Here is a 144179-nt window from a genome sequence, read left to right on the forward strand (position 1 = left end):
GGCCTCTTCTCCGACAGGGATCCTGTGCGGCTCCTTGGTTCTCCGAGGAACTCAGGGAGATGAAGCGTCGGAAGAGACACCTAGAGGGCTGTTTGAGATCTTCTCGTTCTGAATCTGACCAAACACAGTTAAGAACCTACATTAGGTCTTATCTTGTGGTGATGGAAGCAGCGAAACGTGATTATTTTGCCACTCTCATTGCGTCTGCAGAAAACCGCCCAGCGGCCTTGTTTAGAGTGACCCGCTCTCTTCTTAATCAGGGAGCGAGGGAGGACCCCTTGCAGGGCAATGCTGAGGATTTTGTGCAATTTCTCCAAGATAAAATCGCTCAGATCCGGTTAGGTCTAGACTCCGACTGGGCAGGACCGAGCGAGGAGACAGGAGCGAGTCTTGAAGGTAATATCTGGGTTGATTTTGACCCTGTGTCCTCTGAGGAAGTGAACAGGATTGTGGGTAGATTGGGAGCTTCCACATGTTTGTTGGACCTGTGTCCCTCCTGGCTCGTTGCGGCAACAAGGGAGGTGACCGGTGACTGGATCCAGGCCATTGTCAATGCTTCTTTGAGGGATGGGGTCTTCCCGACCATCCTTAAGGAGGATGGTTCGACCACTCCTCAATGGATCCGGCCATTTTGAACAACTTTAGTCCTCTATAGCGAAGGTTGTTGAGTCTGGTCGCTCACCAACTTCCACAATTCCTGGAGGAAACGGACTATCTAGACTTGTACCAATCGGGCTTCAGGCGCGGACACAGCACGGAAACGGCATTGGTCACCCTAGTGAATGATCTCTGGTGGGCCAGAGATAGAGGCCACTCCTCTATCCTGGTCCTACTTGACCTCTCAGCGGCTTTTGATACCATCGACCATGGTATCCTATTGCGATGGCTCAGGGGGTTGGGGGTTGGGGGCACTGTGCTACAGTGGTTCTCCTACCTTTTGGGTCGTACACAATTTGTTTGGGCAGGGGGACAGAGATCCTCCCCAAGGCCCCTCACTTGTGGGGTACCTCAGGGATCGATTCTCTCCCCCCTGCTCTTCAACATCTATATGAAGCCACTGGGAGAGATCATTCGTGGTTTCGGGGTGAGGTATCAGCAATATGCTGATGATACCCAGTTGTATATCTCCACCCCTGACCAACCTAGGGATGCTCTTTCCGTGATGTTGAAGTGCCTGGAGGCGGTACAGGTCTGGATGGGTAGGAACAGGCTCAGACTCAACCCCTCCAAGACGGAGTGGCTGTGGATGCCGGCATCCTCTGATCTAGTGGCCCCATCACTTGTGATGGGAGGGGAGTTGCTTACTCCCTCAGAAAGGGTTCGCAATCTTGGCGTCCTCCTGGATTCTCGGCTGTCGCTAGCTGACCATCTGATGGCCGTGATCCTTAAGCCATATTATGGCTGCCGCTTGATGATAAAGTTCCAATCTGGGAGTCCGGATCCTCCCTTATTTCTACTATCATGTAAGAGTTTAAGTTTTATTCAGGCTTTCTTCCCTCACCAAATTAATTTTAAAATTGTTTTATTTAGTTCTACAAAATATTCTTTTGCCCCCATCTTTCTCAATAAGCACCAAATATCTGCTGGGGGTAGGGAGTGAAGCTCTGAGTTTCTGTCCTTAGAAATGTTTCTCCTTTAGATAAAATATAATATTCTGCCTTTTTAATATTTCCTAAAATGTGAGTGCTTTCTATACCTGGGAGTAGAAAAGTGGTATTTTGAAAACAACTTGATAAAAAATAAAATAAAAATAAAATAAAATAAAAACTGTTAGAAGAAATATCCTTCTGGGTTCAGCTCCAAGTGGGGAAAAAGACACTGGAAACATGGAGACTGCTTGGAAAGATGGTTTAATGGTGGACAGGATCACATGGTTTGAGTTCCTGAACAGAAAAGGGCAGAGATGCTGGGAGTCCCTGGGTGTTCTATTCGTAGCCGGAGTGGAGTCGTAGCCGTGAGGATTCAACACTGGGGTTTATGCCCTCTCTGGCTTTGAACTTCCTGGGGCCCTGAAAGAGTATCCTGATTGGTTGTCAGACTCCCAGGGGGTGGGGGTTTTAGCTAGCCTTGCTGGCTGATGCAATCTTCCCAGGTGCCATGTGGTGAGTTTCTGTTGCTAGATGGGTCCTATTGTGTTGCAGATGATGGTCCATTGACAAAGATGGGAGGGAATTGAGTTTCTGCCTCTGGCCCATTGGGGGTGGGGTGGGGGGGAGGGGGGAGAGTGGCAGGAAGGTGGGAGCTGCTTCGTCTTTAAAACGTGTTGCTCCATTTCTCATCCAGGGAAATATATTCTGCCTTTTTAATATTTCCTAAAATATTTCATTTTTCTAGGAGAGGGATGAGTGCTAACTTCCTACAAAATAAAATAAAAAATGGTGCAATAAAAATAGCTTTTATAGTTATCTATATAGTACAAATTGTACAGTTTGAATTATCAATCAACTATTTACAAGGTGTAAGAAAGTTAGCACCCACCCATCTCCTAGAAGAATGAAATATTCTAGGAAATATTATAACGACAGAATATTATATTTTCCTGGATGAGAAAAGGAGAAAGGTGTTTCGTGCTTCATTCTCTTTTTCTCTATGGTAAAGAGCATGATGAGGGCATCGGGAAGCCACTGAACTTCAGATTCACTGCTGTGCATGCGCACTTGACGCTTACTTCCTGTCAAGCCCCATAACTTCGTGCCGCTTTTGAGAGAGAAGGGCGGAAATAAGCCCAATAAAGAAGATAATGAACTGCCAACGACCGGCATCCGCTTACCTGCCTGCAGCTATTGCAGCGCTGAGCCTGAGCCTGAGCCTGCCTTGCTCGCACGTTTCTCCAGAGACTTTCCGGCAAGCCAAGTTCGATCAACCTCAGGTGGTGAGTAGGGGAAAGGGGAAGCGATTCTCTATACGCTCCTGGCCGCTCTCATCCTAACTGGGTGGCAAGTTCAGGCACTGAGCACGAATTTCTGTTTACCGGCACTGTTTGTGCGAGACATACTAGGCAGTTTAAAAAACGAGACTAGACCTCAAACAGTGTAGGACAAAATGTCTCAGCCGCGTATACTTTTAAAATGTGTAGGGCTGGGGAATTCTGGGAGTTGTTGCAACCCAAACATCTTTAAGCGGTTAAGCCGTCGTAGGGTAACTGCTGCCTTTGACTAGTAGCCCTCCCGCCGAATGGAGGCGGGATTGGGCGGATAGACTAGGAAAAGCGTCTGGTTGGCCCAATGTAGCTTTTCAGCAGAAAATGACAAGCGATGGTGTTTTTCTCTGAAGAGGGCTTTCTTCCTTTCAGGGAATATATCCTAGGAAACAGTCTCACTTATTTCTTCTGAGCTTCCGACTGCACAGAGCTGATTTTACGTGTTCAACAGAGATAGTATAACCATGCTTATTGAGAGGCTCGAGTTTTTAAAACTCCAATGTACTAATTTATTTTGTCAGCTGCTGCTAATGTTTTTAAGAGAAATTTGGTAACGCATAGGTGAATAGAGTGCACCATGTAAGAAGAGAAAACAATAAAACATGTAAAATCGTGGTAAAATACAAAAAACATTCCATCTATAAACAGCTGATGAAGTTTAAAAATTATATTCACTTGTGAATATACCCCAAAATGCATGTGTCGCGCTAATATATAGATACTAGATGCACATTTGTTGATACATTGAAATATGAAAATTATATCTCTGAATTAATTCAGTTTCAATATTCTCCAAAATCATCATTACTTGCTTTGAACATTCTGCACTTGAAATATGCTTATTCTGTTTATTATTTAATTGGATAATCTGCACTTTCAATGGCAATCAGTTGGGGAGCCATAAAAGGTACCTAACTCTTAAATACCATTTTAAGAAAAAAACCAATATCTGATGGTACTTTATGAATCAAACAATTTATTACTGTTTATGTTTTGACCCTTACAATTGAATTAGAATCTAGAAAAGCTGCTTGCTTGCTTGCTTGCTTGCATGGATGGATGGATATGAATACAGATAAGCTTGCATGCTTGCTATTATTTATTTTATAAGTAACTCAAGGTGGAAAAGATACCCAATATTCCTTCCTCCTATTTTGCTTTGTGTGTGAGAGAATGTACTTTTGCTTATATTGCTTAGATTCATTTTTTTACCACCACAACAGTGGGAACAAGTTTCATCTAAGGTATAAACCAAGGGACTGTGAGTTCTACTCCTACCTTAGGTATGAAAGCTGCTGGGTGACTTTGGGCGAATCATTTGCCCAGCCCAACTCACCTTACAGTGTCTTTTTGAAGAGAATAGGTGGAATAAGGAGTCTTAATAATTTTGAATTATTTATAAAAAATAATAAAGGATATAAATACATAACACCTCAGGATAAAAAAATTTGGGAAAGAAATACATATGAAAAGTTAACAACAAATGGATTTTTGAGAGTCAATTTGGTGTAATGATTAAGACATTAAGCTAGAAACTCAGAGACTGTTTCAGTTCTTCCTTGGTACAAAGCCAATTGAGTAACTTTAAACCTTAGGAAGGAGCAAAGGCATATCACTTCTGAAAAAGTTTGCCAAGAAAAATTGCAGGACTTGTCCAGTCAGTCTGACTTAGTCTCTGAAAATTGGATGTGATTGAACAGAAGGAGGGGAAAGGGGTGGGGTTTAGGAAATTATGGGCATAGATCCAAATAGATATTTCAGATATTTAGATATTTCAGAAAAAATAGATTTGAAAATGGAAAAGAATTACTGCACTCAAACTAACTTGTATTATATCTCATCTGCTCTCAGGTGACAGATTTGGCACTGCTATTAATTGATGGGCGTGTCATTCCACTAGTCCTTTATTTTTATGGCTGTAATTTGTCACTTTAAGAAAGGGTATCTTCTTTCCCCATAAGTTCATGTCAAGCTCAACTTCTAGTAATTGCATAGATATACCATGTACTTTTCTTGATGTATCAATTGGATGTGATTTGCCATTGAGTTTTTCTGAATTTTTTCAACCTTCCAATCTACCTTGCAGCTTTGATACTCCCTGATGAAGTCCCATTCAAGTACTAGCCAAACCAGACCTACTTGGTTTTCTGAGTCTAGTCATAAATTTGTTATTATTGGAGGTTTAAAAAGGATTTATTTTAAAGAAAAACCATCTAGAATTTGTATATTTGATAAGGGGATAGAATGGGATAAAGGTTGGGGGATTCAAGCAAAGTCATATAAAGTACAGCAAATGTCTTCAGTGTTCTCTATTTTAAACAGAGTTTAATATTCTGGAAGCTACTATATCATCTCCTGAATCATATCCATGGTGGAGGACAGCTAAAGTCTGCTGATACAGGTAGCAAATTACTGTGAATGTGGGAACATGTTCAGTTTTTGAGGGTGGGAGAGAATGAAAATAACAAAACTATTTTCTTTGTTTATGAAATTTATTGACAGCCTCAGTCTAAAAGATGGCATGAAATATAAAATGATAAAAGCTTGGGCAGTTAAAACAATTTGAATAAAAACAGTAAAAGTATACATTAAGAAGCCTTTGAAAATCTTTGCTTGGCATTGAAATTATGGTGCTGTCAGATGATCCTCTCTGAATGTTGAAGGAATGGCACGTGTCACTTGCTTTAACACAAATTCCAATTAGGTGATTATTGATAATATTTGATGATGCAGCAAGCTTTGCAAGATAAATGTTTCTTTGCTGCTCTCATTGCTGAAAAGTAGCAATGTGTTTTGATGTGGGTTCAATCATCCTCATAGTAAGCCTTACTGTCACGTGTGCTTCCTTCAAACTCCATTGTTTATGGAGAAAGGTACTTTTACTAGAAAATTATTATTATTATTTATTGAATTTGTATACCGCCCTACTCCCGAAGGACTCAGGGTAGTGGACAGCCAAATAAAATACATATAATACAAATGTTAAAAAACCATTAAAATACAATTAAATAATTGGCCCGGAAAGCGAAATTTAAAACACCCCAAATTCATAAGACAAATTTAAAATTTAAAAAATTTTAAAAAACAGTTTAAAAGAGAGGTTAGGCCAGGCCGGCCTACTGGAAAAGAAATGTTTTGATGGCACGGCGGAAAACGCGCAGGTCTGGGATCCTCCGTATCTCCGGGGGGAGCTCGTTCCAGATGGCGGGTGCCCCCACAGAGAAGGCTCTCCCCCTGGGGGTCACCAGTCGACACTGTTTGGCCGACGGCACCCTGAAGAGCCCCTCTCTATGGGAGCATACTGGTCGGTGAGAGGCTACTGGTGGCAGAAAGTGGTCTTGTAGATACCCCGTCCTAAGCCATGGAGCACTCTAAAGATGGTCACCAAAACTTTGAAGCGCACCCGGAAGACCACCGGGAGCCAGTGCAGCTCGCGCAGGAGGGGGGTCACATGGGAGTGCCCCATCGCTCCCATAACCACCCGCGCGGCCGCATTCTGGACCAGCTGGAGCCTCCGGGTGCTCCTCAAGGGGAGCCCCATGTAGACAGCATTGCAGTAGTCCAGGCGGGAAGTGACGAGGGCATGAGTGACCGTATTTAATGAGTCCCGATCCAGAAAGGGACGCAACTGGCGAATCAGGCGAACCTGATAAAACGCCCTCCTGGCCACAGCCGTCAAGTGCTCTTCTAAAGACAGCTGTGAGTCCAGGAGGACGCCCAGATTGCGAGCCCTCTCCGTGGGGGCCAACGACTCGCCCCCAATAGTCAGTGATGGCACCAACTGACTATATCGGGATGTCGGAAACCACAGCCACTCGGTCTTGGATGGGTTGAGCCTGAGTCTGTTCCTCCCCATCCAGATCCGTACAGCCTCCAGGCACCGGGACATCACTTCAAGGGCATCATTGGGGTGGTCCGGGGTGGAGATGTACAGCTGGGTGTCATCAGCGTACTGGTGGTACTTCACCCCGAAACCACAGATGATCTCACCTAGCGGCTTCACATAAATGTTGAACAGAAGGGGCGAGAGGACTGACCCTTGTGGCACCCCACATACAAGGGGCCTCGGGGTCGACCTCTGCCCCCCTGCCAACACTGACTGCGACCGGTCGGAGAGGAAGCAGGAGAACCACCGCAACACGGTGCCTCCCACCCCTAACTCTTCCAGCCGGTGCAGCATGATACCATGGTCGATGGTATCAAAAGCCGCTGAGAGGTCTAATAGGACTAGGACAGAGGAGCAACCCCTGTCCCGAGCCCTCCAGAGATCATCAACCAATGCGACCAATGCCGTTTCTGTGCTGTACCCAGGCCTGAAGCCTGACTGGAACGGATCCAGATAAGCCGATTCATCCAGGTACTGGGGGAGCTGTCGTGCTACCACACTCTCAACAACCTTCGCAACAAAGCGAAGGTTGGAGACTGGACGGTAATTAGCCAATACTGCTGGGTCCAGGGAAGGCTTCTTGAGGAGAGGTCTCACCACCGCCTCTTTCAAGGCGGCGGGGAAGACACCGTCACTCAGAGAAGCATTTATAATCCCCTGGAGCCAGCCTCGCGTCACCTCCTGAGAGGCCAGCACCAACCAGGAGGGGCATGGGTCCAATAAACATGTGGCCGCGCTCACTCTACTCAGTATTCTGTCCATGTCTTCGGGAGTCACAGAATCAAACTGTTCCTCAGGCGGCCGGCTGTGAGTCCCTCCTTGTGAAGTGGGGTCATGGGGTTCAGATGGGCTTGCTGATCACGTACCTGGCTCCCTGCCACGTGGCAGCAACCCTGCCCAAACTCCTCGACATTATCGCCGCGGTGGTGGTTGATACCCCCAGACTTTTATTTATTTATTTATTTATTTATTAAATTTCTATACCGCCCTGCTCCAAATAGGACTCAGGGCGGTGCACAGCCAAAGTAAAAACAGAGCATACAAAATTTAAAAAACAGTATTAAAATAATTAAATATTTTGGCCGTAAATTAAAACAACCCAATTTAAAATCAATTTAAAATTTAGCTCAAGCCAGCCCAGCTAGTTGAAATAAATAGGTTTTCAGGGCCCGACGAAAAATCCGGAGGTCTGTTATTGTACGTAACTCTGGGGGAAGGTTGTTCCAGAGGGTGGGCGCCGTCACAGAGAAGGCTCTCCCCCTGGGGGTCGCCAGCCGACATTGTCTGGCGGACGGCACCCTGAGGAGGCCCACTCTGTGCGAGCGTACTGGCCGGTGGGAGGCTATTGGTGGCAGAAGGCGGTCTCGTAAGTACCCCGGCCCTAAGCCATGGAGCGCTTTAAAGGTGGTCACTAACACCTTGAAGCGCACCTGGAAGACCACCGGGAGCCAGTGCAGCTCGCGCAGGAGAGGTGTCACATGGGAGCGCCTCGTCCCCCCCATAATCCCCCGCGCGGCCGTGTTCTGGACCAGCTGGAGCCTCCGGGAGCCCCATGTAGAGAGCGTTGCAGTAGTCCAGGCGGGAAGTGACTAGTGCCTGAGTGACTGTGCGTAGAGAGTCCCGATCTAGAAAGGGGCGCAACTGGCGTATCAGGCGAACCTGATAAAAAGCCCCCTGGCCACGGCCGTCAAATGATCTTCTAAAGACAGCCGTGCATCCAGGAGGACGCCCAAGTTGCGAGCCCTCTCTGTGGGGGCGAGTGATTCGCCCCCAATAGCCAGCGATGGCGTCAGCTGACTATATCGGGACGCTGGAAGCCACAGCCACTCGGTCTTGGAGGGGTTGAGGCGGAGCCTGTTCCTCCCCATCCAGGCCCACACGGCCTCCAGGCACTGGGACATCACTTCAAGGGGTGGTCTGGGGTGGAGATGTACAGCTGGGTGTCATCAGCGTACTGATGGTACTCCACCCCGAAGCCACGGATGATCTCACCCAGCGGCTTTACATAAATGTTGAATAGAAGGGGCAAGAGGACCGACCCTTGTGGCACCCCACAAGCAAGGTGCCTCGGGGTCGACCGCTGCCCCCCCGTCAACACAGATTGCGACCGGTCAGAGAGGTAGGAGGAGAACCACCGCAGAACGGTGCCCCCCACCCCCAATCCCGCCAACCGGTGCAACATGATACCATGGTCGATGGTATCAAAAGCCGCTGAGAGGTCTAACAGGACCAGGATAGAGGAGCAACCCCTATCCTGAGCCCTCCAGAGATCATCCACCCGCCGGACTGGAGCGGGTCTAGATAGACAGCTTCATCCAGGTACCGGGGAAGCTGTTGCGCCACCAACTCTCAACAACCTTCGCAACGAAGCGAAGGTTGGAGACTGGATGATAGTTAGCCAAAACAGCCGGATCCAGAGAGGGCTTCTTGAGGAGGGGCCTCACAACCGCTTCTTTCAAAGCGGCCGGCAGGACCCCCTCACTCAAAGAAGCGTTAACAATCTTCTGGAGCCAGCCTCGTGTCACCTCCCGGGAAGCCAATACCAACCAGGAGGGACACGGGTCCAATAAACATGTGGTCGCGTTCAGCCGTCCCAGGACCCTGTCCATGTCCTCGGGAGCCACAGGATCGAACTCCCCCCAGATAACACTCTCAAGACCTGCCTCAGTCATCCCGTCCGGACATACCCAGTCAGAGGCCAGCCCTTCCCGAATCTGAGCGATTTTGTCATACAGATACTGCACAAAGTCCTCAGCTCGACCCTGCAAGGGATCATCCCGCGCTTCCAGATGGAGGAGGGAGCGGGTCACCCTAAACAGACCACAGACTTATGGTCATGGGGGATTTCAACCTGCCATCTGTGGGTGAGACGTCAGAGGTGGCTTGGGAGTTCATGGCTTCCATGACAGCTATGGACCTGACCCAGTTAATTCATGGCCCTACCCACACAGGGGGAAACACGCTGGACCTGATTTTTGTCTCTGGACAGTGGTTGAGTGATCTTGAGATAGGGGATATAGTCACCGAGCCCTTGTCATGGTCGGATCACTCTCTCCTTCGCCTTGACCGGAGCCGGTAAGATGGTTCCGCCCCAGGCGCCTGATGGAACCTGATAGATTCCAGATGGAGCTTGGGCCATTTCCTGAGGCTCTGGCACATGCCTCGACTAGGTTCACTGAGGAGCTGAGGGAGATGAAGCGCCGGAAAAGATGCCTAGAGAGTAGTTGGAGGGCCAGTCTTTCTGAATCCGACCAGACACTGGTAAGATCTCATATTAAGAATATTAATATTAAGAATTACCTAGTGGCAGTAAAAGCAGCAAAATGTACATATTTTGCTGATCTTACTGCATCATCAGATAATCGCCCGGCCACTCTGTTTAGGGTGACCCGCTCCCTGCTCCACCAGGAAGCGCGGGAGGACCCCTTGGAGGGTAGAGCCGAGGATTTTGTTCAATATCTGTATGACAAAATCACTCAGATTCGGGAAGATCTGGACTCCGACTGGGTAGTTCCAGGGGGGTTGACTTGAGGCAGGTCTTGAGAATGTTATCTGGGATGAGTTTGATACTGTGACCCCTGGCGACGTGGACAGGATTCTGGGTGGACTGAACGCGACTACATGTTTATTGGACCCGTGCCCCTCCTGGTTAGTGCTGGCTTCCCGGGAGGTGACGCGAGGCTGGCTCCAGGGGATTATAAATGCTTCGTTGGGTGAGGGTGACTGATGACACCCAGCTGTACATCTCCACCCCGGACCACCCCAACGATGCCCTTGAAGTGATGTCCCGGTGTCTGGAGGCCATGCGGATCTGGATGGGGAGGAACAGGCTCAGGCTCAACCCATCCAAGATCAAGTGGCTGTGGTTTCCAACGTCCCGATATAGTCAGTTGACGCCATCGCTGACCATTAGGGGCGAATCGCTAGCCCCCACGGAGAGGGCTCGCAACTTGGGTGTCCTCCTGAATTCACGGCTGTCTTTAGAAGAGCACTTGACAGCCATGACCGGGAGGATTTTTCATCAGGTTCGCCTGATTCGCCAGTTGCGTCCCTTTCTGGATCAGGACTCCCTACACACAGTCACTCATGCCCTCGTCACTTCCCGCCTGGACTACTGCAACGCTCTACATGGGGCTCCCGTGTGACACCTCTCCTGCGCGAGCTGCACTGGCTCCCGGTGGACTTCCGGGTGCGCTTCAAGGTTTTGGTTACCACCTTTAGAGCGCTCCATGGCTTAGGACCTGGTTATTTACAGGACCGCCTAGTACCACAAGCAGCCTCCCCCAGGCCGCTACGCTCTCATAGAGAGGGGCTCCTCCGGGTGCCGTCAGCCAAACAATGTCAACTGGCTGCTCCCAGGGGGAGGGCCTTCTCTGTGGGGGCACCCACTATCTGGAACGAGCTCCCCCCAGATATACGGAGGATCCCGGTTCTACGCACTTTCCTCCATGCTCTTTTTTTTTTTTAATTTGATTTATATGCCGCCCTTCTCCGAAGACTCAGGGCGGCTTACAATGTGCTCAGCAATAGCCTTCATCCTTTTGTATATTTATACAAAGTCAGCTTATTGCCCCCACAAACTGGGTCCTCATTTCACCTACCTTAGAAAGGATGGAAGGCTGAGTCAACCTTGAGCCTTGGCGAGATTCGAACCCTGCAGTAATTGCAGGCAGCTGGTCTTAATAACCAGCTTAATAACAGGGTGCCTTAAACCCCTGTACTACCAAGGCTCTTAAGATTCTCCTATTCCAGCAAGCCGGCCTGGCCTAATTTTCTCCCGTGTTTTAAATTTTTTTAAATCGAAATTTTAATCTGTTTTAAATTATTGGGTTTTTTAATTGTCTCGGGCTAAATTATTTAATCTGGTTTTAATGATGTCTTTTAACTTTTATCTATGTATTTTATTTTGTGCCTGTTCACCGCCCTGAGTCCTTCGAGAGTAGGGCGGTATATAACTCTAATAAAACAAACAAACAAAACAAACAAAACAAACTCTTCCCAGATAATATTCTCAAGACCTGCCTCCTCCCCTGTGGGTTCTCCCCCAAACCCACACAACCCACCCCAGTCCCAGAGCCTTTTAAAATCCTATCTAAAAACTTCCCAAAAAAACCCACAACCCCCTCTTCGCACCATGCCACCTCTCGGGATTCCAAAATCCGTCATCAAGGTAGGCCCTCGATAGTGAGGAGGGCCAAACCTGCAAGAGGGGGGAGTCTCGCAGCGTAAGAAGGTCAGCAGCCGTAAACATCACAAAAAACAGAGGTGGAAAGTAAACTGGTCAGGGCTTCACCAGATAGTCCAATAGTACTGGGTCAAGAGTAGATTTTCGTACCAGGAGCTGGGCTTCACTGCCCTCTCACGGCAATGGGAGTGGCCAGTGTCATCCCACCGCATTCGGAGGATAATTATCCCAGTCACCCTCTCACAGTGACCGGGCCAGATGACACCGACAATAAAGTCAGAATAGTCCATCCTTTCGTTGGGTGGATGACAACAGCCCTCTCAGCACCTGCATACCATTTCACCCAGTTCTCTTCCAGTTAGGGGTTGAATAAAAAGGCTAGCAGTTCGTAAAGATGTTAATAGCGATGGTAATAGTCCCACGGGCACAAGCTCTTCCTTGAGGCGAGAGTAGGAATAACGAAACAGCAAAACCCAATTCAAGGGTGGATGGCCATCAAAGACCACCAAAGGCCACCTTGTGAAGTGAACGCAACCAAAGGAAAGCAGAATCTAAGGCAACAAGCGCAAAAATTGCATATAGAAAGCATCCCCTCCCATTGTCCACCATAAATCATCCAATCCAAAGGTTCTTCCTTTCCACATTTGAAGCACGTGAAGGGCTTCGATTTGGGTTTGAATTCCGCTCTCCCCGTGCCCGTCTTTGGCGCTCCTTTGTGGTAGAAGGAGGATGATGGGTCCCCTGCATGGCCCCCTTGGAGTCGGCTTCGGGCCAGCTCGATCTCCACATCCTCAGCTACTACGTGCCAACTCTGCAAGTCTTCGGGAACCCCCCGTGCTCTACAGTCTTTGTATATGTCTTCGTTTAGTCCGTCCTTGAAACTCTCCAGTAGGGCCGCTTCTGATCACCCTGTCATGTAGGGTGCCAGTTTGCGAAATTCTTGGGTGTATTCTGCCACCGATCTCTGGCCCTGCTGGATACCCTTCATCCTGAGTCTCGCTTTCCGCTCAGCTAGATGGTCTTCAAACCGCCTCCTAAGAGCCCCCATGAACAGGTTGTAATTCCTCAGCAAGGGGGAATTATTATTGTGGAGGACCACCATCCATTCAGCTGCTACTCCCTCTAAGACATTCGTGACGCATCTCACTCGTGCCGCATCTGATAAGTAGTCCTCCCCCAGTCCTGCATGTGGTTCCACATTTGGGTCAAGAAAAGCCCCAAGGTCTTCGGATTCCCATCATATTTTCCGGTTGGGGGGGGATTTTTGGTTTTTTGCGTCTGCGGGGTGGGGCTTGCAAGGCTGGGGATCCTTGGGCTGCTGCATACCTCGCTTGAGCTCCAGAAGCCTGAGATGTTCCTTCCCCAGCTTCCTCTTCCTCTCCCCCACAGGCTGTCTCTTCTGGATCCAGCCTGGGGTAGTCTCCTCCCTTCCCCACAGGGAATACATAAGACTCACGGCTTTTCCGGCTTTCCTCGGCATCGCAGAGGAGTTGCATCGCTTGAGCAATCATGAGGCTCTCCCTTTGCTCTTGCAGCCACACTGCCTCTCCCTTACGGGGTCTGGAGCTGGTTACTCCTTGTGGGGTCCTCCCCAGGTCCGGCAACCTTCCTACTCCCCTCGACCATCTAGCTTCCTCTGGCTCCTCTCTCAGCCGAATTTTTTCCATCCATTCCGCAGCTTCCTTCTCCGCTTGAAGTGAAGTCATCGTAGAGCCAGAAGCTCCCATCTGGTCTCCTTCACTCTCTTGATCTGACATATTTTGGGTTCAGCCCCCTCGGTGTTTATCTGGGATGGCTGGAGAATAGATTCTGCTTAATGTCAGGTGTGCTTCCTTCAAAGTCCAGGAAAGAATGACCCAAACTCCATTGTTTATAGAGAAAGGTACTTTTACTAGAAAATGAAGTGAACACAACCAAAGGAAAGGAGAATCTAAGGCAACAAGCACGAAAATTGCATATAGAAAGCTTCCCCTCCCACTGTCCACCATAAATCATCCAATCCAAAGGTCTCTCAGGGGTCAGGTGGAAGCACACATCTGGCAGCGTCATCAATCAGGAATGACAGCAGCTTCAAAGATAGAGTCCGGTGGCTTAAGTATCGCTTTCGATTCCTCCAGATTCCTCCAGCACGCTTCCCCCCCACCATGCTACCTAGCTCTTCCCCCTCCCATTACTATGGCAGCCAAAGCAGTAAAGGCAGAGGCTGACACTTACACCTAGTAATTCGTACAAGTACTCCATCTGTTATCCAACCTGCTTCAAAAAATCAGATTTTCTAAAACTTCCACAGCATTGGAGAAGGTACTTGGGTGCAACCATATTGATAGCCCTGTTTGCTTGACTTTGATCAGAATAATCAATCCAGCCTCTAGGAATAGTTTTTTTACTCACTGCTGGGGAGCACTAGTGCTTTGAGAAATGTTTCACCAAGGAATAAAATGATTGTTTCAATTGCCCCACCATTATACTACTCTTTCACACTCAGAGGTAAGACCTTACTAATAGTATATCCTACTCTGATGCCAGGCAAACATGCATTGAGAACTGAATGACTGCAACTCTATGAAATTCAGATTGGATTGTTTCAGGCAGCTTTCTCATGAAGTCTCACAAAGCATCTGATAATTGTTTTATTACATATTCATACTGTCAGAGTATTAAATTACTGTGTTTATAGTTTTATTAGCTCATGTACTGTACATTACTTTGATTCTAGACAGTGTTGCTGTAGTTTTTACATAGTGAATTCTACATAACATATTGATGTAAATGCATTTATTTGTTTATGGATGCCTTCAAGTCAGTTTAACTTATGGCAACTGCCTGGATAAGTCCATGCAGGTTTTTTGGCAATGTTTTCAGAAACAGCCTTTTTAGGAGTAAGTGAAAGTGATTAGCTCAAGATCACCCAAATGACTTTAGCATCTAAGACAGGACAAAACCTGAAATAGATAATTTCTTTCTTTCTTTGTTCGAGAAAAGTGTAAAGCTGTTCAGGCAAAAAGCCCTGCTGGCAATCTGTTATAGATTAGTTGTATGCTACTATCTCATTCCAGGAATGATGCTGTCCAAATTACAAGGCATATGTGATACTTTCTAGTCTTATCTCAAGAAATAATAATTACTGTAAAATTTATGATAGCAGCCTTTAAGTATCTGAAAGGATTTCGTATAGAAGAATGGGCTATAGTTATAAAAAGGCTCCAGTTAAATGTAGAAGAAGAATCAACAGTAACCATTATAATTTGACAAGTGAATGAATTACTCAAAAAGGCAGTGAGGTTCTCTTCACTAGAGATGTTTGAACAGAATTTGGACAGTCATTTTATATAAATACTTTAATATTTATTTTGCACAGAGCAAGATATTGGACTCAATGGTTTCTTCTTATAATTTTACAAAGTCTTTGTTTAATAATTCAGTGAACTCAGGGATAATGGGAGATCACTTTCTTTTCATTTTAAGAACGAAATTATTATTGGGGGAGTGGAGATGGTACTGAGAGACTAGTCCATAATTGTTGCTAACCTTGAACATCAATTTTTTTAAAAAAGGAAACTGTGAACATGTCCTCCCAGTTTACTGTGGTATAAATTAACTCCTGAAGTGATAGGATTTTATCCCCTTGCCTTCCAAATTTTGATTCTACTTACTTTAGCACACTCTGGTGAATTTGTGGTTACTTGAATGGTAATAAATAATCAAGATTTACCTTATCTCCTCTTTAGGCACCCAAGTCAGATTTGTCAAATATGCAGCCTTGAGCTATGGATATAGAAGACCAAAATTTTATCAGCTTCCTGCTGATGGTTCAGAAGCAAGCAGAGAATTGCTATTGGCACTCTCTTGGTTCCTTTGCAGAATAGCTCTAATGGAAAAGTTATTGATACTAAATAGATTTAAACTTTGGGATGAAGCAAAAGTATGCATGGTGAGTTCAAGGGGCTCAAGAATAATGTTCATTAGCAGCTAAATAATGAGATAGAGAATGGGTCAGATGATTTTTTTTGTTGAGATTGGCAATACAGGCAGGTTATTTTTAATGTATTCCAACCAGATGTACATGTTCCCAGCATACTTTGTGGAAATTGTTTTAAGAGACAAATGGCTTGAATGCATATCATTTTACCTAGATCTAAAGTAGAAAAGTTGTTCCAGGCAAATTAGAAATTACGCTAATTTAAAATATTTAGCTTCCTTACTGAAAGACATCTGAACTGCAGACATCCCCTTTTTTGGGCCTTTCAGTTCTCAAAGTCTGTTGTTGACCATCTCTAGGTAAAAATAGTCCAGACACTGTGAGGATATATTGTAGAATTGTAGAAATTTTTTTTGCTTGTTTTGTTATTTTTCTTAAACTTTGATGAAATATAGCATTATTTGTAGGAATGCATTGTTATATAATCTTGATTTCAGCAAATCATTTAACAAAGTATATCATGACATTCTGATTAACAGTTAATTAAATATTAATTTTCTACCCAATTGTCTTGACTTAATTGACATGCCATCCACGTTTAACATGTTTCAAAAATTGTACTCAAAAGAGTGGTAATCAGTATCATATGAGGGTGGGAGGCACTGAGTGGATTGTTACAAGATATGATTTTTGCTCTCTATAAAGATTATTTTATTACAAACTTTAAAGAAAATTTTTATGAATTTGCAGAAAATTTAAAGTTGGGTGGCTAACTCTACAAGGCAGAAATGAAATTCAAACAAATTTAGATACTGTAGAGAAATTTGCTGAAAATAGCAGAATGAAATTTAGTGTGGACAAATACAATTGTTATATAGGAAAGAAAAAATAAACCCACTTATATAAAATGGGGAATATGTGATTTGGTAACAATACTATGGATATATATATATGTTTTCTGAGGTTTTCGCGGGTGTTTGTATGTGGGTCTTTGGTTATTCGGGTTTTCTCCCGCGTAAAGTTGGAGGTGTCTTCTAGGTGTCCTAGAAGCACGAAGCCGAGAACACCAGCCTGAAGATGACGAATGAGACTTCGTCGAAACGTTGCCAAGACACCTCCAACTTTACGTGGGAGAAAACCCGAATAACCAAAGACCCACATATATATATATATATCAGTGGTATCAAACTGATGGCCTGCTGGCTGGATGCATTACACGCAGGCCACACCCACCGCAGCTCCGCGAAGGAAAAAACGTGATAAATCACGTGAGGGCAACGTGACACCAAGAGTTTGACACCAGTGATATATAGGAATAATAATTGACTGCAAACTGAGTATAAATTCACAGTATAATCATGGCAGCAAAAATGAATGGTTGTATCTCCATTAAGACAGGAGTTTGCCTGTTTTATCAGGATTGATTGATTTTTCTACTTTCAACATTACCTTTTTGCCTTCCTGCTTCCCCAGGAAAAACGGGTATTCCTTATTTTCAAAATAATTGCAATCAGTGAATCTATAATTGTTTTCAGTAGCCAAAACATACTTTAATTAAGTAATAGAATTATGCATATCTATACTATATTTAATAAAATAATGAAGTGATTTTTTACTTAAAGAATTTCAAAATTTCCCTCATTCCTCTCCCTCTCCCTCCCCCGAAAAGGAGCATTAAATGTGGTGATACCAAATACATTAACTATTCATCTATTTCTGCATAATTAAAGCACTGCTTTTTATTTTTTGAGCTGGCTAAGCAATAAAGCTTTATCTTGGTATTTAACAGCTATGAAATATACATAAAATATTGAGTGAGACCAAAAACAGACACCTTTGTAGCATAGGACTACTGAGTTTTAATTTCAAAATCTGGACTTTTGAGTTGAGATATAGTAGCATATCTACTATGATTTGATATCCAGGATTAATGGCCACGTACAGATAATTACTTATAAACCTATTACTAATTTATCCATGCAAACTTAATATTTGTCCTGATTTCTAGTAAGACTAATATAGAAATTATAATATAATATAATATAATATAATATAATATAATATAATATAATATAATATAATATAATATAATATAATATAATATAATATATAGATTTATGTATGAGTTCACAGCTTCTGTGCTAGCTTCTTATACATTCATATACATTCATGTATCAAGCATCACACCTCTATATCAACACAAACATTCCATGTATATAGCATATATGGAATAAATTTATAAAATAAATGAAAAGGTATCCAATGCGCCATCTTAATCCTTCTCTTACTCCTGCTAATATGAAACATTTGCCAACCTTTTTGTTTATTCTCAGGTATGGTTTAGATTTATTGTGCACTGCTGTTACTGCATTCAGCAACTAATTTTGGACTCTACTCCAAACATTTTACAGTTCAAGACTGTTCACTTTAACATACTTTATTTGAATCAAAATGTATACCATAAACTTACTTTCTCACAGTCATGCATTTTTTACAGATCTCTTTAAGCAAAAATCTGGTCTGCATAGTGCCTACATAAGCCAACCTAATCCTAAAGCTGCCAGGCATAAAGCCTAGAAGGAGAGAAGACCAATTTCCTCTTTCCATAATGAATTACAAGATTTTTTTCCTCCACCATACAATATTTGGTTCTGTTCAATGTTCAGAGACTTAACCTGATGGATACAGTCCCAAATCACTTTACATAATTTCTTTCCAATATTTCACTGCATTGGATAGAATAAAAAGTGCTGTTGATAAAGGGATGGTGATCAAAGTGGCACATTTTCAAAGACTAGAATATTTGAATATGTCAGGAGCAGATAAGCTTGGTGTCCTTCAGCCATTTTAGATAATGAATCTCAGTGTTTAGGCTCCCAGTTACATTCCCTATATCAATCTTTTTTTGCATGTATCTTTCATGAAATATTCAGGAAATTTAGATAGTCTGATAAAGTCAATTGTTTTTCACTTCTGGGGAGCTTCATTTATTTTAACATACTTGCTATTTCTTGAATTTGACATCTTGAATATATATATATTTGGAGAATCTTTGATGCCTTTTTATGAAAATATCTGTATGTTGGTGCTTGAATGTGATAACACAGCAGAAAAGGGAAAATGTCTGTTTATGAGAACTTCCTTTCAAGTTATGATATAGAGATAGAATACAATCTAGAAAGAGAATAATAAAAAGAGAGCTCTACATATATTACTATTCCTAGAGGAATATATTTCATCAGACTCTTGATTAATGAGAAATTACTCTATCAATAGCATCTTTAGAAATTCTGCTAAAATTTCTAGGCAACAACGAATACTAAACATCTATAGAAATACTCTAAGCTCACGTAATAAACCTTGGATATTGTGAAAAACTGAGTTGGTACAGAGCAAAAACCATTTTCAGAGATTTTGTTATTGTTTTCCTTCTTAGTGCAATCCTCTTCTAAAATGTCTGCAAGATGGGAAAAGCCTTGTTTCAAAACCTCACATTAAAGGCCAAAAAGATGTCCAATACCTTCAGTGGTTGAATGGCCGCCTGAAACTCCAATGGCGGAGTTACCACTCTGACCAGGAAGAGCAATGCAAGTTACTGCATAAGGTAAGTAGAACTTGGGTTGCAATACTTTATATTTTGTGGCATTATCCTTCTCTGGTCTTGAGTCTATAAGTTTCAGAAAAAGTTTTAAAACAAAATAGGGTTTAAGAGTGTGTCTTTATCTATTCTTTTTTTTTTTTTGCCAACATTTGTAGCAAGAAGAATGGATATATTTACTTTACATGGTGGTGATATTTTTTTATTTACTATTTTCCAAAGTTATTAGATACTAAAACTGAATGGAAAGTTCAGATGCCTGAAACCACTGTAGATTCATATTCAGTTTATTCTGATATAACAGTTAATCGTGCTTTGACATTATGAGTCCTGAAGAGCTTCCAGCTTGGATATTACCTCCCACTCATGCCATAGTTCCAGGTTTTAGTTCATAGTTTAGCCATTGAGCTGAACTGGGAGTTAGTTTGCAGCCAAGCCATAATTGAAATTTAGACTTCTGCTGCAAGAGGCCATAGTAGGCTTATTTATAGATCTTCAAGGTAATACAAATTATATATGTTAAGGATCAGTAGAGCTCCAAATTAATGTTTCACAATTGATTTTCAGTGAGAGGTACAAAATGGAGCAAAATGGTGGACAAAATGTCTATTAGTATCACTTCGCCTTCTGAGACAGAAAATTGTTATTAGTGTAAGCAATTAAACCTTCCACGCAAAGATACATGGACAAAACATGGAACGCAACTGTTTGATTTGTGTGGTAAACTTTTCCCCACTGATAATCTTACTGCTTTTTTTTACTTAAAATTAGAATGCATTGTTTTTGAATTTTTATCTACAGGCAGCATGATATCTGTCTGGCCTACTGAAGTATGCTAGTTTTATTTCATGTACTGTAGCTCTATGAAACCCTAATCCTAACCACCGATAGACAAGAACCATTTTACTGCCTGCTGTCCTGGTTTTGAGCCACCTGGTTTTGAGCCAACTTCCTTCCAACTTCTCCACTGATTTTTTTTTTTTTTTTTTAAATTTGATTTATATGCCGCCCTTCTCCGGAGACTCAGGGCGGCTTACAATGTGCTCAGCAATAGCCTTCATCCTTTTGTATATTTATACAAAGTCAGCTTATTGCCCCCACAAACTGGGTCCTCAATTTACCCACCTTAGAAAGGATGGAAGGCTGAGTCAACCTTGATTTGGTGGTGGGAAGCATGCAGGAGGTTGTCTCGCCTAATAGCCTTGAGATTTGGTTTCTTTATAAAGATTTTCAAGCAAATATGAAATGGATAAAATGGTTTCATACGACCATGTGGTTTGCTTAATGATTGCATTGAATTACTTAACAATCATCATAAAAACACATAAAATCTAGTCCAGTCGTGTGATGCCATGACTCATGACCGAAATTCCAGTTCCAATTGTGGTGGTTAATTCGAGGACTACCTGTAATCTAATACCTAAAGATACACATTTAAGTGTATTGCCTTTACAATAGACAATACATTTACATGTGTAGTTTTAGATATATCTCATATCCTGCCTCTAACCATATGTTTCTCTACCAGGTCCATTCCTACACAATAGGTTCTCATACTGACCCTGTTATTGGCCATTTCTCAGTCATAGAAGTTGATGTTGGAAGACAAGCAGAAAGATATAAGCAGGTAATACTCTTTCTATAGCATGATGGTATGTTAATAATTCAGAGAAACCTGCTTTCTGCAGAATTTTCTTTTTTTTTTTTTATTGCAAAAGTTTTACAATTACATTTTCACCCGTTTCCCCCCCCCTCAGCCCACCCCAAACTTCCCAACCTCCCTAGCCCTCCCTAACCCTCCCCTCCCCCCGGACTTCCACACAATATACTCATATCAGGTAAAAAAAAACCTTAATATAAAACTTATATAAAACTTGAACCCCTCCCTTCCCCTCATAATTTTTTTCATCTTCATTACATTGAAATATTTCTATCTTAAAATATCATTTTCAAATAAAAGCTATTTGATACTTCCTAGTTTGATATTTGTTCTGAACATAATCTATCCACTTTTTCCATTCCCATTCATAAGTCTCTTGTGAACAGTCTTTTAAAAATGCTGAAATCTTCGCCATCTCTGCAAAACTGGCCATCTTCAGAATCCATTCCTCGATCGTGGGCAAAACTTCATTCTTCCAATATTTACCTATCAATAATCTCGCAGCTGTTATCATGTACAATATCAATTGTTTCACCTGAAGTAAAACCCTTAACTATACCCAATAAAAACAATTGTGGAGAAAATTGAATTTTTTTCTTCAAAACATTCTGCATGACCCACCAAATTTTTATCCAAAAAGCCTTAACTTTCCTACAAGTCCACCAAACATGATAATATGTAGCATCTAAACAATCACATCTCCAACATTTTGGCTGAACATTAGGGTACATACACGACAATTTTTTGGGGTCTAAATGCCATCTATAAAACATTTTATAAAAATTTTCCCTCAAATTTTGCGACTGTGTGAATTTAACATTCTGAACCCAAATTTTTTCCCATGTTTCCAACATCACTGGTTCCTCAAAGTTTTGTGCCCACTTAATCATACAATCTTTAACCAATTCAGTTTCTGAATCCCTTTCTAAAAAAACATTATAAAGCCTTTTAATATGCATTGGACCTTTCTCTTTTATGTGTCTAACCAATTCTTCCTCATGCAACATAATACCAATTTTTTGGTCCTCTTTCCATCTCAATTGTAATTGATTATATTGTAACCAAGTTAAGTTAATCCCTTCATCCAACAGTGTCTGTAATGTCTTCAACTGCCATCTGCCCGCATCTGTAAAAAGAACCTCTTTGTATAAAAACCCCCCGAGTGACATTATATTTGTATTCCACATAATATGACCAAGATCCAACCATAGCAGTATTTTATAATCCCATTTGAATCGGTGCTTCTTCCAAACTCTCATCAAAGAGCCTCTAAGTATATGGCTTTTAAATACTTTATCCACTTTGTTGTCATAAAATAAGTAAGCATGCCATCCAAATTCAAGATCAAAACTTTCTATATTCAGTATTCCAGTCTTTTTCCTTCCAAACCATCACTTGCTAAAGTCAAAGCTGCTGCTTCATAATATAACTGTAGGTTTGGAAGTTTAAGGCCTCCCCTTTCTGGAACATCTTGCATAATTTTCAATTTCACTCTCGGTTTTTTCTCGTTCCAGACAAACTTATTCACTCCAGTTTGCCAGACTTTCAGTTGTTTATCACTTTTAAGCACCGGAATCATTTGAAACAAAAAAAGAAATCTTGGCAAAATGTTCATCTTAACTGCTGCTATTCTTCCAATAGAGAAAGCTGCAGTTTTTTCCAAGTCTCCATATCTTTCTGCACCTCTCGCCACAACACCTCATAATTATTTTGAAACAGTTTCATATTTGATTCTGCAACCTGAACTCCTAGATATTTTACCTTTGGTACAATCTCAAAACCTGCCCTCCTTTTAAGCTCGTGTTTACGATCTTGTGTCATATTTTTAGCTATCATCTTAGTTTTTCTCTGGTTCAGTCTAAAACCTGAAACTTTACCATAGTCTTGTATAATGTCCTTCATCTGGATTATTGATTCCATTGGCTGTGTTAAGGTAACGACCAGATCATCTGCAAATGCCTTTATTCTGTAATCCTCTTGCCTTATCATTATACCTTTCAGGATATTAGAGTCCCGTATTGTATTTAACAAGACTTCTAGTGTTAGAATAAATAGCAATGGGGATAACGGACATCCCTGTCTTGTTCCTTTTTCAATTTTAAACTCTGTTGTCAAACTTCCATTAATAATAATCTGTGCCTTTTGCTCTTGGTAAATTGCTGAAACCGCCTGTATAAATTGGTCCCCAAAGTCCATCTTTTTTAAAGTCTTTAATAGAAAATTCCAATCCACTCTGTCAAAGGCCTTTTCCGCATCCAAAAAAACCAGCACTGCAGGTATCTGTTTGTTCCTCTCAAGATATTCCAATAAGTCTATTACTTGCCTTACATTATCCTTCATATATCTACTCTCGATAAATCCCGCTTGGTCATCATGAATCACCTTTTGGATTACTGGCATCAGCCTGTTGGCTAGTACTTTTGCATAAATTTTATAATCAGTATTAAGAAGAGATATTGGTCTATAATTCTCCGGTTTTTTAGGACCTGCATGTTCTTTTGGTATCAAAGAAATATAAGCTGTTGTCCATGATGGGGGTATTTTACCCCCTTGTTGAATATTACAAAACAAATCTCTAAGTTGTTCCACCATTTCTGCTTGCAGAGTTTTATAGTACACTGCAGTCAAGCCATCCGTTCCAGGAGCTTTAGCTATTTTTAATTGTTTAATTGCTACCATTATCTCCTCCTCTGTTATAGGATAATTCATTCTTACCTTTTGTTGGTCTGTGATTTTTGTAACTCTTTTATTATCTAAATATTTTTCTATAAGTCCATTCTGCACATCATCTTTAGCATATAGTTTAGTATAATAGTCCACAAAAGCTTCTTTAATTAATTTTTGTTGAAAAATTTCTTTCCCTCCAATATCAATATTATCAATAGTCGTATACTCTGCTTTTTTCTTAATGTGTAAGCCAACCATCTGCCCGGTTTATTGGCATTACAAAATGTATTATGCTTCGCATATTGTAAGTTTGTTGCAACTTGTTCCGCCATAAGCATTTGAAATTGGTCTTTCAGAAGTTTTATAACACCACGTATTCTTTCATCTGTTGGGTTTTTAATAAGTAGCTGTTCTTTGTTCTTTATTTCTACTTCCAATTCAGATCCTTTCTTTTGTCGAATCAGTCTATGTTTAGAGTTCATGTAAATAAGCATATAAGCTTTGCTCGCATCCCACACAATTTCAATTGGGGTACCTTTATTCAAATTTATTTCAAAAAATTCTTTCAAGTGCTTTTTAAGTTCTATTATGTTTTTTTCATATCTGAACAAGTTTTCATTCACTCTCCAAGAGCGTCGCTCAGTCTTACCCATCTCGATTTCTATCCATACTGGGCTATGGTCGGACAAAGTTCTTGGGAAAATCTTTGTTCTTTTTGTCTTGACAAGTAAATCATCTGACAACAAAATAAAGTCAATCCTAGAGAAGGATCTATGTCTGTCAGAAAAAAAAGTATAATCCAATTCTTTTGGATTGTGTATTCTCCAAATATCTTTTAATTCCAGGTCTTCTTTCATATCAAAAAAAGTCTGTGGTAGTCTAATCCTGGATTTCGCCAAACTCTTTTTATCTAGTTTAGAATCGATTACTCCATTCCAGTCTCCCATTATTAAAATAGATCTATAGTCCCATTGCAATATTTTAGTATGTAACATTTTATAAAAATGATCCTGTTGTTGGTTGGGAGCATAAATTCCAATCAAAAGAATTTGGCCATTTACTGTAAGCAATTCGATTGCTATAAACCTACCATCTTCATCTGCTTCTATAATTTTAGCTGTTAGTCTTTTGTTTATATAAATAACCACACCATTCTTTTTTTGCAAAGTTGAAGATATAAAATGTGTTCCTAATTTAGAATTTATCAAGTATTTTTGATCTTGAGTTGTGATATGAGTTTCTTGTAAACAAATTATATCATTATTAAATTGTCTCAAATATGCAAATAACTTCTTCCTTTTCTGTACTGAGTTCAACCCATTCACATTCCAAGATAAACACTTAATCGTCATCTTTATCTTTGTGAAGCAACGAGCAGAATAACCGAATATCTTCCGGAATCTTCGGTCTTGCTCCCCCCATGGCTCCAGTCTCTTGTGTGGTACTCTTAGCTCCCTTTTTATCTTGTCTTTCCTGTTGTTGCTGCTTTTCTTTAAGTTGCCTAGATTTTGCACGAGTTATACGCTGATCCTTAACCTCAACCATCCGAACCGGGTCCAAAATTGGAGAAGATTCCAACAGAGGCTCATCCAAAAAACCTCCTTCAGCACCTGCATTTTCTCTAACTCCACCTGCTTTGACTGTTCTTGCGGTTCTTGTTGAAGTTGCTTCTTATCACTCTCCTTAATTTCCAGGACTGTAGATGTACGTGGAGATGGTGTTCTTTCTTTAAAAATAGTAGTGTAGAAATGCTCCGCCTTCTCCACAGTATTCAAACGATGTCTTTCTCCCTTATATTTCAAGATTATGCCAGTTGGGGCATCCCACCGAAATGGTATCTCTTGTTTTTGCAGTTCTTTTACAAAAAGCCAAAATCTTTTCTGGCTTTCAGCATTTTAGGTGGTAGTTCCTTGTAAACTCCAATTTGTGCACCCCCCACTTGCACAGAAGTAAGAAAGGATTTTTGCAGGATATCATTTCTTATTGCTCTGTCCGTAAAATATATGACCACATCTCTAGGCAATTGTCTTTGTCTGGCCACCCAAGAATTCACTCTGTAAATTTTGTCTATTTTGTAAAAAACCACATCAGGATTAATTTTTAAGATCACTGCCAGAGCATCAGCACAAATCTGTCTCAAATCCTGTCTGTCATCGTCTCTAATTCCTCGAAGCCTTATGGCAAATTCCATTGCCCTGAATTGCATCATAACAATTTCGTTTTCAACTCTCTGCATTTTATCAACATTAGAAATTTTATTGTCTTTCATCTTAACATTGACTTCTGATTTAAATTCTTCCACTTTAGAGTCAACTTTAATAATAAATTCTCCAAGGCCAGACGCCACCTCTGATATTTTTTTAGTAACCTTGCCATAATCCTGTTTCACCATATCTTTGATTTCATTAATTTCCTGCATAATTTCCTGTTGAGATTTTTGAAGTTTATCATCTATTTCCTGTTGGGATTTTTGAAATTTATCATCCAAAGCTTTGGAAATAAATTCTTTTAAATTTTCAATATCAAAATCTTTTTTCTGAGTCTGTATCTGTTGAGCAGAGGGAAGCTGCGTTTCATGTTTATGTGTGGGGGATCCCCCCCCTGCTGCCTTTCCTTCCTGCTTCTTTGAGGCCATCCTGCCACGTAAGCTAGATTTTCTGAAGAAGGAAGTCCCTTTTCCTTTTCCACCTCCACAGAGACTTCTAAAAAAGTCCCCCAGGTTTAATCAAATAGAAACTGGAGTAAAGCAAAGTCAGATTTTTAAGAAAAGAGTTTTTCTTTTCCCCCCTCTTCTCTTATTTCTCTTTATTACAGGCAGAGCAACTTTGTAGCAACTTTATAACTTTGTAACAAAGCAAGATGACTTCACAAATCCACTCTCACTAGCTCGTTAGCTCTAGTGCTGGGCGCCATATTTTTTCAAATCACTTTCACTCGCTCGTATTTTTTCTTGAATTAAAAAGTCAACAAAGCACTAATACTTGCGATTTCCAAGTTTCAGGGTTCAAGTTAATATTTCCGCTGCTTGTTGAGGTTGGTTCCATTCACTTTAAACGTTTGCTGCAGCCGGCTTGTTCTGCTGAAGGCAGAATCGTCCCATGCCGCCCAGAGTCTCAGCAGGTTGGGAGGGAGCCGCGCCTGTTTCCTCCCCAGAAGCAATTCCCTGGGGGCTTACAGGGGCTCAACCTGTACCCTGCTGTCTCTCCTCCTTCAATCCTCAGGATTTCGGAGTTTTTGAGCCGCTTCTCGGTCATGAGGCGGCTCTACAGGCGGCGGGGCTGGCGGGGCTTAAAAAGGCACCGTCGTCGCCGAGGCTAGCAAACTGGAAGACAGAATTTTCAAGCTTCAGCTACATCCTACCCATGTTTTCCTGAACATAAGACCTGGTCTTATAATTTTTTGCCTACAAAAGAGGTTTTAGGGCATATTTTTGAGGATGTCTTATTTTTTTCACATACAGGAGGTGGCGAGCACAGGGGCTGACAGGAGTGGGAGCGCATCTACTGCCGGCCCTGCCCTCTCGGTCTCACTATCTGCTTGCCTGGAGCCACAACAGGCCAAGTTCTCGGCGCGCCCTGGCCTCCGCCTGCCCTGCCTGCTGGCCCTGCTGCTGCTGAGACACTTCTCAGACCAATGGCTGCTGTGCAGTGGCCTGTGCTGCTGCTGGCCTCGCGGGAGCTCTTCGCCCTTCTGGCAGTGCTGGTCTCGGCTGCCCTGCTGTGTTGCTCCTACCTGTGTTGCTGGGTGAGCCGGCACAGATCTACGACCTCCGGAGTGCCCCTCCCACCGCCAGTGGAAACGCACCACCAGTGCTGCCTCGCTACTGCCTTGAGGCTGCTGAGCATCAGCCTGCACGCTTACTCGTTGCTGCGGGCACTGGCCTATGGCCTGAGCCCGGCACTCTTCGGTCCCTGGCCTTAATGGGCACTGCAGCTCTCATACTAGCTGTGTGAGATGGGCATGGGGCTGCCCCTGGCCTCTTTCGACCTCTACCTCACCTGGGGCTGCTTTGTCGCCAGCTGCTACCATCACCTTGCCTTGCCCCTGGCCTGGCCTGGCCTGCTGCCAAGCCCTAACTGCTACTCAGCAGCCTCCAGTACCTCCTGCTGGAAGTGTCCCACACACTTCACAGGTCTGGCAGTGCGCCCCTCCTCTGCCCTGTGCAGCTTCGGAAAGTGTCTGGCAGGTGGAGGGAGGCACCTCCACTCCCCCGCCACCTGCCTTGCTTCACCTCGTGGCAGAAGGCGAAGCAGCGGCATCAGCCAGATTGCAGAACAGCCGCAGATGAGGTAAAGGCTGAAGGTGGCTAGGGGCAGCCCCACACCTGCCTCACACAGCCAGAACGAGAGCTGCAGCACCCACCAAAGAACGCTGGGCCCATATCCCAGCACTTGCAGCACCAAGTTGACATGCAGGTTGATGCTCAGTAGCCCACAGGTGGTGGGCAAGGCGGTACAGGTGGTGCGGCTTCACCGGAGGCCACTGGTGAAAGGGCCCTGGCAGTCCGGCAGCATGGGGGGGGTCGCTCCAGAGGTCGTAGATCTGGGCCAACTCGCCCCATACCAGGCAGGAACAGCCCAGCAGGGCGGTCAAGAGCAGCACCCCCTTGAGGCCAGAAGCAAGCCGGCATCTTTTGGATGGAAGCAAGCACGTGGCTTCTCCCCCTGCAGGCCCAGGCTGACAGGGAGGTGCTGACTGGCACCCTGGTCACGTGATGTTTCACTTAACAACCACATTGCTTAGTGATGGAAATTCCAATCCCAATCAGGGTCATTAAGTGAGGAGTACCTATATTGCGGTGAATCACAGGTCCTTAGTTCAGATTTACTCTTGTTCCCATACACATTAGATACCCTTAGATGTGCAACTGTTTCCCAGCTTCATCTATGATTTTTATAAAAGATGGATCAGTGACTTTCCCTAAACTTGGTTCCTAGAAGCACTACGAACAATTTATGTAATTCAAACAGAATTCTATATACATGCTAAATGTATTTATTCATTAAATATTATTTTTATTTATTCTAAAAAACCTTTCAAATACCTTGGGATTAGGGTTGGCTGCAGATGTAAAATTCTCATTACTAGGTTTATTTCCCTTAACTGGGATAATCCAGGGTGATGCAGAAATTACATCTTCAGCTAATGGTTGAAAGTTGTCTTCTTTCCTCTTCCTCAACCAGCGATATACAAATAAGTTCAAATGACAGAAACTGCTTTCACCGTTCTGCTAATTGAAATACATATTCTTAAGCAAGGATCTAGGGCATGTCAAGTTTTTCAGCTTTCAATTTCTAAACATTTGGGGTCCTCAGAAGTTGTGACATGCCTTGGGGATTGGAAAGATATTTTGGTTACTTTAATATAATTTAGAAGTGTTTGCTAAATAACCTCTCTTTTAAACTTTTTTAAAATTTGTAAAATTCTTCAATTTTAAATTTGTCTTATGAATTTGAGATGTTTTAAATTTCGTTTTTCGGGCCAATTATTTAATTGCATTTTAATGGTTTTTTAACATTTGTATTATATGTATTTTATTTGGCTGTTCACTGCCCTGAGTCCTTCGGGAGTAGGGCAGTATACAAATTCAATAAATAATAATAATAATAATAATAATTAATAATAATAATAATAATAATAATAATAATAATAATAAATAATAACAACAACAACAACAACAAAACAACAAACAACAACAACTACTACTACTACTACATAAATATCATAACTACATAAATATCATAACATTTTGTTTGTTTCATTTCACAGGTTCAGCTGTCTTTCTCTTTCTGCTAAATGTTATTTTGTCTGAGAGTGTTAATACTGCTGGTCTTATTTCCTGTGAGTGTGATAACTAATCTGTAATGGCTTCTAAAAAAAAAGAACAAGACTGGGAACATTAACTCATATGAGCAACCTAATTGGGACTGGCAAAGACCTGTTTGCTGTCTGAACTCCCAACAGTACAAGACATTCTCAAATATGGTCTACTGTTAAGAGAACAAAGTAGTGATGATGCTAGAAACTACCCAGCAGCCAGTCTTGCAGGAGACATATATCCAAAAGTACTTGAAAAGTGGGAACAAGCGAATAGTTCTTTTGTGATTCCTTTTGTAAATTCATGAGTGACAATCTTGAACAAGATCCAAGAAAGCTGGGATCAAGCCAAAAACATATCTCTTGGTAGAGGAAAGCTAAAGGGCAAAGAGACTTTCACTGTGAAACTTGACAAACTGTTTCACATCCTCAACTACAAGTGTCAAATTGTTCTGTGTGCCGAATTTGGCTGCCCTGCTGGCTGCAAAAAAGAAGCTCACATTAACTATACATGCCCTAATGAGACAAAAATACCATTGAAGGAACTTGCTTTCGTTAAAGATCAGAAAGACGAGATTGGTTCTTTTGGATCGCACCAGATTGGTTTGCCAGATGTCCCAAGGAGAAACGACTTGTCAGCCTCTGCCTTTACTGCTTTGGCTGCCATGGTAACGGGGGGGGGGAGCTAGCATGAAGGAGGGGAAGCGTACTGGAGAGACGTGGAAACGAAAGTGATACTTAAACTACTGGGCTTCAAAACTAAACTTTTGAAGCTTCTATCGGGTCAACGGTCGTGGCATTCCTCATTGATGACACTGCCAGACGTGTGCTCCTACCTGACCTCTGGGAGACCCTTGGATTGGATGATTTACGATGGACAGTGGGAGGGAATGCTTTCTATCTGTAGGTTTCACGCTTTTGCCTTAGATCCTGCTTTTCTTTGGTTGTGATCACTTCATTTTCCAGTAAAAGTACCTGCTTCTATAAATAATGGAGTTTGGGTCATTCTTTCTTGGACTTTGAAGGAAGCATACCTGACATTAAGCAGGATCTCATTTCTCCAGCCATCCCGGATAACTACCGAGGGGGCTGAACCCAAACTATGTAACTTGATCAGAGAGTGATGGAGACCAGATGGGGGCTTCTGGCTCTACGATAACTTCACTTCAAGCAGAAAGGGAAGCTGCGGAGTGAATGGAAAAAATTCGGCTGAGAGAGGAGCCAGAGGAAGCCAGATGGTCAAGGGGAGTAGGAAGGCTGCCGGACCTAGCGAGGACCCCCCAAGGAGTAACCAGTTCCAGACCTCGTAAGGGAGAGGCAGTGTGGCTGCAAGAGCAAAAGGAGAGCCTCATGATTGCTCAGGCTCTGCAACTCCTCCACGATGCTGAAGAAAGCCGGAAAAACCGTGAATCTTATGCATTCTCTGGTGGAAAGGGAGGAGATTACCCCAGAGTGGATCCAGAAGAGACTGCTTGTGGGGGAGAGGAAGAGGAAGCTGGGGAAGGAACATCTCAGGCTTCCGGGACCCAAGCGAGGGATGCAGCAGCCCAGGGACCCCCAGCCTTGCAGGCCCCACCCCGGAGATGCAAAAAGCCAAAAATTCCCCCCCTAACAGAAAAGTATGGAGGGAATCCGAAGACCTTGAGGCTTTTCCTGACCCAAGTGTGGAACCACATGCAGGACTGGGGGGAAAACTACCTGTCAGATGCAGCACGAGTGAGATGCGGCATGAATGCCCTAGAGGGAGTGGCACCTGAATGGATGGTGGTCCTCCACAATAACAACTCCCTCTTGCTGAGAAACTACAACCTGTTCATGGGACCTCTTAGGAGGCGGTTTGAAGACCACCTAGCTGAGCGGAAGGTGAGACTCTGAATGAAGGGTATCGAGCAGGGCCGGAGATCGGTGGCAGAATACATCCAAGAGTTCTGCGAGCTGGCACCTTTTATGACAGGGTGGTCCGAAGCGGCCCTACTGGAGAGTTTTAAGGATGGGTTGAATGAAGATGTCTACAAAGACTGTAGAGCACGGGGGGTCCCCGAAGATTTGCAGAGTTGGTACGTAGTAGCTGAGGATGTGGAGATCGATCTGGCCTGAAGCCGACTCCGAGGGGGCCGTACAGGGGACCCGTCATCCTCCTAATACCGCAAAGGAGCGCCCAAGATGGCCGGGGGGAGAGCAAAATTCAAACCCAAGTCAAAGCCTTTCATGTGCTTCAAGTGTGGCAAGGAAGGTCATTGGGCTGCTGAGTGGTTCTCCAAGCCAGTGCCAAAATCTACTGGTTCAGGGCCAAAGAAGGCTGACAAAGCACCTGCAAAACCCCGCGAAACCGCCCTGAAAGGGGAAGTTGTTGAGTTCGCTCCCTGAAACCAGGGTGAGGTGGGAACTCCGACCACTGCGGACGACAGCGAGACGGACTCTGACTCCGACTCCCATGATCTGGTGAGTCACACTGAGGGCACCATGCTCGTTCCCGTAGAAATAAGGGTACCGTCCACAGGGGCACATGCGCAGATGCTAGCCCTATTAGACTCTGGGTGCACCAGGTGCATAATCAGCCTGAAAGGGGTGGAAAAAATGGGCCTCAGACTAAAAACGTTAAGAAGGCCCATTGCGTTCTGTCCCCTGGACGGATCAATAGCAGGAGGGGGCCCAGCCAGTTTTGTGACTGAAACCCATTGAAATGCAATTGGGGGATCACGTAGAGACTCTCAGTTTTATTGTGGCCCCTGGCATGGAACGACCCCTCATACTTGGACTGCCCTGGCTCCGTAGATGGAACCCGCGTGTTAACTGGAAAACCGGGGGTTTGCGCATCCGCACCAGAAACCCGAGACTAGAAAGGGAAGAACCCCCCTTTAAGGACGGAGTAGAACACGAAGGGGCGGAGGTGGCAATAGGTCATATTGAAGGGGAGGAGAAGATTCCAAAGGAGTATTGGGATCTCCGAGAAGTTTTTAGTGAAGGCTTCGGATGTGCTGCCCCCCCACAGAGCTACGGACTGTACCATTGAAATACTCCCTGGGGTAAAGCTCCCTAAGCCAAAGATCTACCCTATGACCCCTCGAGAACTGGGGGAGTTATGAGAGTTCATTGACAAAAACCTAGAACGGAGTTTTATCCAACCAGCCAGACCAAGGGTGGCGGTGCCGGTACTGTTCCGGGAAAAGAAAGATGGCTCCTTTCGTCTGGTAGTTGATTATAGGAACCTGAATGCCATTTGCGTGGAAAATGTCTACCCCCTGCCACTCATGAAGGACATGCTAGCCCACCTAGGAATGGGGAAGATTTTTACCAAACTCGACTTACGAGAGGCATACTACAGAGTGCGAATTAAGGAAGGGGATGAATGGAAAACAGCATTTAACTGCCCACTGGGATGTTTCCAGTTTTGAGTGCCCCCTTTTGGATTACAAGGAGCCCCTGCAGTGTTCATGCAATTGATCAACAAAGTACTGCATGAGCACCTGTATAAGGGGGTGTTGGTCTATTTGGATGACATTCTTATCTACTCTGAGAACATGGACGACCATGTGAAATTGGTACGAACTGTCCTGAAAAAACTCAGGGCTGCTGAACTGTATGCCAAGCTCAATCATTGATTTTTATCTACCCTGCCAGGAAGCATCACAGTAAAGTACAATATCTGGTGGCCTGGAAACATTTCCCATTGTCTAAAGCTGAATGGGTGAACGAACGTGATGTCCGAGCACCAAAGAAAGTACAGTTGTTTCACATCAAATATCCTGATAAACCTTAATTGATATGTTGTGCTGTTATCTCCTTTCCCCTTTTCCCTTTTAGGACTAACATCTCTTCTGAAGGGGGGGGGGCGAATGTCAGCCTCTGCCTTTACTGCTTTGGCTGCCATGGTAATGGGGGGGGGAGCTAGCATGAAGGAGGGGAAGCGTGCTGGAGAGACGTGGAAACGAAAGTGTTACTTAAGCTACTGGGCTGCATCTTTGAAGCTTCTATCAGGTCAACGGTCATGGCATTCCTGATTGATGACACTGCCAGACGTGTGCTCCCACCTGACCTCTGGGAGACCCTTGGATTGGATGATTTACGATGGACAGTGGGAGGGAATGCTTTCTATCTGTAGTTTTCGCACTTTTGCCTTAGATCCTGCTTTTCTTTGGTTGCGATCACTTCATTTTCCAGTAAAAGTACCTGCTTCTATAAACAATGGAGTTTGGGTCATTCTTTCTTGGACTTTGAAGGAAGCATACCTGACACGACTAGTCAAAAGGCAAAAGTGGCAAGACGATGAGAGACAGAGGCTCGCTAAAAATAAATATTTCAGACATTTTGATACTGACAAATGAAGTAATTATCACTTATGATGAAAATGAAGGACAGACGATGAAGATGAAGTGGAATGTGATGGAAGTTATGAAGACGCCTTAGACCAAACACACGTATCCTCTACTTCAAAAGAAAAGACAGACTACAATAGATTAGAAATAATAAGTGTCGTTATGCAGACCATAAATTATGTGTTGGTCTACATGTCACCATAGCCACCTTCATTGATGGTTGCTTGATCACCAGAGAAGACAAGAGATTTGTATTTGACCACAATAAAGTCAAGAGAGCCCAGGAAAAAATTATGAAGTCCCTAGATCAAGAATTTGATGAGCTCTGTAAGAAGGGTGAAATAGAATATATGTTCAACGGCTGTAAAGTTATGCTGAAAGCAAAAACAATTCAGACCAGCAAATTCCCCAGTACCATCAAAGAACAACTTTACTCTGTGTGCACTGAGCCGGGTGGAAGATATCTTGATCATTTCACTCTGAGGAAAGGCTCAAAAACAAGGAAACCTGCTCAAGTGATTGCTGATAATCTAGTGTATTTCATAAAAAGGAAAGGCATTGATAAAAGCTTGAAGGCCATTGGAGGAGATTCTACAAATGTTAATACTGGCTGTGAAGGTGGTGCCATGCACTGGGTAGAGGTCAAGCTTGACCGGAAGTTGGTGTGTGCACTCTACACGAATGAGTTACCCCTATGACACTTAATCACAAAATTGGATGGGAAGACTTTGTCTAACAACAAATGGGCAGATAAAATTGGCAATATGCTAGATACTGCAACAGAACTTGACATTGATCCTTCATTCACCAGAGTTTCAATTGGTGAGTCTCTCATTTCACTGAGACACAGTGCTGCAAAGGATCTCTCTACTGATCAAACGTATGGATATAGGATTACACAGGCTTATTGCAGGACAGGAGAACTTCCCACAGATCTGGCTCTTCTGGAAATTGGCCCCATAAGCCATTCATGCTGGTTGACAACTGCAAATAGGCTTTGTTGAATATGGGTTTCAATACATGGCATTAAAGGGAAAATTCTCCAAAACTTAAGAATGATAGTGGAATACATTGTTGGTGTGTACTACCCTTGTTGGTTCAGCATCAAAGTAAACATTCCTGGATTGAAGGCCTGTGACTTGTTCTAGCTGCAGCAAGTCAGACTGCAAAAGAAGGCTGTAGTAGATGCTGTTTGCTAACCATTCAAAGCTCAGCATGGTATGCTTTCAGTGAAATGGTAACCCAGGCACTCTTGTGTTCATATGACATTCAAGAGAGGAAAGCTGGTGTGCAAAAGAACTTTGACTTGAGGGGTACAGACGATGACACACTGGGAGATTTTTCTTTATGTGCAAGAAAAACACTTTTAATCAATGCCAGAGCATCCACTCTGCTGGAGGTGATTGACTGGTCTGAAGGTGTATATGAGCTACCTTTGACATGCAAACTGACTACACTGACAAACCAATGCAAGTACCACAGTGGCCCTGTCATGCCAAATCAATAGAGATGTGTGAAACAGGTCTCAGAGGCAGCAAGCAGAGTATACACATGTGAAACGTGAGGGTTATATCAAAGACCAAGAAGCAAGTTGGTGGCTGATGTCAAAGAAAGAATCAAAACAAGACTTGATGAAACATTTTTGTAACTCAGATAATTGCTTTCTGGTCTTAGTTTATGATTGCCTGGATTGTTTTTTGCTTAGCTTCATGCAGAAAAAAACAAATTTTTGTAGCACAATTTTGAGAAGATAAAGTTAACAGTATTTGTATTACAAGAGACTTTTGTGGGATATATGATCAGATGTGGATTTATTAAGCTAAACATTGTGCAATTGCAAAAATAACAGCAGATTTGAGTTCTTGGTGTAAAAACACATATTTTTAGAACACCTCACTGTTCAAAAAAATCAAAAATTAATTTTCACCCCATTAAATGACACGGCCTAAATTTATTCTAGTAGTCAAGTCTGTAGATGTCTACACCTTCTGGGGTGTGTTATCAGGTTACAAGCCCATCACAACAGAGACCAATTGACACCAGAAATAACAGCTTAAAATTCAGTAACAATATAACATTTGGTAGAGAACTTGGAGGTCCTCTGCCCAAGCAGAAGACCGATATCATGCTGGACAAATGGCTGTTCAATCTCTTCTTAAAAACTTCCAATAATGGGAGCATCCACAACTTCTGGAGACAAGCCATTCCATTGATTAATTGTTCTCACTGTCAGGAAATTTCTTCTTAGTTCTAGATTGGCTCTCTCTTTGATAAGTTTCCAATTACAGGTAAACCCTGGGTTACAAGTGTTCCCTTACTGTACATTCAAAGTTACATGATTAGTGCCCCCTAGCGTTTACGAACAAGTCCCAAAATTATTAATATTGCAGCACCACGGCAGTTTGTTTGTTTATTTATTTATTTATTAAATTTATATGCTGCCCCTCTCCGGAGACTCAGGGCGGAGTTGTTCGTCCTTATGAATGACCGCAGAGGCTCTGCAACATTCACCCCACCTATTCCTCCCTCCTCCCAGCCAGGTCTTCACAGGCACTTTGCCTGTGGAGACTCACCTTGTGAAGATCTCTCTGTCGCACTTTCTTTGCCTGCTTCATTACTTCAGGCTTTCAATGTGTTCTCAGAGAACAGAGGCCTAACATACCGCAAGATCAGCGCGAAATCTTGTGCTACTGATCTCGCGTGACATTACTCATTAGACCTCTATTCTCTGTGAATTGATTTTATTTATTTATTTATTTTATTTATTTGATTTGTATACCGCCCTACTCCCGAAGGACTCAGGGCGGTGAACAGCCAACAATAAAATACATAAATACACAAAATTTAAAAACCCGATAAAATCAAATTAAACTTTTTGGCCCAGACAAATTAAAATACCCCAATAATTTAAAAACAGATTAAAATTTACATATTTAAAAAGGGAAGAGATCAGGCCAAGCCCGCTTGATGGAATAAAAAGGTCTTCACAGCACGGCGGAAGGAGCGCAGATCCGGGATCCTCCGTATCTCCGGGGGGAGCTCATTCCAGATGGTAGGTGCCCCCACAGAGAAGGCTCTCCCCCTAGGGGCCGCCAGTCGACACTGTTTGGCTGACGGCACCCGGAGGAGTCCCTCTCTATGAGAGCGTACTGGCCGGTGGGAGGCTATTGGTAGTAGTAGGCGGTCCCGTAAATAACCAGGCCCTAAGCCATGGAGCGCTTTAAAGGTGGTAACCAAAACCTTGAAGCGCACCCGGAAGACCACCGGGAGCCAGTGCAGCTCGCGCAGGAGAGGTGTTACATGGGAGCGCCATGTCGCTCCCATTACCACCCGCGCGGCCGCACTCTGCGCCAGTTGGAGCCTCCGGGTGCTCCTCAAGGGGAGCCCCATGTAGAGAGCATTACAATAGTCCAGGCGGGAGGTGACGAGGGCATGAGTGACCGTGCGTAACGAGTCCCGATCCAGAAAGGGACGCAACTGGCGAATCAGGCGGACCTGATAAAAAATCCTCCCGGTCACGGCCGTCAAGTGCTCTTCTAAAGACAGCCGTGAATCCAGGAGGACGCCCAAGTTGCGAGCCCTCTCCGTGGGGGCCAATGATTCGCCCCCAATAGTCAGTGATGGCGTCAACTGGCTATATCGGGACGTCGGAAACCACAGCCACTCGGTCTTGGATGGGTTGAGCCTGAGCCTGTTCCTCCCCATCCAGATCCGTACAGCCTCCAGGCACCGGGACATCACTTCAAGGGCATCGTTGGGGTGATCCGGGGTGGAGATGTACAGCTGGGTGTCATCAGCGTACTGATGGTACTCCACCCCGAAACCACGGATGATCTCGCCCAGCGGCTTCACATAAATGTTGAACAGGAGAGGTGAGAGGACCGACCCTTGCGGCACCCCACATATGAGGGGCCTCGGGGTCGACCTCTGTCCCCCTGTCAACACGGACTGCGACCGGTCAGAGAGAAAGGAGGAGAACCACCGCAACACAGTGCCTCCCACCCCTAACTCTTCCAACCGGTGCAGCATGATACCATGGTTGAGGGTATCAAAAGCCGCTGAGAGATCTAACAGGACCAGGACAGAGGAGCACCCCCTGTCCCGAGCCCTCCAGAGATCATCAACCAACGCGACCAATGCCGTTTCCGTGCTGTACCCGGGCCTGAAGCCCGACTGGAACGGATCCAGATACGTCGTTTCATCCAGGTGCTGGGGAAGCTGTTGCGCAACCACACTCTCAACAACCTTTGCCACAAAACGAAGGTTGGAGACCGGACGATAATTTACCAACATTGCCGGGTCCAGGGAAGGCTTCTTGAGGAGAGGCCTCACCACCGCCTCTTTCAAGGCGGCAGGAAAGACACCCTCACCCAGCGAAGCATTTATAATCCCCTGGAACCAGCCTCGTGTCACCTCCCAAGAAGCCAGCACTAACCAGGAGGGACATGGGTCCAATAAACAAGTGGTCGCGTTCAGTCTACCCAGAATCCTGTCCACGTCCTCAGGGGTCACAGGATCAAACTCATCCCAGATAACATTCTCAAGACCTGCCCCAGTCCCTCCCCCTGAGATTATCCAGTTGGAGTCCAGATCTTCCCGAATCTGAGTGATTTTGTCATACAGATATTGGACAAAATCCTCGGCTCTACCCTCCAAGGGGTCCTCCCGCGCTTCCTGGTGGAGCAGGGAGCGGGTCACCCTAAACAGGGCAGCCGGGCGATTATCTGATGACGCAATAAGAGCAGCAAAATAGCTACATTTCGCTGCTTTTATCGCCACTAGGTAATTCCTAATATGAGCTCTTACCAGTGTCCGGTCAGATTCAGAAAGACTGGCCCTCCAACTACTCTCTAGGCATCTTTTCCGGCGCTTCAACTCCCTCAGCTCCTCAGTGAACCAAGGAACTAAATGAGATCGGCGCCGGGTCAGAGGCCGCAAAGGCACGACCCGATCCAGAGCTCCAGCGGCCGCCCTATCCCAGGCGGCCACTAGGTCTCCAGTCGAGGCGTGTGCCAGAGCCTCAGGGAATGGCTCAAGCTCCATCTGGAACCTATCCGGTTCCATCAGGCGCCTGGGGCGGAACCATCTTACCGGCTCCGCCTCCCTGCGGCGGGGTGTAGCGGTTCGAAGGTCGAGACGAAGGAGAGAGTGATCAGACCATGACAAGGGCTCGGTGACTATCCCCTATCTCGAGATCACTCAACCACTTTCCAGAGACAAAAACCAGATCCAGCGTGTTTCCCCCCGTGTGGGTAGGGCCATGAATTAACTGGGTCAGGTCCATGGCTGTCATGGAAGCCATGAACTCCCGAGCCACCTCAGATGCCTCACCAACGGACGGCAAGTTGAAATCCCCCATGACCATATGCCTAGGGGTCTCAACCGCCACCGTGGCGATGACACTGAGTAGCTCGGGCAGGGCTGCTGCCACATGGCAGGAAGCCAGGTATGTGATCAGCAAACCCATCTGAACCCCGTGGCCCCATTTCACAAGGAGGGATTCACAGCCGGCCGTCTGAGGAACAGTGGCCTCCCTCGGTCTCAGACCTTCGTTAATAATAACCGCTACCCCCCCGCCCCTACCCTGCAACCTCGGCTGATGGAATGCGCGGAAACCTGGTGGGCACATTTCAACAAGAGGGACCCCCCCTCTTGGCCCAACCAGGTTTCCGTAATACCTGTCAGGTCCGCTCCCCCCTCCTGAACAAGATCACAAATGAGGGGGGCTTTATTTACTACAGACCTGGCATTGCATAACATCAGACGGAGGCCAGGGCCCTGAGGATCTGCGCCACCTGGAAAACGAGTGGAGCTTTGGGGGCCGGAGCGCGCCACCGCTCGAAGACAGCGGGCGCGCGCTCCCCTAACATGATATGGCCCCCTGCTCCCGCCATATCTACCCCTCCCACCCACGGTACTGATGGTAAAAACCTTATCTGGATGAACTTTATCCCCCCTCTTGACCCCGGCCCCCCCACCCCCAATGCCGTGCTCCACAGCCTTACCTGGCCCTCCCCTTAGTGGGTTATCCCCCATACCCACGGCCTTACTTCTGATCCAACCCTCCCCCCCCGGAACCCCTTAAGACATTTGCTAAAACTTTATCTAAAAAACCCCTCAACCCCCTCTTCGTGACATGCCACCTCTCTGGGTTCCAAAGCCCTTCATCGAGGTAGGCCTTCGATAACATGGAAGGCCAGGCTTGCGAGAGGGGGGAGTCTCGCAAGGCAAAGAGCTCAGCCGGTGAATACATTCCTGCAAGTTCGCTTGGGGAAATAGAGTCAGGCTAAGGATTCAATGATGGTACATTTAAAAGTCCAGGAGAGACAGTTCACCATTTTGGCGCGGATCAGAACCGGGGCTCCACTGTCCTCTCACGGCAGTGGAGAGGAGTCTCAAGCCGATGCCCTGAAAAGCAATGACCAAGCCACCCTCTCACGGCGGCTGGTATCGACAGGTCTAATTCAGTGGCAATAACAGCAAGGTGACTCCCTCGGTGACCACACCCAGGCTTAAGCCTCTCCTCACAGCAAGGCATTGTAAATGTGACTGGGACTGATGATATAGCCGGAAACCGGGGGTCAATTATAGTCAGGTCAGGTCAGGGGTCCAATAAGTCCAATGCAGTCCAGTGCCGGTGCAGATAAGGTCCAGATCAAATGGCCACGGCCCCGCCCACGCCCATAACTAGGCCACGGCGGGGAGGGGAAAATGGATACAGTCCAGGGGGAGGCAGGCCAGTCGCCCAACTTTGCCAAACCCCCAGTCTCCATAGGGTCTTCTAATCCCCTTTAAGCCCCGGTCTTCAGGGGTCTTCAGAAGTCAGCAACCAGTTGGACTGCATTCTTCCCTTCCTCCCTCCGCAGTAAATAACCGACCCTGGTAAAAAAGTCTAAAGTCGGTCTGAAGTCAATCTGAAAACAGCCAGGATAGCGCCGTTCCACCCAGCACCGCCCCAGCGGCCGTCGTTTCATCCCCAGCTGCCGCAGCCGCCGCTCCAACCGTCGCAGCCGCTGCTGACAGCTGGGAACCATATCGGGGTGCTTTTCTGGGGGGGGGGACGCTCCAACGAGCTGCTGTCTCCCCACACCCCTCCCCGCTCCGGCCAACACTGGGAGGGCGCCGCTGGGGGGGGCGCCGCTGGGGGGGGATGCCAAGGCAACCCGGCGCCGCCCCGACCTTGCTCCAGCCTCCCGTTCACTGCCGCCATAGCCTCGCGGCGTTTTTCGGCTCCAGCCGCCCACGCCGATCATCCAGGGGAGCTCAAAAGCTCGCGACAGGCCGCCCACACATTCCTCTTGCTGGGCGGGGGCCAACAGCTGATATTCGGCCCCCCGAAAGTCCTCAGTAAGCCCTACTTCTACTCCGAGGCATCAGAGCTTCACCAACGAGCCGCCATCTTCGCACATGCTCAGAAGCAATTGAGGCCTGAATGTTTGCAAACGGATGGAAGGCTTTGGTCCTTTAGGCCTTCCCTCCATTTGCCATTTCCTTGCCGAAGCCTGTAGGGAGATTGTGTTCCTGTAGGCTTTGGCAGCTCTTTGGAAAAAGCTTTTGTTGGCACGAGCAGAGCTTGGGAGAAGCGAGTGCGTCCCTCCGAAGCTCTGTTCCTATCGGCAAAGCCTCTTTTATAAAGGGCTGCTGAAGCAATCCTCAAACGCTTTGGTGACAAGAAAGGAGGCCCAGAGGGCTGCGCATGGCCTCTGGGCCTCCTTTCTCTTCGGTGATTTATTTGATGAGGCCTTCAGTGACTAAAAAGGAGACCAGGAAGGCCGCACGCGGCCTTTTGGGCCTCCTTTCTCGCTGGCAATCCGCTTGATAAGGGTCAGTTAATGAAAAAGGAGGCCGGGAAGGCTGTGCACAGTCTTCCGGACCTCATTTCTTGCTGGTGATCTGCTTGTTGCCGTTGGTGACGAAAAAGGAGGCATGGCTTCCTTTCTCACCAGCAATCCACTTGACGAGACCTCCTTCCTGGCCTCCTTTTTTGTCACCAGAGGCCTCGTCAAGCCCTTTGCTGATGAGAAAGAGGAGAGGAGGCAAAGAAACAGGCTGGAGAGGAGACACATCTTCATAAAGTAAGTCACCCTCTTGGCTGAAATGGCAAAATTGACTATTTTGATTAAAGAAAAGAATATAAGTACTTTTGTTTCCATATGGAGACTGCTTCTGAACTTTGTGCTTGAAGTGGAAAAGAATGAAACTTTGATTTTGGGTTTTACTGAGTAGATTGATAGAACTTTATAGAAATGGCTTATTCATATTATGAAAAAACAAAAAGTTGTGATTTAATGCTAATGCCTCATTTTACTGCAACAGAGAGAGTTGGAAGTCAATGCTTCTTTTTTCTTTTTTTTTCTTATCCTTCCTCACTTCTCTCCCCCCCCATCTTCCTCCCCACTGCTTTTCTATTTACTTTTGCATTTTGTATCTTATATTATTTTATAACTCATTAAAAATGTTACTAGAAAAAATTAAGTCACTCGGCGCAGCAGGATGGGGAAACAATTGTGGGGACCCTAGGGGAGGGAGAATGAGATATCTGTGGGTCAGGGGAGGCCTTGAGTGGTCTGAAGCAAGTGGCCTGTTCCATCACTAGTCCTTCCCCACCCTGAGATACCTCAGGTGCACTTAAAAGCCACACATTCAATTATCGAATACGTGGGCAAAAGGAGGGAGTGATCGCATTCCCTCCTTTTGTCGGGAAGGTACGACATTCACTCCCATGAATCCTCAGGTTACGAATGGAATGGGCAGGCTCCATTCCATTTGTAACTCGACTACCTGTATTCTTTCTTGTCCTGCCCTCGGATGCTTTGAAGAACAGATCGACCCTCTCCTCTGTGGCAGCCCCTCAACTATTGGAAGACTGCTATCAAGTCACCTCTATATCCTTCTCTTCATTAGACTAGACATATCCAACTCTTGAAACCATTCATTTTATATTTTATCCTCCAGTCTCCTTAATCGTTTTTGTTGCTCTTTCTTGCACTCTTTCTAGATTCTCAACATCTTTTTTGTATTGTGATGATCAAACCTGGATGCAGTATTCCAAGTGTGGTCTTACCATTGCAATATAAAGCTATATTAACACTTCATGTAATTTTGATACTATCCCACTGTTGATGTAGCCTAGGACTGCACTGGCCTTTTTGGCAGTTGTACCACACTAATGGTTCATATTTAAGTGATTGTCCACTAGGGCTGCTAGATCCCTCTCACAATTACTCTGTTGAACCAGGTACCACCCATACAATTTAGAATATTAAGATACATGAATGGGTTTTGGCTTTAAAAAAAGATGGTGATTAGTTCAAGAAAAAGCTACCTTAAAGTAAATTGGGGTTTGAATATATACTAACTAAAATCAATCTTCAAATATCCTTTGAGTTTGAATGCTCATTGCACTTATAGGTTTGTATGACTTGTATCTCTTTCTGAGTCCTTGAATGTTTAACCTCATATTGTGATATGAGAACAGAGGTAGGGTGAGGGGCTTATTTCTTTTTTGCTTTTACCATAGCCAAGGAAATTCAGAACAAAAGCCTTCTGCAACTCTTCTGTGGCTATTTCACACAGGGATTTGGGAGGCGGGGGAGAATTCTTGCTCAGGGATTATGCTGTATTTTTACTATATATGTAGAATTGTTTTGTCTACAGATCAGTTGGGGGTATGTTAATCATCTAATAGAACTCTCTAAAGCTTGCACTGCTAGACATGCCTATTATCTTACAGAAACCATATTACTTTCTGTTATATTGCAATAATGAAATACACTTTGTTCTTCATTTCTTCAGTTGCTGCATTTTGTGGAATCTGACTGCTCCCGTCTAGAAGCATTTTTGAAGTGGAAGCCTATGGAATCCCTTTATTGGCATTGGATGGTATGGCTCAATAATGTGGTTATAGAAAGTTACATAATTTTAAATTTCCCTTTTAAGCCAAGATTTGTTTATAAAAATTCCCCCTACAAAATTGAACAAAATTATCGGTATAGCTACCAGTTAGGTGTTTGTCAAGTGCTTCTTTAATGCTTGTCAATATACTATATTTGAGTTAGAGCTCTTGTTGAAGTTAAAAGAAATTGGTAATTTGCTATCTATACATAATGTTTTGGGGGGTCATAAATTTGATTGCTAAAATGGAAATTTTCTAGGTAATTAGTATTTGATTTGTGTATAAATGGAAGGACCATAGGAGCTCCAGTTGGAATACGGAACTCAGATTTCTGAGTGTTTGCATGTGCTGTAAGGATAGTGTTGTGGCTCCGTTGCCTGAGCCTGGGCTATCGACAGATGCAGACTCTAAGAGTGAGGGGGAGGAGTTGGCAAGGTCTCCCTCTCCAGGACCCTCCTCTCTGGCAATGCCTCCGGAGGACACCGAAGGCCAAACGATAGGCTCAGAGCCAAGCACGTCCCCGTAGCTACAGGTGGACAGCGACGAGGAAAATAAGTGCTGGCTGGACCCTCGCCAGAGGCGCAGGGAGAAGCGTGCGCAGCAGAGGGGAAGGCGTGCCAGAGATTAACTGAGTCACTGGACCACACCCCACAGGCTATAAAAGGGAGTGTGGTGGCCATTCGGACTCTGTGACGGACAAAGCTAATCTCTGGCGAGGCACTTTGCACCTTCGGACACAACACCTATTTGCTGTGGATTTAATTACAAACTGGACTATTCAAACTGTGTGTATTTTTGTCTGTGTTATCGGAGTAAAAGTTTTGGCAGGCAGCCACGGAGTTGCTGCCAAGTTCCTTATCACTGACGTTGAGTGTTTGAAGAGTTTATTTAACCCTCGGCTGGCTGGTTGGGTGTGTGCGTGGTACGGGGATAGAACAGATAGTTCTTATTTGCCTTGTTCTGATCTGCCTTCCTGTTCTATACTTGGTTGTAATTGGTGAGTCATGGAGACCACAGTAAAATTAATCAAATATTTGATTTAAGTTTTAGAGTAAACTAGTCTGAAGACACTAAGACACAGATGTATGTCAAATACTTCCCATAATAGAGTTAGCATTTATTACATACTTTAGGTTTGATTATAGATAGTCCTTGACTTACGACCACAGCTGAGCCCAACATTTATGTTGTTAAGTGAGACATTTGTTAAGTGAGTTTTGCCCTATTTTACAACTTTTCTTGCCCCAATTGTTAAGTTAATCACTGCAGTTGTTAAATTAGTAGCACAGTTGTTAAGTGAATCTGGTTTCCCTTATTGACTTTGCTTGTCAGAAGATCGTAACATGATCCCAAGACACTACAAAGGTCATAAATAGGAATCAGTTGCCAAGTGTCTTTTTTCAGTGATGTTGTAACTTTGAACAGTCACTAAATGAACTGTTGTAAGTCGAGGACTACCTGTACTTGCTCTTGATATCAATTGTGTGACATATAATTATACTGTTTTAAAAGCCTGAAAATCGTGATTAAACTTTAAGCAAATCATAAATCACGGAATGAAATTCTTAACTACATAAATTCTATCCATATGGGTAAAACTCTGTTCTAATTTTGAAATCCTATAAAACTAAATAAAGACTTTTTGCAGGAAGAAACCCAAATTCTGGATGTGATACACCTCCATGTTTTGAACTATAATCTAATAAAATTAATTTTAATATTACTTGTTTGGGACATCTTTGTTCCAGTAATGTTCATTTTCCAGTATTTTCTAGTTGAATCTGTCTATTTAAGAAATCCATATACTGTAATTTATATATATTTGTCCGGTATATCTTCAGGTAGAACTAGGTGTACTTTACATTTTGTAGAGAAAATGAGGCATTGAATTTCTCTTGCAGATTATAGTTATGAAAAATTAATAAAGCTTTGGAACTTTCCTCCTCTCTCACAGGAGACTGTTTTGGATATGGTAATAGAAGATACCCAGAACCAGACTATGTGTTACAAGGGCTGTCTTTTGCCAGGTTCTGATCTGGAATGCCATGGTGTTGGCAGAATTATGGAAGAACTTGACAAATGTAAAAAAGATCTTCTGAGTCTGTGCCAGGAGTTATGTGAGCATATAACCCTCAGGAAACTGGCTTGTTATGGAAAGGTAAGACCTGTTAGAAATCCAGTTGGGATTAAGACTTCCTCTTTTTCGACTTTTAATGTTAATTTGTTTTCAACCTTTTGGGTATAAGGATATTTTGACAGATCAGAGAGAATTGAAACAAAAACAAGAACTAGGGAGTCAAGGGATTGAGATAGATTGGTATACAAGATTGCAAATACAATCAAGATTTGAAGCAGATCGTAGACAATATGGTTTTAACTTGGGGAAATCAGAACTGGATGAAATACTGACAGGAACAGATTAAAAAATGATTAAGAAATTATATCATTCGTGGTTATGGGGTGAAGTACTATCAATATGCTGATGATACTCAGCTTTATATCTCCACCCCGGACCACCCTGGAGATGCCTTTTCCGTGATCTCCCACTGCTTGGAAGCGGTGCGGGCCTGGATGGGAAGAAACAGACTCAGACTCAAGCCATCCAAGACTGAGTGGCTGTGGATGCCGGCATCTCGTGAGCTAGTGGTCCCGTCACTTGTGATAGGAGGGGAGCTACTCACTCCCTCAGAAAGGGTTCACAATCTGGGTGTCGTCCTGGATTCACGGCTATCTTTAGAAGATCATCTGACGGCTGTGACCAGGGGGGCCTTCGCACAAGTACGCCTGGTGCACCAGTTGCGCCCTTTCCTAGACCGGGATGCCCTCGCCATGGTCACTCACGCCCTTGTTACTTCTCGGTTGGACTACTGTAACACCCTCTACATGGGGCTGCTCTTGGGATGCACCCGGAGGCTACAGCTAGTCCAGAATGCGGACGTGCGGGTTGTTATGGGGGCTTCTCGTTACTCCCGTGTGACACCTCTCCTGCATGAGCTTCACTGACTGCCGGTGGTCCTCCGGGTCCGTTTCAAGGTGCTGGTGCTCACCTATAAAGCCCTACATGGCTTAGGCCCGGGGTACTTGCAGGATCATCTCCTGCCATCCTCCCATCGTCCCGTGTGCTCCCACAGAAGGGGCCTCCTCAGGGTGCCGTCAGCCAGACAATGTCGGCTGGCGGCCCCCAGGGGGAGAGCGTTCTCTGTGGGAGCGCCAACCCTCTGGAATGGTTTGCCCACCGGGCTTAGGACAGCCCCCGACCTCCTCTCCTTCCGCCGCGAACTGAAGACGTGGCTCTTTTATCAAATGGGCTGATCCGTTGGGGGATTTTTACATTGAAATAATTTTAATTGGATTTTAATTTTTATGTAATTTTCAAATTGTTGAATGTTTTCTTTGTATGCCGCCCTGAGTCCTTTGGGAGAAGGGCAGCATATAAATTACATAAATAAATAAATAAATAAAATAAATATAATTATCGTGGGTCAGACTAGAAGATGAAGAAGTAAAAGAAACAATGATAACATGGGCAAAGAATTTTGGATATATTATAGAAATGGAGAAATGGCAACAACTATGGGAAAGAAACTATAAATTAACAATGGCAACAGCTTATAAAGAAAATTTGTATAAGATGTTTTATAGATGGCATATGCCACCAGAAAGATTAGCTAAGATGTCTAAAGATAAATGAGCTAAGTGTTGGAAATGTCACCAATTGCCAGGATCATATTATCACATGTGGTGTTCGTGCAAAGAAGCAAAACATTACTGATTGAAAATACAAACATTGCTAGAGGGAATGTTGCAGCAACATATAGAGTTAAAACCAGAGATATTCTTATTGGGAATTTTACCAGAGAATTATAGTAAAGAAAATACATATATGATTATTCATATAATAACAGCGACTAGAATTGTATTTGCACAAAATTGGAAAGCAGACAAAATCCCATTGGAAGGAGAAATTATAAAGAAAATTCTAGAATGTGCAGAAATGAACAGATTAATATTGAGAATAAAAGATAAAGAGGAGTCGATGTATTTCAGGACATGGGATAAATTTTATGATTGGTTTGAAAGGAAATATGAATAAGGGTATGGAGATAAAATAGATAGAGAAAAGATGGGAGAAAATAATCAGAAGAATAGAAACTCAGATGATACCTAGGTAAAGGGAGAAAGGGATGGAGGGTGGGGGGTAAAAGAGAAAAAGTGGGATTATTATAAAAATGTACACAAATGATGAAATAGATATAATTATTAATTAAATAAGAAATTGAAATGAGAATAGAGATAAATAGAAAATTGGGGCTGCTCAAACACCATTCCAGATTGAACTGAAAAGAGAAACAACAAGAGAGAGGGGAAGGAGTAGAAAGAGAGGAAGGGAGAAGAGAGAGAGAGAAGAAAGGGGAAAGGAGAGGAAGAAAAGGGAGGGGAAAGAGGAATGGGAGAGAAGGTTAGAAGGGGGGAAGAAGGGAGGAGTGGGGGAAGGGACGGGGAAGTAGGAAAGAGAAGGAGAGGAAGAACGAAGAAGGTAGGAAGAGATAGAGGAAGGAAGAGAAGGGGAGGAGAAGAAGAAAAGTTGTGGTAAAATAAAGGGTAAATGGTAAAAGAGCAGCCCCGAACAATTAAAAATTAAAAATGAAAGTTAAAAGATAAGATGAATGGAAAATGGTGGCTAAATGACTGTACATTTAAATATGTTTATGAGAAAAATAAAAAAAAAATGGAAAAAAAAGGAAACTAATCAAAGAGAGAAGCAGCCTGGAATTAAGGAGAAACTTCCTGACAGTGAAGACAATTAACCAGTGGGCCAGCTTTCCTTCAGAAATCGTGGACGTTCCATCACTGGAGGTTTTTAAGAAGAGACTAGACAGTCACTTATCTGAAATAGTATAGGTTCTCCTGCTGGACTAGAAAACCTCCAAGGTCCCTTTCAGCTTCTGTTCTGTTCTGTTCTACTCTAATCCTAATCCTAATCCTAATCTATTCTTCTACTGGAAGACTAGTATCACATCACTCCAATCCTTCTCCTCACTAGTTTAGACATACATAAGTTCTCTTAACCATTCATCATATGGTTTAGCCTCCAGAACTCTTTGTTGCTCTTCCATGCTCTCTTTTTAGGAGCATCATTTTTGTATTGTGGCAACCAAAACCGGATGCAGTAACTTGGAATACTTGGACGTATAGAGGAACACTATACTTTTGATACTATCCTTCTGTTGCTTTTGATGTTAGTCTTCTGTTGATGCATCCTAGGACTGAATTGTTTTGGGGTTGTTGTTGTTGTTTAATATTTTTTTATTTTTAAAACAAAAACATAAAACACATCTTTTCAAAACAAAGCTTTTGCTCCGGTCACATATTAAAGCAAATCATTAACAAATCTTATTTTCCAATTAACACAACTAAATATTTTAAACAAGTATTCCCTCCAATCTATCTATGTAACTATGCCATTATCCCCAAAAACCCGTTACTTAAATCTTAAATCCTAACCAATTATCAATCCATTTTTCTCTTTCATTTGCTTAGATGGACATTTTTTAACCATATAAATCATACAATTATATTAAACATTCCAAAAATATTTAATTTCAACATATCCATTTTATTACTAACTATTAAACTCGAAATTTATACTCTTTATTTCTATTATTAAACCTAACTTATTCATTTTATCTTAACTATCACTCTCAACATACGCCTCCTCAGTTAAATTATCCCACCTCATTTTATATTTTCCTAAAAAAACAAAAACAAAAAAAACCAGCGTTATTGTCTTTATCTTTATTGTTAAACCAATCATTTTTATTTCTTGGCTGTTAAACACAGCATAACCATTTGTTTTGGCTGTTGAACACAGCATATCCTTTTTTATTTTTTGGCTGTTACACAGCATATTCCATTTTTTGGCTGTTAAACACAGCATATTCATTTTTGGTTTTTTGGCCGTTACACGGCATATTCAGTTTTGTTTTGACTGTTACACAGCATAAACATTTTATTTGGCTGTTCAACACAGTATATTATAAGTTTTTGGCTGTTAAACACAGCATATTCATAGTTGGTTTAACTATCAGTCTCTACTTAAACCTTTCTTTGTTGTTTCCATCCATCTATGCATTGCTTTTTCACATAATCTTATTTTTCTATATCCTTTTTCATGACATTCATGACATTTTAACATTGAGACATGATTCTTGCTTAAAACACATCTTAACTGTATTTATAAATTTCTTTTAACATTTTCAATTAATCATATTTATCCTTATTCTTTTCCTTAACATTTTAACATTAAAATATAGTTCTTGCATCAAGCATATCTTTACATGTATTAATTTCTTTTTAACATTCTTAATTTCTATAAAAACCTCCCTTTTATTGTTACAATCCATCTTTATGTTATTTTTAATCACATTATCTTCATTTCCTCGCCTGTAAACATATATTTCCTTCCATTTTCCAAGTTTTTAATTTTGTTCTCCATAAATCATGTTAAGGATATTGTTGTGTTAACCAACCAGCAGAGCGTAGAGCACAGGGAAACGGTGCTGAGAGCGATGAATAAAATACATACAAACTGGTTTATCAAAGTTTTTACTTTGTAGTGAAAAACAATCTCATAGTCTTTAATCAATCCAAGTCTTAGCCAGTCAAATCAGTCCAATGATACAAAAGTTTTCTTACCATACAAAACAGCAGTAGGTAATAAATAGCAGCACATTCACGCTGGTGACAGATCACGATGATAGCAGCTCCACACACGATGGTAGCATATCATCAATATGCTACATTTCAGCTCCCTTCTTAAATACAGTTACAACAGAGCTTATCCAATCAGGATATAATGACTCAGCATTACTATGACTCAGCATTACAATGACTCAGCAGTACTTATTAAAGTCATATAATACATATTCATGTTAAAGTCATAGAACACATATATTGTCCATATATTGCCTGGACAACCTGTTAGGCATACACCATATCCTAACATTCTCCCCTTTGAACAGGCCAACATGTACCAGTTCATATTCTCAAGCCATAGCTTTCGCAACATATTTTATGTTTGATTGCACCCTGCACTTTGGTGAAATTATTGGCAATATTATTTTCCGACATACAGTATTCCAGCTGAACCATATCGCTTTGAATACTCTGACGAACATTTAAATAACAAATATCAGTATACTTAGACCTTGTCTTAACTGCTAAATTTGTCGCCATTTTTATAGCAGCTTGGTTATCTTCGTAAATTATAATTGGATAATCTACCTTCAAGCCGACGTCCATCATTAGTTGTTTATAATAAATCAGATCAGTACACACTAGTGACAAACATGAGAATTCTGCTTACATAGTAATATGTTTTTGTCATATTGATTTCCATACTATTAGACAGTTTCCTAACATTATCGCAATACCTGATGTAGACTTTCTGGTGGTCAAATCAGTAGCGAAACTGGCATCAGCATATGCGCTCAATATTAGATCACGGTTAGGTTCTAAATATAATGCATAATGCATTGTCATCTTTAAATATCTCAATATCCGCTTTGTGGCCTGCTAATGCTGATCTGTTGGCTCTACATTATATCTTGCTAATTGGTTTACGCTATATGAAATATCAGGTCTCGACCAATTGCTAATATATGATAGACGTCCTATTAGGGATTGATAGATCTCCTTACTAAATCCAGGACTTTGGATTTCTCCATGTTGAAAATCCTGTGCCATAGGCGTTTTAGCTGGCTTACATAGCTCCATACTATAGCGTTTCAACATCTGACTTATCTTGCTAGACTGAGACAGTTTATATCCTCTAGCTGTTTGACCAATATCAAGGCCAAATAATGTCTAATATGACCTAAATTCCTGATCTTGAATTTATCTTGCAACTTTCTAATAATCTCCATTGCTTCTTTATCAGTTTTAGTTACTATTGCTATATCATCAGTAAATAATAGCAAAAATGATATTAAACCATCATTCTCTCTTTTAAAGAGACATTTGTCTGTTACACCTTCCTGAAATCCAATATTATTAAGCTCTTTAACTATACACTGGTTCCATTCAAACCCTGATTGTCTTAAACCATAAAGGCTTCTTTTTAATTTCCAACAATCAGTTTGATTATTTGTTTTAACTCCTAACGGTTTTCTCATATAAACAGTATGTCGTAATGGAGCATGCAAGTATGCTGTCTCCACATCTATATGGTTAATTATATACTTATTCTAACACTAGCATTGTTCTTAACGTGCTAGCTCTTAAACTCGGAACAAACACCTCATCAAAATCTTCTTCAGTTTGAGCAAAACCTTGAGCTACAAGATGAGTTTTATGGGTTACAATCCCATCTATACCTTTCTTTAATTTATACATCCATCTACAACCAATCAATTTCTCTCCAGGTGGTATTTTAACATTTTCATAAACTCCTAATTCAGTTAATGAGTTGATTTCTTTACTCATTGCCTCCTTCCATGCATTTTGCTCCTTTTCAGGATACATCTTGATGTCCTCATAATTGGAAGGTTCTATGTTAACCTGACAAACCACGGTTGCTTTATACCTATCAGGTGGATGTCTTTCCCTATTAGATCTCCTAGGCAATACAGGACTCATTGCAGGTATTTTAATCTCCTCCCCTAAACCTACATCCTCTCCTTCATCCTTAATAGAAGATTCTACATTGTGTATATCCTCATCAGGGGTATCATTAAACATTTGATTCTCAATACTAACATTATTGTCATCCTGTCTGTAATCTGCACGCTCAAGTTTCTCCCATCCTTCGTGCTCCAGAAATTTTGCATTTGCACTACAGTAAACACTAGTAGTTCCTGGTGCCCAAAATCTAAAGGACCGATGATTTGAGTCATAGCCAACAAAAAACATTTTTCTGACTCTCTGTTGTTCCTTCCTCCTCACATTAGATGGAATATGTACCCAAGCAGGGGCTCCAAATGTGTGCAAGTAACAAAGGTTTGGTTTCCTCCCATGCCATAATGTAAATGGTATTTCACCCATAGATGAATGTACAACGTTATTTAGTACATGGTTAGCACACATAACAGCCTCACCCCATAAGGTTTCAGGCAAACCAGAATCTGCCAACATTGTTTTAGTCATGGCTTGTAATGTTTGACCCCTTCTTTCAACATAAGCGTTGTGTTGTGGTCTATACGGTGCAGACCGTTTATGCTGTATTCCTGCCTCTTGCAAAAATTTCTCTAACCTTTGGTTAGTGAATTCTGCGCCATTATCAGTTACTAAGCACATTACTTTAAACTTCTGTTTCCTTTCTACAAATCGCAGCCAGTTATTTATATGCTGGAATGTTTCACATTTTGTTTTCATTAGATAACAGAATCCATATCTAGAGTAATGGTCTACTATGCTTAGGATATAGCAGGCTCCTCCTATGCTGGGTTTTTGGGTCCAATCAAATCTACAAACACTACCTCTAATGGCTTTTTGGTTTTGAAACCATTGATACAATTTGCTGGGGTTGCCCTGCTTTTTTGCTGACTACAGGCACTACAATTCAAATACTTACTACATGATTGTAGTTTTATCTCTTCAGATAACTGAACTGTTTTCTTTAACATCCTGAAATTTATATGCCCTAGTCTCCGATGCAACAGATGAATACATTCATCATGTGGTTTATCATTCCTATAAACTGACTTAGAATTAGCCACTAATGCTGGGTTCTCCCGTAAAATGAATAAATCATTTTCTAATATTGCAGTAACAACATTGCCATCTTTCTCAATTAAACACTTATCTTTAAATGTTACTGTAAACCCAACTTGCAATAAAGATTTAACAGATAGCAAATTAAGTTTTAACCCAGGAATGTATAACATTGGCAACGGTTCATTACTAAATGACCAACGTGCAACACCCTCTCCAGCTAACTTAACCTTCCAACCATTGGCTAATTTAACATGTTGGTTACTCTTCTTCAATTCCATAAATTTTTTTCTATTCATAGTAATAGATTGAGAAGCACCACTATCAACCACCCACCAATCCTGGTTAACTTTAGTAGTAGAACTGGATATAGCTAAATTACAACCCTTCTTGGGTCTATTATTGTCCAGTTGGCCAATTTCTTCTCATCATCATCGTCATCAGGATCCTTTGCTGTTACATCCGGTGGATTATTTACTACGTCCCACAGTCCTTCTCTACACAAAAATAGATTACATTTGGTAGACCAGGATACATAGTTTGTTCCATCCAACCGGGTTATCATGGAGATATTCGATACTAGTTCTTGTGCCATCTTCACTTGGATTATATATCACAAACACAGTTTTCTGTATTATTCACATTAACTCTCAGTTCACTATATACTCTGTTTAGCTCTGATCAATCCTAGTTAGTTCTGGTTGGCTCTGGGCCCATAAACAATGTTAAGGATATTGTTGTGTTAGCCAACCAGCAGAGCGTAGAGCACAGGGAAACGGTGCTGAGAGCGATGAATAAAATACATACAAACTGGTTTATCAAAGTTTTTACTTTGTAGTGAAAAACAATCTCATAGTCTTTAATCAATCCAAGTCTTAGCCAGTCAAATCAGTCCAATGATACAAAAGTTTTCTTACCATACAAAACAGCAGTAGGTAATAAATAGCAGCACATTCACGCTGGTGACAGATCACGATGATAGCAGCTCCACACACGATGGTAGCATATCATCAATGACTACATGTTAGTTCCCTTCTTAAATACAGTTACAACAGAGCTTATCCAATCAGCATTACTATGACTCAGCATTACAATGACTCAGCAGTACTTATTAAAGTCATAGAATACATATTCATGTTAAAGTCATAGAACACTTATATTGTCCATATATTGCCTGGACAACCTGTTAGGCATACACCATATCCTAACAAATCAGATTAATTCTCTTTTCTTATTTTTATTCCGGATATGATATATCCAATCTTTTTCTTTTGAGGCTGCGCTTAATCCTTCTTCTATTCCTGCGCCAGCATTTAAATTATTATTGTTTCAACTGTAGGAGCTCCATTGTAGATTTCTTTTCTTTTCACCATAATCAAACCACCTGTATACAGGAAAGAAAAATCCTCCTCCACAGAGTTCAGTAATTTTTATCTATGAAGCTCAAAGTTTCCCATAGCAAAGGGAAGTTACAAAGTTCCCCTTTATGCAGATGGACTTCCCGTTTTTGCATCGCGGCGAGACAGTTGGGGAAATAGCGGGCTCTGATGAGCCCCGCGAAAACCCTGGCTGCTGAACCGCCGCCGATGGGTCTTCGGACCGAACCCGTCTTGCAGGGACGGGGGAAGAAGAGGGGCACCTCGGACGACCGAGAGGAACAGGCAAGTTCCTCAGCGGTCGGAGGCAACCCTCTGTGAGTCGGCAGTGGGGGGCGGCAGCCATGGCAGCTGCCACGAAGCTGGAACAACCAGGCAAGAAAAGTGCTGGAGGAAAGCAGAGAAAAACGGAGCTCTTTGAAGCCAGGTGAGTGACAACAGCCCAGGCTTGTAACAACGTTTGGAGCATTACTAGTAATTAGAAGACCCCTAGCCTAAAACAGTGGCTATGCAACAATGGGGCTTTGGAAAAAAATTTTTAAAAACTACAACTTTAAAGAGACAAAGACCCGAGAAATAACTAATTTTGGAACAGAACTAAGAGAATCAATCTGGAGATATGGTTAAAAGACTAAACACTTTAAAAATTGGAATTGGATTTTAAAAAGAAAAAGAAGATTTGATACTTTTTTAATTAAAAGAAGAAATAAATTGGATGGTTATATAATAATAAATAAAATGGAGACTTGCATGACTAATGGAAAATGTGGATTAAAGAGAGACCATCTGGCATAAAGGCATGTTGTTGTTGTTGTTGCATCTTCAGCACACTGTTTAGCTCATACTTAGATGGTCCATTAGGACACCTAGATCCTTCTCACAGTTACTACTGTTGAGCCAGATACTGCCTGTTCTATACCAGAGCATTTGTTCAGTGGTGCCAAGATCATGTCTGCCAGCTCCTTCAGAACTCTGCGATGCAATCCATCTGGTCCTGGCAATTTGAACTTGTCCAGATTGGATAGGTGTTTTCTTATCATTTTCTTGTCTATTTTGACTTTCATTCCTATTCTATCTTCTACAGTACTGTTGGGCTATTATTTCCTGTGAAATGACAGATGCAAAGAATGAATTAATGAGTTCTACTTTCTCCCTGTTACCTGTTATCTCCTTGCCATCTTCTCCCATTAGTTGACCAATCATTTCCTTGACTTTTTTCTTGTTTCCTACGTGTTAAAAAACATTTTTAAAAATTATTTTTGGAATTTATTACAAATCTTAGTTCATTCTGAGCCTTAGCTTTCCTGACTTCATCCTTGTAGATTTGGGTTATTTATGGTATTCTGTTTTAGTTTATAACTTCTTTTTGGAGGGAAATTTAGTGAGATAGTGATGCATAATCAGTTACAGGGGAGCCTGGAGGAAATGGAGCATCAGGATGTCTTCAATAGGGATTCAAGCCTTATCTGTTTCATTCTATGAAAGAGCAGGACCTTTGCTGGGACCTCAAAGTGTGAGAGAATGCAGGAGGAGGTTTACAGAATATTTTTCCAAGTTGGACTATGTGATAGTAACAATATTTCCTGGATCATGAGGCGGCAGCAACAGCAAATTATACCTGTGTTGTCATGTGATGTAATGCTACTCCGTGGAGTAGAAAATGACCCAGAAAATAAAGCTCATACAGACTGCAATTCCCTGGCATTTTTGGATTTGGCTTAGTCTAGGATGGTCACATTTTCCTCATTGAAACTAGTTAAGTCTGTCTATGTGTTGTGAAATTAAAGAGTTTTCATCATGTCTTCTTACTGCACTGGCAGTTGGTGTTCATGGATGCATTATACCAGTCTTCTGCCAAGTCCAAAAATGCTAGAGAATTTCTAGAAGCCTTGCACTCTGACAAATTGGCCATCAAGAGATACATAGACGTTAACAACAAAATGTCTTAAAAAACAACAATCAACCAGCCAAAAAGGAAATAAAAAGATCCAAGCATCTCTTCACCAGCAATTAGCACCCTGATCAGCATAGATTAATTCCAAGATTAATATCAGACCAACAGTCAAGTAAACAATACCCTAATCAAAAAACTGCCAAGGAAGCCAACAGCAAACAACCCAAGCAAAGAATCTCTAAGACCTCCCCCACCAACATTGACAGGGCAAACAGCTAGAATATGTGTTAGCAATCCGCGGCTCCCAAGCCACATGTGGCTCTTTGACCCCTCTCCTGCGGCTCCCTGCTGACCTGGTTGCGTGACCTGCTCTGCGCCCCAAGACACTGGCCCAACCCAGCCATGGCCAACGCTAACCTCACTAACATGAGGACTGGCAGTGTGGGAATGGGATGCAAGAGGAAGGTATGACAGAAAGGGGGACAGGTCCTCAGAAAGGGGGACAGGTCCTCAGCTGAGGAGCGAGCATGAGCTGTGGCTGCAGCTTCACCAAAGGTGATCCTCCTCCTCATGCAACCCCTGGCCAGCTGTTGTGGAGCTAACAGAGCACGCATGAGCAGGGATACCCTTCTCAAACAAGTGGCCGGGCTGGGCCAAAGCACAGCGAAGGCGCACAGAGAGGGCGGGTTGACTGGCTGATGGGCAAGTGTCTTTGGCGAGGGTGCTCTGGCTTTCTCCAAGCCTGATCCCCGGGGTGGGCATGCGAGGTTCGGTGGAGCCAGCCCCCTTTTCTGGCTGCCTGAGCTGCTTTACTCCTTCAGCAGAGTTTATTGAAAAGTGTCCTCCGGGCGGTGAATGTCCCCAATGCAAGATTTAAAGCCGCCTGGAGGACACTTTTCAATCAGTGCCAGCAGCAGCACCGCTCCGCTTGTTTGAGGAGAGTATCATCGTTCGTACGCACCCTCCCAGCTCTGCAACAGCCGCCCAGAGGGTCCTGTGAGGAGGAGAAGGAGGGTTGTCTTTGGTGAAGTCGCCACTACGGCTCGTGCTCACTCCTCAGCCAGCCCAGATTTCCAAAAAGTTGCCAAAAAGAAAGAAAAGGAGTAGCGAAGAGCCCCAAGGAGAGCGCTTTCCAAGAGAGAGAGAGACAGAGAGAGAGAAAGGGGAGAAAAACAGAGAGAAAGAGAAATAGGAAAATGATGGAGGGAGAGAATGAGAGAGAGGGAAAAGATAGGGAAACAAATGAGAGAGAGATGGGGAGAGAAAGAAAGAGGGAGAGGGAGAGGAAAAAGAAAAACAGAAATGAGAGGGATAGAAAGAGAAATGAGAAAATGATGGAGGGGAGAGAGAGGGAAAAGAAAAATAAGAGAGGAGAGGGAGAGGGAGAGAAATGAGAGAGCTGGAGGGAGAGAATGAGAGAGAGAGGCAAAAGGGAAACATGAGAGAGAAGGGAAAGGAAGGAAGGAGGAAAGAAGAAAGGGAGAGAGAAGAGAAGAAAAAAGAAAAGAGGAGAGAGAGAGGGAAAAGAGAGAAAAACAGAAATTACTCATTTTAAACCTCAAAAAGTAGAAAGCTTATATGAGAGGGGTACTTATCTACATGAACTCTAAACATAGACTGTTCCGACAAAAGAAAAGATCTGAACTGGAAATAGAAATAAAGAATAAAGAACAGTTACTTATTAAAAATCCAACAGATGAAAGAATATGTAGTGCTATAAAACTTTTGAAAGACCAATTTCAAATGCTTATGGCGGAACAAGTTGCAACAAATTTACAATATGCGAAGCATAACACATTTTGTAACGCTAATAAACCGGGCAGATGGCTGGCTTACACATTGAGGAAAAAACAAAGTATACGGACTATTGATAGTATTGATATTGGAGGGAAAGAAATCTTTCAACAAAAATTAATTAAAGAAGCTTTTGTGGACTATTATACTAAATTATATGCCAAAGAGGAGGTGCAGAATGGACTTATAGAAAAATATTTAAACGATAAAAGAGTTACAAAAATTACTGATCAACAAAAGGAAAGAATGAATTATCCTATAACAGAGGAGGAGATAATAGTAGCAATTAAACAGTTAAAAAGAGCCAAAGCTCCTGGCACGGATGGCTTGACTGCAGTGTATTATAAAACTTTGCAAGCTGAAATGGTGGAACAACTTAGAGATTTATTTTGCAACATTCAGCAAGGGGGTAAAATACCCCCATCATGGACAACAGCTTACATATCTTTGATACCAAAAGAACAAATCGGTCCTAAAAAACCAGAGAACTATAGACCAATATCTCTTTTGAATACAGATTATAAAATTTTTGCGAAAGTACTAGCCAACAGGTTGATGCCAGTAATTCAGAAGGTGATTCATGATGATCAAGCGGGATTTATCGAGGGCAGATATATGAAGGACAATGTAAGGCAAGTAATAGATTTATTGGAATATCTTGAGAAGAATAAACAGATCCCTGCAGTGCTGGTCTTCTTGGATGCAGAGAAGGCCTTTGACAGAGTGGATTGGAATTTTCTATTAAAGACTTTGAAAAAGATGGACTTTGGGGATCAATTTATACAGGCGATTTCGGCAATTTATCAAGAGCAAAAGGCACAGATCATTATTAATGGAAGTCTGACAACAGAGTTTAAAATTGAAAAAGGAACAAGACAGGGATGTCCGCTGTCCCCACTTTTATTTATTTTAACACTAGAAGTCTTGCTAAATACAATACGGGACTCTAATATCTTGAGAGGTATAAAGATTAGGCAAGAGGATTACAGAATAAAGGCATTTGCAGATGATCTGGTTGTTACCCTATCACAACCAATGGAATCAATAATCTTGATGAAGGACATTATACAAGACTATGGTAAAGTTTCAGGTTTTAGATTGAATCCAAAAAAGACTAAAATGATAGCTAAAAACATGACACAAGATCGTAAACATGAGCTTGAAAGGAGGGCAGGTTTTGAGACTGTACCTAAGGTAAAATATCTAGGAGTTCAGGTTGCAGAATCAAATATGAAATTGTTTCAAAATAACTATGAGGTGTTGTGGCGAGAGGTGCAGAAAGATATGGAGACTTGGAAAAAACTGCAGCTGTCTCTACTTGGAAGAATAGCAGCAGTTAAGATGAACATTTTGCCAAGATTTCTTTTTTTGTTTCAAATGATTCCGGTGCTTAAAAGTGATAAACAATTGAAAGTTTGGCAATCTGGAGTGAATAAGTTTGTCTGGAACGAGAAGAAGCCGAGAGTGAAATTGAAAATTATGCAAGATGTTCCAGAAAGAGGAGGTCTTAAACTTCCAAACCTACAGCTATATTATGATGCAGCAGCTTTAACTTTAACAAGTGATTGGTTTGGAAGGAAAAAGACTGGAATATTGAATGCAGAAAGTTTTGATCTTGAATTTGGATGGCATGCTTACTTATTTTACGACGACAAAGTAGATAAAGTATTTAAAAGTCATATACTTAGAGATTCTTTGATGAGAGTTTGGAAGAAGCACCGACTCAAATGGGATTATAAAATACCGCTATGGTTGGATCTTGGTCATACTTTGTGGAATACAAATATAATGTCACTCGGGGGGGTTTTATATAAAGAGGTTCTTTTTACAGATGCGAGCAGATGGCAGCTGAAGACATTGCAGACACTGTTGGACGAAGGGATTAATTTAACTTGGCTACAATATAATCAATTACAATTGAGATGGAAAGAGGACCAAAAAACTGGTATTATGTTGCATGAGGAAGAATTGGTTAGACATATAAGAGAGAAAGGTCCAATGCATATCAAAAGGCTTTATAACGTTTTGCTAGAAAGAGATTCAGAAACCGAATTAGTTAAAGACTGTATGATTAAGTGGGCACAGAATTTTGAAGAACCAGTGATGCTGGAAACATGGGAAAAAATTTGGGTTCAGAATGTTAAATTTACACAGTCGCAGAATCTGACGGAAAATTTCTACAAAATGTTTTATAGATGGCATTTAGATCCCAAAAAGTTGTCATGTATGTACCCTAATGTTCAGCCAAAATGTTGGAGATGTGAATGTTTGGATGCTACGTATTATCATGTTTGGTGGACCTGTAGGAAAGTTAAGGCTTTTTGGATAAAAATTTGGTGGGTCATGCAGAATGTTTTGAAGAAAAAAATTCAATTTTCTCCACAACTGTTTTTATTGGGTATAGTTAAGGGTTTTACATTGGGTGAAACAAAATTGATATTGTATATGATAACAGCAGCAAGATTGTTGATAGGTAAATACTGGAAGAATGAAGCTTTGCCCACTATCGAGGAATGGACTTTGAAGATGGCCAGTTTTGCAGAGATGGCGAAGATTTCAGCATATTTAAAAGATTGTTCACAAGAGACTTATGAATGGGAATGGAAAAAGTGGATAGAATATGTTCAGAACAAATATCAAACTAGAAAGTATCAAATAGCTTTTTTTTGAAAATAATGTATTGGAAATTTTTTAATGTAATGAGGTAAAGAGAAAAATTATACAGGGGAGGGAGGGGTTCAAGTTTATATATAAGTGTTATATTAGGGTTCTTTATGAGTATGAGTATATTATAGGGAAGTCTGGGGGGAGGGGAGGGTTAGGGAGGGTTAGGGAGGTTGGGAAGTTTGGGGGGGTGGGGGAGAAAAGGGGTGAAAATGTAATTGTAAAACTTTTGCAATAAAAAAAAGAAAAGAAAAAGAAAAACAGAAATTAGAGGGAGGGATGGAGAAAGAGACACACATTTCCCACAGAAGACACCGGGAGCCACAAAACCTGGGTAGACGTGGTGGGGGAAAGGTTCATATGACTGGGTGGGAGTTGTTAAGGATATTGTTGTGTTAACCAACCAGCAGAGCGTAGAGCACAGGGAAACGGTGCTGAGAGCGATGAATAAAATACATACAAACTGGTTTATCAAAGTTTTTACTTTGTAATGAAAAACAATCTCATAGTCTTTAAACAATCCAAGTCTTTGCCAGTCAAATCAGTCCAGTGATACAAAAGTCTTCTTACCATACAAAACAGCAGTAGATAATAAATAGCAGCACATTCACGCTGTTAACAGATCACAATGGTAGCATATCCACCCATGATGATAGCATATCCACACACTATGGTAGCATATCATCAATGACTACATGTTAGTTCCCTTCTTAAATACAGTTACAACAGAGCTTATCCAATCAGCATTACTATGACTCAGCATTACAATGACTCAGCAGTACTTATTAAAGTCATAGAATACATATTCATGTTAAAGTCATAGAACACATATATTGTCCATATATTGCCTGGACAACCTGTTAGGCTTACACCATATCCTAACAGGAGTGATGTTAAATTGGCCACGCGCACCCAGGTTTTGTGGCTCCTGGTGTTTTCTGTGGAAAACAAGTCCAAATGGCTCTTTGAATGTTTAAGGTTGCAGACCCCTACACTAGAATATAAACTGACAGCAAACCACACTCCTTATTAGCACTGATGATGTTACCCAGTTTGCATAATGAAACATCTGCAAGAAAACAAGCAAGCTCAGAGAATACCAAGGACCATTGTTGTTGTTGTTGTTGTTCATTAAACATGAAACTCAGTCAACTGAACATTCAAAAATGCATCACAAATACCATTGACTGGTGCTAATGGTTGATACGGGTTGCTGCCAGCGTCCTAGGTATCAACCAAGTACCTTCTTAAGATGTACGATGTTCCAAGTAGCGCAGTTTTTTGCATTTCTGTAGGTGTTATTGCAGGAAGCTGCAATTTGTTAATGTATCTTATAAAATTTTTGGACATGGTACCAAGTGCCCCGATGACAAAGGGTATCACCGTTACATGTTTCATCCATAGCCGCGTAGTTTCGATGGCCAGTTCGCGATATTTCATGATTTTTTCCAGTTCTTTTTCTTCGACTCTGGCATCTCCTGGCACCACGATGTCAATACATTGTACGTTTCAGTTTTCGACAACTGTGATATCTGGCATGTTGCATTCCAAGTGACGATCCGTCTGTATTCGAAAGTCCCACAAGATCTTCACCTTCTCATTTTCTATAACTTTTTCCACTTTATGTTCCCATGACTTTTTGGATACAGGTAAGTGGTATTTTTTACATAATGACCAGTGGATTAATTTAGCAACTTGGTCATGTCTACTTTGTAATCAGTTTGTGCAATTTTGCTGCATTCACATATTAAATGTGAAACAGTTTTGACTTCGTTGTTGCAAAGTCGACAGTTTGGGTTGTCAGTGGATTTTTTTTTTTTATTGCAAAAGTTTTACAATTACATTTTCACCCCATTTTTTCCCCCGACCCACCCCAAACTCCCCAACCTAACCCTCCCAAACCCCCCCTAACCCTCCCCCCGACTTCCACAGAATATAATCCCATCAAAATCCCCTTTTTATAAAACCTGAACCCCTCAAACCCCCATATAATTTTCCATCTTCACAAAATTCAAATATTTCTATTTTTATATAATACTTTCAATGAAAAGCTATTTGATACTTCCTAGTTTGATATTTGTTCTGCACATAATCTATCCATTTTTTCCATTCCCATTCATAAGTCTCTTGTGAGCGATCTTTTAGATATGCTGAAATCTTCGCCATCTCTGCAAAGCTGGCCATCTTCAAAGTCCATTCTTCAATAGTGGGCAAAGCTTCATTTTTCCAGTATTTACCTATCAATAATCTCGCTGCTGTTATCATATACAATATCAACTTAGTTTCATCCAATGTAAAACCCTTTACTATACCCAGTAAAAACAATTATGGAGAAAATTGAATTTTTTTCTTCAAAACATTCTGCATAACCCACCATATTTTTATCCAAAAAGCCTTAACTTTCTTACAGGTCCACCAAACATGATAATATGTGGCATCTAAACAATCACATCTCCAACATTTTGGCTGAACATTAGGGTACATACACGACAATTTCTTGGGATCTAAATGCCATCTATAAAACATTTTATAAAAATTTTCCCTCAAATTCTGCGATTGTGTAAATTTAACATTCTGAACCCATATTTTTTCCCATGTTTCCAACATCACTGGTTCTGCAAAATTTTGTGCCCACTTAATCATACAATCTTTAACCAATTCAGTTTCTGAATCCCTTTCTAACAAAACATTGTATAGCCTTTTAATATGCATTGGACCTTTCTCTTTTATATGTCTAACCAATTCTTCCTCATGCAACATAATACCAGTTTTTTGGTCCTCTTTCCATCTCAGTTGAAGTTGATTATACTGTAACCACGTTAGATTAATCCCTTCGTCCAACAGTGTCTCTAGTGTCTTCAGTTGCCATCTGCCCGCATCTGTAAAAAGAACTTCTTTATATAAAAACCCCCCGAGTGACATTATATTTGTATTCCACATAATATGACCAAGATCCAGCCATAACGGTATTTTATAATCCCATTTGAATCGGTGCTTCTTCCAAACTCTCATCAAGGAATCTCTAAGTATATGGGTTTTAAATACTTTATCCACTTTATCTTCATAAAATAAATAAGCATGCCATCCAAATTCAAGGTCAAAACTTTCTATATTCAATATTCCAGTCTTTTTCCTTCCAAACCAATCGCTTGCTTGAGTCAAAGCTGCTGCTTCATAATATAACTGTAGGTTTGGAAGTTTAAGACCTCCTCTTTCTGGAACATCTTGCATAATTTTCAGTTTCACTCTCCGTTTTTTCTCGTTCCAGACAAACTTATTCAGTCCTCTTTGCCATTCTTTCAATTGTTTATCACTTTTAAGCACTGGAATCATTTGAAACAAAAAAAGAAATCTTGGCAAAATGTTCATCTTAACTGCTGCTATTCTTCCAAGTAAAGATAGGTGCAGTTTTTTCCAAGTCTCCATATCTTTCTGAACATCTCGCCACAACACCTCATAATTATTGTGAAACAATTTCATATTCGATTCTGCAACCTGAACTCCTAGATATTTAACCTTTGGTACAATCTCAAAACCTGCCCTCCTTTCAAGTTCGTGTTTTCGATCTTGTGTCATATTTTTAACTATCATCTTAGTTTTTTTCTGATTCAATCTAAATCCTGATACTGTACCATAGTCTTTTATAATGTCCTTCATCTGGATTATTGATTCCATTGGCTGTGTTAGGGTAACAACCAGATCATCTGCAAATGCCCTTATTCTGTAGTCCTCTTGCCTTATCACTATTCCTTTCAAGGTACTCGAATCCCGTATTGCATTCAACAAGACTTCTAATGTTAAAATAAATAACAATGGGGATAATGGACAACCTTGTCTTGTTCCTTTCTCAATATTAAAATCTGTTGTCAAACTTCCATTAACAATAATCTGTGCCTTTTGTTCTTGATAAATTGCTGAAACCGCCTGTATAAATTGATCCCCCAAGTCCATCTTTTTTAAAGTCTTTAATAGAAAATTCCAGTCCACTCTATCAAAGGCCTTCTCCGCATCCAGGAAAACCAGCACTGCAGGGATCTGTTTATACTTCTCAAGATATTCCAATAAATCTATAACTTGCCTTACATTGTCCTTCATATAGCTGCCTTCTATAAATCCCGCTTGATCATCATGAATCACCTCTTGAATTACTGGCATCAACCTGTTGGCTAATACTTTTGCATAAATTTTATAATCATTATTCAGAAGAGATATTGGTCTATAGTTCTCAGGTTTTTTAGGACCTACTTGCTCTTTTGGTATCAAAGAAATATAAGCTGTTTTCCATGATGGGGGTATTTTACCCCCTTGTTGTATATTACAAAACAAGTCTCTAAGTTGTTCCACCATTTCTGCTTGCAAAGTTTTATAATACACTGCAGTCAAGCCATCAGTTCCGGGAGCTTTAGCTGTTTTCAATTGTTTAATTGCTACAATTATCTCCTCAACTGTTATAGGGTGATTCATTCTTTCCTTTTGTTGTTTAGTGATTTTTGTAACTCTTTTATTTTCTAAATATTTTTCTATAAGTCCATTCTGTATGTCATCTTTAGCATATAATTTGGTGTAATAATCTACAAAAGCTTCTTTAATTAATTTTTGTTGAAAAATTTCTTTCCCTCCAATATCAATACTATCAATAGTCCGCATACTCTGCTTCTTCCTTAATGTATAGGCCAACCATCTACCCGGTTTATTGGCATTGCAAAATGTATTATGCTTCGCATATTGTAAATTTGTTGCAGCTTGTTCCGCCATAAACATTTGGAATTGATCTTTCAAAAGTTTTATAGCACCACTTATTCTTTCGTCTGTTGGATTTTTAATAAGTAACTGTTCTTTATTCTTTATTTCTACTTCCAATTCAAATCTTTTCTTTTGTCGATTCAGTCTATGTTTAGAGTTCATATGAATGAGTACCCCTCTCATGTACACTTTACTCGCATCCCACACAATTTCCATTGGGGTACCCTTGTTCAAATTTATTTCAAAAAATTCTTTAATCTGTTTTTTAAGTTCTGTTATGTTTTTTTCATATCTAAACAAATTTTCATTTAATCTCCACGATCTTCTCTGTCTTTCCAGTCTCAATTTCTATCCATACTGGACTATGATCAGATAAAGTTCTTGGAAAAATCTTAGTTCTTTTTGTTTTAACAAGTAAGTCATTTGATAATAAAATAAAATCAATCCTAGAAAAAGATCTATGTCTATCAGAGAAAAAAGTATAGTCCAAGTCTTTTGAGTTATGTATTCTCCATACGTCTTTTAATTCCAAATCTTATTTCATATCAAAAAAGGTTTGTGGTAGTCTGATCCTTGACTTCACCAGACTCTTTTTATCTAATTTGGAATCAATTACTCCATTTCAATCTCCCATAATCAAAATAGATCTGTAATCCCATTGCAGTATTTTGGTATGCAAAGTTTTATAAAAATGATCCTGTTGTTGATTAGGAGCATAAATTCCAATCACAAGAATTTGGCCATATACAGTGTGCAATTCAATTGCTATAAACCTACCACCTTCATCTGCTTCTATAATTTTAGCTGATAGTCTTTTATTTATGTAAATAACCACACACCATTCTTTTTTTCCAAATTTGAAGCTATAAAATGTATTCCTAATTTTGAATTTATCAAATATTTTTGATCTTGTGTTCTGACATGAGTTTCTTGTAAGCAAATTATATCATTATTAAATTGTCTCAAATATGTAAATATCTTCTTCCTTTTCTGTGGTGAGTTCAATCCATTCACATTCCAAGATAAAAACTTAACCGTCATGTATACCTTTTTGAAGCGATGAGCAGAATTGCCGGATATCTTCCGAGACCTTCGGCTTTGCTCCCCCCATGGCTTCACTTTCTTGTGTAGTACTCTTGACTCCTTTTTTGTATTGTTGTGCCTTAGCTCTTTCCTGTAATTGTTTTTCTTTGAGTTGTTTAGAAACTGCTCGAGTTATACGCTGGTCTTTGGCTTCAGCCATACGAGCTAGGTCCAAGGCCACATCTCTTGTAGTCAAAATTGGAGAAGATTCTAACAGGGGCTCCTCCAGAAAACCTCCTGTAGCACCCTGCACTTCCACTAACTCTGATTCAACCTGCTTAGGCTGCTCTTCCAGCTCTTGTTGAGGTTGCTTCTCCTTATCACTCTCCTTTATCTCCAACACAGTAGATGTACGTGGAGATGGTGATCTCTCTTTAAAAACAGTATAATAAAAATGTTCCGCCTTTTCAACAGTATTCAATCGATATCTTTCTCCATTGTACTTCAAAATTATACCAGTTGGAACATCCCACCGAAATGGAATCTGTAATTTTTTTAATTCATTTACTAAAAAACCAAAATCTTTTCTATCTTTCAACATCTTTGGCGGTAGTTCTTTATAAATTCCAATTTGAGTTCCCTCCACTTGCACAGAAGAAAGAAAAGATTTTTGCAAAATATCATTTCCCATTCTTCTATCTGTAAAATATATCACCACATCTCTAGGCAGTTGTCTTTGTCTGGCCACCCACGAGTTCGCTCTGTAAATTTTGTCTATTTTGTAAAAAAATCTCTTCAGGATTAATTTTTAACAACACAGCCAAAGCATCAGCACAAACCTGTCTCAGGTCTTGTCGGTCATTCTCCTTAATACCTCTAATTCTTATAGCGAATTCCATAGACCGGAATTACATCATCGTAATTTCGTTTTCAACTCTCTGCATTTTATTATCCACATCAGAAATTTTGAAATCAGTATCCTTTATTTTAACATTCACTTCTGATTTAAATTCTTCCAATTTAGAGTCCACTTTAATAATAATTTCTGACAAGCCAGACACCACATTTGATAATTTATCAGTCACCTTGCCATAATTCTCTTTCACCAACTTTTTCATTTCAATAATTTCCTGATTGATTTCCTGTTGAGATTTTTGGAATTTATCATCCATTTCCTGTTGAGATTTTTGAAAATTATCATCCAGAGCCTGGGTAATAAATTCTTTTAAACTTTCAAAATCAAAATCTTTTTTCTGACTCTGCTGAGCTGAAGGAAACTGCTGTTCAGACTTGTGTGTGGGAGATCCCCCCGCTGCTGCCTTGCCTTCCTGTTTTTTAGAAGCCATTCTGCCACGTAGATTAGATTTTCTGAAAAAGGAGATCCTTTTTCCTTTTCCAGCACCACAAAGTCCTCTAAAAAAGTCCCCCAGGTTTAGTCAAATTGGAAATAGAATTAAACTGAAGCGAGCTCAGGCTTATTTTTAAAAGGATTTTTTCTCCCTCTTCTCCTGTTTGCTTGTTACAAGCAGCGCAACTTTGTAACTTGTTAGAATAGCTTTACAAGACCACTCTCACTCTCAGCTTGTTAACGCTGGAGCCGGGCGCCATTTTTCAAGCAGCTTTCACTCGCTCTGATTTTTGCTTAGATCGAAAAGTCACAGAAAAAAATAATACTTGCAGTTTCTTGGTTTAAAGGTTCAGGTTGTTTTTTCCGCTGATTAGTGAAGTTAATTTCAATCAATTTGAATGTTTGCTGCAGCCGACTTGCTCTGCAGCAAGCAGAGTCGTCCCACGCCGTCCGGAGTCTCAGCAAGTTGAAAGGGAGCCACGCCTGTTTCCTCCCTAGTAGCAAACTTCTGGGGGCTCACAGGGGCTCAACCTGCGCCTTGCTTACTCTTCTCCTTCAAATCCTTCAGATTCTGGAGTTTTCAAGCCGCTTCTCAAAGTCGAAGCGGCTCTACAGACGGCGGTGCTGACGGTCCTTAGAGAGGGACCGTCTTTCACTGGAGGCAAGCAAACCGGAAGTCCTGTTGTCAGTGGATTTTTGTATCTTTGCTTTCATGGCATTAGTTTGTAGTGCTTGTTCTTGAGCAGCGAGTATTTAACCTTCCGTTTCTTTCTTGATGGTTCCCATCTTAAGCCATGCCCAGGTAAAGTTGTCATCACATTTTCCTTCAATGTTTTTCAAGTACTGTGCATGCAAAGCTTTGGTTTTCCATCTATTTAATCTATCATCCAGCTGTTTTTCCTTATATTCTGCCTTTGTTTCTGTTGTTTTTATAATGTTCCCTGTTTTCACAATCTGCAGCAATTTTTCTGCAGCAATCTGCAGTCTGCAGAAATGTTTTGGTTCACATAATCATTCAAACTTTGTTTTTCTTCTAGAGTTTGATGGATTTGCAATAGTCCTCTTCCCCAGGGGTGAAATCTAAAATTTGTTACTACCGGTTCTGTGGGCGTGGCTTGGTAGGGGGGTAATGTGACTGGGTGGGCGTGGCTTGGTAGGGGGGTAATGTGACTGGGTAGGCGTGGCCAACTTTTTTTTTTAACTTTTAAAAGCATTTTTTCTACAACCTTAAGAGATTGATGGAAAAAATGCTTTTAGAAGCCTCTGGTGATCAGGCAAGTCAGCTGGGATCGCCAGAGGCTTTTAAAGGCATTTTTTCCCCTACAACCTCTTTGGCTGAAGAGGTTGCAGAAAAAAATGCTTTTAGAAGCCTCTGACGATCAGGCAAGTCAGCTGGAATTGCCAGAGGCTTTTAAAGGCATTTTTTTCTCTACAACCTCTTCGGCCGAAGGGGTTGCAGAAAAAAATGCTTTTAAAAGTCTCTGACGATCCCAGCTGAGCTGCGCGATCGTCAGAGGCTTTTTTTTTTAACTTTTAAAAGCATTTTTTTGGCCAAAGAGGTTGTAGAAAAAATGCTTTTAAAAGTAAAAAAAACAACCTCTGATGATCGCGTGGCTCAGCTGGGCAAGGGGGGGGCCCTCAGGGATTTTTGCTTCCGGTTCTCCGAACCACCCACCGCCATTGCTACCGGATTGGGCAATCTGGTCCGAACCGGGAGCATTTCACCCCTGCTGTGTCCCCTATTTTTCTTGGCAGGTACAACCTGTCAATGTCACTTCGTGGGTGTAAAGCATGGTACATATTCAAAAGTTTGCACATTTTCCTGTCCAAGTTTTCCAGTTCAGCCAAAGTCCAGTTGATGATTCCAGCTGAGTAGCATATCATTGGAACTGCCCATGTATTATTGCCTTTAATTATGTTTCCAGCATTCAGCTTTGATTTTAATATTTTGCAGACCCTCCTGATGTATTCCTTTTGCGTTGACTCTTTGACTTTTCCATTCAAGATGTTATCTGCTTCCAATATGCCTAGGTATTTGTAACCATCATCCTTTGCTAATGCTTTCACTATGTTTCCATTTCCCAGTTCTATTCCTTCTATTTTTTTCCATTTTTCCTTGCTGCATGGATAATATAGCACATTTTTCAAGTCCAAAGTTCATTTTCATGTCACTGCTGAACAGTTGAACTGTGTTGAATATTGATTTAAATTCAGTGGGGCTTTTTGCATACATTTTTAAGTCATCCATGTATAGTAGATGGTTTATCTTGCCATGTTGGCTTGAGATTTGGTATCCCAGTTTTGTGTTTCATAGGATTATTGTCAATGGAATTAATGTGATGTTGAACAGTAGTGGTTAAAGTGAGTCCCCCTGGAAGATCCCTTGTCTGATGTTGACTTCACCAATGTTCTCCCCATTTGCTGTTAGAACTGTTTTCCATTTTTGCATATTTGCTTTAAAAAATGTACAAATATTTTTGCTGATTCCAAAGTTTTCCAGACAGGTGTTAATCCAGCTGTGGGGTAATGAGTCAAATATCTTCTTGTAATCAATCCATGCCATATTTAAATTTGTTTTTCTTCATTTTGCATTTTTAGTACCATTTTTTTTTAAATTTGATTTATATGCTGCCCTTCTCCGGAGACTCAGGGCAGCTTACAATGCGCTAAGCAATAGCCTTCATTCTTTTGTATATTTATACAAAGTCAGCTTATTGCCCCCACAAACTGGGTCCTCATTTCACCTACCTTAGAAAGGATGGAAGACTGAGTCAACCTTGAGCCTTGGAGAGATTCGAACCAGCAGAAATATTGATCTAGACACAGATTAGTAACAGCATTGTATAGGGTTGTATGGATGAATTCAGTTGTACATTTGTTTAGGGTCCAATTAATATGAGGTAGGTTGAGGTCACCAAGAAAGATAAAGAGGGTATGGACTCTTACGTTAGTAGTGAAGTTAACTTGTTTGCCTGTGTGATGTCATAATCAGGGGCTCTGTAACATAGTAAGAAGCGAAGTGTGGTATTTAAGGACAGTTCGCAGACTATGGTTTCCAGAAGAGCGAGTTCATGTGTAACTTGAATATTTTTTAGGTTTAGTGACTTTTTATAGAAGATAGCTACTCCACCTCCTTTGCGGGTTTCGCGATCAGACCGGTAAACATGATAGTCTCTTACTGTGATAATGGAGTCAGGGGAGTGCGTTTAGCCATGTTTCGCAGACAAATATAATGTCAAATGTAGCAGTATTTAATAAGAGGAGTTCAGGCATTTTGTTTACAATGTTTCTTGTGTTTATTAGCTTGCATTTAAGGTCAGTAGTGGTTGGTATTGAAGAAGTAAGGGGCGTGCGTACCTAGTTTTGGGTGATGGAGGGTTGGATGTTGGGGGATTGATTGTGGGTCTTACTTTTTATGCAGTCGGCATGGTAGTCAATGTATAAGTCAGAGTCACCTTAGTCTTGGCATCTTTTGAGTTCTGTGTGGAGTTCACGGGAGCGGATTCATTGTAGTAAGGATAGGTCAAGCCATGATCAAAGTTTGTTATGGTTGGGGTTGGATCGCGCAATTGAATTTATAGTATAAATGAACTTGAGTTTGCTGGATTCATTTTTGCAAACGACTCTACAGAATCGTGGGGCCACTGAGCCGTCACTGTTCTTGTACTCTGGGCCATCTCTGGAAATTTTGATGATTTCATCAAAGGAGATGGTTGGTGTATGATGGCTACTGATGATGTTGCGAACCTTTGTGATATCACATTCATTGGTGTCATTTAGTCCAAATAAAATAGCGTTATGATATTTTTGTTCGCGCTCAATGGTATCTTCTATGAGTACGGAGGTGTTGTTTGGTTGGTTGGTGGATATTTGTGGTTGTGGTTGAGGTAATGGTTGTTGAATTGGGATAGGATTTTGATCTGTTGAGTTTTCATTTTTCTGTGCTGTAATTTTTTTTTCAAAAGATGTAAAACGTGATTCTAAACATGCTAGTAAACGTGCTTCTAAACTTCTTTCTATGGAGTCTATGATTGTTTGCTGTGTCTTTATGGTTGTTTCTATGGTATGGACCCTATCAGACATTGCAATTAAGTTATCCAGTTTTGGCAAACAAGATAGACATAGATAGGGAAATGTAGGAGTTGCTTGTAAGAAATTGGCTACCTGTTTGTTTATTCTCAGGCAGGTGTGATGGGCATATTTAGCACATATATGGCATTTCTTGAATTCATCATATTCGTTGATAGATTCATTACATTTATAGCATGTGCTGGAATCGTTTGGGTCATCGTTAATAGTGATATCTTTCGTTTGTGGGTGTTTGGTGGTGGAGTTTTTGGAGTTTTTGCCTGGCATGGTCAATGATCAGTCAATGTTTGACAAAATTAATTAATCAATGTCAATAATAAATGAATGTCTAGCAAATTAATCAATCAATCAAATTAATTATCAATGTCAATAATAAATCAATGTCTAGCAAATTAATTAGTCCATCAACAAATTAATTAATCAGTGTGATTATTATTGCCTGACCAGTCTAATAATTAATTAAATTATTTGATTTTGTTTGAATTTCTAACTAGATTGTTTCCTGGTGAGGTAGATTGCTTCCTGTTGAGGTAGAAGATATTGGTAGAGATTTTGAGTCAATGGAGAACTTTTTGTTCAGGGGCTTAAGGGGTGATATCTCTAATTCAGGGATTCACTGGAGGATGAGGGGCTTCAGCATTTTGTAGTGCTCCGCAGGGCTCCGGGTACACAATGCACTTGCTGGGGACCAGCTCCACGAGGATCAGCTCTGCAAGGCTCCAGGAATCAGCTCCGGGAAAGATGCTCTGGGAAGAACTCACTGGGCACACGCTGGGGATCAGCTCCACAGGACAGTGCTCCACAGGCCTCTGGGGAAGATGCTCTGAGGAAGAACTCATTGGGGCAGCATGCTGGGCTCTGGAGATCAGGCGTTATGCCGGGCTTCGCACTCTGGAGGGCTCCAGGCGCTCTGACAGGCTCCGCCCAGGAATCAGGGAATCATGTGATCTGTCAGGCTTTGCACAGGAAACAGGCTGGGGATCAGGGCCTTTAGCGCTGGGCTCCACATGGGAATCACGCTCCAGGGGAATCTTACTCACTGGAATAGGGCTCTCTACTCACCAGGGAATCAGAGGATCCGGCCTCTGGCGCTTTGAGGATGGCGTCCAAGTAGTCTTCGATTTCCACCAGTTTTCTTCTCTAAGTCCCCCTAATTTCTGCTCTAAATCCCCCTAATCCATTTCATAAACAGTACAAACTGAGGAATGAATTTGTTAAGGAGGTAATCTGCTTTTAGGAGGTGTCTGCTCCTTTTATTTTCCTTCCAGTGTCTCCAAAAATCCAGAAGTAATAGAAATAAAAAGAAGCAACCTCATACTCTGGCTGTCAATGTTATGAAGGCTGCCCTATAAATGACAAAGAAATGTCTGGGTTCTGATTGGTTCTGTGGGATTAGAAGTGTGTGTGTGTTTTATATGAGAAACATATAACATTATATGAGAAACAGTCTGATACTGCAGTCAACAGTCACTCTTGGCCCGCGGACCTGTAGATTGGTGGCTGTTATTAATGCCCCCCAATTGTAGAGTGAGATATTCCAGATTTCAAGCCTTGCATGGAGCCGGACGATGACTGCGGTTTCTGGCCCTTCCCAGCTTTCGTGAGAGGGCAGCTGGTGTCAACACCTGGCCTCGAAGCGGCTTAAGACTCCATCCACTGCTGTGAGAGAGCAGTGGAATTTACTGAATTTATTGACTTGGAATTGATTGAATATCCCTCCCCAGACTTTGGACTATCTTGATTACCCCCAGGCCGTGGACTTCCCCCTGATTAATTAATTAATTGATTGATTAGATGTATTCACCAACAGAACTTCTTATTCTGCGAGACTCCCCCCTCTCGCAGGTGTGGCCCTCCACTTTATCAAGGGCCTACCTTTATGACGGGCTATGGCACCCCGAGAGGATGCCGCAAAAAGGGGATTGAGGGGTTTTTTAGGGAAACTTTTTGATAGATTTTTAAGGGATTTTAAGGGGCGGGAGGGTTGTGTGGGTTTGGGGGTTAACCCACGGGGGGAGGGGTTCGGCCCAGCTGTCAGTGGGGCCATGGAGGGTGCGGATTCCGGGGGTAAGGGGGACATCAGAGTCCATTCTGTCGCGGGCTTCTCTATCAATGTGTTGAGTGGGAGGGGCAGATATGGCGGGAGCAGGGGGCCGCATCATGTGGTGGGGGCGCGCACTCGCTATCTTCGAGCGGTGGCGCGCCCCGGTCCCCATAGCCCTTCTCGCACCCCAGGCTGTTCAGACTCTCAGGGCCTGAGCCTTCAGCTGCTATTGTGCAATGCCAGGTCCGTGGTAAATAAAGCCCCCCTCATTTGCGATCTTATTCAGGAGGGGGGAGCGGACCTGGCAGGTATTACGGAGACCTGGTTGGGCCAGGGGAGGTTCCCCTCGTGAATATGTGCCCACCAGGTTTCCGAGCATTCCATCAGCCGAGAGCTCAGGGCAGGGGCAGGGGGGGGTGGCGGTTATTATAAAGGAAAGTCTTGATCCGAGGGAGACCACTGTTCCACAGATATCCGGATGTGAGTCCCTTTTTGTGAAGTGGGGTCGTGGAGTACAGATGGGCTTGTTGATCACATACCTGGCTCCCTGCCGCGTGGCAACGGCCCTGCTCGAGCTGCTCAATGTCATAGCTGAGGTGGCGGTTGGTACCCCCAGACTTCTAGTCATGGGGGATTTCAACCTGCCATCTGTCGGCGAAACGTCTGAGGTGGCTCGAGAGTTCATGGCTTCCAAGACAGCCATGGACCTTACTCAGTTAATTCATGACCCTACTCACATGGGTGGACACACTCTGGACTTAGTTTTTGTCTCTGGTCAGTGGTCGAGTGGCCTTGATACAGGGGATATAGTCATCGAACCCTTGTCATGGTCTGACCACTCGCTCCTTCGACTGGACTTTCTAACCGCTGCACCCCGCTGCAGGGAGGCGGGACCGACCAGGTGGTTCCGCCCCAGGCGCCCGATGGACCCTGATAGGTTCCAAATGGAGCTTGGGCCATTTCCTGAGACTCTGGCTCATGACTCGGCTGAGGACCTGGTGGCCGCCTGGGATAGTGCGGCTGCCGGGGCCTTGGACCGTGTCGTGCCTTTGTGGCCTCTGACCCGGCACCGAACTCACCAAGCTCCTTGGTTCTCCGAGGAGCTTAGGGAGATGAAGCGCCGGAAAAGACGCCTGGAGAGTAGTTGGAGGACCAGCCGCTCCGAATCCGACCGAACACTGGTGAGGTCTCATATTAAGACCTACCTAGTGGCGATAAAAGCGGCGAAATCTAGCTATTTTGCCGCTCTTATCGCGTCATCAGATAATCGCCCGGCCGCCCTGTTTAGGGTGAGCCGCTCCCTCCTCCACCTGGAAGTGCGGGATGACCCCTTGCAGGGCCGAGCTGAGGACTTTGTACAGTATCTGTATGACAAAATCGCTCAGATTCGGGAAGGGCTGGCCTCTGACTGGGTATGTCCGGACGGGATGACTGAGGCAGGTCTTGAGAGTGTTATCTGGGGGGAGTTTGATTCTGTGGCTCCCGAGGACATGGACAGGGTCCTGGGACGGCTGAACGCGACCACATGTTTATTGGACCCGTGTCCCTCCTGGTTGGTACTGGCTTCCCGGGAGGTGACACGAGGCTGGCTCCAGAAGATTGTTAATGCTTCTTTGAGTGAGGGGGTCCTGCCAGCTGCTTTGAAAGAAGCGGTTGTGAGGCCCCTCCTCAAGAAGCCCTCTCTGGATCCGGCTATTTTGGCTAACTATCGTCCAGTCTCCAACCTTCGCTTCGTTGCGAAGGTTGTTGAGAGTGTGGTAGCGCAATAGCTTCCCCGGTACCTGGATGAAGCTGTCTATCTAGACCCGCTCCAGTCCGGCTTCCGGCCTGGGCACAGCACGGAAACGGCATTGGTCGCGTTAGTGGATGATCTCTGGAGGGCTCGGGATAGGGGTTGCTCCTCTATCCTGGTCCTGTTAGACCTCTCAGCGGCTTTTGATACTATCGACCATAGTATCATGTTGCACCAGTTGGCGGGGTGGGGGGTGGGGGGCACCGTTCTGCAGTGGTTCTCCTCCTACCTCTCTGACCGGTCGCAATCTGTGTTGACAGGGGGGCAGCGGTCGACCCCAAGGCACCTTGCTTGTGGGGTGCCACAAGGGTCGGTCCTCTCGCCCCTTCTGTTCAACATTTATGTAAAGCCGCTGGGTGAGATCATCCATGGCTTCGGGGTGGAGTTCCATCAGTACGCTGATGACACCCAGCTGTACATCTCCACCCCAGGCCACCCCAACAATGCCCTTGAAGTGATGTCCCAGTGCCTGGAGGCCGTGCGGGCCTGGATGGGGAGAAACAGGCTCCGACTCAACCCCTCCAAGACCGAGTGGCTGTGGCTTCCAGCGTCCCGATATAGCCAGCTGACACCATCGCTGGCTATTGGGGGCGAATCACTCGCCCCCACAGAGAGGGCTCGTAACTTGGGCGTCCTCCTGGACGCACGGCTGTCTTTAGAAGATCATTTGACGGCCGTGGCCAGGGGGGCTTTTTATCAGGTTCGCCTGATACGCCAGTTGCGCCCCTTTCTAGATCGGGACTCCCTACGCACAGTCACTCAGGCACTCGTCACTTCCCGCCTGGACTACTGCAACACTCTCTACATGGGGCTCCCCCTGGGGTGCACCCGGAGGCTCCAGCTGGTCCAGAATGCAGCCGCGTGGGGGATTATGGGGGCGACGAGGTGCTCCCATGTGACACTGCTCCTGCGCGAGCTGCACTGGCTCCCGGTGGTCTTCCGGGTGCGCTTCAAGGTGTTGGTGACCACCTTTAAAGCGCTCCATGGCTTAGGGCAGGGGTACTTACGAGACCGCCTTCTGCCACCAATAGCCTCCCACTGGCCAGTACGCTCGCACAGAGTGGGCCTCCTCAGGGTGCCGTCCGCCAGACAATGTCAGCTGGTGACCCCCAGGGGGAGAGCCTTCTCTGTGGCGGCGCCCACCCTCTGGAACAACCTCCCCCCAGAGATACGTACAATAACAGACCTCCGGATTTTTCGTCGAGCTCTGAAAACCTATTTATTTCAACTAGCTGGGCTGGCTTGAGTTAAATTTTAAATTTATTTTAAATTGGTTTGTTTTAATTTACGGCCAAAATATTTAATTATTTTAAACTGTTTTTAAATTTTGTATGTTCTGTTTTTTACTTTGGCTGTTCACCGCCCTGAGTCCTATTTGGAGAAGGGCAGTATAGAAATGGAAACAAATAAATAAATAAAATAAATAAATTGAGTTGACAATAAGTGCACCAGAATTGAAATGTTGGAGTGAGTATGGTATAGTGAGGAAGCAATTATATAGTGTCCAGTTCCATTCCAGTCATATATAGAAAGAGAGAGAGGCTTGGTTACTTTGCATTTACACAAATAAAAAACCTGTAAAGAATAAGGAATTTGTGGTTAAAGATTTTGACTGATTTTGAGAGAAGAAGATATCAACACTGGGTAAAATAGAAACTTTCCAACAACCTACAGATAAATTTTTTTTAATGAATTTAAATTGAATTTTAAAGTATGAATTTAAATTAAAGTTGAATTTATAAGGTTATATGCATTTATCTTTGGAATAATGATAACATCTTGTTCAGAGTTTATAGAATTTGTTTTTTTTCTTTACTACTTTTTGAAGTTATTTATTTGTGTTTTTTTAAATGTATATTGTTGTTTTTTCTTAAATTGAATTCAGATTTTATACAATTTTATAAAAATATATAAATTTTATAAAAATTCTGTTTAAATTGTATTTTAATCTTAATGTCAGATCTGGAAGCCATCTTTTGTATTAGGCCTTCAGACCTGCCACGTTTACTACTGTGGGAAACTGGGAGGGGGGATTGTATGGTGATAAATAGTCATAATAACATTCCTTTCTCAAGAAGTCAAAGACAACTTGTCCTGCACCTGGAAGGGAACTGGGAGGCATCCCCAGTTGGGACAGTGTTTGATTGGACCATGTGATGGACTTGTGGGTGTTGGGTAGGGACTTGAACTTTTCTTTGGGTAGGGAAAACCTGAAAACTTTCAGATTCGGGTTTTCCCAGATGTGCCAATATGACATTTCTAATAAAATGTAGCTTTGAGGAAACTCAAGCCTCAGAGTTTTCTTTCATTGGGGATGTTACTTGGAACCCTGGCATTAATCCGAATCTCCTTTAAACAACATACCAGCTCCCTGGATATCAGAGTGCTGTCTGGCGTCCTGAGCCCCTAACACTGACCCAAAACCAGGCAGCATGAAGACTCAGGGAAGATGGAGGAGGAAAAGAAAGCCACAGAGGGAACTACGGGGACTGGCTCGACGACTCCCATCGAGATCATTTACTACCCATCCCAAGCCATGGTGGAAGCAGCAGAAGCTGCAGAGAGGGAACGGCAGCTGGGTGCCTGGCCCAAAGAGCCAGCGCCTAAGAGAGCTGCACAACCGGATCCAACCCTGTAAGGCGAAGCTGCCAGAGCCATGCCGTCCCAAGAGGCGACCACTGGAGCCACGCTGTTGGAACCACCACTGGTTGGATGCCGGGAGGGACAGATCCCAACCCTTGAATGGAAGATGCAGTGCCGCAAACTGGAGAATGGGGATTCCCGCCACCATCGAGCAGCCAGTCGTTGGCCAGTCTCCCGGAGCGGTTTGACCAACTCAGCATGACCAGTCCTGCCCAAGCTATTGGGGCTGAGCAGCCTAAGTGGACCCTGGCTCAACCTAGGTTCACCTTCCCGAGCCAGGAAGCCGTGGCACCACTGAGTGGGTCATCTGCTTCCTTCTATTCAGTGTCCAGTGGGTTGCTCCACAGTTTCCTGCACTGACCCCGAGCTACTGGAGTGACAGCCTCTGAGGGGATCAGATTGGCACAGCAACAGAATTTTCTGAACCAGCCTGGCATGGTGCTGCAGGGACCACAACTGGGGCTTTTAGGACCAAGTACTCTACCCCAGCAGCTGGCATTCAGACTGCCTTCTGCAGACCAGATTCCTCCCGGATGGGCATTTTACCGCGGTCAGGGGTGGGTGCAATATCAATGGACACCTGCCCCAATGTTTCAACCTGCGGCCATCTACCAGCCAGTGTACTTCCTGCCACCGAGTCTGGGGGCCCCAGCCGGTACCAGTCTAGCCATCTGCGCAGGTCCAACAGCCAGCTGCAGCCCAACAGCAAGTTCCAGCCCAGCAGCCAGTGCCAGCCCAGCAGCCGGTGCCAGCCCAGCAGCCGGTGCAAGCTCAGCAACTAGCTCAGCAGCAATCCCAGCTGGCAGCTATTCCCCACGCTTCAAAGCAACCCTTCACAGAACCCCAGGGAAGCTAGCCTAATTTCTCAATCGAGTCTGGGCCTACATCAATCAATATGGAAACCAATACCTGTCAGATCGGGATCTGATTTCAGCCATAGCAGATTGCATGAATGAGGGGGAGGCTTCAGAGTGGATAGCTGAGCTTCATGATGAAGAAGCCCCCAAGCTGGATGATGCCGATGAGTTCGTCCAACTACTCAGAGGTCGGTTCGAAGATATGGCCCACCGAGTAAAGACTGAATCCCAGATCAAAGCGCTGAAGCAAGCTGACTGAACCCCTAAGGAGCTAATTTGGGAATTTTGGAGGCTGTCTGGGAAGCTGAGAGACTGGCCAGAACGCCTACTGCTCCACCACTTCAAGGAAGCCCTAGACCCAGAACTTCAGAAAGCTTGTGGCATCAGAGGAACACCGGAACACGTACAGGCTTGGTACAACAATATCATAGCCTTAGATGTGGAAATCAACCCTCATAGAAAGCCCACTACAGAGAAGCCGGCAAGAAGGCCTCTGGGTCACTGCATGGCAACAAAGCTGCCAGCAGCAACACCTCCCCCACCGTCCGGCATCATTAAATGCTACCAATGTGGCCGGCATGGTCACTGGGCTTCCGAATGTTTGGCTCCAGTCCTGATCCCGCAAGCAAGGGCTCTAGCCACATCCCGGGTAAGAAAGACCCCACACAAGCCCCCCCAATAAAGGGAAAATTGCCAAATTGTCGAGGTTCCACTCCTTCCCACAGAAGTCAAGGGAACTCCAGCCAAAGAAAACCTACCAACTCTAGCTGAGGGAAGCAGAGGGGATGATGACCCAATGGCAAGTGAAGCCATTCACCCCTTTACTGTCAAAACCCAAATAGTAGTGCCGGAGACAGGGCCCCAAGGGGAAGTAGAAGCCGTCATAGATACTGGCTGCACTAGATGCCTAATCAGCCTCCCCTTAGTTGAGCAGCTAGGCATACGTATGAGGCCCATAGCACAACCTATCCGTTTTGAGCAGGTCGATGGGACACTAATTGGCGTAGCCCATGCCACATTAGTCACAGAACTGGTCAGACTAGAAATGGGTCATCACTGAGAACTCATTTGATTCATCATAGCCCCAAAAATGACTGAGTCAATCATATTGGGGATCGCCTGGCTAGACAAATGGGGACCAACCATCACTTGAGAGGATGGCTATAGAAAGTTAAATATAGGCATCGGACCGCTGCCTCCCATAAAGCCCGACTGAGGCCAAGTCTCTGTAAGCCACGCTAATACTAGCGAGCCGCAGGCCGCAGCCCCTGCAGCTGATGGACCACCTGGCGCAAGTGCCAAGGGAATACCGAGACCTATTGGGCGTCTTTCACAAAGAGAATTGCAACTTCCTCCCCCCCTCACCATCCGACCGATTGTGCAGTCAAATTCGTGCCGGGAGCCAAGCTGCCCAAGCCAAAGATGTACTCCATGACTCCCAAGGAAATGGAAGACCTAAGAAAGTACATCGATGCCAACTGAGCCTGGGGCTTTATCCAACCCGCAAAGTCCAGGATGGCTGCCCCAGTAATGTTTAAAGAAAAAAAAAGATGGGATGAGGCTTTGCATGGATTTTCATGGAATTAATGCCATGTGCGTGGAAAACACCTACCCCCTCCTACTTAGGAAGGACGTGCTAAGCCACTTAGCCAAGGGGAAGGTGTTCACCAAACTGGACTTGAGGGAGGCCTATTACCGTATCAGAATCAAAGAGAGAGATGAATGAAAAAGAGCCTTTAACTGTCCGCTCGGCAGCTTCCAATTCAAAGTCATGCCGTTCGGTCTGCAAGGGGCCCCAGCAGTCTTCATGCAATTAATCAATGAAATGCTGCATGAACACTTATACAAAGGGGTCGTAGTTTACTTAGATGACATTCTCATATATTCAGCGAGACCCTCGAAGAACACATAAAGCTGGTGCGGCAAATGCTGAAAAAAATCCTGGCCACTAAGCTCTACGCAAAGCTGTCAAAATGAGAATTCCACCAAACCTCCCTTGACTACCTAGGCTACCGCATATTCAGCGGAGGGTGGAAATGGACCCAGGAAAAGTAAAAGCGGTGCTAGACTGGCAACCCCCACACACCCGCAAACAGCTGCAAAGCTTCCTGGGATTCGTAAACTTCTACAGACAGTTTATTCCAGCATTCGCAGAAGTCGCATTGCCCCTAACAGAACTGTTAAAAACGGGGCCAACCCCTGCGAAGCCACAACCAAGCCAACCACTTGCTTGGTCAATGGACTGTCAAAAAGCCTTTGAGAAATTTAAAAAGCTCTTCGCCAAAGAACTGATCCTCCAACACCCAGATCCAGAATGGCAATTCATAATCCAAGCAGATGCCAGTGACGTGGCCAGCAGTGCTGCAAAAAGAAGGCTTGCCTAAGATATTTCTTCTTGTGAACTTCTACCTTACTTAAAGGATAGAAGGATAGAAACTTTCTGGGTCCAAAACCCAGAGCCACTCTGTTGTTGACAGAATTAAGCCAGAGCTTGCTTTTCTTCATCTAGGTCAGACATGTGAAACTCAAGGCCTGTGGGTCAGATTCAGCCCAAGATGTTGATTAGATCTGGCTTGCAGGATCGGGGAGCACTGCTCCTCTGCCTCCTCTTGCTCTCCAGAGATCTATCAAGGCAGAAGTTGGACTCGGAGGAAACTGCTTCTTGCAAACTTTCTCCGCCACACTTCCACATGCAGCAGCGTCATTCTCCACCTCCTGCTTTGCTGGGAGAGGGCACCAGACTGGGAAATGCTAACAATGTCTCGGATTGGAAGAAGAACGTCTCCTTTGGCATGCCGTGCACACACACGCACACGCATATGCATATATACACCATTCCAAACTTGGAGATTTTTATTCACATCTGAGCTTGCAAACTGCCAATCATGCCTGGTCTTGGGGAGAAGGCCCTCTCCTTCCTCTGTGGATAAAAGTCCCCAAACTTAGATATGCTTTGTGTTTGTGCATGCACGCATGCGCTTAGCTACCAACAGTTTGGGGAGGCAAGGAGCTTGTGGGGCACCAAATTGTCCTCATGTCGAGTTAACCAGTGCGACTTGTTCCGTCCTAACCCAGCCATCCCAAGTAAGTCGCGCCCAGTGAGCAGCATTGAGCTGTCTACACCTACCAGCCACACCCACCTAGTCGCTGTGAGTCGTCATAGTCTTACAAGCAACTGGCCTTTTGTGGGCAACCATAATGCTGATGTGGCCCTCAAAAAAATTGAGCTTTACACCCCTGATCTAGGTCTTTACAACCTCCAGACATTGGGCCTTTGTCAGGATAATGAGGGGCAGATGTTGTACAATTGAGTATCATCAACCTACTGATGATATTGTACTCTATGCTGGCAGATGGCCTCTCCAATGATTTTATGTATCTGTTAAAGAAGAGTACAGAGAAAGTAGATCTTTAAAGCACCCTGCAACAGGGACTAGACTTATTACCCCAACAAATCAACTGGAGCCCGGCATGGTAAAAAGAGGAGAACCACCACAAAAAGGTCCCTCCACTCCCATCGTTCTAAGCTAGTCGAGAAGAATACCATAGTCAATGAAATCAAAGGCAGTTGAGAGGTCAAAGAAAGCTAGAGTAAATGCATTGCATCCATCCTGAGGCAACCAAAGGTCATCCACCATTGTGATGGGTGCTATGATCCACTTTTAAACCTAAATGAAATGGATTGTAGATCGTATATTTCTTCCAGATTCCCTAATTGTTATCAATTATTGTATTTGGGAGATTGCTTTTTGGAATTCTTCTGTCTACCACCCAGAAATGTATCATTTTGGGTGCAGAAATATCTTTAATAAATAATTTGAATAACTTTTAAATAAAGATTTAAATAAAATTTTAAAATGTTTGTGGGAGGCATCCTTTGCCTCCAAAATAAGAACAGTACACAATATAGCTCAGCATAAATTCTTAACTTTCCTATGGCAATGAATTTTTAAAGCAGTAGTAACTAACCAAACAGAGCAGCAGTTTTTCACCTGTAAGCTTACACATACACACACACACACAACCAGGTTGTTCCCTCTATTGTTCCCACTATCACATCCGCCATCCTATTTAAAGCAATAACCGCAGGGACATCATGGTTAGGCTGGAAAAAAGGAAAAGAACTCAATAGCTGTCCTAATACAATGTTCAAAATAATGTGACTTAAAACTGCCAACTAACAGAAACTATAAATTGACTATGGCTTTGGCATACAAAGAAAACCTCTATAAAATGTTCTACAGGTGGCATTTACCACCTGCAAGACTGGCAAATATGTTCAGTAATCTGTCCGTCAAGTGCTGGAAATGCAATCAGACCCCAGGTATCTACTATCACATGTGGTGGATGTGCAGTAAAGCAAGAAAATATTGGGAGAAAATACATAGCTGGCTGGAAATGATAATTAAACAGAATATTGAGTTGAAACCAGAAACAAGTCTCTTAGGTATAGTATCGGAGGGTTATGATAAAGGGACCATATATTTAGTTTTACATATACTGACAGCAGCAAGGATCATATATACTAAATACTGGAAAAATGTGAACACCCCACCAGAGGAGGTTGTAATTCAAAAATTTTTGGACTGTGCCAAAATGGACAGACTAATTTTAAAAATTAAAGATAAAGAAGATACAGAATATTTTTTAATTTGGAATAAATTTTATGAATGGATAGAGACAAGAGGTAGAAATTAGAGAAATAAGATTATGAATGTTAGTATTGAAAATAGACATGTATATAACTATAATCACAATAATCAACAAAAATGTAAACAATCGAAGAAGAAACAGTTAAAGCTTTTTGGTTATATTATTATTATTGCTAGTATTATTATTATTATTGTTATTAGTTTATGTTAATATTTACTATCACCCTTTCTTTGGTCTTTTTTATTTGTAAAAGGTATACCCTGACAATGCACTATATTCAAAAATGTTTATGAATAAAAGTTTAAAAAACCTGCCAACTAATCAGAACAAAAAAGTAATTTATTTGGGCTTCAAAAACATTCAACTGTGTATATCTTATTTTTTGCTTTAAACCCTGAAGTGGCAAACAGTGCATATTACTAACAAAAATATGTTACCTTTGCTCTAATATGATAATAGGAAATTATTACAACTTCATAATGTATATTTTGTGCATCTTTCTTCTTTTTCTTCTTGTGCCATATCCGTCATCGGACGTTGGCGATCATGTTGGCAATCCTATTTTTGTCAGCCGTATGAAAAAGTGCTGCTGAGTTTTGTCTAAACCAGTCCCTAAGGTTTTAAAGCCATGATGTTCTTCTTCTGCCTGGACCTCATTTGCCTTCAATCTTTCCTTGGAGGATTAAGTGAAGGATGGCGTATTTTTCTGGGTATTGCATCACATGTCCAAAATATTCTAACTTTTGCTTTTTAATGGCTTTGATTATTTCCCTTTGCTTTCTCAGGTGGCTTATCACCTCATTTGTGATTTTGTTAACCCAGTTTATATGTAACAATAATCTGTAAATCCACATTTTAAATGCTTCTAGTTTCTTCAAGTGGTTTTCTCTCAGAGACCAACTCCATAGAGCAGGATAGAAAAAATGTAACATCTGACAAGCCTGATTTTCAGTCTGAGGCTTATGTTGTGACTGCAGAAGACCTTTTTCATTTTGAAGAATACTGTTTGAGCTATCTCTATCCTTGTCTTTACTTCACTGATCAGGTCCCAGCTTTCATGTAAATTAAAACCAAGGTACGTGATCCTTTCAACTTTTTCTAATGGTATTCCTTTCGAATTTATCAGTGGTAAATTAATGGGTTGTATGCTGACGACCATGATCTTGTTTTTTGAGATGTTAAGCTTCAAGCCATATTTTTCAGATATTTCTGAGACTCTGTTGACGTGGAGCTGAAGGTCTTTATGCTTACTGGCTAACAGAACTGTATCATCAGCATATTTTAAATTGTTGATCTACTTTGAGGCCAGCATCAATGTTTTCCAGTGCTTTGTTGAAAATTGACTCGTAGATATTAAATAACAGTGGAGACAGAATACAGCCCTGTCTGACCCCTCTTCGTATTTCTGCATCATCTGAGTATTTTTGGCTTAGTCTCACATTTGCTACCTGATGCCAATATAGATTCTTGATGATTTTGGGGGGTGGGGGGAGGAATGTGCATCTTTAGTTTATTTTTAATTTTATTTACTTATAACATTTAGAAACCACCCATTTCCTTCATAGAGGGACTTCTGTTCCTGAATGCCAGGTTCAACAGCCACAAATTGTAAACAGAATCAGAAGAGGAAACATGGCACCACTTTTCCATTAATCAGGATTCGTGGGGGCTGGAGTAGTCATGATGTGTCTATGCCATCCTTGCACTTGTACAGTCTACATTTACCAATCTAATTGTAATTTCCTTTTTATAGGTCAGAACAAGGCAAGAAAAAGGAGAGGAAGATGTATGCATGGCTGTAAGAAAAGTACAAGAAATTGTGGAGCTGAAATTCTCTGACCTTAAGTGCAATAACAGTACCTGTGGAAGCAATAAGTTGCATGGTCCATATAGACTAGTTTATAAAAAAAAGTGTTTAAAGGACAGTGACATGGATACTATTGGAACAGCAGCACCTACCAAAGCCATTAGAGAAGGAATCACTGCCACAGATGTGATCAGTTTTCTAAAAAAGAAAGAAGCAAGACTGAAGACACAGCTAAAGCAGTGTCAAGAGGGAGATAGACAGAAGATTCATAAAGCAGCAAAGAAACTTGGTCAAGTGCTTTTCATCCCACCAATGAAAACACAACAAGCAAAAATAAGTGCAGAAGTTGACAAAGTTCACCACATTTGAAAGAACACTTTGGGATTGCTTGAAATTGCTTCACCCATTTTTGGCATTTATTTCTGTCTTCTGAATGCAGCTGCTGGCCCTTTAAGCTTACTATGCACCCTCTCATTTTGAAAAAAAAAGAATATGTTTAAATGCGCTACATGTTACCTCAAGGCTATTAATGAACAGGAGGTTAATATTCATATCTTTTAAAATTATTTTATCTTTTTAGATAGGTAAATGTTGGTGCCCAGTTTCAGTTTAGCTAGAACAGATTCAACACTATACTACACTACACTACACTCTCATACTGAATATTTGGACAAGAGGTCTGTAAGTATGAGAATTATGTATATTTAGTACCATCTTCAATAAAGATTTTGATGAAGTACTACTTGACATGCTGATTATCAAGCTTGCTAAATGTTGGCTGGGTGGCATGACAATGGATATTTTAATTATTTGAATGCAAAATTGGAAAGCATCCTTATCAAATTTTCAGATGTAATTGGGTACGATAGCTAGAAAGCAGAAATAGAATTCAAAATAATCTCAGCAGGTTAAAGAAATGGCATAAAATTAACAAATTCAGCATAGACATTTTCAAAGTTGTTCCTCTGGAAAACCATCACTGAATGCTTAAATATGGGATAGGACCACCAAGACCTAACTCAAAATTTAAATCATAACATTTCCTCATGCCTTTGCAGACGCCCTGTGATAATATTGTGGTCCCCCAATGGTCCGCAGACCACAGGTTGAGAACCATTGGGATAGAGGATACCTGACTTGGTATTAATATTTGTTTTTAAAAAAAACCTCTTAGAATAGTACTGATTCCAAATAGGAATTTCTTGAAAGAATGCAAATGCAATTTAGGGATGTATCAAATCAGGCATATTTTTTAATCATATGAAGCAAACATTCCACTCTATTCTGCTTTCACCAGACTCCATCTCAACTACTGTCTAGTTCTGGGCTCAGAAGAATTCAGAGCAATTGTAATATTTCTAAACTAGGCTAATGAAGTGTATAAAATAATTTGAAACTAAATCTTAGGAAGAGAGGGTTGGTCTTAACTGATAACTGATCGGGATATGATAACACTCTTCTGATACTTAAAAGGACATTGCATAACAGATCCAACTTTAACAGATTAACAGACTTGGAAGGGACTTTGTAGGTCATCTTGTCCAACCCACCGCCCAAGCAGGAGATTCTACTACACCATTTCTGACAGATGGTAGTCCAGTCTCTTCTTGAAAGTGATGATGGATGGTTTCTCCTAACCCTAACACTAACCTCTCCCTGTTCAGTTTCCACCCATTGTCTGGCCTTCAAGTGCTTTAGAAAATAGCTCCTCTCTGTGGCAGCCTCTCAAATATTGGAACACTGTTATCATGTCTCCCCTAGTCCTCCACTTCACTAAACTAGCCATGCCCAGTTTCTGCAACCGTTCATCGTATGTTTTAGCCTCCAATCCCCTAATCATCTTGATGCACCCCTAATCATCTGCACTCTTTCTAGAGTTTCAACATATTTTTTATAGTGTGGTGACCAAAACTGGATGCAGTATAGAGTTCTCACTTGATCTTGATTGTATCCCTCTGTTAATGCAATTTAGGATTGCATTGGCTTTTTTGGCTGCCACCACACACTGTTGGCTCATATTTAGCTGGTTGTCCACTAAGACTCCAAGATCCCTCTCACAGTTACTGCTATTAAGCCTGGTTTCACCCAGTCTATATGTGTACTTTTGGTTTTTCTTGCCTAAATGTAAGACTTTACTTTTCTCTACATTGAATTTCATTTTGTTAGATAGGGCCCAGTGTTTAAGTCTGTCAAGATCTATTTGGATCTTGAGCCTATCATCTAGGGCAGTGGTGGCAAATCTATGGCACACGTGCCAGAGGTGGCATGCAGAGCCCTCTCTGGTCCCATGTGCCATCACCCCAGCTCAGCTCCACCGCATTATGCACGCACACCTCCCACCAGCCTGCTGGCCTGTTGCATTCATTCTGGCGGGCTTCTCATGGGAGGTCCAGTTTAGGAAAACACAGGACAAGTGTTTTCTCGGGATGAGAGAGCAGCAAACAAAAGGCTACCATCTCTTTTATTAGTTATCCAAATACAGCGTCATCAGAAGGCGTTATTATGGCTACACATCTCATATTACATACAAGAGATAGGAAAGCGATACTAAAGGTGCAAAAACGAAACTTAACTCTGGCTATTTGGTACCAGTTACTACCAGGCGAGAGGCCCATCTCCTCTTCTCCCCGCTATCAGAGATTACCTCAACCCTCAGGAATGTAGCAGGAGGAGATATCTCTGGCTTTGCTAATACAGTCTATGTTAAGAACAAAGAGAGAATGAATAGGGCCCTTCAGAGAGTATCCATATGAACCCACTTTTTCCTCTCAGATTATTTTGGTGCCAAGCTCCATACACGTGTCCAACCAGTTAAACTGGTCTATACATGTACTATGGCCACCGCATTCCCACACTGGCCTTCAGGTCTCTGCCATGCATGCGGGGGGCACATGCATGGGGTGCATGTGCAGGGACACAAACGCATGCACGGAGTGCTCGCATGCGCAAAGGTGCATGCATGCATGGGGCCTGCGTAGGGGCACATGGATGTTGCATTTTGGGTATGTGCGTGCTCTTTGGGTACCCAGTGCCAAAAAAGGTTCGCCATCACTGGTCTAGGGTGTTGGCTATTCATGCCAGCTTAGTGTCATCTGCAAATTTGATAAGTTCCCCTTCTATTCCCTCATCTAAGTCATTTATGAAAATAATGAAGAGTACTGTGTCAACCCTGGAGCCATCTTTGAAGAGTCTTCAGAGTTGCCATAGTGAGGCTCACTGGAGCTAAGGGAAAGAGAGGGGGTGTAGAGATAGCAGAGGGATATGTAGTCAAAATAACATTCTCCTGGGAACCAAGGACACTCTCACCAGCAACTGGTGGGGTGTGGATGGGAGGCATCCAGGATGAGGAGAGAGATCTGATAGGGACGTGTGATGGTTCTGTGTAATGTGGGGGAGAAATTTGGATTTGAACTGGATGGGGAAAACCGGGGGACTTCAGGATTGGGTTTTCACCAGCTGTGCCAATATGACTTGCCTAATAAATCTGTACTTTGAGGATTTTTGCCTTGGAGTCATGATTTCCTATGGGCTGTTATTTGGAACCCTGACATTAACCCGCATCTCTTTTTAAAAAGAAGCCGCAGCTCCCCGCTTGCATGGGGCTGCTGTCCGGAGTCCTGAGCTCCAGCTGCTTACCTGGTCTACTGGGCAGCAGGAAGACTCAGGGAAGATGGAGAAGAACAAACAGAGAATGACCTGGCTGCTGCCAGCAGAGCTGTTGGAGCCAGCGGGCTCACTAGGGACAGTTCTGAAACCCTCAGATTCCCCTTGGCAGCCGAGCAAGTAGCAGCTGAGCTCGAGTGCCAGCTGGGATCCTGGCCCAAGGAGCCTGTCCTTTGGAAGCCAACCTGCGAGGTTCACTAGTGCAGCCACGGCACAGGCAGTGCATTCACGATCCCAACATACCAGGAGCCAACACCGTGGCCAGCCTCCCAGGAGCTGTACCAGGCAGAGGGGCAATTTGCTGGGCAGCAAGTGCTCCAGGAGCGTCAGGTCGCCGCAGCATGAGCAGCGCACCACCATATTCGAGTGGAGGGCTACGATACTCGTTGACCCCAGTGAATCCTGGGATTGAGGAGTCCAGCCACTGCCAAGAAGCCAAACCTTGGAGGCCCTACCGGAGAAGTTCGGCCAGCTCAGCATGGGCAGCCTGGGCCAGCAACCTCAGGCTGGCCAGGGGGTCATGATACTGGCCCAGCCGTCATTCACCTTCCTAAGCCAGGGGACCATAACACCCACCAGGGGAACTTTCCCTTCATTCCATTCAGCACAGAGCAGACTGCGCCAAGACTTCCCGCAATGGGCCCGATCTACCAGATTGACAGCTGTCAACCCTGTGGCTGGGCTGGTAAGCCAATCCAGACTGCCTTTGCAAAGAGGAATCTCCGGACAACCGGGGTTGGTTGGGCAGCCATGCCAGCCACCCCAGGCTTCCACCTGCTAACCAGATTCCCTCTGGCTGGGCCTTCTACTCTAGCCAGTGGTGGGTGCAGAGAACCCTGGGGTGAAAAGATAATTAAAATTGAAGATAGAAGAAGTTAAGCGGCGGAATTGAGCCTGAATCTAAATTAGTTTTTCCTACATTTGCAATTTATTTTTATTTGTGGATGCTTATGGAGGATTTTATTTTTAAAATTTGACTGGACTGGATTGGATTGGAGATTTCCTTTTTATCTGCCTAATTATTAAATTTTTAGTGCCTTTTTAGTTTTATATTATTTTGGTTTAATCTTGTTATTTTTCTTTTCTCTATATTTTTACTTTTTTATTTTGTTTCATCATTTATTGGACATAGAGGGAAAGTGGAAGAAAGAAACACTGCCATCTAGTGGATTGAAACATTGTATCTTTTTTCTTTATTGGCAAAAGAAAATAGCAACTGTGTTACATTTCAAGGACTCTGAGCCTGCTCATAGATAAGATAGTTAGAAGAGCATCAAAGACTGTCTACTGGATTGTTTACTCAGGTGCTCTTCTGGGAAACTACTACTGATAGGCGAATGAGACTTGAAAGAAGAAGATTGCAGTGATTCTGGAAAGAGAGCTGTAAAACTTGGTGAGACTTATAAAAGAACTTTTGGATAATACACAGTTGTGGATTCTTCTTTTCGATAGAAAGTCTTCTTTATTTTCCTTTCTTTGGTTTTTTTTTTTAATTATTCCACTGTTCCCTCTTTTAATTATTTTTAATTGGATTGTGTTTACTCTTAGAAGACCTTTAATATTTTTAAATTTTTGATATATATTTATCCTTTTTTATCTCTTTTTTTTCCTTTCTCCCCCTTTTTGATGGGAGTTTATTAATGTGTTCAATATCCCTTTGTTTAATTGGAATAAGGCAAACAAGAGCCTAAAGAAATTATTTGTTGTTTTTCTTTTTTTTATCTTTTCTTTTTTTTTTTTTAAATTGGAGATTCCTAATTTGGTTTTTATCTTTTTATTCAAGTGGATTAGGGTACACAAGAGCCTGAAGATTTTGCTTTCTTTGGACCTTCCCTTTGCTTATTGTTATTTGGGATAGTATCTGTCCTCTAGAAAAACGGATTAAGGTATAGAAGAACCTGAAGATTTTTTGACTGTTTAAATATTTTTAACCATTTTATAGACATGAGTAAAAAGGCAGCAGCTATTAGTTCTTCTGCATCGACTCCCTCTTCTTCACCATTGGGAGGATAATGATCAATACAGATGATGTTGCAACAGGAAAAGGAGAGGGAATGTGAGAAGGAAAAGGATGCGATAGTGCAGATGATTTTGCAAGGAATACAAGACATACAATCAAAAATAGTGAGCATCAAACAGAGAACAGAAAAGATTGAACAAAGAACAGGGAAAACATGAAAAAATAGAGAACATACAACAAATGATGAAGAAATATGAGGACAGGCTTCAAAAAAATTGAAGAAAAGGAAGAACAAAGAGACAAAAAAAATAGAGATATGGATAGCAGATTAGATGAGGTTGAACGAGATAAGAGTGGGATAGGATGGGAGATGGACAAATCAGAATTCTATTTAAGATTTCAAAATATAGAAGAAGAAAAGGGAAAAAACTTGGCAGAAAAAATGATAGAAATTTTAGCAGAAGCATTAGAAATTATTAAAGAAAAGACGATAGATGGCATAGATAAGATATTTTGAGTATATACAAGATATGCAATGAGAAATAAACAACCAAGAGAAGTTCATATAAGATTCACCAAGAAATCAATTAAAACGCAAATATTGCAGATTACAAAAGAGAAAACACTGAAATACAAGGACAAGGAAATTGTGGTTCTGAAGCAAATACCGAGAAGAGTGAGGGAGATGAGAAGAGAATATCAATTTTTGACGAAAATATTGCTCCAGAAAGGTGTGAATTATAGATAGCTGATACCAGAAGGCCTGGTGTTTACATGGCAATTGCAAAGATTTAAAATAGATTCAATTGATAAAGCTAAAGCATTTTATGCTGAATATTTTAGAGAGAAGGAAGTAGAGTTAAGAAGGGAAGAATCATTGATCGAACTACAAGAGGAATGAACTACGAGTGAAAAGGAAGAAGGCGCAGTAGGGGGCATTGTAGGATATAAAGAACAACGTGAACTGAGATCTACTAGAGCAACAAATCCTTCATATAAAGTATGAATATGGAAGAGAAAAGATTGATCACAATGAACATAAATGGTCTTATATAGCAAGTAAAAGAAGAAAGGTATTTCATAAATTAGAGAAATTAAAGTTGGATATAATTTGTCTACAAGAAGTGCATATTAAAAAACAACATGAACAATTGTTGGTTCAGCCAAAATTAGGGAAATTATTTGCTTCCTTGCCGCAATGTAAGAAAAGAGGAGTGATTTTATATATCAGAGACACAATATCTATGGAAAAAAATTATGCAGACGAAGAGGGAAGAATATTGATGGTGGAAATGATAGATAATAATAGGAAAATACTCTTAATAGCAATATACGCTCCAAATGACAAGAAGATTTTTATAAAAAATTACATATGAAATTAATTGAACTGGACTATGAAAATATTTGTATGATGGGAGATTTCAATGGCATAGTAGATGGAAATATGGACTATAACACACAGAAAGCAACAAAGCAAAGTAGAAAAACTCTGCCAAAATCCTTTTTTAAGATGATTGAGGAAGCAAATTTAAAAGATGCATGGAGAGAAAGAAATGCAAAAAATAGACAATATACTTTTTATTCTAACAGACATTTATCATGGTCTAGAATAGATATGATATGGATGACAATGGAATTGACTTCTAATATAGAAGAAATTGACATAGAAGCTAACACCTGGGCAGTGAGATGGAAAGGAATGTTATACGAGAGTCTTTGCTATTAAATTGGGAGAAGATTAAAAGACAACATTATTTTAAAATTCCAGTCTGGTTATCTACTATTGAAGCATTCTCATATTCAATAACATTTAGAAAGGAACAAATTGTTAGATATAGTGAATTATTGAATGAAAAGGGTGAACTTAAATCGAAGCAAGAATTAGAAGAACAGGATATAAAGATGGATTGGTTTTCGTATATGCAAATACATTCTAGATATAATAAAGATTCTAAGACAGTTTTTACAGTAATTTGTCTAACTTAGATAAAGTTTTAATAGGTTCTGATGACTATGTAATTAAAAATTTGTATGGTTATTTATTAAATTGGAAGAAGAACAAGTTAAAGAAACAATGATTGCATAGGGGAAAAATTTTGGTTATGGAATTGATTTAGAGAAATGGCAAAAATTGTGGATGCAAAATTATAAAATGACAATGTCAACAGCATATAAGGAGAATTTGTATAAGATGTTTTACAGGTGGCATCTACCCCCGACAAGAATAGCGAGAATGTTCAAGAATAAATCTGAGAAGTGTTGGAAATGTCATCAGATACTGGGCTCATATTTATTAGTTCAATTAGTTCAATTTATATGCCGCCCTCCTCCGGAGACTCAGGGCGGCTTACAATGCACTTATAGCAATAGCCTTCATTCTTTTGTATATACCTGCTTATTAGGGCTTTTGGCCCTCCATAAGCGGTGTTTCTACAAAGTCAGCTTATTGCCTCCACAATCCGGGTCCTCATTTTACCTATCTCGGAAAGATGGAAAGCTGAGTCAACCTTGAAGTCATATTACCATATGTGGTGGACATGTGTAGAAGCTAAAAGATACTGGACTAAAATCCACACATGGTTGGAAAAAATGACAAAAAAACACATAGACTTTAAGCCAGAGATTTTTTTATTAGGGATTGTGCCAGAAATATACAATAGAGAATTGAGATATTTGATTGTGAATGTTTTAACAGCTGCTAGAATTGTGTTTGCTAAAAACTGGAAAAATGAGAAAATACCAACGCAAGATGAAATTATTAAGAAAATCATGGAATGTGCTGAAATGAGTAAATTGACATTTGAAATTAGAGAACAAGAAGATAAACAATATTACAAGATATGGAATTTATTTTATCAATGGCTAGATAATAAAACATGGAAATGAAATATGAAACATGAAATGAATGTTATAAATATATTTGAAAATAATTTTTTTTGAAGTGACAAAGCCATAGTTAAATAAATGATAAATGAGGATGTTGAATTATTTGACAATAGGAGAAATTAGATAATTAGTAAATTCTGAATATGGAGATGAAGCACAAAAGATTTGTAACCAACTGACACACTGTTTGCAATTATAATGGATGATGGATTTGTTATATATTTTGTTTTTAAAAAAATTCAAAAAAAAATAGTAGGAACCCCAGCCATTTTAGTCACCAAACCAGTGAGGCTGGAGATGGGGCACCACTGGGAGATTATCCGCTTCGTGTTGGTGCCAAAAATGACTGAATCAGTTATCCTAGGCCTAGCCTGATTAGACAAGTGAACACCCACAATTATGTGGGAGAGCAGCTACAGAAAACTAAGGATAGGGGTTGGACCGCTACCACCTCCTCCTAATGGGGAAACCAACCCTGCAAAGCTGCACCACGGCCCAAGCCTCTGTGAGAAAGCCACGGCCGTCATGACTGCACCAACTGGCTGCCCCCCAGTGCCAACAGAGGAAAGGAACCTGGTCAACATGTTCAGTGAGCAAGACTGTAACACCCTTCCCCCTCACCGACTGACCCACTGTGCAATAGAGTTGGTGCCATGGGCTAAACTCCCTAAGTCCAAGATATACTCCATGACCCCTAGGGAGATAGACAAGCTACGGAGCTATATTGACACCAACTTAGCGGCAAGTTTCATCCATTCAGCCAAGTCTCGGGTTGCGGCCCCAGTGCTGTTTAATGAGAAAAAAGATGGCTTGTTGAGGTTCTGTGTGGACTTTGACGGATTTAATGTCATGTGTGTGGAAAAACCTATCCCCTGCCCTTAATGAAGGACATGCTAGCCCACCTAGCGAAGGGGAAGGTGTTCACCAAACTTGACTTATGGGAGGCATACTAGAGAGTCCGCATTAAAGAAGGAGATCAGTGGAAGACAGCTTTAAACTACCCGCTGGGCAGCTTCCAGTTTAAAGAAATGCCAGTTGGATTACAAGGAGCCCACACAGTCTTCATGCAGCTAATCAACTAGGTGCTGCATGATCACCTCTACAAAGGGGTCCTCGTCTTCTTGGGCGGCATTCTCATTTTCAGTGAGATCATAGAGGAACATGTCAAACTAGTGCGCCAAGTCCTTAAGAAACTCCTTGCAGCTAAGCTCTATGAGAAGCTGTCAAAATGCGAGTTCCACAAGACCTCCCTAGACTACCTGGGCTACCGAGTGTCAAATGAAGGGATCAAGATGGACCCAGGAAAAGTAAACAGTGTCTTAGACTGGCAACTCCCACGCACCTGCAAGCAGCTCCAGAGCTTCCTCAGGTTTGTCAACTTCTACAGACAGTTCATCCCTGCTTTCGCCAAGGTGGGACTCCCCCTCATGGAACTGTTAAAAACAGGAGGGGGGTCCCAAGCTGAAGCCCAGTCAGCCCTTGCCTGGACCCTAGATTGCCAGCAAGCCTTTGAGGCCCTAAAGAAACTATTCGCCGAGGAACCGATCCTCAGGCACCCAGAGCCAGAGCACCCATTCATGATCCAAGTGGATTCCAGTGATGTGGCCTTAGCGACTGTGCTGTTGTAAGTGAATCCCCAGGGACAGCTACAACCCTGTGCTTACAACTCCAAAAAACTCACACTGAGAGGCGATGGGCAGTGTGGGAGAAAGAAGTCTACGCCATCTGCTGGGCTCTCCTGACCTGGTGACATTTCCTAGAAGGGAGCAAAGTGCCATTTGTGGTCTGGATTGATCACAGAAACCTAGAGGCACTAAAGATGCCCCAAAAACTCTCATCCAAGGAAGTCAGGTGGGCCCAATATTTTAAGCCATTCAACTTCAACTTAAAGTACATCCGGGGGGGGGGAGAGAGAACCTACTCACAGATGCCCTGTCAAGAAAATCCCAATTCAACGGTCTCCGAGAGGAAGTCATCCACACCATCATCCCCACCTCCCAGCCAGCAGCCCAGGTCACCACCCGTGGCCAAGCCTGGTGACAGCCACCCACCAGAGGAGACCAGATGATAGCAGCACTGAAGGCAGCCCTCTCCACAGACCCTTGGTTCAACGACAACCAGGATGTCCTAACCCTGAAAGATGTACTGGCTTGGAAGGGAACTAAGCTGTATGTCCCCACCGCTGAGACTCCAAATTTTTCAGCACAAATAGGCAGGACATTTCGGCTATCTAAAAACTCTGCACCAACTAGATGGCAGTTTTGGTGGCCGAAAATGAAAAGGGATGTCGAGGACTATACAAAAAGTTGCGCTACCTGTGCAGCCATGAAGAAAAGGCCAGGGAAACCCCCTGGCCTCCTTCAACAAGTGGCAGAGCCAACCCGGCCATGAGAATAAATTGCCATGGATTTTATAGTCGAACTCCCGGGAACACGGTCATTTGGATCATAATTGACTTATTCTTGAAGCAAGCCCATTTCACCACCTACAAAGGGTTGCCCTTGGCCAAGAAGTTGGTTCGGATGTTCATAAAATAGATCTATCGGCTGTATCAGTTCCCCCACAGGGTTATCTCTGACAGGATTCCAATTCACCGTGAAGTTCTGGAGGGAATTCCTGAGAGCCATAGGGTCCACTCAGGGTCTCAGCTCGGCTTTTCATCTGAGCACGAATGGGGCGGCGGAACAGACAAACAACACGGTAAACCAGTACTTGAGGTGCTATGAGGATTACCAGCAATCTAACTGGGCTGACCTGCCGTTTTCGGAGGTGGTTTACAATAATGTGCATAGCAGCACCGGCCTGACCCCATTCCAGATTACCAGCAGTGTGATGTTTGTCCCCATGCCGGAGCTACCCACAGAGCCACCAATATTCATGTCCCTGAGCAACTGGATGGAATCCTTGAAGAAGAGGTGGGAGAATACCAAGCGAGCTCTGGTGGAAGCGGTGAAAACTTGTAAAGCACAAGCTGACAAGTGCCGCTTCCCCCCAAACCTCCTTTCCGAGTTGATGACAAAGTGTACCTATCAACGAAGTACTTGAGGCTGAAGTTGCCAAGTAGGAAGCTAGGACCTAAGTTCCTGGGGCCATTTCCAATTCTGAAAGTGATAAACCCTGTAACCATTCAGCTTAGCCTCCCATGCTTGCTAGGGAAAGTGCGTCCAGACTTTCATAACAGCTTGTTAAAGCTGGCGGCAGGCTCCCACCTGAGACCAGTTGACCGGGCAGCCCTAAAGTCTATGGTGGCACAGGGAGAGACCACTATGAAGTGAAGAAAATTTTGGATTCACACCTACATAGGGGTTAGCTACAGTACTTAGTCCACTGGAAGGGCTGCCCCTATCTAAGGGTTAAGAAAGCAGACATGTTAGTCAAGCAGTTCCATGATAAGTACCCAGGGAAACCTAAGGAGCCACTTGGAGGAGGTCAGGGAGGCTGAGTGGGGGTCAGTTTAATTCTCTATGGTTTTTCTTCCTTTTTTTTAGGATGTCCTCTTTGTAGGAGGAGGGGCAGCCTATCAGCTGCCAGCTTAGTATCACCCTGGCATACTGGGCCTAAGATGAGACCTTGTGGTACTCCACTGCTTACTTCCCTCTATGTAGATGTAATACCATTAAGGACTACTCGAGTAGTTTGTCAGCCAGTTACAAATTCATCTGATGGTGTTGCTATCTATCCCACTTTTTTCTAACTTACCAAGAAGTAGGTTGTGGTCTATTTACCAGGAAGTAAGTTGTGGTTTACAAGACATAGGTTGTGGCATAGAAGAAGCTCAAGACCTATTCTCTGTCAATCCAGACAGCAAGATATAAAATAATGATTTTAAATTCCAGGACTGACTGAATGTTAGTCACTTCCGAACGGTGGGATCCATTCAATAGTGGAACCAATTACTGAGAAGCAGTGTGCTTCTTTTTATGTGATGTGTTCAAGCAGAAACTACACAACCATCTGTCAAGTATACTTTAATCTGAAAAGTTGCACTGAGCAGGGAGTAGGATTTGATGACCAAAATCAATTGCCCCATCTATTTTGTGTGTGTGTGTCTAAAAGCATTGAAATTACTTTTAAGCCTCAGGCATAAACAACAGCACATCTAGTGTTCTGTGATTATTTAAAATATATCTTTAAGATGAGTATGTAAAGAAGATCCATTTTGAGACACCTTTCCTGTAACCTACTGTATTTTTCAGACTATAAGACGCACCTAACTTTTGGGGAGGAAAACAAGAAAAAAACCCCAGCCTGGTTAGCTACAACACAGCCTGATTTAGCACAAGCAGCTGATTGACGGTTGGATTTGCTTCCCGGAATACTGCCTATCAGCTGTTCCAGGCTGCGGGGATCATCACCACCGTCGTCAGTCATCACCACTACTGCCTACAACCACCTCCGCGTACCCCATTTTTGGCCTCTATGCAACCCATTTTCGGCCTCTTCCAAGCGGGCCGAAAATGGGGCACACGGAGGCCGAAAATGGGGTGTACAGAGGCCAAAAATGGGGCACATGGAGGTGGTGATAGGCGATAACGGTGAGGGGCACTGTTTGCTTTTTCAGTATAAGATTTCAATAAGTAGGTTTTCGTTTTTAAAGCAACTAAAGCTTCACAAATACACATGGAAGCTTTCATAGTCCCAAGAATTCTTCCACAAGCTATTATGGTTAAAATTCTAGGGACAAAATGGAGAAGTGAAAAGAAAAATTCACGTTGCTAGTTAAATAATTTCTGCTCTCACTGAAGCAGGCTTTCGCCCTGTTATCTGGAACAGTTTGACCCTGTTGCTCCTGAGGAAGTGGACAGGATTCTAGGGAGTATGCCAGTGGTGGGTTTTAAAATTTTTTATTACCGGTTCTGTGGGTGTGGCTAGGTGGGGGGGGCATGACTGAGTGGGCATGGCCAACTTGATGTCACTCACGCACTCAGTCACATGACCCCCACCACCACCAAGCCACGCCCACCGAAACGGTGCCGAAAATTTTTGGGACTTTTTGACACTTTTTTTTTGACACTCCGGCCCCATATCCAGGTCGGGATGTGGTGGGGTGGTGGTGGTTGTCTCAGCTTTCCCTCCATTGCCCTTCCTGGCTGAAAAGCACTCCTTCTTGTCTCTGATGGGCCTTACCCGTGGTTGCAGCCAGAACACCCCACTCCTGCCGGCCGGGTCCTGTCCATGAGATGAGCGTCCAGGAGACAAGCTTCCCTCTGGACCTCGGGGGTGGCTACACTGAGAATGTGCCCAGGCCCCCAGTCAAGAGGGTGACCCTGTTTCCACGGCCCGCCAGCCATGGCTTTTTGGCCAGGAAGGGCAATGAAGGGAAAGCACGAAGCAGCTTCCTTCTCGCCAGCTGACCAGAGAACTTTTTGGCATTGTTGCCAAGCTCTTGGAGAGCCATGCTCATGCTAGCCTGCATGAGTGTGGAGCCAGCTGGGGGCGAGCTGGGCAGGCCAGGGGCAATGACAACGGCAGAATCCGGCACTCAGGGAGGGCAAGGTTAGCATGCTCCCAGCTGCTAATTTAACAGCCATGAGCCATACTTTCCTGTAAGTGCTGTGGGTAGCAGAGGGAAACAGGTGCTTCTTTCTGCACAGAGCTTTTCGGATGAAACTTGGAGGAAAGTGCAGCTCATGGCTGCCACATTTTGCTCCAACAATGAGTTTGGCAGATATCTAAGGAAACATCTTCCAGCTCTTCATGATCGATTTTAAGAGTGGCAAGCTGACAGCAAAAGAACCGGCAGCGGAGGCGATGGGCATGTGTGTCCCTCCATGGTCCTCTCCCCGGCAACAGCCAGGGCTTCGCCACTGCCTCTTTTCCTCAGAGTAGGATGTCTGCCTCCCTTAACATGTGGTGCACATGTGCAGCAGCCCTGGGACATCCACCCGCCCACCCTCAGCACTGCCTCTGCCACCGCCCCTCTCAGCTCCAGTACAGCACTCCATTCCCCGAAGGGCCGCCCGCCCACCCACTGGCCAGGCTGGAAGGCAGGCAAGCATGGTAGGGCCATGGGGAAGGGAGCTAGCTAGCCGGGTGGCCCCGACATTCTTGCCTGCCTTCCTGGCAGTCCCTCTGGCCAGGCCTGCTTGCCTGCCTTCCTCCCCACCACTGCCTCTTTGTTCAGCTGCTTACCTTCCGCGGCGGCTGGTCCAGAGTTGGGAAGGCAAGCTGACCTGAGTTTTCTGCGGCCCCCAGCCTGCCACTGCTGCTGGAAAGCGGCTGGCCAGGTAGCCTCCAAAAAGGCTTCTTTGCCAGCCACTTTCTCCTCAGGCCACCAAAAAGTAATGGCGGGAAAAGCTGCTACCGTCGCCATGTTCTTCGCGCATGCGCATCCCATTGGACTTACAAGGCAATGGGATGCGCGTGCGTGAAGAACATGGCGATGAACTTGGCAGCCGGGGCAAGGGAGCGGCGACCGGGGGACCAGTTTGGGAGCGTAGCCAGCCAGCCGTTACTACTGGTTCTGCAAGTGATGACATTTTTACTACCGGTTCTCCCGAACCAGTGTGAACCGGGAGCAACCCACCATTGGAGTATGCCCACAAGCACCTGTGTTTTAGACCCATGTCCCTCCTGGCTTGTGAAAGCTTCCCAGGAGGTGACAGGAGACTGAACTCTAGCGGCGATTAATGATTCCCTACAGGAGGGGACAGTGCCCTAGTACTTTAAGGAGGCTGTGGTCTGCCTTCTTAAGAAGCCATCGCTGGATTCCACCCGGTTGGATAATTTCCGACCTGTCTCCAGTCTTCCCTTTGTGGGGAAGGTTGTTGAGAAGATCGCGCGGCAGCTCCAGAGGTTTCTGGATGAAATAGATTATCTCAACCCCTAACAATCAGGATTCAGGTCTGGATTTGGGACAGATATGGCATTGGTTGCACTTTTGGATGATCTCTGGTTGGAGTGGGATGTGGGTAGTGCATCCATCCTTGCTCTACTTGACCTCTCTGTGGCTTTCAATACCATCGACCATGGTCTTGGGGTGGCTTTGGGGAATGGGAGCAGGGGTTGAATTCGACCAGATCAGACTGGATCACGCTTACTGGTAGAAGCGATTTTAAATGGTTCACCGAACTGGTAAAAACCACCCCTGGCTGGACCTGCCTCTGCCCACCCACTCACCTGGGTGCTTTCCTGCCTTTGCAAGCTGGCCACGGAGACAACTAGGAAGGGCAGAGGCATGCAAGCAAGAATGTCAGGGCCGCCCGGATGCAGGGAAGGGAGCTAGCAGCCCTGTCATGCTTGCCTGCCTTCCACGCGGTCTTCCCGGCAGTCCCCCATGCCCACTTACCTTCCGAGGTCTGGTCCCACATCCAGCCCATGATGGGAGACATGCCGCTTCTGGGCCAGGCCAGCCAGCGGGCGGGTGGCTGGCCCTTGGGGTAGATGCAGCTGCTGCACTGGAGCCGAGAGGCATGTGCAGCCCTGGGACATCCACCCTCCCTCCCGGAGTGCCTCTGACATCCCAGAGCTTGCCTTCACCTCTTCAGCCCACTAGCCCCTTCTTTTGCCCTTCTCTTTCTGGGCGCAGTGCTTCTGCTTGTTGGGCCACTTCCCCGAAGCTGGCAGCTGCTTTGCTTTTTTCTTCTTTTTGGGAGGCTCGTGGGAGGCTTGCCCACCAGCACTGGCATGGGGGAGGCAGGCAATCCAGATACCCCATGCTGGTGCTTGTTCAGTGCAGTTGCACGCAAGCCAAGAGACAGTGGGACGGAGGGGCTGGTACATTGGGATTGCCTCTGCCTCCCCCATGCCTCTGCCTCCACGTTCTGCTGGTGCCACCACACAAGCCTCCCATGAGGAAAAAAGCAAAGTGGCTGGCTGCGGAGCTGCCAGCTTCAGGAAGTGGCCCAACAGGCAGAAGCGCCGTGCCCAGAAAGAGATGGGCGAAAGTCATTCTGAGGCATTCCGAGCCTTCAGTGTATCCAGGATTTTCCTGGCTGTCATCCATTCCTAAAGCTCAGCACAGACTGAGGGAAGGATGGTAGGCAGGAATATTCCCCTTCCCATTTTCCTGCCATTCGCAAAAAAGGCTCCATTCCGAGCAGCGTATCCCAGGATTCCAATGCTGAAGGCTTGGAATGGAGCCGTTTTCATGAAAGGCAGGATAATGGGGAGGGGAATTTTCCTGACTGTCATCCATTCCTGAAGCTCAGCACAGACTGAGGGAAGGATGGTAGTCAGGAAAATTCCCCTCCCCATTTTCCTGCCATTCATGACAAGGAGTGACTGGGAGGGGAGGGGTGAGACACCCTTTGACATGAGTGATGTCGAGTTGGCAACGCCCACCCAGTCACATGACCCCCCATCACCAAGCCACACCCACAGAACCGGTAGGGAAAATTTTTGAATTTCACCACTGGATGTGAGTGGGAGGCCTTGTGCTATCCTGGTTTACTTCCTTCCTCTGCGACCATTCTCTGTCAGTGTTGATAGGATGGGAGAGATCCAGCCCTCACCCACTGCTTTACGAGGTTCCACAGGGCTTGGTACACTCTCCAGTCCTGTTCCAACTGGTCCAGAATGCGGCCACGTGGGTGGTTATGAGGGCGACTCGGCGCACCCATGTAACACCCCTCCTGCGTGAGCTGCACTGGCTCCCGGTGGTCTTCCGAGTGCGATTCAAAGTATTGGTCATCACCTTTAAAGCACTCCATGGCTTAGGACCAGGGTATATACGAGACCGCCTGCTGCCAGCAACAGCCTCCCACCGGCCAATACGCTCCCACAGAGAGGGGCTCCTCAGGGTGCCGTCGGCCAGACAATGCCGACTGGCGACACCCAGGGGGAGAGCTTTCTCTGTGGGGGCACCAGCCCTCTGGAATGAGCCGTCCCTTGAGATTCGTCTCATCCCCGACCTGCATACCTTTCTCCGCGCTTTGAAGACCCTCTTGTTCCAACAAGCCAGCCTGGCTTAATACAAATTTTAGAATGGGTGTATGTGTGTTTTAATCTATGGGCCAAATTTTTATATATTCAATTTTAAATTGTTTTAAATTTTGTATATTTATATGTGTTTTAATATGGCTGTACACTGCCCTGAGTCCTTCGGGAGAAGGGCAGTATAGAAATCTAATAAATCAATCAAATCAATCAATATTTATATGAAGCCGTTGGGTGAGATCATCCATCACCATGAACTGAAGTATCACCAATATGCTGATGATACTTAGCTGTATGTCTTGACATACAGTTACATGATGCCATGTCCTCCCTCTAGCACAGGGATCCTCAAACTACGACCCGCGGGCCAGATATGGCCCACCAATGCAAAGCATCCGGCCCATGGAGTGGTGGGATTAAGCCCCGTCTCCTTACCATCGGCCTTATCTTCCAGCAAGCATCCACTCCAGCCACACTTCTTTCACCGGTTGAACTGCACTTCTGATCACACAGCTGCTGCCAAAGATAAGGCCGAAGGCTGTGGGGGAGGGTCAGTGAGGGGTGATATTGTTGGTGCAGCTTGAAAAGCTTGCAAAAGTACTGCCTTAATTTAAAAGTCTTTGAAAACCATTTAAACAGGATTTTTTCACAGTTTGAATGGGGGAGGGGGGTACTTGCCTTCTCCGAGCTTGCAAAAGTGCTGCCTTAAATTAAAAGTCTTTTTCACAGCCATGTGAACCAGTGCCGGTGTTTGAGTAGGGGAGGGGTTGCTTTTAAAGTAGCACTTTAAAAATTGGTGCATGGGGGATATGTCTCCATGTCTCCTAGCTTTTTCAAAATCAGCTGAGGTTGGCTAACACTAATTCAAATGCAACCGCAGTATAATGCCTGAAGAAGAATTCACCCACTGCTTTTGCCATATATAAAGTACATCCACCAAATTGGTTGCTGAACAATTTTGGTACATATTTATGTGTGTGTATACACATGCACAAGTGTGGCAAAAAGCAAATTAGTTTGTGAATTCTCCAGGCTTAAAAGACCTTGCCCTGTAATCCCAAATAATTCAAAAAAGGAGGCTGGTCTCCTATCCATTCCCTGGCCGCCTCCCCTGCTGGCAGGCACTCACAGGTCATCTGAAACATAGGATCAGGAGTTATTTTGAAGGAAATACTGTTTGTTTTAAATTCTTTTTTTAATGGCCTATTTTAAGGAGCCTGAAGCTGCTGTTAGGCAAGTTAGGCAAGTGACAAGAAAGTTTACACTCTTTTTCCCTTTGTGTGTGTGTGTGGGGGGGGGTCTTAAGTAAATAGATTCCTTGGTTGAGCAAGTACAGCAAAGACAAAGGCAAAATGGACTGCTAAATTGACCACACTCACCCAGTCACATGACCACCTAGCCACGCCTACCCAGCTGCTCCGGCCCCCCAACAATCTGAGGGACTGAGGAATCGGCCCCCTGTTCAAAAAGTTTGAGGACCCTTGCTCTAGCAATACCTAGAGGCTGTTAGGGGCTGGATGGAGAGCAACAGGTTGAAACTAAACCCTTGCAAGACCGAGTGGCTCTGGGTTTGGAGTTTGCTGGCTCAGGGAGAATTGCCACCTTTGGTCTTGGATGGGGTGGCACTACCCCAAACAGACCCTGTGTGTAATCTAGGGATTTTCCTGGACTCACGAATCCTGCTTGAAGAGCAGGTGCTGGTCATGACCAGGAGGGCCTTTGCGCAACTGTGGGTTGTGCGCCAGTTGTGCCCTTTCCTGAACCAACAGTCCCTACTCACAGTCACTGATGCCCTAGTCACTTCCCGTCTCGACTATTGCAGCCTGCACTACATGGGGCTGCCCTTGAAGAACATCTGGAAGCTCCAGTTGGTACAAAATGCAGTGGCCCACATGATTTTGTGCAGACCCCAGTGTGCACATGTATCACCTCTCCTGCGGGAGCTGCATTGGTTGCCGATTTGCTTCCGGATGCAATTCTTTTTTAAAAAAATAATATATATTTTTTTATTTTAGTACAAATAATCCATCTTCCATTAAACAATGTGTCATCTGGGTACAAATATTTGTGCAATAACAGTTAAAATTTACAATCATATTCATTATTTAATCTATTCTTAGCTTAATACTAATACATTAAATATCTGATACTTTACATTCTCTTCTTAGTTTGCTTAACTCTATTAACTCTATTAACTATTTTCTATATTTTACTCATCTACTTTTATTTCTAATTTTTATATTTATTCTCTAACCATCAATAAAATGTTTCCCATATCACATAATAACCAGTTTGTTCTTTCTCTTTAATTGCCTTCATTTGTTCTTCTAATTTAATACTCAGTAAATAGCTATATAGTTTTTTTATCATCCTCTCTTCTGTTCTTGTTAGTATCTTATCTAATTCTGTCAACTCCATATAAAAGCCATATAATTTAGCAACTTTTTCATACCTAGATTGTATTAGCAGTCGTATATACCAAGCCATGTCAATCCCCTGTTTTTCTAATTCTTGCTATTGTCTTAATCATCTTAATAAATCTCTCCGCAAAATCCATGACTTTTAGTTGCATCAGCATAAACTGCCAGTTCACATTATCAAACGCCTTCTGTGCATCAAGAAAAATCAATGCCATTTGCTTCTCTGGATGTGCTTCAAAGTATTCCAGTATATTTAACATTATCCTCATATTATCTTTAATTTGTCTCTTTGGTAAAAAAAACATTTTGGTCTGTATGTATAAATTGATTCAAGAATCTCTAGTCTTTCTGCTATTATTAAAGCAAATATCTTATAGTCCACATTCAATAATGATATCAGTCTATAGTTTTTTATCTGTTGCAGATCTGAATCTTCTTTTGGTATGAGAGTAATGTATGCTTCCATCCAAGAGTTTGGTACTTTCGCCTCTAGCAGTAGTTCATTGAATACTTCCAACATTGAATTACCTAGAGTATCCTGTAGTGTTTTGTAAAGTGTTGTGGCCCCGCCCTCTGAGCCTGTCCCATCGGAGGAAGAAAGCTCCGAGCATGAGGAAGAGGAGTCAGCCAGGCCTCCCTCTCCAGGCCCCTCCCCTCTGGCATTGTCTCAGGTGCCGGCCGAGGGAGAGGAGATCAGTAGGGAGACAGCTGGCTTGGATCAGAGTGACGAAGAAACATCATTCCTGGACGCACGCCTCCGAAGGCGTGATAAACGTTTGCAGCAGCTTAGGAGGCGTGCTAGGGATTAGAACTGAGTCACTGGACCACACCCCAGAGACTATATAATAGAGGGTAGTGGTCAGTGATCCTTGTGACGAACAAAAGTAAACCTTGGATAGTCACTAAAGCCTCGTTCGGAACTGCGGAGAGAAATATTATTTCTGCTTGGACTTTTTGCACGTTAAGTACCTTATCTTTCTGTTTGTGAAAATAAAGGCATTTGGCAGACGGTGTGTCTATCGCTGCCAAGTGGGAGATAAGACCTGGGTGTGTTCCAAAGTGTTTCCTTAACCCTCGGCTGGCTGTGTTTGTGTGTGTGTGGGTACGGGGACAGATCATCTTGTTCGTCACCACATACTCCATCGTTAACCCACGATGGACCAACAGCTGCAGCAGCAGATACAGCAGATGCTGGAAGCCAATCAGCTTCTGCAACAGCAAGTAGCACAGCTAACTGCCCAACTTGCCTTGGGGAATGCTCCTGCAGCTCCACCTCCTCCCCCTCCCCGTCCGAGATGCCCAGTGAACGTGCCAGATAGGTTTTCTGGGCAGCAGGAGATGTTTCCGGCCTTCTTGGGACAATGCCAACTGTTCATGGCGATGAGGCCGGAGGATTTTCCGGATGACCGGGCTCGTGTGGCATTTGTTATCAGCTCCCTCTCTGGCACTGCTGCCCGATGGGCCACGCCCCTGTTGTTGCAAGATAGCCCCTTGCTCCTGGACTTTCAGGGCTTTTTACAACACCTGCGCACCATGTTTGAGGACCCCCTCCGGGTGCAGACGGCAGCGAGGCGCATCAAGGACCTCCGCCAAGGCAAGTGTCCCCTGCAGGACTATATTGCAGAGTTCCGACTGCTTGGCCAGGATTCGGCTTGGAATGAGGTGGCGCTGATGGATGCCTTCCAGGACGGCCTTTCCGACGAGATGCAGGACGAGCTGGTTCATGTGGAGGCGCCACCGACCCTTGACATGCTGGTGACCCAATGCCTGCGTATCGACGCCTGCCTGCAACGGCGACGGCCCCGTCGGGCTCTTCCGGAACCACCGACAGCGTCGGCACCCCCGCGTTTCGCACCGACAGTGCTTCGGACCGCACAGCGTTTTGTGGCGACGGCTGAGGAGCCCATGGAGCTCGGAGCAGCCAGACCTCAACTGATGGCCCAGGAGCGGATGCGGAGACGTCAAGGGGGGTTGTGCCTCTATTGCGGCGAGGCGGGACATTTTGCCGCCTCGTGTCCCCGGAAGCGGAATGGACCGCTCAAGCCTGTTCCGGAGTCTTGGCGTGACCAGCCGGGAAACGGGCCAGGCCTGGCCTAGGGGAAACTCTGGGTCAGGTACGTGACCATGCCCCGCCGGAGTCGGCGGCTGTGGACTGTGAGCCCCCTCGGCACCTGATTTTGAACACCCGGGTCTTGTTGGCTAACCGGTCGGAGGGGCTCCAGGCGCACACGCTGGTGGACTCGGGGGCCACCACGAACTTTATGGACCAGGCCTTTGTGGCCCATTACAAAGTCCCCTTGGTTCCAGTGGACCCTCCGTTGAGGGTCGAAACTATAGATGGGCGGGAACTCGTGGCGGGGCCCATCAAATCCGCTACCCAGCCCTTGCGCCTCACCATTGGGAACCACGAGGAGGCGATCCAGTTTTACGTAACGACAGATCTGCACTTTCCCTTGGTTCTGGGGATGGCCTGGCTTCGGGCGCACGACCCTCAGGTGGCGTGGTCGAGAAACACCATCTCGTTCCCGAGCCTGCAGTGTGTCGACCACCTTTGCCACACCTGCGCCGGCCAGGACGTCTCTGCCCCAAACGTCTCCTTGCCTCCGGAGCTGACGCCCTTCGCCAACGTGTTCAGCGAGAAGGAGGCGGACCGCTTGCCCCCGCACCGACCCTACGACTGTGCGGTGGACCTTATGCCCAACATGCCCCTGCCCTCGGGATGCCTGTACTCCATGTCGGAGCCCAAGCTGGCCGCCTTACGGGACTTTCTGGAAAAGAACCTGGCCCGTGAGTTCATCCGGCCTTCGACCTCCCCGCTCTCGGCCCCGGTCCTCTTCGTGAAAAAGAAGACGGGGGACTTGCGCCTGTGTTGCGACTACCGGTGCTTGAATGCCATCACAGTGCGAAATCGTTACTCCCTGCCGCTGATCCCGGAGCTGATGGAGAGGTTGCGGGAGGCCTCGATCTTCACTAAGCTCGATCTCCGAGGGGCCTACAACCTGGTGCGCGTGAGAGAGGGGGACGAGTGGAAGACAGCATTCGGCACTCGGTACGGACACTTCGAGTATACCGTCATGCCGTTCGGGTTGACCAACGCCCCCGCGGTCTTCCAGCACTTGATGAACGATGTGTTCCGGGACATGCTGGATCGGTTTGTGGTGATCTACTTGGATGACATTTTGATCTATTCCCGGACCCCGGAAAGTCACCTCCAGCATGTCCGCCAGGTCCTGCAGCGCCTGCGGGGGCACCAGCTCTATGCGAAGTTGGAGAAATGCTACTTCTTCCAGACTTCCATAGAGTTCCTCGGGCACATCATCACCCCCGAGGGCATCGCGATGGACCCGCGCAAGGTGGAGGCCTTGCGCAGTTGGGAACCCCCGCGTTAGGTGAAGGACGTCCAGCATCTGTTGGGATTCGCCGACTACTATCGGACCTTCATCCCGGGCTTCGCCACCCTGACTTTGCCGTTGACCCAGCTCCTTCAGAAGAAGGTCCCGTTCCAGTGGGGGCCCCCGCAGCAGCAGGCCTTCGAGGTCCTCAAGCAGGCCTTCCTCACGGAGCCAGTCCTGAGGCACCCCAATCCACACCGTCCGTTCGTGCTGGAAACGGACACGTCCAACGTGGCGATTGGGATGGTGCTGCTACAGGCTCCGGTGGATGGCGGCACTCTTTTTCCCTGCGCATACCACTCCCGGAAACTCAACCCTTCCGAGCGCAACTACACCATCTGGGAAAAGGAGTTGCTGGCCATCAAGGCCGCGTTCGAGGCTTGGCGACATCACCTCGAGGGGGCCCGACACCAGGTGGAGGTGCGGACGGACCATCGGAACCTGGAGCACCTCACCACGGCCAGGAAGTTGAACCAGCGGCAGATCCGGTGGTCGTTGTTTTTCGCCCGGTTCAACTTCCACGTCACATACAACCTCAACCAGAGGGCGGACGCGCTATCCCGTAAGCCAGAATACTTTTGCCCCAAGGACTCCCTTCCCCCTGGACGGTGCTGCCAGCGGACTCCTTGGCCGCGGTCCAGGAACCGGTGGACCTGCGGGCTCAGGTGCTGGAAGCGCAGCGACGGGACGACTGGTTGCAGCAGCGGAGAGCGGATGTCGGCCCCGTGTCCCCATGGACCGTGGAGGAGGGCTTGCTCAGACACTGGGGTTGGCTGTATGTGCCCACGAGTCCGCTCCGAGCCCTCGTCATGAACCAGTGCCATGACAATCCCGCGGCGGGGCACTTCGGCTTCTTTAAGACTTTGAACTTGGTGACACGGACTTTTTGGTGGCCTCGGGTATGGCACGACGTGCACGCCTACGTGACGTCCTGTGTGACGTGCCAACAGGCCAAAGCCGCATCCGGCCCCCCTCCTGGACTCCTCCAGCCGCTGCCGACACCGGAGAGACCGTGGGGAGCCATCTCCATGGACTTCCTGACAGACCTGCCCCTGTCCGCTATGTACACGACCGTCCTTGTGGTGGTGGATGCGCTCACGAAGATGGCACATTTCATCCCGTGCTGCGGCCTGCCCTCGGCCCGCACCACGGCTCGCCTGTTCCTGCAGCATATCTTCCGCCTCCACAGCCTGCCAGACCAGGTGGTTTCGGACCACGGGGCCCAGTTCACGGCCCGCTTCTGGAAAAGCCTGATGCCCGTGCTGGAGGTGCAGGTGTGCCTGTTGTCGTTGCACCATCCGGAGACTGACGGGGGCACGGAGAAGGTCATCGGCATACTGGAGCAGTACCTCCGCTGTTTTGTCAACCAGCAGCAGGACAACTGGGCCGAGTACCTTCCCCTGGCGGAGTTCGCTTTTAATAACTCCCAACACACCTCCACCCAGATGACCCCGTTCCATGCCAACGTCGGATACCATCCACGGCTTTTCCCGTTGACCATCATAGACTCCCCTGTTCCCAAGACCCGGGACTTCCTCTCAGAGCTGCAGGCGGTGCAGCAACTGGTGCGGCGGCAGCTGATCCGGGCGAAAGAGGATTATAAACGGTTCGCCGATCGCGCCCGCCGGGCGATGCCACCGCTGGAAGTAGGAGATCGGGTGTGGTTGTCCACGAAACACCTCCCCACGGACTGGCTGGTGAGGAAACTGGCCCACCGCTTCCCTATCGAGGCGGTCATCAATCCGGTGGCCTACCGGTTGACTCTACCCCGCTCCATGTGGCTCCACCCTGTTTTTCATTGGTCCCTCCTGGTCCCTGAGGCCCCCGCGAGCCATCGCCGCCCGCCGACGCCTGCCCCCCCAGCCGCAGCCAACGAGGACGACGCCTAGACATACGAGGTGGACAGTATCCGGGACTCCCGGTGGCTGAAGGGGTGCTTCCAATACCTCATCGCCTGGAAGGGGTACGGGCCTGAGGATTTCACCTGGGTGGACGCGTCTGCCGTTCAGGCCCCTGACCTGGTGCGGGCTTTCCACGAACAGTTCCCGTCCCGACCCCATCCCGACCGTCAGACCCAGGGGAAGGGCCCTGCGGTGGGGGATAGTGTTGTGGCCCCGCCCTCTGAGCCTGTCCCATCGGAGGAAGAAAGCTCCAAGCATGAGGAAGAGGAGTCAGCCAGGCCTCCCTCTCCAGGCCCCTCCCCTCTGGCATTGTCTCAGGTGCCGGCCGAGGGAGAGGAGATCAGTAGGGAGACAGCTGGCTCGGATCAGAGTGACGAAGAAACATCATTCCTGGACGCACACCTCCGAAGGCGTGATAAACGTTTGCAGCAGCTTAGGAGGCGTGCTAGGGATTAGAACTGAGTCACTGGACCACACCCCAGAGACTATATAATAGAGGGTAGTGGTCAGTGATCCTTGTGACGAACAAAAGTAAACCTTGGATAGTCACTAAAGCCTCGTTCGGAACTGCGGAGAGAAATATTATTTCTGCTTGGACTTTTTGCACGTTAAGTATCTTATCTTTCTGTTTGTGAAAATAAAGGCATTTGGCAGACGGTGTGTCTATCGCTGCCAAGTGGGAGATAAGACCTGGGTGCGTTCCAAAGTGTTTCCTTAACCCTCGGCTGGCTGTGTTTGTGTGTGTGTGAGTACGGGGACAGATCATAAAGCTCTGCTGGTAGGCCATCTGGGCCTGATGTTTTGCCATTATTATTATCATTATCGTTGTTGTTGTTGTTGTCTTTTGATTGCTTCTGTTAGCTCCATCATTGTTATTCTTTAATCTAAAGCTATTTTAACTTTCTGGTACTGTGGGTAGTTCAGCTTTTTCTAAGTATTGTTTTATTTTTTCTTCTGAAGTTATCTTTTGATTATATAATTTTTCATAGTAATCATAGTAATGATTACTATGATTACTATGATTACATAGTAATCATAGTAATGATTACTAAGGATTACTATCTCATAGTAATCCTTTTGTAATCATTCCGATAGTAAAATGTCCCTTCCTCATCTGCTAGTTGATAAATCATTTTCTTTTCTTTCTCCTCTTTCAGTCTATATGCCAGCCATCTTCTTGGTTTATTTGCATTTTCAAAAAGGTTTTGTTTCGAACTTCTAATTTTTTGTGTTAGCTCTTCTTTGTCTATTAAATTCAATTCATTTTTTTAAAGTCCATTTGATTTTTTTATATTCTTTATTTGTGGATTTTTTTGTAGTTCCATCTCTAACATCCTATACTCCTCTTCTAATTTCTTTTGCACTTGACTTCTTTTTTTGTTTCTCTTTCCCACATATGTTATGGTTAATCCTCTAATATATGCCTTTGCTGTATCCCATACATTCTGTAATGAAGTTTCTTCTTTTCTATTCTCTTTGAAGAAGTCCATTTCTCTTTCCATACATTGTATATATTCCTTTTCTTTCAATATTGTTGGATTCATTGTCCATCTTGACTTCTATTTTTGTCCCTTCCATGTGATCCACCCAGATATTTGTCTGAATATTTATTTCTTGTATATTAGCTATTAACTCAGTTGACCTCCACAACATGTCTATTCTGGACCAGGATATATGTCTGTTTGAATAAAACATATATTGAGTTTTCTTGGGGTATGTCCCTCACCAAGCACCTTGAATATCTAGTTCTTCCACCATTTTTTAAAAGGTTCTTGGAAGTATTTTTCTCGCTTTTTTGTTTATTTTACTAGTTTTATAGTCCAAGTCCACATCTACAATTCTACAATTTGTATTCCAATTCTATTATTTTCCTATGTAATTTACAATAAAAATCCTCTTGATTATCATTTGGTACACATATTGCCACTAGAAGCATTTGTTTAAAGTTCATTATTATGTCCACCATTAAGATCCTCCCTTCCTCATCCAAGAAAATTTGTTTAGCTTTTATTGTCTCTTTAATATAGAGTGCTATGCCCCTCTTACTTTGTTGTGCGAGAGAGGCATATAATTTTCCAATTTTCGGGTATTCCAATATTCTTTTATGTTGCTTTTTAATGTGAACTTCTTGTAAAGAAATTATGTCCAATTTTAATTTTTCTAATTTGTTAAAGGTTTTTTCTTTTTTATAGCCGAATTCCGTCCATTTATATTAATTGACATTAACTTTATTTCTTCTTCCATGGTGTTTACTTATAAATGGGATTTGCTGTTCTAGTTGCTCTTAACTCTCTTACTTCTTTTGCCCTTGCTCCTTATCTTATTACTAATTCCTCCCATTCTCTTGCATCTTTTGTTGTATGTCTCTTTTTTCAGTAAATTCCTCTTGACGTCTAACCTCTTTCCTCTCTCAATCTCTCTTGCTCTTGTGGTCCCAAAAACTGATCATAAAATTGTTCCGCCTTCTCTATTGAGTCCAATCTATGTCTTTGTTCATGCCATGTCACCAATATTCCCTCTGGAATCAGCCATCTAAAGTTCATTCCTTTTTTGATTAAGCATTTTGTCAAAAACGGGTATTCTCTTCTTAAGTCTCTAACTCTTCTCGGGATTTGTTTTAACACTACTATTTCTTTCCCTTTATATTTCAAAGGATCATCTCTTGCTCTCTGCAAGATTTCTGTTTTTATTGCTTTCTTTGTGAATCTGACATGGACCTCTCTAGGAAGTTTATTTCTCAGCGCATATCTAGTGTGCACTCTAAATATTTCATCAATGTCAGCCAGCATCTTCTCCTTTGGCATCTCCAATGCTCCTGCCAGCAAATCTGCCATTATTTCTGCTAAATTTTCTCCTTTTCCTTCTTTCATATTCTGGAATCTTAGATAATAATCTGCTTGATCCACCTCCAAAGATATGATTTTCCTTATTTTGATCTGCTATTGTAAATCTATAATCAAGCTCTCCCACTCTTTTTTCTGTCAATTCGGCTTTCTCTTCTACTTTTTGTATACGTTGTTCATTTTTTACCATTATTTGTTGTAGGTTCTCTAATTTATCATCTACTTTTTCTATTTTCTTTTCTATTTTCTCTTCTACTTTCCTATTCTTTCCTTCAAATCATCATGGAGGGCTTGTATCATAATTTTTATTTCTGCTTGTGCAGTGTCTTCTCTTGTTGAAGCATTGCATCCAATGTTCTCTGACCAGCTGGGCTGGAGGACGCCAACGAGGACACTGGGGATGGTGCTGATGTTGTTTTCTTCATCTTTCAGTATCTTAATATTTGTGATCCACCAATAGTCAGTACAATTATAATCCAAGGGAAAAATAAAAATATTATTTATAATCCAAATCTGATTTTATCAGTTTATAAAATGCTTCTTGTCTTCAGGTTCTTTCAACCCTAATCGAAATATGTCACTGGGACAAAAATTTATAAAGTATCAATTTGTAATCCAAATTGGCTCACCAAATCCCCAAAACAGTAGAAAAGAAAACAGAAAAAAAAACAGAAAAAATCCACTAAACAGCAATAAAAGTTGTCATGAGGAGAGAAAAAAAGAAATTTGTAATCCAAGTCAGCCCACTGAGCCCCAAAAGTGCAATCACCAAGTATTTCTATCCAACACAAAGGTTCACAGAGCAGGAAAAAAAAAAACCTTCTTCAGTCAAAACAACTCCTTATCAATTTGGTTCACAAAGTCAAAGCTGTTTTCCCCCTCTTATGTCTTCTAATATTCACTTTAGCTTGTAGATGGCACTGATGTTCTGCTCTTCTCTTTTTTTTCTCTTTACACTTTATCTCTCAATATAAGTAGAAAATGTGATATTTATATAAAAAAAGAAAGAAAACAAAGTTCATATAGTCACTTTTACATTAACCAATAGTTCCTAATGTAAAAATTAAGATGTCCAGTCTGGTTTTCTAGCTTAACTCCTCCAACAAATTCTTATAAATCACTTTCTTTTTTTATAATGACTCCAAAAGCCTTCCTTACAGCTTTTCTTCCAGAGATGAAAAACCCGCTCCCACCTCCTTTCTGTGAGTCACATTTTCCTCTGTTGTTCCCCAGGGGGCTCTTTTTAAAAAAAATTTTTAAATCTATAGTTAAAGTATCTCACCCAGATTGATCACACCTTCCTTCCATCTTCTCTCTCTTCTGGTTGACTGCCCCAGCTTCATAGTGGTGCGCAATGACCGGTTTCCCAGCTGTCAGTTTAGGGAGCATTCTCTGAATCAATCAGGGAGTTTGCAGGCTCCCTGAGACCAGCAGAGTGTGCTTCCTTGGTTTATCGCCCCTCCAAGGAGATTTAAGGTCCAAAAAAGGACCACCCAGCAGCTGGGATTTTGATGACCCCAGGAGCTTCCCTGAAGCACGTCGTAATGCTGTGAAGTCAGCCCCGCCTCCCTCTGGGTGCAATTCAAGGTGCTGGTTGACACCTTTAAAGCCCTTCATGGCTTGGGACCAGGTTATCTGAGGGACCGTCTCTTGCCAGTCACATCTACCTGACCCATCAGAGAGGGGAGGCAGGGAATGTTGCAGGTCCCATCCTCAAGGGAGATACACCTGGTGGGACCCAGAAGAAGGGCCTTCTCCATGGTGGCTCCCTCTCTTTAGAACATCATTCCCCCAAAGATTAGAATGGCCCCCACTTTAATACTCTTCTGGAAGGTGCTGAACACCTGGTTCTACTAGTGGGCCTGGGGAACCCAGAGCAGGATGGAGCCCATTAAATGGCTCATGTGATCTGCTGTCGCCAGGGCAGGGGGTGGGAGGTGGGGGTGATTTTGTTATATTATACTATATTAATTTACTTGGGTTTTTTTGTTAGTTTTTATTGTTTTAAATGTGGTTTTTATTCTGTAAGCTGCCTTGAGTTGCCATGGGCGAATAGGCGGCAATATTAAATAAGTAGGTGAGTGAGTGAGTGAGTGAGTACCACTCTATACTGCATATTCCACACTTGGAATACTGCATCTAGTTCTGGTCACCACAGTAGAGAAAAAGATGCTGCTCTACACATTGAAATTGTGCAGAGAAGAGTAGCAAAATGAAATGGGGTCTGGATGCTAAATCATGCAGTAAAATGTTTAAGAGAACTAGGTATATCTAGCCTTAAGGAGAAATGTTTTGACAGTAACAAAAATTAATTAACTCTTGTCATCTAGAGTTGTGGGTGCTCCATCACTGGAGGTCTCCAAGAAAAGATTGGACATCCATTTGTTGGGGATGGAATAAAGTCTATCTTGGGCAGAGGGCTGGACTAGGTCCTTTCCAGCCCTATGATTCTATGATTTGGTGATCCAAAATATTTTTACAAGCATTTATATCACCCATCAAAAATGTTGAGTGAACAATGTTTTTTATTTAAAATGTTCCTAAATATATAATGGTAAACTAAAATTTAATTGATATTTTGCCTATAATCTCTATCTAAAACAGAAGAAAAAGTAGAACAAATGTATATTTACTATCATATCTGAATTTTAGTCTCATCCAGCTCATCTGACAGCAAACCTTTGGACCCCAATCAGAGGAGAAAGTATTTATTGCTTCCAATATCATTGTCTTCAACTCAATCTGGTATAAACTCTTATGTTTCAGAAATAGCTAATAACTAAAATAGCCCTTTAGCAATGCAAAGAAAAAAATCTTCCACAATAATTTCATCAGGTGACTAGGAGAAAATGTATTGCATTATGTATTTGGCACACCTCAACTCCAAGATTGCTAACAAGACCCCAATTATTCTACCAATAGCAAATCTTGTAAGTGTCATCACGGGGGTCCATGAAGGCTTGATGCAGTCTAGTGCTTTAAAACTTAAGTCTTGTTTCATAATAAATCGTTTCCTCTCTGTCCTTAAGTTCCATTGTTAACTTGTCTGCTTCTGCACACTCCAGCACCTTTTTTATAATCATTGTGTTTGTTGTTTCCAGTTTTGAGCAAATGAGATTCTAGCAGCCGTAATTATGTGGAGTATGAGGTATTGAATTTCTTTAGTCATTTTTTGTTTTATAATCCCTAACAAAAATAATTCAGGATTCATATCAATTTTTTTCTAGTCATTTCCTCCAACCATTTTGTATTTTTAAGCCAATATTCTCTTGCTTTGGGACATGTCCACCACTTGTGGTAGTAAGTCCCTTTGAATAATTACATTGTTTGAAGACATCTTGGCCAATCTCGCCGGAGGTAAATGCCATCTATAAAACATTTTATAAATATTTTCTTTGTAGGTGGCCGACAACGTCATTTATAATTTGTTCCCCATATTTTTCCCAGTACTGCAATTCTATGTTGTATCCAAAATTTTTCATCCAGATTATCATTGTTTCCTTCACCGTTTCCTCTTCCATTTTAAATTTGAGGAGACAGTTATATGTTTTGGTAATTATCTTTTCATCTATCCCTGTTAATATTTTATCTATTTCTTGTCCTTTTTGAAAACCATATCATTCTAAGTCTTTTTTGTATTTTGTTTGGATCTGTAAATAAGGCCACCAATCGATTTTAATTCCTTCTTCTAATAGTTCTTGTTTGAATTTCAAATTTCCTTGTCCGTCTAGCAATTCTTTATAGGTTACTATATTGTTTAAGTCAATTAAATTGGGGTGGACCAAGGCTTCCATCGTCAATATTCATCTTGGTACTTTTATGTAAAAATTTCTTTTAGAGAGGACTTCCGGTCGGCGAGCTACAGCGACATGGTGCTGAGTGAGTGATCGCCACTCCTCAACACCGTTTGTCACCGCGTTTTGGGGATCCCTTCGGGGGCGTGGGTCCTGGAGAGCCCCGCGGACAATAGAGAGAGCCGGGTGAGTGAGAAAGCGAAGCGCAAACACCTCTCACAAAACCGGGCAGCTCTGTCAAACCGACGCGTGTGAAGTCAGCCTTTCAATGGCTGACCCGAAGCTGTGGTAGCTGACAACTAGATGGGAAGCAAGGAAGATCGGAGGCTGCAGTGCTGAGGTTAAAACGTGTCCTCCCTGTGTACATGAGATTGAACATCAGGAAGGGGCCGGCGGAGTCGGGCGAGAAGGGCTCGAACGGAGAAGAGCGGCGACGGAGATCGGAGAATAGCTGAAAGACCACGGAGCTCGACAAGCCGGTGCAGAAAGCAAGAAGCTGAGGACGTTAAACTATTTGCGCAAGAAGAGGATCGGTGGATATAGGGAGAAAGGAAACTAAAAGAAGCCAGAATAACTCTTTTTTACCATTTGCCGGTGAAAGCAAAAAGGTGAACGAAGTCGGAGATTGGACTCTATCCAACTATGCCAGAGAACAGGAAGTGCAGCCATTGAAGAAGCCTGACAGAGCAAATTGAAAAGGACTGTCATAGAGACAATCTAGCCTCGAGGCTTACCATAGAGTTTTGACAGTTTTGACAGTGGCAAAGTAAACGTGGAAAGAAGAAAGGGTTGGAAGAGACCGGTGGCTGAGTGAGAAAGAATATCACCCCTTTGGAAAAATATTACTTGTCCCCAACTGAAATTTTGGATATTTTCTCCCTCTTTCTCTTTTTTCCCCTCCCCTTCTGAAATTCTGCTTTTAAATATTTTGACCCTCTGCATAAGAACATTGTTATTAATAAGAATAGTAAATTTTTATATTAATTAATTAATTAAGCTCTGACCTTTGCCTATAACATAAGATATATTTTTATAGAACTCATTAGATTTATACACATTTAATTGACTATTTAATTGTATCTAACTATATTTAATTGTATTTAACTATATTTATTTACATCTATTTGTACTGATACTATTCTCATATATTGACTTATTGACATATGGTTATATTAGAATTACATTACCCACATATATTAATTTATTGGTAAACAGTTATATAGGAATTTGAATTAGAAATCTTTTTAAGTAGTAAATTAGTCATAGGAACTTTAGTTATAGATAATAGATGTTCCTAGGAGCTATTGTGTTATTGTGATTTAAATTATTAGGATTTGAATTAATTATTAAAAAGTAGAGATAAATTCTTACTAATTACTATTTAATAGATCAATTAATTTTAAATCAAGTACAAACCATAAATCCAATTCATCTTTCTTACTTATAATATTGATTGGAAGTGATATAGATTGATAAACTGATATTGATTGACAAGGGTATTTAAGACATTGATCGGAAGTGATATAGATCGATAATTTGATATTGATTGATAAATAACTTTTCTCCATATTTTGGGAAAGTATAAAAGGAGGTGACAGCCAGTGTATGAAAATTTGGAGAAATATTGAGAAAATAATTAGAGAACAAAAACAATTTTGAAAGAAATGACGAGCATGTCATCAACGATCCTGAAAACAGGAAAAAAGACCCCCTCAAATCCCACTATATCCTTGACCTCCCCGGCTACCCAAAAGTCAACAGAAGGACTATCAAAAACAGACAAGGCCATAGCAACACCAACATTACTAACAGTGCAGTCAACATTGACATTAATCCAAGAAACAATGATGGCCATGCAGGAAAAAATGTCTACAAATCACACCGAACTAAAAACAGACATCCACCTACTGGACCAGAAGATGAATGAGATTCAAGTCTCAATTTCCAACAACGAACAAAGGATCCAGAAGGCGGAGCAAAAAATAGAACAAAATGAGAAGAAACTGGACTTGGTAGATCAGACGTTGACAATGCAAAACAAGGAATTAGAAGATTCGTTAATACAATTAGAAATGGACAGGGCGTCGTTCTACTTGCGCTTCCAAAATGTGGAAGAAGATAAAGAGGAGGATCTGGGAGAGAAGATGGCGGAACTAATCGCAGAAGTACTCCAACAAGATAAACGTGAGATCATTAGAGAACTGGACGACGTCTATAGAGTCCAAACAAATTACGCGAGGAGGAACAGGCTCCCCAGAGAAGTCCACATTAGGTTCGCAAGGAAAAAAGTAAAAGACATCCTATACAGTATGGCAAGGGACGGACAAATAACATATAGAGGAAAAGAAGTGATAATATTAAAACAGATCCCAAGAAGAGTGAGGGAGGTGAGAAAAGATTATAGATTTTTGGCTGTGCAATTGAACAAAAGAAATATATTATTTAGATGGCTCCTGCCAGAGGGGATGTTAATCACCTGGCAGGGGAGAAAAATAAAAATAGATAGCTTGAGCACAGCACAAGATTTTCTTGATCAGTTAAAGGGTGCTGAAGAAGAACAAGTAGCAAGGAGGAAATAGAGGCGACAAACTTAGAAGAGGAAGGAACCGCGGAGGAGAAGATCGAAGAAGGAGCTAAGGAAAAAAAAACAAGACCAGTAAGAGCCGTAAGACTAAACAAGAACTAAGACCGAGCAAGGAAAATAGGAATGAATGATTTGAAATTAATCTCAGTAAATGTTAACAGATTAAACGACAGTAAAAAGAGGAAATTAACACTTACAAAATTAGCAAAACACAATTTGGATATAATCTGTTTACAGGAGGTCCACATAAAAAAGGATGAGGGTAAATGTCTGGAGTATAAAAAATATGGTAAATTATTTACATCATTAGCAGAAAAAAGAAAGAGAGGGGTAGCAATTTATGTTAAAAAAGGAATTGACGCAGAATTGAAATATAATGATACAAAGGGAAGAACCCTCATGGTTGAAGTTACGAGAGAAAACACTAAAATGTTACTAGTGGGCATTTATGCCCCAAATAAAAAACAAGGAGAATATTTTCAAAAGCTTTGTGAACAACTAGGGAAAATGGAATATAACGAAATTTGCATGATAGGCGATTTCAATGGAATCGTAGACCCAGACAACGATCACAAAAGCAATAAAATGAACAAAAATAAAAGGATGACTTTACCAAAAGCCTTTTTCGACTTGGTGGAGGAGATGAACTTAATTGATATATGGCGAACTTTACACCCAAGCGAAAGACAATACACATTCTATTCCAATCCGCAACAGTCATGGTCGAGAATAGATATGGTCTGGGTTACCAGGACGTTGGGGTTAGAAATAGAGACGGTAGAAATCAGCCCAAACATATGGGCAGACCACAATCCCCTGGAAATAAAATGGAGAAACACAAAGAGAAAGAAACAACTGAGATGGAGGCTCAATGCAAAACTACTATGTGACAAAGAGTGTGTGGAAAAATTGAAAGGAGAATTAAAGACTTTCTTTATAGAAAATGAGAACCAAGGGACACCCCGTGAAATAATATGGGACACAATGAAGGCCTACCTAAGAGGGGTAATAATATCCTACTCTGCATATAAAAATAAATTAAAAAGGAAATCCCGGGAAGATCTTATTAAACATCTGGATGAAGCAGAAAAGAAACTCCAAAAAATACCTGGAGATACTGTAGCAAAAGAAAATTGGCTGGTGTGGAGACATAAATTAAACATCCTAGATCAAGAGGAGCTAGCTCAAAAAATAAAAAGAACAAAACAGTACCACTTCGAGAATGCCAACAAATCGGGCAGGTGGCTGGCCTATAAATTAAAAAAGGAAAATGAAAAAGGGACAATTCAGATACTAGAAGACGCTGAGGGAAATCTTTTAAACAAAGAAGAAGACAAATTGGAAAGGGCGAGAGAGTATTATGAATCCCTATACAAAGAAGAGGAGGCCTCGGAAGAAAAAATAGACCAATATCTGGCAAATGCGGCGCTCCCACAAATAACGGAGGAAGAAAAGGAGATGCTAAACGCTAAGATAACAATTGAAGAATTTAAAAAGGCTCTCTCCAAACTCAAAAACAACAAATCACCAGGCCCAGACGGATTCCCAGGAGAAATATACAAAAAATTTGAAGAAATCCTACAACCTAAATTAATGGAAATTTTCAATGAGGTTTTGATGGGCGCAAAAATTCCTGATTCGTGGAGGGAAGCACATGTTACACTCCTGCCGAAAGAGAGTGCCGACCAAAAAAAAATCCAAAATTACAGACCGATTTCGCTTTTAAACACTGATTACAAGCTATTCATGTGTATAATGGCAGAAAGAACCAAAAAAATATTAAATAATTGGATTCATAAAGATCAAAATGGTTTTCTCCCGGGGCGACAAATTAGGGATAATTTGAGAATCATATTAGATACTTTAGAATATTACGAAGAACACCCAGAAAAGCAGTTGGCCTTAGTTTTCTTGGATGCCCAAAAGGCATTCGACAATTTAAATTGGAACTTTATGACCAAGCAAATTAAAATAATGGGATTCGGGGAAAACTTTGAAAAGACGATAAAGACTATCTACGACAATCAGAGGGCGAGCATTCTAGTTAATGGAGATAGGACAAGAACATTTCAAATTAAGAAGGGAGTAAGGCAGGGCTGCCCCCTGTCACCACTATTATTCATTCTGGCTCTAGAAGTTCTGCTACGTAAGATTAGAAATAACAAAGAAATCAAAGGCCTAAAAATTAGAAAAGAGATCTATAAAACGCAAGCCTTTGCGGATGACGTGGCACTAATACTAGAAGACCCATTAACATCTGGACAAAAAGTATTAGAGGAATTGGGTAAATATGGCGAGGTGGCTGGCTTTAAATTGAACAAATCTAAAACTAAAATACTAACTAAGAATGTAACTGAGGCGCAGAAGAAAGAGATAGAAGGATCTTTGGGCCTACAGGTTGTCCCAAAAATAAAATACTTAGGAATTTGGCTAACCAAAAGGTGTTCATCTCTGAGAGAAGATAATTATACTCCACTAATTAATAAATTAAAACAAGATTTGGATAGATGGAAAAAGATTAAATTGTCACTTATAGGCAAAATCGCGGCAATCAAGATGAACATCCTCCCCAAGATCTTATTTTTATACCAAAACTTACCAGTGATTTTAGAGAAAATTTTTTTCCTAGAAGTAAATAAGATCACGAGGGATTTCGTTTGGGAGGGAAAAAAATCGAGGATTTCACTCAAAATCTTACAGGAAAAAAGGAACGTGGGAGGATTTGGACTCCCGAATTGGGAAATGTATTATAGAGCAGCAAAGCTGATATGGATAAGGGAATGGATCACTTTGGAGAATAAGAGAATCTTAATGTTAGAAGGCCATGATTTACAGAGAGGGTGGCATGCGTATTTATGGGACAAAGATAAGAAAAAGAAAACCTACTTCCACAGGCATAAAATCAGGGACTCCCTAATACAAACGTGGGCGGGGATTAGACAGAGATATTATACAAAAGTCCCAAATTGGCTCTCTACGGTAGAGGCATTGATTTATCCCAACAGGTGGGGAATGGAGAAACTGTGCAGATACAAAGACATCCTCGACGGAGGGGGAAACCTTAAATCAAATGATGTCCTGAGAGACCAAGACATAATTTTAGATTGGTGGACTTACATGCAAATAAAATCAAGATACCAGAAAGACAAGGATGAATTTGGTTTAGAATTAGGATACAACGGATTAGACAAAATTCTGATGGGACCAGGAAAAAAAGCGTTGGCCAAGCTGTATAATTACTTATTAGATGAGGATAGAGATGAGGACATAATCAGAAACCAATTGAGAGCGTGGGAGAGAAATATCGGACATAGTTTGAACTTCAACGAATGGGAAGAGGCGTGGAATAAAAATTATAAATTAACTAGAGCAGCCACGTACAAGGAAAATCATTACAAAATGCTTCATAGGTGGCACTTAGCACCTGCAAGATTAGCACAGATGTTCCCCAATGTACACCCAAGTTGTTGGAAATGCGGTCATGGTCAGGGCACCTTCTTTCATATGTGGTGGACATGCCCCGAAGCCAAAAGATACTGGAGCAAAATTCAGAGATGGTTGAAAGACATACTCAAAGAAGAAATTGATTTGAACCCAGAAATATTTCTCCTGGGAATGGTAAAGAAAGGGCATGGAAAGGAAAAGGTCCACCTCCTAATACACATAACTACAGCTGCCAGACTGGCGTACGCTCAATACTGGAAAAAGAAAGACCTACCACCAGATGACCTTATAATTAGCAAAATATTAGAGTGTGCAGAGATAAGTAAATTAACATACGAGATAAGTGATGATGAAAACTCAGATTACGATATGATATGGGGAAGATGGTACGAATGGATAAATGATAGAATCAAGGAAGGAGTTAAAGGTGCGGAAATTAATTAGAAATGTATAGTATAAATGACACCAGATATTTTTTCATGTATATATGTATAAACACTGCGAATCCGATGTCAAACAAAATTGCTATTATATTTTATTTGTCTTAAAAAAAAAATCAATAAAGTATATATATAAAAAAAAATTTTTTCTTTTAATCCAAATTTCATCCATATTTCTAGCAATACTTCTCTTACCTAATGTCTTTGGAAATATGTGTGGGCTTTATTCTTTCCCTCCCAAATAAAGGCATGCCAACCCCTCTGTAAATCGTCCCCCTCAATCATTAGAATTCTTCCATTTTTAAAATTTATCCATTCTTTGAGTCATGATATTACTGTAGCCTGATGGTAAAGTTCCCAGTCTGGGAGGCCAAAGCCACCCTTATTTCTAGAGTCTTGTAAGAGTTTTAATTTAATTTTGGGCTTTTTCCCCGACCATATAAACATACTAATAATTTTATTCAATTTTTCAAAAAAGCTTCTCCCCAATTTTATAGGTACTGTTTGAAATAAATATAAATTTTTTGGTAGGATATTCATCTTTATAGTAGCAATTCTTCCAATCAATGATTTTGCCCAACTCTCTAAATCTTTTTGAATTTGCTGCGGTAGTTTCAAATAATTATCTTCCTTTATTGAAGATATTCTCGCCATTATCCAAACACCCAGATACTTTACTTTTTTTACAATTTGAATTCCTAATTTCTCCTCAAATTTCTTATTTTGGCCTTTTGGAAGATTTTTGGTGAGTATCTTTGTTTTATTTTTGTTTATTTTTAAGCCCGCAACTATGCCAATTTTTTCTATCTCCTGTAGTAGGATTTCTCCCATCTCCAAGGGGTCCTCTATTATAAATACCATATCGTCCACAAAGGCCTGTGTTTTATATTCCTCTTTTTTAATTTTTAATTCTTTTATTTCTTTGTTTCCCCTTATCTGAGCCAATAGAACTTCTAATGAAAGAATGAATAAGAGCAGAGATAATGGACATCTTTGCCTAACCCCTTTATTTATATTGACTTTTTCCATTAGGTCTTCATTTATCATAATTCTTGCGGTTTGATTTGAATAAATTGCCCTAATCATTTCTATAAATTTTTTGCCAAATTTCATCCCAATTAATTGAATAGTTAGAAATTGCCAATTCAAGTTGTCGAATGCCTTCTGTGCATCCACCAATATTAATGCCAATTATCTTTCTGGGTGGGCCTCATAATACTCTAATATATTCATTATAATTCTTGTATTGTTTTTAATTTGTCATTTGGGTAAAAACCCATTTTGATCCAAATGAATAATTTTGTTTAATATTTTTTTAGTCTTTCTGCCATTATTGTCACCAGAATTTTATAGTTGGCATTTAACAGTGAGATTGGCCTATAATTTTGGATGTGTTGGTTATCTGTATTTTCTTTTGGGATTAAATTTACATATGCCTCCATCCATGAGTTTGGCATTTTAGCTCTCACCAATACTTCATTATATATTTCCAACATAATTCCTTCTAAAGATTCTTGAAATGTTTTATATAATTCCGCTGGAATTCCATCTGGCTTTATTATTTTTTTGCTTTTTGATTGCCTCTTTCAACTCTATTATAGTAATTTTATCATTCAACATTTCCCTATCTTCCTCTAATACATTTAGCAAATTTCTCTCCCATAAATATTTTATAATGTTTTCTTCTGCAATATTTTCTTGCCAATATAGTGTTTGAAACTATTTTTGAATAATGTTTTTTTTCTCATCAATCTTATAATGCAAATTTCCTTGTTCATCTTGTAAATGCTGTATCATTTTTTAGCTTTTTCTTTTTTCAATTTATGGGCTAACCATCTTCCCGGTTTATTTCACAATAATTTTGTTTTGCCAATTTTATATTCCGTATCATTGCCTCCTGTTGTAGTATATTAATTTTTCTAATTCTAATTTTCTGAATTTTTTCTAATTCTAATTTTCTATTTCTAATTTTTTTAGTTTCTCCAATAATGACGCTGCTTGTTCCCTTTTCTCTTTATTTCTCCTTGCCACATACACTATAGTAATCCCTCATATATGCTTTGGCAGTGTCCCATAAATTCTGTGGTGTTGTATATTCCTATTCTCCTTAAATAAATTTTCTAATTCCCTTTCCATTGTTTGTCTGTAAGGTTTTTCTTTTATAATTCTTTGATCTAAAGTCAATCTCCTTTTGGACTTCCGGTTTGCTGTTTGTCGCTGCCAGACGTTCCTTTGGGATCGTCAGCTTCCATCGCCTGTCAGAGCCGCCTTCACAACGGAATGGCGGCTCGAAAAAACTCCGTTTCCATGAGGAAACGGAGATAGAGCCGGCAGGGGTGGGTAGAACTCTCTGCGGAGTCCCAAAAGTTTTTCTTTTACTTTTGGGACGGAGCGGATGAGATGCCCCGCATCCCCAGCCGCCGCTCCGGGCTTTGGGAGACCTCTGCTGATGCAGAGCCAGGCGTCAAAAGCAAGCCTGCAAATTTAACAGACTACTCAAAGAAAATGTGAGCTGGACCTGTAATACTGAACCGCAAGTATTTTACTGATTTTTTTTTTAAAAAAATTACTTAAGAGAGAGGAGGAAAAGAAAGAGGGAAAAAAGCCTTTTAAAATGGCGTCGGCTGGAGGAGAGGCTGAAAGGGAAAGTCCTTCCGTTTTTTATTACTACAATGTAGCGGAATAAATACCACTGGCTACATTTGTAGACAAAACTTCGCTCCTGTGTCTTTTTCTCCTTTTTTTTCCCTTGGAGACCTGATATTGTTGTTGATTGGAAAGAAGTCTTTCTTGCTTTTTTTTTTAACAAAGCCTCCTGGGCGGAAACATGGCACTGAGACTCATAAAGTCAGATAAACAAGAAGGGGGGGGATTCCCCCACCAACAACTTAAAGGAACAAGTTTTAACTCTTCAGTCTCAGAAACCTGATTTTAATATAATAGAATTTTTTATAGAGGAGATTGAAAGAAGGGAGGAGATTGTGAATCAGCAACTTGAAAAATTTAAGCAGGAAATTAAAGAATTGGTGGAATCTAAGTTTCATTTTTTGGAGAAAAAACTCTCAAAAGTGGCTAACGGTTTTACAGAATTTATGATACAGTTGGACACAAATACTAATGTACTAGAGTCTAAAATGGAAGAAATTCAAGATAAATTGGACAATAGAATTCAAAAAATTGAAAATGATTTGACAAACACTCAGGATAATAGCTTAGAAGAAAAACCTAAAATGGATGCTGATCAAAAGTATGGTAATGCAGAAAATCTGCAACAGAAGATTGAAAAAGAGATTTTAATGGTACAATATAATTTCACAGAATATGCGATAAGATTAAGAGGTTTGCAGGAAAATAATAGAGAGGATTTAAGAAAAATATCTTCTGAATTTCTAGCTGGGATTCTAAAGGTTCAACCTGACGAAGTGTTTTGTAGGATTGACAGAGTTTATCGAATTAACTCCTGGATTGCCAAGCAAAGGCAATTGCCTAGAGATGTGGTGATTTATTTTACAGACAAAGAAATTAGGAATAATATCGTGCAAAATTCCTTCAATTCTAATTTGCAATTGTATGGAAAAAAGATTTGGATTTACAAGGAACTCCCACCTAAGATATTGATGGAAAGGAAGAAATTTGGTTTTCTGGTGATTGAGTTAAAAAAGAGAAATATTCCATTCAGGTGGGACGCCCCAGTTGGTATTATATTTAGATACCAAGGAGAAAGATATCAGCTAAATACTGTTGAAAGAGCGGAAGAATTTTATCAAAATAGGTTGAAAATGAACTTAACATCTTCAGGTATAATACAGGATAAGCAGAAGGAGCCGGAAATAAAGGTAAAATATCGAATTACAGAGACTGTACCAGATGAATTGCCTTTGGATTTATTGGATACCCCAGCTGGACTATCTACAAATTTGAGAGAAGTGGCATCTAACCTTAATGTGATGACTTATCAAGGCAAGGATAAGCATGGAAACCAATTAGGGGATATACAAGGGATAAAAAAGAAACATGAGATACAAAAACAAAATCAGCAAGACCAATCTACAAAGCAGAATAAAAACCGACCAGATGATACACAATTTGTAGAAAGGAAACCAGGATGGAAACCAAACCCACAAAAAGAAAAGAAAAAAAAAAAGAAATAGGTGGCATAAAAATAGAAATTTCTAAATCAGGCAACAGTGAAGCCAGTGACTTTAAAATATGAATGATTACATGTAAACATGGAAGAGGCGACGTATTGGTTAATATCATCCTGAGGATTGTGGCAGATCTCTGCATGGCCGTAATTTGGGGATGTGAAACGAGCCTTAACCTGATGGATTTGAATTATCCACTTTGGAATTTCTTTTTGTGTTGATAAACATATTATATTATCTTGAATCACAAGGCAAGAGAATTATGCTGGGGCATGCAGAAGATCGGGTTGTTACCCACTACGATGATGGGAATTAATAATCCTGATGAAACCCATAATTATTACTATATGGAATATAATTATAATGTCACTCGGGTGGTTGTTTTTTACTTTTATACATATAAGAAGATATTTACTACTGATGGGGGCAGATATGATTGAAGATCCTGAATAAACTGTTGCACCAGCAAGCTATGTTACCCGATTATGGATGTTGGTTCTACCAATCCAGTGGAAAGACCTCAAAGAAGATACTATATGGATTATAAATTTAAAGTCATTGTCTTTTCTTTTTTTTTTATTTAGATATAATGGAAAATATAGACATATATTTTTAAGTAGTGTGGGCAGTGAATCAAAGATATTAAGAAATGTTGTGTATGGTAATTTTGCATGATAGTGGGTGAATAAGCTAGTTAGTAGATTGATTAGTCTAAGAAAAGGGATTTTTAAGTGATATATTTAGGGGAGTGGAGGAAATGGATAGAGTGGAATAAATGTTAAACTAGATTTTATGGGGACGGCCGCTTTGAAATGTTATAGTAATATATATAGAAGATTAAATGTTAAAGTAGGACTTATCGTATAGTTAAGTGGAGAAGTTATTCTATAATGTTATAGTATAATGTCTTTTTTTTTTCCTTTCTTTTCTCTTTTCAGAAATGTATGGATAAAGGGGGATGTTATAATATTAATAATATTTTTAGTAAGTAAAGGTCAATATTTAGAGGAGGGAGTAAGTAATCTGTTATGAATTAGGTTTTTTTTTTTGTTATGAAGAAGTCACAGGGGGGGATGGGTGGGGAGGGGGGGTTAGGGAGGGGGAGGGTGAGGGGGGGAAAAAAAGGGGGAAAAATTTATAAAGTCAATCTCCTTTTTTCCCTACCTTTCCATTTTAATATCAAGGGACTATGGTCTGCCCAAGTGTTTGGCATTATATCCATGTCTTCTAAGTTGTTTATCAATTCTGGATTCCTCCAGACCATATCTATGCGCGACTAGGAATTGTGTGGGTGGGAGAAAAAAGTGTATTGTTTTTTCTCTGGGTTCTGTTGTCTCCATGCATCTCTTAAATTAAACTCTTTTACCATCTTGAAAAACGTATTTGGTAATTTCCGTCTTTTATGTCTTTTATGTTTATGCATGTGCAAACTAGGAGATTGAGGGGTTTTCTATTGAAATTTTTAGTCAAATTTTTAAGGGGTCCCAGGGAGGGGGAGGGTCAGATTGGAATTCGGGTTGTGGGTATGGGGGATAACCCACAAGGGGGAGGGTCGGGTCTGGCAGTGTGGGGGGTGGGGGACCCGGGTCGAGGGGGGGGGTTAGAGCTTGTCCGGATGGTTTTTTGAACATCAGTACTGTAGGTGGGAGGGGTAGATATGGCGGGAGCAGGGGGCCATATCGTGTTAGGGGAGTGCGCACTCGCTGTCTACGAGCGGTGGCGTGCTCCGGCCCCCAAGGCTCTACTCGCTCCTCAGGTTGCATAGACCCTCAGGACCCAGGACTTCGGCTGATGCTGTGCAATGCCAGGTCCGTAGTAAATAAAGCCCCCCTCATCTGTGATCTTGTTCAGGAGGGGGGTGCGGACCTGGCAGGTATTACGGAAACCTGGTTGGGCCAGGAGGGGGGGAGTTCCCCTCGTTGAAATGTGCCCGCCAGGTTTCCAAGCATTCCATCAGCCGAGGTCACAGGGGAGGGGCGGGGGGGTAGCGGTTATCATTAAAGAAGGTCTGAGACCGAGGGAGGCCACTGTTCCTCAGACGGCCGGCTGTGAATCCCTTTTTGTGAAATGGGGTCATGGGGTTCAGATGGGTTTGCTGATCACGTACCTGGCTCCCTGCCACGTGGCAACAGCCCTGCCCAAGCTACTCAATGTCATCGCCGCGGTGGCGGTTGATACCCCTAGGCTTATGGTCATGGGGGATTTCAACCTGCCGTCTGTGGGTGAGATGTCGGAGATGGCTCGGGAGTTCATGGCTTCCATGACAGCTATGGACCTGACCCAGTTAATTCATGGCCCTACCCACACAGGGGGAAACACGCTGGATCTGGTTTTTTGTCTCTGGACAGTGGTTGAGGGATCTTGAGATAGGGGATATAGTTACTGAACCCTTGTCATGGTCAGATCACTCTCTCCTTCGTCTCGACTTTCGAACCGTTGCACCCCGCCGCAGGGAGGCAGAGCCGGTAAGATGGTTCCGCCCCAGGCGCCTGATGGAACCTGACAGATTCCAGACGGAGCTTGGGCCATTTCCTGAGGTTCTGGCACACGCCTCGACTGGAGACCTGGTGGCCGCCTGGGAGAGGGCGGCTGCTGGAGCTCTGGATCGGGTCGTGCCTTTGCGGCCTCTGACCCAGCGCCGATCTCAATTGGCTCCTTGGTTTACCGAGGAGTTGAGGGAGTTGAAGCGCCGGAAAAGATGCCTAGAGAGTAGTTGGAGGGCCAGTCTTTCTGAATCTGACCGGACACTAGTAAGATCCCACATTAGGAATTACTTAGTGGCAATAAAAGCAGCGAAATGTAGCTATTTTGCTGCTCTTATTGCATCATCAGATAATCGCCCGGCCGCCCTCTTTAGGGTGACCCGCTCCCTGCTCCATCAGGAAGCGCTGGAGGACCCCTTGGAGGGTAGAGCCGAGGATTTTGTTCAGTATCTGTATGACAAAATTACTCAGATTCGGGAAGATTTGGACTCCGACTGGGTAGTCTCAGGGGGAGAGACAGGGGCAGGTCTTGAGAATGTTATCTGGGATGAGTTTGATCCTGTGACCCCTGAGGACATGGACAGGATTCTGGGTAGACTGAACGCGACCACTTGTTTATTGGACCCGTGTCCTTCCTGGTTAGTACTGGCTTCCCGGGAAGTGACACGAGGCTGGCTCCAGGGGATTATAAACGCTTCGCTGGGTGAGGGTGACTTTCCCGCCGCCTTGAAAGAGGCGGTGGTGAGGCCTCTCCTCAAGAAGCCTTCCCTGGACCCGGCAATGTTGGTAAATTATCGTCCGGTCTCCAACCTTCGCTTTGTGGCGAAGGTTGTTGAGAGTGTGGTCGCGCAACAGCTCCCCCAGCACCTGGATGAAACGACGCATCTGGATCCATTCCAGTCAGGCTTCAGGCCCGGGTACAACACGGAAACGGCATTGGTCGCATTGGTTGATGATCTCTGGAGGGCTCGGGACAGGGAGTGCTCCTCTGTCCTGGTCCTGTTAGATCTCTCAGCGGCTTTTGATACCATCGACCATGGTATCATGCTGCACCAGTTGGAAGAGTTAGGGGTGGGAGGCACTGTGTTGTGGTGGTTCTCCTCCTTTCTCTCTGACCTGTCGCAGTCTGTGTTGACAGGGGGACAGAGGTCGACCCCAAGGCCCCTCATATGCGGGGTGCCGCAAGGGTCGGTCCTCTCGCCTCTCCTGTTCAACATTTATGTGAAGCCGCTGGGCGAGATCATCTGTGGTTTCGGGGTGGAGTATCATCAGTATGCTGACGACACCCAGCTGTACATCTCCACCCCGGATCACCCCACCGATGCCCTTGAAGTGATGTCCCGGTGCCTGGAGGCCGTACGGATCTGGATGGGGAGGAACAGGCTCAGGCTCAACCCATCCAAGACCGAGTGGCTGTGGTTTCCGACGTCCCGATATAGTCAGTTGACGCCATCACTGACTATTGGGGGCGAATCATTGGCCCCCACAGAGAGGGCTCGCAACTTGGGCGTCCTCCTGGATTCACGGCTGTCTTTAGAAGAGCACTTGACAGCCGTGACCGGGAGGATTTTTCATCAGGTTCGCCTGATTCGCCAGTTGCGTCCCTTTCTGGATCGGGACTCGTTACGCACGGTCACTCATGCTCTTGTCACCTCCCGCCTGGACTATTGCAACGCTCTCTACATGGGGCTCCCCTTGAGGAGCACCCGGAGGCTCCAACTGGCGCAGAGCACGGCCGCGCGGGTGGTAATGGGAGCGACATGGCGTTCCCATGTAACACACCTCCTGCGCGAGCTGCACTGGCTCCCGGTGGTCTTCCGGGTGCGCTTCAAGGTTTTGGTTACCACCTTTAAAGCGCTCCATGGCTTAGGACCTGGGTACTTGCGGGACTGCCTACTACCACCAATAGCCTCCCACCGGCTGGTACGCTCCCATAGAGAGGGGCTCCTCCGGGTGCCGTCAGCCAAACAATGCTGACTGGCGGCCCCCAGGGGGAGAGCCTTCTCTGTGGGGGCACCTACTATCTGGAATGAGCTCCCCCCAGAGATACGGAGGATCCCGGATCTGCGCACCTTCCGCCACACTTTAAAGACCTTACTATTTCACCAGGCGGGCCTGGCCTAATTTTCTCCCTCTTTTATAAAAGATTTTTAATTTTTAAATAACTTTTAGTATTTTATACTCAATTTTAAATTGGTTTTAAAAGTTTGGGGGTTTAAATTTGTCGGGGCCAAAATTATTTAATTTGATTTTATTCTACTTTTAAATTTTGTATGTATGTGTTTTATTGTTTGGCTGTGCACCGCCCTGAGTCCTTTGGGAGTAGGGTGGTATAGAAATCAAATAAAATAAAATAAATAAAAATAAATGTCTATTTTTCTTCATAGTCCTGTAATCCAATTTATTGTCTGTCACTCCATTAAAATCCCCTATTATGCAAATAATTTCACCCTCTAATTTGGTTATTTTCCTATGTAATTTGTTATAAAATTTTTCTTGTTTTGTGTTTGGTGCGTAAATTATTACTAGAAGAATTTTCTTGTAATTTGTGTTTATTTCTGTTATTAAGATTCTTCCATCTTTATCACTAAATATTTTCCTAGAATTTAGCCAATCTTTTATATATACAGCAATCCCTCTTTTTTAATTTTGTGCCAGTGCCAAATGTAGTTCCCCTAATTTAGGGCATTTTATGAGATCATTGTGCTTTTCTCTAATATGTACCTCCTGGAGGCAAATTATATCCATCTTTTCTTTTTGTAATCTTGACAATATTTGTTTACGTTTAATCAATGAGTTGATGCCATTTATGTTTACTGATAGCATCTTTATTTCATTCTCCATCTTGTTATTTATCTATTGGTCTTAGTCCTCTCCTTGCTCTGCTCTGGGTCTGTGCTCTAGTTCTGTCTCCTTCTCTCACCTGACGGTCTGCTTCCTTCTGATCTCTTGTGTCTTGTTCTGTAATTTTTTTCTCTGATACCTGATCTTCCTGACTTTTACTTTCTCCTTCCTCCCTACTATCCTGTTCATCTTCCCCGCTTATGTAATGATCATAAAATTCTTGAGCCTTTTTCAAGGTGTCAATCCAGAATTTCTTCTCCTGCCATGTTATTAACATCCCCTCTGGGATGAGCCATCGGAACATCACTCTATATTTTAACAGCTGTGTGGAGAGGAAGTGATAGCTTCGTCTTTGCTCCCTTATTCTTTTCAGAATCTGTTTCAGCACTATGATCTCTTTTCCATTATAGATCAGGGGATCTTCTCTTGTTTTACTATATATTTCATCTCTTGTTTTTTACCCTCACAAATTTAATGTGGACTTCTGGTAGTTTATTCCTCCGTGCATAATTCTTGTGAATCCTGTATGCTTCGTCAATTTCGCTTTCCAACTTTTGTTTGCTTTTTTGCAGGGGATCCCCTTATAGTTCAGCCATTAGTTTAGTTTACTTTTCAAGATGTTTTGAAAGTTGGAGGTAAAACATTGATTTTTTTTCCATTTCCAGATTTATTATAGCTTCTTCTAGTTCCTTATGTTCTACTACCATTTTATTTGTTGCTATGTCTAATTTTTTTTCTATATGTTCCATTTTAACCTCTACCAACTATCTTTTGTTCGTTTTTGGTTATCATCTCCTGCATTGTACCAATTTTTTCATCTAGCTTCCTTATCTTCCCCTTTACTTCTCCCATATTGTTCTTAATAACTTTGTGGTTGTTTGTCATAACCTCCTGCATTTTTAACATTGTTTCCTGTATTGCTAGTAAGGTTGATTGCATTCTTTGTAAATTAATGGTAGAACCAGATTTTTCACCTCCCAGCACAGCTTCCGCAGATTTTGATCCTAAGGAGGAGGCTGTTATTGAAGTTATTCCCCCCACCCATTTTAGTAACTGTGGTGTTGTGCTTGTCATTTTGATATTTTTAAAAGTTTTTCCACAGTACCATATAATCAACCGTGTTTTTCTATTCCTCTCTTTCAATCTCTATCCTTCCTTAATTACTCTAAATTCTTTCCATACAATTCTTCCCACTAATCTCTTGATATAATCCTTAATTGATTCAATACCAATTTCTAACAGTTAATTAATTGATAATTATTATTTAGTTGCTAGTTATTAATAAGTAAATATATAAATAGATAATAATAAATAATTCTTAAATATACTCCTTTCCTATAATTCAATTACAATTATCAACCTTAAATATATTTCTGTATATATTACTACCATATTATATAAGTTTTCTCAGGTTTTCGCGGGTGTTTGTATGTAGGTCTTTGGTTATTCGGGTCTTCTCCCACGTAAAATTGGAAGTGTCTTGGCGACGTTTCGACGAAGTCTCATTCGTCATCTTCAGGCTGGTGTTCTCGGCTTCGTGCTTCCAGGAGCAATGTGAGATCTCAGCTGTCTCTTCCTTTTAACTGCTAGTGGGGGTGTGAGCTGATTGGGTGGGGACTTGGCTGTGTTCTGATTGGGTGGAGGTGTGTTCTGATTGGTTAGGGGCTTGGTTGTGCTCTGATTGGCTGGGGGTGTGTTCTGTTTGGGTGGGGGCTTGGTTGTGCTCAGCTTAGTCTGAGTTGCAGGGGGATTTGAGCTGGTGAGCTGCGTTGTTGTTGTTTGGCTTCGTGTTTGTGGCCATGCGAGCTCTTCATGGTGGGTGTCAGTCTGCTTCATGTATGGATTGGAGGGGTTTAAAGTGGCTAATGATGCAGCTGCGGTCTGGCTTCTGGTCCTTGGTCGTGGCTCATTATCAGTGTGGGTTTGAGTCTGCTTTCTGCGTGGATGTGTGGTGGTGACATCCTGTGTGGCTCTCGTGAGTGTGGGTCTGGTGTCATTTGTCGTGTTAGGGACTCGTTTGTCAATAAGGGCAGGTTTCCAAATGGCTGGTAGGCGGGAGGTATCGTCTCGTTTGTTCATGCTGTGTGGGCGTTTTTCTATCTCGATGGCTTCTCTGATTATTCTGTTGTTAAAGTGTTCAGTTTTGGCGATAGTTCTGGTCTTTTTAAAGTCAATATCATGTCCTGTGGCTTTAAGGTGTTGGACCAGGGAAGAAGTTGGTTCCTCTTTTCTGACTGAGTTCTTGTGTTCTTCTATGCGTGCACTTATTCGTCTGTTGGTTTGTCCGATGTATGTAGTGGGGCAGGCGGTGCATGGGATTTCATATACTCCACGCAGAAAGCAGACTCAAACCCACACTGATAATGAGCCACGACCAAGGACCAGAAGCCAGACCGCAGCTGCATCATTAGCCACTTTAAACCCCTCCAATCCATACATGAAGCAGACTGACAGCTCAAATCCCCCTGCAACTCAGACTAAGCTGAGCACAACCAAGCCCCCACCCAAACAGAACACACCCCCAGCCAATCAGAGCACAACCAAGCCCCTAACCAATCAGAACACACCTCCACCCAATCAGAACACAGCCAAGTCCCCACCCAATCAGCTCACACCCCCACTAGCAGTTAAAAGGAAGAGACAGCTGAGATCTCACATTGCTCCTGGAAGCACGAAGCCGAGAACACCAGCCTGAAGATGACGAATGAGACTTCGTCGAAACGTCGCCAAGACACTTCCAATTTTACGTGGGAGAAGACCCGAATAACCAAAGACCTACATACAAACACCCGCGAAAACCTGAGAAAACAAATATCGCACCTCTACGGGGAGGAAATCCACCATCTGACCAGGACCTATGAAAAACTCGAAGTCCAAAGAGCTTCCATTTTATGTGACCTTGCATTCCTACGCAACTGTCGAGATCAAAATTTAATCCCCACAGGCTTCCAACTGAAATTCCACTCCAACTCTGCAGCCACCAAACGCATTCTGAAAAGAACAGAACTAGCCCTAATCAGAAATGAACTCCACAGAAAAAGATTCCTCCTAGACCGAATCAACAAGGATCTCCTCACACTTCACCTCAAACTCAGCAACAAGATCCACCCCGCACTTTGGGACAAATCCAAACAACTTGCCATCTGGAGAGCCGAAACACAGACCACCCTCAAGACAGACACACACACCAACAAACTCCAAAGACTACAAGAACGCCAGAAACAATCCCCTCCACCCTCACAGCCACACATGAAGCAAACAGTGCATAACATCTCAGATAGGATCCTCACCAAAGCCGAAACCAATGTCCTTTCCAAAGGATTCAACTTTGCAGTCGCTCCCAAAAGCATCCCCACTGAAACCATTATATGCGGAGTTGAAACCAGCCTGACCCAAATCAACCCCGATGACGCAAACAGAATCAGACTCGAAATCACCAACATCCTCTGCACCAGCAAGCCACCCAAAAGTAATTTACCCAAAGAGGAACAGACAGCACTACTTAACCTGAAAGAAGACACCAGCATAATAATCCTACCAGCAGACAAGGGCAATGCCACGGTGGTTATGAACACATCTGACTACCAAACCAAATTAACCAACCTACTCCAAGACTCCATATACAAACCCCTAAACACAGACCCCACCACCTACCTGGAAAAAACCACCAGATCCAAAATAAAAGCCTCCCCCATCAGCGAAGAGATTCAGCAAAGAATCATTCCCAGAGAGAAATCATCCAGATGCCCTAAGCTTTATGGTCTCCCCAAGATACACAAAGAAGGAACCCCACTTAGACCCATAGTCAGCTCCATAGGCTCACCTCTAAAAAACCTAGCCAAATTTCTCGCCAAACAACTACAACCCTATGCAGAATCCATCACTTCATACGTAAAAAACTCATTCCAGTTCATAGACATCATAAAGCAACAAAACTTACAGCCCAGTGACCTACTCGTGAGCTTCGATGTCATATCCCTCTTCACCCAAGTACCAATCAAAGAAGCCTTGACAGTTATCCAAAACAAAACATCTTAGATCTGACCAACCACTGCCTATCCAACACATACTTCATCTATAATGGACAGAAATACAAACAAACAGAAGGAGCACCCATGGGATCACCCCTCTCACCTGTCATTGCCAACCTCTATATGGAATACTTTGAAACCCAAGCTCTAGAAAAATCTGATCATAAACCCAAACTCTGGCTCAGATATGTGGACGACACCTTCATAATCTGGCCTCATGGGAAAGAAAAACTGGACAACTTCCTCACACACCTCAACAGCCTACACCCCAAAATACAGTTCACCATGGAAACAGAAGCGAACAACCAACTTCCCTTCCTGGATGTCTTAGTCTACAGAAAATCCAATGGCTCCCTAGGACACACTATCTACCAGAAGAAAACACACACAAACCGCTATCTGCACGCACTCTCACACCACCACCCTGCCCAGATCAACTCTGTAGCCAAGACACTCATTTCCAGAACAAAACGCTTAGCTGACGAACAACACCTAAAAACCGAACTACACACTCTTACTAACGTACTAACATCCAATGGATTCCAAAGAAATAAGATCACCAACCTAATCCAAAAAGAAACCCCCACTAAAATCCAAGACAGAGAACAAGAAAACGGCAAAGCCCTCCTCCCATACATAAAAGGCACCACAGACAGAATAAGCAAAATCCTCCACAAACATAACATCAAGACAGCATTCTGCACAAACCGAAAAATATCCACCATCCTAAGGAACCCCAAAGACAAAATTGAGTTAGAAAATCAAGGAGTATATGAAATCCCATGCACCGCCTGCCCCACTACATACATCGGACAAACCAACAGACGAATAAGTGCACGCATAGAAGAACACAAGAACTCAGTCAGAAAAGAGGAACCAACTTCTTCCCTGGTCCAACACCTTAAAGCCACAGGACATGATATTGACTTTAAAAAGACCAGAACTATCGCCAAAACTGAACACTTTAACAACAGAATAATCAGAGAAGCCATCGAGATAGAAAAACGCCCACACAGCATGAACAAATGAGACGATACCTCCCGCCTACCAGCCATTTGGAAACCCGCCCTTATTGACAAACGAGTCCCTAACACGACAAATGACACCAGACCCACACTCACGAGAGCCACACAGGATGTCACCACCACACATCCACGCAGAAAGCAGACTCAAACCCACACTGATAATGAGCCACGACCAAGGACCAGAAGCCAGACCGCAGCTGCATCATTAGCCACTTTAAACCCCTCCAATCTATACATGAAGCAGACTGACACCCACCATGAAGAGCTCGCATGGCCACAAACACGAAGCCAAACAACAACAACGCAGCTCACCAGCTCAAATCCCCCTGCAACTCAGACTAAGCTGAGCACAACCAAGCCCCCACCCAAACAAAACACACCCCCAGCCAATCAGAGCACAACCAAGCCCCTAACCAATCAGAACACACCTCCACCCAATCAGAACACAGCCAAGTCCCCACCCAATCAGCTCACACCCCCACTAGCAGTTAAAAGGAAGAGACAGCTGAGATCTCACATTGCTCCTGGAAGCACGAAGCCGAGAACACCAGCCTGAAGATGACGAATGAGACTTCGTCGAAACGTCGCCGGAGCTGTCACTTATCTATATTTGTTGCTGCTGACGTATGCTGGCTAGCCTGCAACTCTGTGTTCTGATTGGAGGACAACAGTTTTTCTTCCTGCTTCCTCCTCCTAGCTACTTGGCTTCGTGTTACAGGCCCAGCTTTCTCAGATTCCCTATTATTATCTGTCTGCTGTAGAGGGGAAAGGATTCTGATAGGCATCACAGCACCCTTGATTGTTAGTTGAGATCTCAGCCTATCTTCTGGCTCGATCCTCTCTCTCTCCCTATTGCTAGTCACCCTCTGCAAAGAAGGAAGAATTCTGGCAGGCCTTACAACACCACTGGTTGCTTGTTGGAATCTCTGCCTCTCTTCTGATGCTAACACTCAAGTTTCTCTCAGTGCAGGTCCCCAAATACTTGATAACCTAGAGGCGTCGTCTCGTCTGTTCATATTCTGCGGCCTCTTTTTAATTTCGATGGCCTCCCTGATTATTCTTTTGTTGAGATGTTCCTCTTTCGCCACTGTTCTGGTTTTATTAAAATCAATATTGTGTCCCGTGGCTTTCATGTGTTGTACCAAAGAAGAAGTTTGCTCTTCTTTTCTCACTGCATTTTTATGTTCTTCTAAACGCACACTTATTCGTCTATTTGTCTGTCCAATAAAAGTTGCAGGAGTGCGCGCTCGCTGTCTTCAAGCGGTGGCACGCTCCGGCCCCCAATGCTCTTCTCGTTCCCCAGGTGGCACAGACCCTCAGGCCCTGGGCCTTCGGCTGATGCTATGCAATGCCAGGTCCATGGTAAATAAAGCCCCCCTCATTTGTGATCTTGTTCAGGAGGGGGGAGCGGACCTGGTGGGTATTACGGAGACCTGGTTGGGCCAGGAGGGTGGAGTCCCTCTCATAGAGATGTGCCCACCCGGTTTCCGGGCATTTCATCAGCCAAGGTCACAGGGAAGGGGCGGGGGGGTGGCAGTTATCATTAAAGAGGGTCTTAGTCCGAGGGAGGCCACTGTTCCTCAGACGGCCGGATGTGAGTCCCTCCTTGTGAAGTGGGGTCATGGGGTACAGATGGGCCTGCTGGTTACGTACCTGGCTCCCTGCCACGTGGCAGCGGCCTTGCCTGAACTACTCAATGTTATAGCCGCGGTGGCGATTGATACCCCTAGACTTATGGTCATGGGGGACTTCAACCTGCCATCCGTCGGTGAGGCGTCTGAGGTGGCTCAGGAGTTCATGGCTTCCATGACGGCCATGGACCTGACCCAGTTAGTTCATGGCCCTACTCACACGGGGGGAAACACGCTGGACCTGGTTTTTGTCTCTGGTCAGTGGCTGAGTGGTCTCGAGATAGGGGATATAGCGATCGAGCCCTTGTCATGGTCAGATCACTCCCTCCTTCGCTTTGACCTTCGAACCGCCACACCCCGCCGCAGGGAGGCGGAACCGATGAGGTGGTTCCGCCCCAGGCGCCTGATGGACCCGGATAGGTTCCAGACGGAGCTTGGGCCATTTCCTGAGGCTCTGGCACACGGCTCGACTGAAGACCTAGTGGCTGTCTGGGATAGGGCGGCCGCTGGAGCTTTGGACCGGGTCGTGCCTTTGCGGCCTCTGACCCGGCGTCGATCTCACCTGGCTCCCTGGTTCACCGAGGAGCTGAGGGAGATGAAACGCCGGAAAAGATGCCTGGAGAGCAGTTGGAGGGCCAGCCGTTCTGAATCTGACCGAACACTGGTAAGGTCTCATATTAAGACCTACCTGGTGGCAATAAAAGCGGCAAAGTGTAACTATTTTTCCGCTCTTATTGCGTCATCAGATAATCGCCCGGCCGCCCTGTTTAGGGTGACCCGCTCCCTGCTCCACCAGGAAGCGTGGAAGGACCCCTTGGAGGGTAGAGCCGAGGACTTTGTACAATATTTGTATGACAAAATCGCTCAGATTCGGGAAAATTTGGACTCTGACTGGGTAGATTTGGGAGGGAGGATGGAGGCAAGTCTTGAGAATATTATCTGGGAAGAGTTTGATTCTGTGACTCTGGAAAACGTGGACAAGATACTGGGCAGACTAAGCGCGGCCACATGTTTATTGGACCCGTGTCCCTCCTGGCTGGTGCTGGCCTCTCGGGAGGTTACACGAGGCTGGCTCCAGGGGATTATAAATGCTTCCTTGAGAGAGGGTGTCTTCCCTGCTGCCTTGAAGGAGGCGGTGGTGAGGCCTCTCCTCAAGAAGCCTTCTCTGGACCCAGCAGTGTTGGCTAATTACCGTCCAGTCTCCAACCTTCGCTTCATTGCGAAGGTTGTTGAGAGTGTGGTAGCGCGACAGCTTCCTCAGTACTTGGATGAATCGGCTTATCTAGATCCGTTCCAGTCGGGCTTCAGGCCTGGATACAGCACGGAAACGGCATTGGTCACATTGGTAGATGATCTCTGGAGGGCCCGGGACAGGGGTTGCTCCTCTATCCTGGTCCTATTAGACATCTCAGCAGCTTTTGATACCATCGACCATGGTATCATGCTGCACCGGTTGGAAGAGTTAGGGGTGGGAGGCACCGTGTTGCGGTGGTTCTCCTCCTTTCTATCTGATCGGTCGCAGTCTGTGTTGACAGGGGGGCAGAGGTCGACCCCGAGGCCCCTTGTATGTGGGGTGCCACAGGGGTCGGTTCTCTCACCCCTTCTGTTCAACATTTATGTGAAGCCGCTGGGTGAGATCATCCGTGGTTTTGGGGTGAAGTATCATCAGTATGCTGATGATACTCAGCTATACATCTCCACCCCAGACCACCCCAATGATGCCCTTAAAGTGATGTCCCAGTGCCTGGAGGCTGTACGGATCTGGATGGGGAGGAACAGACTCAGGCTCAACCCATCCAAGACCGAGTGGCTGTGGTTTCCGACGTCCCGATATAGTCAATTGGTGCCATCACTGACTATTGGGGATGAGTCATTGCCCCCCACGGAGAGGGTTCGCAACTTAGGCGTCCTCTTGGACTCACGGCTGTCTTTAGAAGAACACTTGACAGCTGTGGCCGGGAGGTCTTTTTATCAGGTTCGCCTGATTCGCCAGTTGCGTCCCTTTCTGGATCGGGACTCGTTAAAAACGGTCACTCATGCCCTCGTCACTTCACGCCTGGACTACTGTAATGCTCTCTACATGGGGCTCCCCTTGAAGAGCACCCGGAGGCTCCAGCTGGTCCAGAATGCGGCCGCGCGGGTAGTTATGGGAGCAGCATGGCGCTCCCATGTGGCTCCCCTCCTGCGCGAGCTGCACTGGCTCCCTGTGGTCTTCCGGGTGCGCTTCAAGGTCTTAGTTACCACCTTTAGAGCACTCCATGGCTTAGGACCGGGGTACTTACGAGACCGCCTTCTGCCACCAATAGCCTCTCACCGCCCAGTACGCTCCCATAGAGAGGGGCTTCTCAGGGTGCCGTCAGCCAAACAATGTCGACTGGCGGCCCCCAGGGGGAGAGCCTTTTCTGTGGGGGCACCCACCATCTGGAACGAGCTCCCCCCAGAGATACAGAAGATTCCGGATCTGCACACTTTCCACCGTGCCCTCAAAACATTCCTGTTTCAGCAGGCCGGCCTGGCCTAACTTTCCCTTTATATTGCTTTTTGATTTTATTTTAAACTGGGATGTCTTGAATTTTCTAGGACCAGAATGTTTAGTATATTTTAATTGGTTTTTTATTATTAACGTTTGTATTACATGTATTTTTATCGTTCGCTGTTCACCGCCCTGAGTCCCTTAGGAATAGGGCGGTATATAAATTTAATAAATAAATAAATAAATAAATAAAATAATATAAGATGACTGACAGGAGGCACATGGCACTTCGTATATACCCTGGTTTTCCAACTCAATTTTATCCTTAGGGTTTCTCACCATCATCGATATTTTTATATCTGTACGGAACACTGTTTTTATTTTTTGTTTCCGTAATATCTTACTAATTTTATCGGTGGTCCCTTTTATATAGGGCAGGATGGCAGTTCCCATATTCTGTTCTTCTTCTGGGGTTTTGCTCTGTCCTACTGTCCCTTGTTGGATTATAGTTCTAATTCTATTTTCATGGAACCCATTTTCCATTAATACTTCTGTGAGGGTCTTAAGCTCTGTTTGTACATGTGCCTCATCTGCTAGACGTTTAGTTCTAGTGATTAAAGTTTTTGCCACTGAACTTATTTGTGAGGGATGATGGTGTGAGTGTGCGTTCAGGTAACGATTTGTATGTATCTTCTTTTGGTAAACACTGTGTCCTAGGGTGCCATCAGTTCTCTTACATATTAGTACATCTAGGAATGGGAGTTGATTTTCCTTCTCCATTTCCATAGTGAACTTTATCTTCGGGTGCATGTTATTCAAGTGTGCTAGAAAATTGTCTAGCTTGTCTTTTCCATGAGGCCAGATGACAAACGTATCATCTACATATCTGAGCCATAATTTTGGTTTATAGATAGTTTGTTCCAATGCTTTAATTTCAAATCCTTCCATGAACAGATTGGCAATAACTGGGGAGAGCGGTGACCCCATTGGTGCCCCTTGCATTTGTTTATATCTTTGCCCTCCGTACATGAAGTAGGTGTTA

The 144179-nt window shown here is 43.2% G+C and overlaps 1 protein-coding gene and 1 pseudogene across 1 annotated transcript; one reads left to right on the plus strand and one right to left on the minus strand.

Moving 5' to 3' along the window:
• Positions 1-2598: 2598 nt before the first annotated feature.
• On the plus strand, positions 2599-87040 carry TEDC1 (tubulin epsilon and delta complex 1). The gene is made up of 8 exons (XM_034409893.3): positions 2599-2872; positions 5243-5321; positions 15720-15922; positions 19347-19514; positions 21037-21135; positions 43764-43850; positions 45818-46021; positions 86248-87040. The coding sequence occupies exons 1-8, from the start codon at positions 2741-2743 to the stop codon at positions 86668-86670; spliced, it is 1395 nt and encodes a 464-aa protein (XP_034265784.1). The 5' UTR covers positions 2599-2740; the 3' UTR covers positions 86671-87040.
• On the minus strand, positions 71774-72772 carry LOC148114761 (uncharacterized; annotated as a pseudogene).
• Positions 87041-144179: the final 57139 nt, after the last annotated feature.

The sequence above is a fragment of the Pantherophis guttatus genome, chromosome 3 (assembly GCF_059756535.1).
Source record: "Pantherophis guttatus breed Tessera chromosome 3, ASM5975653v1, whole genome shotgun sequence".
In the NCBI taxonomy this organism is placed as follows: domain Eukaryota; kingdom Metazoa; phylum Chordata; class Lepidosauria; order Squamata; family Colubridae; genus Pantherophis; species Pantherophis guttatus.

Excerpts from the sequence above, each read along its gene's own strand:
- TEDC1 (XM_034409893.3), top strand. The coding sequence starts at position 2,741 with ATGAACTGCCAACGACCGGCATCCGCTTACCTGCCTGCAGCTATTGCA. Across the intron at positions 15,923-19,346 it reads ATGAAGCAAAAGTATGCATG|TGCAATCCTCTTCTAAAATG; the intron begins GTGAGTTCAAGG and ends TTTCCTTCTTAG. Across the intron at positions 43,851-45,817 it reads CCCTTTATTGGCATTGGATG|GAGACTGTTTTGGATATGGT; the intron begins GTATGGCTCAAT and ends CCTCTCTCACAG.